Source organism: Notolabrus celidotus, chromosome 13 (assembly GCF_009762535.1).
Source record: "Notolabrus celidotus isolate fNotCel1 chromosome 13, fNotCel1.pri, whole genome shotgun sequence".
NCBI lineage: Eukaryota > Metazoa > Chordata > Actinopteri > Labriformes > Labridae > Notolabrus > Notolabrus celidotus.
The window spans coordinates 14,691,564-14,813,459 of NC_048284.1; the positions used below are offsets into that span (position 1 = coordinate 14,691,564).

A 121,896-nucleotide genomic window follows, 5' to 3' on the forward strand; every position below is an offset into this window, starting at 1 on the left:
AAGTTTCTGTCACCAGGGGTGTGTCCAGATTTTTGATGGGGTTGCACTGACCAATTCAGGTAACATGTATGTTTGAACCATAGACTGTATAAATAATGGACGTAGTATCCGTGACGTCACCCATCTGTTCCTGAGCGCTGTTTTGAAGCCAATCGTCAGCGGCAGCCATATGGAAAGCGAACTCAACCAGTGAAAGGTGTGACGTAAAGAGGCAGAGTTTGAGCCTCTTAGCCACAGCCATGTGTTTCCGTCCAGGAGTCACGTCACTCATGTCCTTATTTGGGCAAAAACTCATAATCTTAATATCTTTCTCACATGAGAAAAAAAATCACCCCCGTACAGTGTGTGCCGATGGAGAGAATAGCCACGTAGAGCAAGACGTTTTTTGAACCAGGCTGTAACATGTTTATTAATTCTGCAAAGATCTTCTTTATTGAATTGGTGTCGATGTGGTTTCCAGTGTTTCTGCAGCCAGCCTCTAGTGGATTCTCGATGAACTGCAGTTTATAACACTTCCGCATGTGCTTCATATTTGAGACCGGAGGTTGCTGCTTGGTGTGGACAGAAAATATTCATAACACCCTCTGGTGAGAGGAAGATTTGTTTCAAAGGAGGAAAATCTCTGTTTTCAAAAATACCTGCATATGTGTGGACCAGGCCTCAGTGTAAGAAATCCCTCACAGAATGCATCTCCTGAATATATAATTCATCAGGAGAAACACTATCATTGAGACTACATTTTCTATGAGCTTATTCCACGCTATCTTCAATAATACTTAAAGACAATTTGGACTTTTATAAAATTATAAATAGCAACGTAACCTTTGCAACTGTAAATAACGGTATTGTAAAGTGTCACACTGGAGATATATCAACAACTATAAGAGCTAAAAACAGAGTAAAAAAGTGGTCAATTTTTTAAAATTTAAAAAAGGAAGTTAGCAAAAGGATTTTCTAGAACCAGAATATGACACGTTGAATCAGAAACATAAAGTTTATGCCAAATCCAACTGGAGCATTTTCATTGTCACTATACTAATAAATCAGTACACATTATTTTCTTAACTTTGGTGAATTCAGCTTTGTTACAAAGGAGAGAGAGAGAGAGAGAGAGAGAGAGAGAGAGAGAGAGAGAGAGGGGATGCACTTGTTAGCTGATTTTTTTATGGGGGTTAGGGGGTGCAGGATAAGAAGGGGATTCTGAGAGAGACATGGAGGGAGGAGGGAGGTTTCGCCCTCTGCAACATATCCGCTCAACCATGTCTGTTCTCAACAGTCCCCCTCGCCCCCACCCATCCCACTCCTCTCTTTCTTTTTTTTCCAAATGCAAGTCACCGTGAAAAATGTGCTGGTCCAATATTTGCACAGAAGTGGTGCTGGGACAGGCAGATAACCTATCAGTATTGAGTTTGGCTTCCCATGCGCCAAATAGCCATCCTCCGCCTGTTTAGCTTATTGATTGGCTTGGCAAGAAACTAGGTCCCCTCAGCAGTGACCAAGGTCATACAACACATGGACTCAGTGCCCACCCATCCGACCCCCCCCCCCCATCCAACACTATCACCACCCTTTCAATAACCACCACAGTCTCTTCCTCCTCCTCCTCCTCCTCCTCCTCATAATCATCATTACTCCCCCTCACACATATGATGTGCGCACATGCATGTGTAATCTGACTTACATGGGTGCATTCACTCAACATATTTGCATGAACAGAAAGAATAAATGATGTGATGAAGTCGTATGTGTAGAAGTTGCATAGGGCATTTAAACAGTCAGGAGGTTTGGGGATGTTTTGAATATTTTGAAAACTAAGATCACTTTTTGTCAACTGTACTATTGAATAGTTTAAATCAGAATAAGAAACTTTATTTAGTCAAATTTGTGAGAAAAAAGTTAAATCTTTATGCTTCATTTCCACATTGTGATGATCAGGACAAAGCTTGAATGGCAGGAATTCAAACATGTGTCCCTCTTTTTTCCAAAACAGTACATTTTCGTGTGTGTGTGTGTTGTGTGTGTGTGTGTGTGTGTGGTGTGTGTGTGTGTGTGAGGGTGTGTGTGTCTCGTTGTCTGTCTGTGTGTATGACTCAGGGTATGGACCACAGGCCACGTCCTCCACTCCTCTGTGGGAATCAATGAGATTGAATTCTGAAGGTTTTCTCAGGGGCATCAGGCCTGCTTGTCAATACTGCTCTGTGTCACAAGTGCATTTTGTACACATACACACTGAACACTTACACACACACACACACACACACAACACAAAGTCACACTTCCAGTTCAGTGTCCCAAGCCAGACCTCTCCCCTGCCTCTCCTCTTAACTCCATCCTACAGCTCTCCAATCCTCAATTAAACTTGACCCATTTGACCACATTTTCCATCCCTTTATCTGCATCATCTTATCCTCCTTACGTTCACACAAAGTTTAAAACTTTTTTCTCATAAGTTTTCTGATAAGTTATATTACATTTGTACCTATAGACAGACCTCATACCACAGGGAGCATGCACTAGGAAACTAGGATGGAAGGGAGTACAGCGCCACAGTTTCCCCCCATAATCCACCTCTGTTACTCACTTCAGAGAGGATCAGAGGTAGAACAACTCTGCCCCAACTTCCACTATTGTCCCTCAAACATTGCAGACGAGGAGTAACAGAGGGGTTAATATCCATCATTGAACTGGCAACATGCAAGTTCCCTTCAAATCTCTATTCTTGGCGAGGCAGCTGGGAGGTCAGAGGTCAAATAAAGAACACAATCTTCAAAGTCTTTCAAACTTTGACCTAAACACTCAAGTTTAATATCAATCTATTTTTTCTACAGTGTTTTATCCCTGACTTGTGGTCATGTAAAACTCAGACAGCGTCACCCGTGACTGGCGGATGATAAGCGACACAAGCTGTGTGATTTATGACCGCTGCTGTGATGTTTCTGCCGTGTTCCACTGTGGCATAAACTGCTGATATTCCCAGAGTCCTTGCATGGAAACCCACCGTGCTCTGAGGGGAATCAGCCGATCCCCCCCTTACCCCCCACCCTACCCTGTTTCTAATTTGAAAGGGCCCTTGAATACCTGCTGGCTGCGGGCTAAAAGCCACAGACACAAAAACACACACACAGTTGACACACACACATAATCACTTACTGTTGCTCTTAAATATGGCTCTGGGGAGTTTGAGTGTCATTCTCAGAGAGGAGTGAAGGCCCCTGGGCCAAAGCTGTGTGTGTCTGAGTCCGATCTGGTTTCCTGCCACACGGAGGGAGGCCTTGGAGCCTGAGGCTTGCCTGGAGGCTACAGCCAGACCTTGAAGGACAAGAGATACACAGACAAGATATGCTGTGTCTCTTCTGTACAAAGCCAACAGATTATAACAAGCCAACTGAAAAACAGAGATGTACAGTGGAATTACGAGGAAGTTTCTCTTTTGATTTCTGTTTTGCATCCTTCCTCTATAAATACACGCAGCTTCTTTAAACTATCTTGCAGATCCACTTTAAAGCCTCCTCCACATATGCGCCGACTGTCCCCTTCACCCTCCACACGCAGACATAGACACACACGCTTGTAGTGTTAGCCCCCGTCGCTTAACAGCTGCCTGAGATGTGGCAGTGTGGCGCACCCATGCTTCATCATTGTCATCTCCCCATCACCTGCATTCCTTCTCCTCCTTCGCCTTCTCCTCTCGATCCCTCCATCCTCAGCATTTCAGACACAGGGCTCTGACAAGGGCACATCCATCCTCTGGTCATACATCACCTTTATGGGGGGGATGGTAGAGGGGGTATGGGGGGAGGGGGCGCAGTACTGTCCCAAACTCCTTCACAAGTTGGGAGAGAGCCAACTTGCTATTTGTCCTTTTCCCCATTTTCCTTTGTGTCTGAGGAGTGGGCTTCTTTGTTTGGTGACACCCCGTAATGTCTGCGTTTAATCTGGTACAAAATTTCAAATAATCCACTTTGTCAACATTTTTGATGGGTCTTAATTCACCATAAAATCTGGTGTTCAAGACACACTTTTATACCTGTTTTTCTGTCTAAAATGTTAAATGTGTCCAATACACCAGAGCAACCAACAGAGGTGTGCAGAGTTAATCAAAGGTTTAACTCTGTTAACCGTTAATCTGTTAACACAGTAGTGTTGTAGTACTCAAGACCGGTCTTGGTCTTGAGGCTGCTTATTTCCAGTCTCAGTCTAGTCTTGGAATCAAAAGCATTTTTACTCGGTCTTGTCTCTCGGTCTCGGACTGGTCGGACTCCGTATTTTATATCAAGACCGGTCGAGACAACCACTGATGCACTCTGTGTCCCTGTCATTACTGTGATAAAAAAAAAAACGAAACTTAGGGAGTCAAAGAAAGGCACTAAGACAAAACCAAACCTTGTTTGTTGCTGTCAATAGTATTTAAAGCTAACCTAAATAAAACAAACATAAGTATTTTATTTGTTAACTTTCATAATGATTTTTCATTGATTTATATGGTCTTAGTCTTGACTCGGTCTCGATCCCTTAATGTCTTGGTCTTGTCTTGGTCTCGGTGTATTCTGGTCTCGGTCTTGGTTAATGTTGTATTGACGATAACACTGTAACACAGACGTTATTTTGAAATTCTGTTCAAAACGAACTGAAACCAATCTTTACTATATATCACATGATAATCATAAAGATCCACAGATTACTTAAAATCTACCAAGATCATTTAGCTCAGCAAGAACCGGCTCTTTCGGCTCCCAAACAACGCTTCATAGTACCATTTCGGAATACAAGAGCTGGCTGTTAGAGCAAAGATGTTGGTAACTGACACAGTATCCCTACATTAGCTGCCATAACGTTAATATGTTGACGTTACAAAAGACTGAACTCAACTGAGGTTAAAGCTGCTGTTGGTAGTCATGATATAAACATCAGTTCTGAGAGAGATTTCGAATGTCTACACTACCCCTCCCCTCTCTGCTGTCTTAACCCCGCCCACAAAAGATCGTTGTGCGCTTTCTATGAGAAAGAAGTGGCTTCCCAGCCAATCAGGGCGACGTAGTGGGGCCGCCACTCGACCAATCAGGACGGAGGATGGGGAGTAGCTCTGATTGGTCAGTGATAACGGGAAGGAGGGGAATAATAACATTGCTTGATACAAAGGTATTGGAAAACAGAGATTTCGCCATAATCTCAAATTACTCCACTTACCGATGAGTACCGATTGGTATTATGACCTTTTCTCCAAACCCAGCAGAAAAAAAGTAACCTTTTTGACACCATTCCTACCAACTGCAGCTTTAACGTCCGTGTTTGAAGTTTATAAAAAAACATAACATTTATTTTCAGCGATTAGCCACTATACTAGTATAAACTGCAGAGAGAGGTATTTCAGACCAGGCTGGCAGCATCACTTTTTCATAGCTTTTTCTATGGTTAGCTCATAACGATGCATTTAGAGGAAGACATGGTCTACTATTTAGTAAATAAACCTTGTGAAGTGCTGACTTTGAGTACAAGTAAGTGACTAGAGGAGGTCTGGGGTGTTTTAGCTGTCTAATAGTATTATACCAATACTATCAAGCCTAAATGAAACATTTGCATTTAGGCTTGCTAGTGCTGACCTTTGAGGTTACAAAGATTTGAAGAGTCCAAAATAAAGGAGGCTACTTAGCTTACTAGCTGTGTTGTGCCATCTGTTTTGATTACACCTTTCTGTTAGATTACAGAAGTTATTATTTTTTTTGCCTTTATGATAGGACAGCTGAAGAGAGACTGGAAATGTGGGGAGTAGAGGTGGGGAAGAAATGCAGTACATGGTAGCGGTCGGGAGTCGAACCAGCAACCTCTGCGACGAGGATTATAGCCTCTGTATGTGGGTTGCTTAGACTGCTAGGCCACCAATGCCCCTTCTGTTAGTTTATAAACTGCTGTACAAATGAGGAAGACTAGTTATGAGCCAGAATTTGAAGGTTCATGGAAATATTTAAATTAACTGAATAAGCCATTGTCCTAGTGCTAGCTATGCTTACAAGCTTGCTGATTATTACACAGCAAACACAAAAAAGAGTGCTTATGAAACCAAAGCTTAGAGGCTGAGTTATTATGATATGAATGCAGTTTCAAGCTTGTTTCTCCTCCTTTTGTGATGACAATTGAATAAAGTTATGTTGAATCCATTATCCATACAATCCAAACATGTTAACAACATATTAAGTAGGTAGTAAAAAAAAAGTTAAGAAAACAAAAGCTTTCCAGCTTCTTCAACTAGCATGTTCATGGCTAGCTATTACTGCTGTTCCTAAAAAATGGAGACTCACTTAGCTGACACATTTCTTGTTTATCCTTCCATTGTTGTTTGAGCCCCAGCCTCCACTTTATGTTTTGTTGTTTCAAATACTTAGAAGTTTTGCATCTGTATCTTCCAGCAGGGAATAATTAAATGACTAGCTCTATTAGGTTCATGTGTAGAGAAGGAAGAGAAGATAAAGCACTGTGGCCTTTCTTTGTTTACTTCTTCTTGCAAGGCTGTTACTCAGAGGACAACTCCTACTCCTCCTTCAGCGTTCTCCTCTATCCCGTCCTTTCTCTCCCTGTCTCCCTCACCTGTTCCTTCACTTTTCACACCTGGACTCTATTCTTGGCTTTTTGTTTACTGCTTCTATTTCCAAAGTCCCATCCTGCCTCTCTTCCTCTGTTCCCCCCTCTCCTGCTGCACCATCTATCACTCACTCCCTCCTTTTCACCTCTCCCTCTCCCTGCTACCTTCTCTCTGTCTGTCCTTGCTCCGTTTCTCCTCTGGCTCACCTCTCATTAAGCCCCTGTGCCTACTGCCACCATGCCCAGTGTCCACCCACACGTCTCACACCTCTCTTTCTCACTTTTTTGTCTCTTAACTCTGTCCTTCTTTCTCTTTTCATATTTCCCTTTAGGCACCCTTTCTCATACTAATGTTCAGGCTCCATCTCCTTCTTTTATGTTGTCTCTAATGTGAGGCATCATGTCCGAACTGTTTGATTTGTATAACGCTAAATAACATTAAAGATGCAATAATTACTTAAAGAATGAAAAACACTCTTTCATTAAAATAATTAAAGCTTTTTGTTACTCCCACTTACATACTGTACATACATCATATTTCTGAGTTGTATTAACTATCCTCATAGAATGTAGAGTCAACACAAACTCAATATCTCTGTATTTGCCCCTTTGTTTGTTTTTTCTTGGTGTTTTTTGGGGGTAAATATATAACAAACACTGAAATAGCAATACTGTATGCAGAATACTAACAACACAAGATGCCGAATTTATAACTAAAGGAAATAGTAGATTGCCATGAAGCTTGTTTGAGACAGCTTACATGAACACTTAAAAAGTCAGAGTAACATTAATGTATCTTATGCACATTTTTCAAGAGACAAGTAGCTGTGCAAAAACAGATTAACAGCTGGCTGTGGAATTACTGGAAAACCACATACACACCAATTCAAAAAAGACGATCTTTACAGTAGAAATAAACAGCCTGGTACAAAAGACGAGTGTAGTCTGGACAGCTCATTTCTCCATCAGCACACACTGTGAGGGGGATGATTTTTTTCTAATGCGGCAATTTTTAAGATATTGAGATTACGAGTCTTCCAATGAGAGGCACAGCTGACTTGATTGACAGGCGGGAACACTGTAGCTGTTGGCTAGGAGGCTCAAAGCCCGCCTCTTTACGTCACAATCAATCGACAGCAGCAATTTGGCTCCCGCCGACGATTGGCCTCAAAACAGCGCTTCATAAACAGATGGGTGACGTCACAGACCCTACGTCCATATTTTATCCAGTCTATGCTCTATTGTTGTTTCCTTGAATCATATCTATATTTCACACTGTCTTACCTGCTGCTTAAACTGCTGACATGGCTTGAGGAGTTGCATTACAGCCAGAAATGGTGGAAGTAGGGCAAGTCCTTCCTTATCCAGTGGGCATCATGGTACCTTATTTCAAAGAAAAATATGTATGTTGGTTGATGGAAAGAACCATTATGAAAAGTACCATTAGATAATGAACAATTATAGCACAAGACTTTGCTTACTGTAAAAAGTTCAAGTCAAAAGAGTACGAAGTAAGCACCAACAGAGTTCTGAAATGTGGTTGGAAACAGGTTGAAATCAGGAACATCTGAGACCTGATTTCTGTTGGATTTTAATTGTTAAAGTACGACATCAGTGTGTCAGAACTTGTCAGAAGTGAATGTGTGACAGATCTGATTAAGCAGATTTCCCAGTGAAATATGTTATAAAAACAACTTCAAACAGTGTTTGAATGTCTTCATGGTGGCCATAGCCGTTTTTTAAACGTTGAAAAAAAAATGCTCACTGGGCAAAGTGAAACCACCTGGGAGACATGTATGGTAAATGGACTTCTATAGCGCTTCCCTTGTCTTTTTGACCACTCAAAGCGCTTTTACACTACTTGTGTCATTCACCCATTCACTCACTGGTAGTAGAGGCTGTTACATAGTACCATCAGGGACAATCAGTGTTAGCTAATCTCATTCGTACACATTGACACACCGCTGAACAACAGTGGAAGAAATTTGGGGTTCAGTGTCTTGTCCAAGGACACTTCAGCATGTGACTGCCGGCGCTGGGATGAACCTCCAACCTTCCGATTGGTGGAAGACTGACTCTACCCACTGAGCCACAGGCGACATATCTGGTCTTGCACAATAAGCATAAAAATGCCAACATGGTTGTAACAACACTCTACCTGATGACATTATCTGGCAACTCCTGGGCTTTGAACTGACGATATCTGTTGCACATGGCACACGATCGTCTGGTTTTCGGAGACTCCGGCGAACTTGTTGAGAAGTTATGATGCTGCTGCTTTACAGTCAACAGTAGTCTAAGGTCCTCCTCTTCCAATCAACTCACCCTCCCACCTGCTCGCTTGACTACCATGGGGTCGAGAGCCTTCAGCCGCTCGCCCCCCCCCCCCCCCCCCCCCCCCCCCCGCCTCTGGAACTCTCTCCCCCTGGACGTACAAAATTCCACCTCTTCCACCACCTTCCACCACCCGCCTAAAAACTCACCTTTTCCGCCAAGCATACTCACTCTAATCCGTCTCTTTGGGACTGGAATCACTTCCCCTCCCCTTTCATTTTTCTAGTATTGTTTCTTTATTCTAATGTATTTATGTATTTATTTACTGTTTGGTGTTGCTTTTATTATTGCTGTAGTGTTGTAAACTGACCTTGAGTGTCAAGAAAGGCGCCTATAAATAAAATGAAATATTATTATTATTATTATTATAACAGTTTTACATTTTATGATTTAGAGTGAGATGTAAAAGTACAATCTGCTTGGCAGATATCATGACTTAGTCTTTCAATACTGACAACAGTGCGTAGATTTTGTGAAGTTGAGACTCACGGTGGTTCTCTTGAAGGGGAGGAATCCACCGCACTGCAACAAGGCTTTATGCATACAATCAACAATATATCAGCATCTACCTCACAGCCCCCTCCCTCACTGCCTCCCTCCCATGTTTGTATGTGTTTAGATCACCCGGCAGCCTTACCTTGACCGAACGGCTCCTCCATTGATTACTGCCTGTACTTCTTCGTTCAAAAACATAATGCATCACAAAGACCAAACTGTCCGTGAAGGGCTAAAATAATTGTTTATAATAGACCCTCCACTTGCAATGACAAGAGTGCTGTGATGTGTTTTAGGGTGTAGACAAGAGCTCCCGCTTTGTGCTCAGGTAATTTTCTTTCCAGGCGTAAGTGGTCAAGGTCCGGCGTTTTTAAACACATGTGAGTGATGTGTTGTGGGGGAACTGTATTGTTTCAGGAGATGTGCCAATGTCCATTTGGAGAGCAGCAACACTCGTCTCCCCACTTGAGGAACAATGGAATACACTTCAGAGATGCTGCGTATGAAGTATGTTTATGAGTGTGCTTGGACAATAGAGGACGATGTTACACAACACAAGAAATGGGTTTGGCTCTGAGAGAAATGAGGTGGGCCCAGCAGACATCCTTGACATTCACCGATAATTAAAACCCGTTGACATGGTGAGAAAAAGACTGTTTCACAGGCGGTGTTTGCAGTAGCATATGATTGCAAAAAAGAGCTGCAAACACTCTGAGTACAGGAGAAAGTGGGCTGGAGTCATTTAGGGGTGGAGAATTGTTGAGGTACAGTGATAGAGGACACATTGTGTTGGTGTTTTGTTTGACATAAAAGCCTGCTAACAGCTACTGTAAACCAGGAGCTCTGCCAAGGCTCACAGGTGTCATCAGGGATCTGGCTCCATGCCACAGAGAGAGGACCCAAAGGCCCTGCGGCTCGCCTGGAGGTGCAACCCTGCTGCGAGATTCTCTGAAAGCTGAAGGGGAGGGGAAGAGGTCATGAGAGGACAGAGATAAGGAGGAGATGACCAAGTGAGAGTGGGGAAAAAAGGGTTTTACCAGGAGTGTACTTACTGATTTTTGAAATAGACTTCCCTATATCTAATGTTAAGCAAGGGAGAGAGAATTTCAAAACGAAATTTTCCACCCCAACTTGGTAGGTGTTATAATGGCATGCTAATGGTCTAGCCGTTCCATCAAAGGTATTTATATTTACACTGAGGAAAAAGAGGGTAAAAAATACAGCATGAAGAAAAAAATGCCTTTGGTTAGGTCAGAGTGTCTTCTAATGACCTCATTTACGAACAACAAACCCTGAAACCAGGAAGGCAAACTCACCGCACAGCAAGACCTCTCCCTTATCCCTGTGTGACAGAGTACAGAGAAAAAGCAGGATTGAGAAAGAGAGATGAAGTAGAAAATTGGAGGCTAAAGGGAGGGAACGACACATGGAATTAAGAAAGGAGGAACACCAGATGAGAAAGACGTAGAGAAAGTGTTGGTGGAGGTGGAGAAAAAGGAGCAGGGATAATGAACCGGAGAAACAAGAGATGGAGACAGGAAGGTAAGAGAGCCTAAAGGAGCAATGCAATTAAAACAACACAAACACAGTCTCCGTGTGACTGCTCAACCTTGCCAAAGAAAATAGGTAACCTCTGTTTCTCGGGTGCCCATGGGAGCCGCAAACCAGCGAGAGTTGTACCCCTGTGTCATCCTACAAACACTTACCCCCAAAACCCCCTCCCAAAAAACGCACTACAGTTAAAGCTCCAAAACTACCTTCATCATAACACAGTACAGCATATGATGTTCACTGGATTTTGTGTTACCTTTTTATGTCAACAAAGTGGCAAACGTATTTTAGCTTCATGCTCATTAGACTTCATTGATTAGAAAAGTAACATTTAAAAATAAGAACTGCAAAGAAAAGTACTTCAAATTTTTCCTCAACATATTAAAACTAATTATTAACGTGAAAGATGAACCAACAGAACATGAACTCTTTACCATAACTCAAGTCACTTACAGAATCACATGTTGTTAAGGTTGTCAGGTGTTAAAAAATGAAACCAATGCCGTTGTGCAACTTACTGCAGTTCCTTAACTTTCCACTAGAGGCTGACCCCAAAGCCCTGCGACACTTGTTAACATTCATGTGAAAATGTTAATTTTACAGCAGAAACAAACATGTTTACAGGCTGGTTTCAAAAAATTGTTTGAGTCTGTATAGCCCAATTCTCTATTTGCTCAAACTGCATGAGAGTTGGAATTTTTCTCAAGACTTATTTGTTTTGAAGGGATTACACCTACGCGTTTTGCATAATTAGAGGTGTGGTTGATTTGACTAGCAGGTGGTATTGCAGCTGTTTCTATGGAGGTATTAACAGTTTGATTTAGCTGCCCCTTTCTGAAGCATCTTGTAATGAATATTTGCCTGAAATGCTAGCTTAAACGTACTGTTTCTTAGAGGGGAAAATAAACTGCTGAAGCCTATTATTCTACTGAAAACTGCAACAAATTGGCAAACCTATAGGTCAGCAAACTAGAGCAAATTTGAACTAATGTGAAGACATTGTCAGCAACTATGTAAAAAAATATCACATTTTTCATGTTGAAAAAACAATTAAAGCTTTATTACCTCTGGAGACAAAGTTTGACAAAACATACTGAGTAGCACTCATGTTCAACTGAAGGGGAAGCTAATAAAATATAAGCTAATGTCACAGGTACAGTGTGTATGATTTAGCTTTTTTAAATAGTTTAAGCTAGCAACCAACTGATAACAACTCAGCTCAGTGCAACCTGCCGGAGCTGTGAATTTACAAATGTAAGTGTCTTCTTAAGGTAAGTATTTATCTGTACTGAGCTACTGTAGAAACATGGCATTGCTTCATGGAAGGGCTGGTTAGCTTAGATTACCACAACAACAAGGAGGAAGCAGTTAGCCTGGCACTGCTCAGAGGTAAGAAAACACAGAAAAACACTAATTTTAATTCTGACTTCTGACTAAAATATGAAAAAGACTCTCACTTAAACCTTTATAACACTGTCATTTGTCTTTCTTCCTCTTTTTTTGTCTCTACCTTTGTAGGTGTAAAGAGATAACTTGGTTGGCTTAGATTAGCATATAAGAAATGAACCAGATAGCCTTGCTCTATCCAGAGTTGACATTACACAGCAGCACTAATGTCAATGCTTAATTATGTTTTAAATATATACACTGCGTTCCAAATTATTATGCAAGTTGCATTTTTGTGAATATTTTAAAAACTATGTTAACAGTCGTTTTCAAATGTGTCAGGAAGTTAGATAGTGAATATATTTATTCAACTGTGTGGTTAAAATTATGCTTTTCTGCTGTATTTTTAAATAAATGCAGAATCTACTAGAAATGAGTGTGCCAAATTATTATGCAAGTTGGTGATAAGAGTATATAACTTGTGAAAATTAAAAACTAGGCACCTTTAACGTTCCATTGATTGAAAATAATAATATTTACTACATCTGTACATTTTTATACAAAATAAAACTGTTAATGTCTTTGAAACATTTCAAATGTAAAGTGTTTCTTGAATGTCAAATATAACCTCCTTTTCTTCCAGTGAGGGTCAGAGGTCACTGGTAAACTGATGTAGTGAGGTTTCTGATGACTTCTCTGCTGACACTGTGAGCTGTACCTTGTATGGTTTTCCAAAGATGATCTTTTGAGCTGTATTTCTTGCCATTGCTGTAAATTATCTCCTTTATTATTGACCACAAGTTCTCAGTCGGGTTGAGATCGGGTCAGCAGGCAGGCCAGTTCATGCAACTTGCATAATAATTTGGAATGCAGTGTATTAGTCTAACACTTAACCTCCACAACTCTGTGAATTATCTTTTTTCTGGTGTGCTGATTTGAGTCTTTTGTCAGAGTAAGGCTCACATTATTTCCCCTGTAATCAGCAGCTGGTATCCTTACATATGACAAACATGACAGTGAAATTCATCCTCTCATCTTAATTAAACCAGATAGTTCAGAGATCTTGGCTCTAAAATGTTAGACTGTTTAATTTCAAAGTTGGTGAAAGCTGTAGCTGTAAATTATTTGAAAAAACACAAATATTAAACTACATTACAAGGAACTTTATTGTGGCAAATAAAACTAAAATGTCTTTAATCACCATGGACAGCAATGACGATATATACAGTACATATTTATGTATTTATTTAAAATGTGAATAAAAGCTTAAAATGAAGAATCATTAAAAAATAATAAATCTAAATTGAAATGTTTTGTCTCAGTTGTCAGCACTGGCGTGATGAAATGTCACCCAGTTAAGATGAAAAAGAGAAACAGATTAAACTGCAAAGGTTAATTTCTTTTCTTGACAGTGGGCATAAGTGCATCCAGCCATCCCTCCATCCCTCTCTTCTTCCATCCATCTGAGCATCACTAAAGCCCATCTTAATCTCCCTCTTCCACAATCACGGAACAAAGAGCAGAGTGCTGGCAGATCCTTGTTTTTCTAACTAATGTCGATTACATATTTGATAAACATGCATTTGCATTAGCATTAGCCGAGGTCAGGATTAGCAGCGTTCATCCTCAAACTGTTCTGTCTATGCTTCGCCTGTTTGTTGATCTTTTTTTTTTCTGGTTGTGCCTTTTTCCCCCCCTCCTGTTGTTTGTGGCCATCTCAAATCCTAAAGGACACGACTCCACACGAGCGACGGCACAAATATTTGAAAGGGTGATTAAAAATCGTTTGGGAAAACAGATTATTGACTGTTTCTTTTTTTTTTTTTCCTTTTTTAATCAATCTGTAAACACAAACAGCCTGCTTTAAGGAGTCAAAAGGGGTCAGAAACAGTTAACATTTTATCTGTTCATTTAGATTTTACCTCACAGACATTAATATTAAATTAACAGTCATCGGCTTAATAGGTCAGACGTAGTTGATCCCTCAGTTTGCCTTTACCCCTTGATACGTAACATTTGCAGCAACAAACAACATTTACAAAAAGTGCAAGGCAAAAAAAAAAAAGATTTGTAAGTACATCATGAATGCCCTTCATCAGTCTTCTGTCCTCAAAAAGCTGTAAAAAAAAGAAGAATTAGCTCTAGACACTCTGGCTAATGAAAGTTTCAAGTGGCTCTGTCGACCGCACACAAAGACGCTGATCTGCTTAGCAGGCTTAAACTCTCTGTCTCTCCCTTTTTCTTTCTCTCAGTCTTATGTCTGTTCCTTAAATCTTCTCACACACACAAACACACACCACACACTCTGAGATGCCTCAAACACTATGGCCCAGATCGCTAGCCCTGAATGAGGATCTCAAAGACCTCTTCCAAACCACCTATTAAACAGCTTAGAGGCATATAATTGTCAACCAGACGCTTCTCTCCAAAATGGGTTTTTAAAAGCCACATTGTTCCCCTCTGCCACCAAAGGTTGAGTAATCCTGAGGCTTAAGCAGCCGAGAAATGGTCCGTCTCTTTCTGTTTTTCTCCAACTAATAAGATCCTTCCCTGTATGAATACTCCTGCTCCAATTGTTTGACATTAACGCTAATCAAGCTTTTGTCTTTCTTTGTAACTTCTCAACGCCAGACTTACAAGTATTTGTTTCACATTTCTCCACTCTGTACTGCTTGATCATTTTTATTCCTACCCATGAGTTTCTTTATTTATTTAGAAAATATTTTTCAGGAGAAAAGAGGGCAATAATAATTGGTAATTATAGGACATTAAGTAACAAAAATAAAGAGAGCTAACTACTGCTGTAGTGATGAAATAGAGGAGCGACTTTATTCTCCAGAGTTGAACCCAATTATATTTGTGGAAAACAACATCGAATAAGAATCAATCAAGGAGTCCTGTGGCCGCGGCTAATCAGATTTTATTAGCGTCCTTACTGCTCGTTCATGGATCACAAACGCAAAAAAGAAATTAGCCAGCGACTTCCTCCGACGGTCCGCTAGTTTTAATTGGAGGGATGACAAAACAACTGCTCTGGAAGTCTTGACATCTGGAAGATAATTTAAGGGCCGGAGTACAAGCCAAGTGAAGAGAGGGAAAAAAAAAAGGCCACTCACTCCTTAATTAAAATTTTGTGGTCTCCTTCTTCCCTGACCACACAATTACCACATTAGAGACCTATTAACCTTATCAACGCAAGCAGAAAGACCCGGAAGATTGTGTCTCTAATAAAGCAGGATCGTGAGACGGAGCACAAATGAAGACATTTGGTTGATTTAACTACGTAGATGCAACAGCGATCTCTCTGTTTCACTGTCTTGGTAAGTGGATTCATTAGTCTCTATTTAAAATACAGCAACACAGAGTTTATTGAGGACATCTTTTATATACTAACTCTCATGTTAATGCATGAATTTTCCCCTGGTTTAACAACATCATTGGTGGAAGACCTTAGGAACTTGTTTGTATTTTATTTCTCATGTCTTCTTCAGAATCAAAGCAGTCTGTTTGTCGCGGACAAGCCAACAATCTGGGGATTTTTTTCTTACATTAACATAAAGACAAGTGCACCTCAACCACTGTTATTTCTGTCACCAAGAACTTAAACCAAATAAAACGATTCAAGAGATAAGAATTGTTCAATTAGCTTCCATTGAAGCCAAGTGATTGGTGGAAATGAAATCTCGGCTCTCCTGCTGGATCTCCGGGTCGAGGATTCGTAGAGGATGATTGATGTGATTGGTTGCTCGTCCCTCCGAGAGTCGTCCAATTGCTGGTCCATGCAGGCCCCTCTGACCCCTGCTGCCTCTTCATACTTCCAACTCCATGGCTCCATTTGGCAAACAGAAGCTGCTAAAGGACTGCTGAGTTGTACTTCAGCGGTCCTCCAGTCCAATCACTCATTTACCTGAAGTGATTTTATCACTCTCCAGAGATAATCATGGAGAGTCCGACACAAAGTGCTGGGTTATTGAACTGACAACGAACAATTAACAAACTTACAAACCTCGTCCATGTTCAGCCTCCAGCTTAATAAGGTATTACTGGGGTGAGTTTAGGTTGTCAAATGTGCTTTATTTAGATGCTATGATGTAAATAAATACTGCTGAGTTAAACCTAGACATTAGTCCCTAAGTAATGGACGCTGGATATCCCCTCCAGATGGATTTCTCTCTGTCAAGTAGCTCTAAAAGGTTTTGGGATTTGTGGAGTGGGCATGGCCACTGGTTTTTGCATTTTGGGTCCTGCACTCGCAGTGGTTGGTCTGAGGGGAGATTTTAAGAGGGGAATTATCTGGAATGGAGAGGGTGGAGTGAAGGCGATTTGTGTGTATCTTTGTGAGAGAGTGTGTGTGAGGGAGGGAGAGAGAGAGAGAGAGAGAGAGAGAGAGAGAGAGAGAGAGAGAGAGAGAGAGAGAGAGAGAGAGAGAGAGGACGAGACGATGCTTCAGTGGTCCCTTTGGTCAGTGTTCAAAAAAACGGCAGAGGGGCCTGAACGCATGGAGCGTTTTTGAGAAGGCTGCCTGCATCAGCTTTGCTCAGATCTCCCCTAATCCTTCCCACTTGAACCTTAGTCCACCACAATCTGTACGCCAACAGATTAACACAATATGCAAAGATAATTCAGCCGGCCCAGGACTGACAGTGATCTCACAAATCTCTGGCCAAGGGAAGATACCTTCCCAAAACCCAGATTAAGTCCACAGATCTGAAGCCTTAGACCCTCTTAGGGCATATATATTAGCATTACCGCAGGATGCTTTATTTATATATTTATCTGATTTTAAAAACAGATAATGCTGCCTGTCAGCTTGAGTGTCACAAAATCTGCCTTGGGGAGGATGGAGGGATGAGACCATATCCCAGATTGAGGGAGCAAGAGTGGGAGGTGGAGGGAGAGGAAGCTCTGTAATCCATATTATATGAGGCTGAGAGCAAGGGAATTATTTAAGAAGCTCTTTGTTATACTCTTTTTGAAAGTGTCATCAGGGAATTGGATGAAGGCGACCAGTCCTATTCTGTCACAGATTAAGAGATTTCAATTAAGAGTCCAAAGATTATGATTTACATTTTAAAGGATGTTAAATCTATAGATTTCGACAGGAAGGAGAGTGATTGGACAAGGGGAATGTGATGGTATGTGAGTCTCAAAATCAGAATGAATACTATCATTCATGCATTTAATATGAGGCTTTAAATCTGACAATTTTTGGTCAAATGTTCACTTTTTTGGGTGGAAATGTCCACTCTCAATTCCCTTTACAAAGGAAAAAAATATATAATCGGCTGACAGTTTTGATACAGACACCACGCCTCCAGCTCCTCTTATTGAGAAGTGAAGCCAAAATACCACTTCAATAGGCGCCAAGATATTGCGCTGGTGGAGCCAAGACGTGCACAGAAGTGGTCTGGCTTGTGTAATTGACATCACACTCCTTCCACTAACCAAAACACGCATTTAACTTACTGATATGATGTTAAAAGTCTGTAGTACAGTCAGTACAGTCCACATCAGAACAGACTCTTGTCTGGGTTTGGAGCAGACACTCAATGGAAAGTGAAATGACTCTTATGTTTGTTATGATTCCCCTTGTTGTTCTTCACCTACTCTGCAAAACTGGTAAAGAATGCTGCAGAAGCTTGGATTTGTCGACAGGTCTGTCAATCTATTATCTTTATAAATCAAATAACTACATTAAACTACACTTCAAAGAAAATAAACTCTTGCATCTATCAATCAGAATGATGAGAGCCGTCCCAAACTGGTCCATTGCATTCTGAAGCAGAGTTTTAAAGCCCTTCGTTGGTGAACGCCATGTTGGAAAAGTTGACTCAACTTACCTTCCGGGCAAAGAGGTTTTCTGGGGCCAACCTCACTGGAGAAACTGCAGTTTTTAGCACTTCGGGCAACGTTTTGCAACTTAAAATCATGACAGGGTGAGCAGGACCCCAACATGAAGGGGAGGGGTCTTGTGTCACCCTGAATGAACATAAATGCTAACTCAAATTGACATTTTTGCTGCAATTTTCACCCATTTAGGATACCAACAAAAAGTAACATTTTGCCCATTGACTGTATAAATAATGGACGTAGTATCCGTGACGTCACCTCTCTGTTCCTGAGCGCTGTTTTGAAGCCAATCAACAGCGGCAGCCATATTGGAAATGCGGAACTCAACCAGGCAGAGTGTGACGTAAAGAGGCGGAGTTTGAGCCTCCTAGCCAACAGCTATGTGCTCCCGTCTGGGGTCAAGTCAGTCATGTCCTTACTTGGGCAAAAACTCGTAATCTTAATATCTTCTGAACCATTGCGTTAGAAAAAAATTCACCCCCCGTACAGTGTGTGCTGATAGAGAAATTAGCTATGTAGGGCCAAGCCGTTTTTTGAACCAGGCTGTAAACATGTTTATTTCTGCTGCAAAGATCGGTGTCTATGTGGTTTCTGGTGTTTCTGCAGCCAGCCTCAAGCGGATTCTCCATGAATTGAAGTTTATAACACTTCCGCATGGGCTTCATACTTTGAGACCGGAGGTTGCCGCTTGATTTTGCCACATTGTCAACAGACAGAGGTGAAAATGTCGGAACTTGTGTCACTTTTGCTACTTAGAAGTACTTACCATTGACACAAGGGATTTGAACAATCAGAATCAAGTATGTGGCATAGTTAGGTTTTATGGGCTTTAAAAAAAAAGCTTGTAATAGATTTTTAGAATTTTAAAAATATATTACCGTATTATAAATTTTTGTGTAATGTGTTCATTTCTGATTCACCCTAAAAATCCATAGACATGGAGCTCTAAGGCCTAGCGGTTTAAACGTGCACCCCATGTAAAGAAGATATAGTCCTTGCTGCAGTGGTTGCAGGATCGACTCCTGTCCTCGACCATTTGCTGCATGTCTTCCCCCACTCTCTATCCCCCTCCACATTTCACATCTCTCTTCAGCCATCCTATCAAATAAAGGCATAAGTGCCCCAAAAAATCCATAGTGATCTCTGGCAAAGTAACCTTTTTAAGATTTTTGTCTGAACTATGTTAAGCTGGAGCTAAATCTCTTTAACAAGGTTAGAACCTGGTAGATTGCACAAATTGTGTATAAGGCAAGGAAAAATCTCCTTCCAGGAAATATTCAAAGATTGTTCTTTGAAAGACAGGGGGGTTATAACTTAAGAGGTAAGTTAAGATTAAAGAAGGTGAGTGTTCGGTCCACAAGGAGAAGTTTTTGTATTTCAATCTGTGGTTTTAAACTGTGGAACAGTCTCAACATGGAGCTACAGCAATGTCAGAACATAATCCAGTTCAAGAAGAGGTATAAAGAAGTAATTTTCATGAGGTACAAGGAGGAAGACAAGTGTTGATCACAAGGGGTTTACTTTTGATTGTCGGTGTAAATATGAAGATTTGTTTTGTGGGAGTGCACTAGTATAATGCCAGATAATAGTGAATAAAGGGGTAGGATTAGATAAGTTTTAACTTCTTCCTACTCCTTTTCGCGCATGTAAAGTAAAATGTTTCAGTGCTTGCTGATGGAACTGATTGATTTTGTTTCTTTTGTATAACTATTTCTTTTTTTCTACTTGTATGTTTTTATTCTTTCTATTTTACTTTTACATGTTCGAAATAAAGACATCAAACCAAAACAAACCTTACATTATATTAGCTGGAGCTGTTCCTGGATTGGGCATCTGCAAAGTCACACTTGACCCACGTCAATCTCAACAAACTCACAATGTTGACTGTCTCAAAATAAGTGTATATCACTCTGTGCATTTCAATAGGAGCCTAGCATTATGAAAAAAAAAACCACAATTTAATTTTGGCATTACTAGAAGAATATTTGGCCAGAGCATTGTAGCCAGACAGATGTGGAAAAATGGCTGCCTCTCTGCTTAAGAAATGCAGAGGTATGTTTTAGGTCTGATCACACAAACACTCACAAACACACACACACAATTGGATATTAGCTAATATGAACAGTCCCCATTTGCATCTACACTCCCTCAACTCATAACTTTTTTTCTCTTTTTTTGGGGAGAGGATGGGGAGAGAAGGGTGGATGGGGACGAAGTTGCCAAACTCCTTCCCCATTGTGTTTTTCCCAGTGCGGTGCTGGGATAGTTTGGAGAGCTTGCTGTGTTCCCGCGGCGACAGACTGCGGCCCCTCTCTGCCGCGCTCAAGGGCCCTTGAGGCGGCCATTATCTGGACGCCCGCCTCGCTGAGGCATATGGGTAATTACTGAGCTAATAGAGTGATGGAGGGAGAGGCAGAGGCAGGAGCCTAGGCCAATTAGATGATGCATTAGTGCTCTGTCTTTTGTAAGCACCTAATGTGTGGGGAAAGGATGGGGTAGATAGAGAAAACGTGTCATTTCTGAAGGGTCAGGATCCTTGAGCAAATGCAAACAGTCTCTCTCTCTCTCACACACACACACACACACACACACACACACACACACACACACACACACACACACACACACACACACACACACACATGCACACACACTTATGGGACTCACTTGTGCACAGTTGCCTCACACATTCAAAATTGTGTGTGTGCGCATACACACATAGACACTGAGACTACATTTGCACAATTGCACTTAGAATGCACCACACACACACACACACACACACACGTACACACACACACACACACACACACACACACACACACACACACACACGTGCACACACTGATTACTGAGCTTTGTTTTGCTCTTTTCTCTAAGTGTCTGAAGAGTGTGAAGTCGTAATTATTGCACACTCTGGCTCTACCTCATGCCTCATACACACATTCATGCATAAACACATAAACACACATGTGCACGCACACACACACACACACACACAGACCAAATGCAGATGAGTCCAAATAAACGAGGAGACCCTGCCCAGTCTATTGAGGTCTGCTATGAGAATCCACTCCATCAATTACATTAAAGAGGCTGCCTAATGACGGCCACAGCTGTAATCACGCTCAGCTGAAGCATTTTACACCCCGCTTCTTTGTTTTCACCTATTATCATCCATCCCACAAAGGAGAGAAATGCTATCTCAAGCATCGGCACAGTGTTTTGAGTTAAGAATGTGCCTTTTATGTCATCATCCAGTTTTGTCACATTGTGAATCAGTGTTTTGGCAGTTGCAGCTGGAGTCATTGAAGTTGGCAGGCAACAGGAGGAAAAGAAAGTTGACAGTTTGTTGCAGAGTTTTTTTGTCTTTGTTTCACAGATTGAAGCGCCAAACGGTAACTTTTCCCGGTCAGAGTTATTGCATGCAAAAGTGTGTAAAAATATGTCTTCTGAAGTTAATGTAAAAGCTTCACTATTGGTTCATAACAAAACAGTTTTTAAGGTGTGATCTTGACCCAACCAACTTTTGTAAACAGCAAGTCACAGAGTACCAGTGCCACACACAAACATTACACATGTAAGCAGCTCTGTGTCGATTGATCAATTATTGGACTACTGTACAATTAGCATGAAAACTCAGAACTTAAACGCTGGACAATATATGATTAACTCTGCAAATCGACGTCATTGTTCCTTACTTCTAATAACTCCAAGGTGCTTTGACATAATGCTTCTCGCCACTTTAATATCAAACCCCGCAATTACAGACCTACAGAATGTGTGTGAAGTAGCTTTGTTTGTGATTCAATCCCAATAAATGATACTGTAATAGCTATGTATTATTATTCTCTAGCATAAATAGCAGCTCCCATTATCAAACAAAAGGCTCTATTACTGATATCATTATCAAAAGGGGAAACAGAGGAGGGGTCTATAGTGTTCAGCGTTTAACTGACTTTGTGGGATTTTACAGTTTTCCTGAGTGGCATGTACGTTTTTTTTAAAGACAGGTCAGCTTCACATCTTTGACCTTGTTGCTGCTGAGAGACAATGTGTGAAGTTAGTGGGTGATTATTGGTAATGGTGAAGCCACGGCTCTCCCATCATGTGGTTTTTGTTTTATGGTGGCAGTGGAAACACCTTAATTGCGCCTAATTGAAGCGCAACTTTGATGAAGAGGAGGAGGAGGGGGTAAACTCCACTGCGTTTGTGTTTTCAGAGACGCATTGATCCTTTGTGCAGGCAGGAGTAGCTTTGGGGAGGTTCAAAAACAATCCCAGACTGAATCACCTTGAGGAGCTTGCTTCAGGCGATTCTTAGCCCCGCTGACTCACAAATGAAAGCGGCTCACAGAAGGGAGTTGGCATGAAAATATGTTTCAAAGACCTGTGATAAGATAACATGTCTAATCCACACAACCTCTTTCTCCCAGGCATGTTTCATTTATGCAGATATTTTCAAATATTTAATTAAATTACCAATAATGTGTGGGGAACTGAAATTAAGTTATGATATATTTAAGATCATCGAGACCAATTAGCAGAGATGTATTGGTACACTGTAGGGATGCATCGAAAATTTGGCCACCGAAAATGTTTGTCCGAAAATGGCCAAAAAGTGAATTTTTGGTTTTCGGCTGAAAGACTTTTATCACCGAAACAACACGGCCGAAACAGAATGTTGTGATGACGCAAGCAAAAACCGCGGCCAGTATGCACTTGTCTGGATAAGGGCCAACATGTCTGCATCTGTTATTCCTTTAATTGCAGCACTAAAGCATCTTCTAAGCAAAGAGGTTGAGACGGACCACGGAGTGAAAACAATGAAAAGTACATTCTTAGAGCCCGCTTGGAGACGGAGTAGCGCACAGCGCAGGAGAAGGAGAACAGAGAGCAGAGAAAAGGACTCGTCTCTCTGAACCAGATGAGGGGCATGCACCCTTGTTGTCTGATATGTTCAATGAGACCCTTGATTTTAGTGAGGTTAGCACACAGTCATAGCCATAAATGTAATGGTAGGGGAGACCGGGGACAGTTGTAACATTTTGGACATTTCTGTCTATAACTTTGAGCTCTTTTAACCCAGTGTGTTCAGACTGCTATACAAACTAGCTTCAAGTGTCTGCTAATAAATGGCCTAGAAAATGCCTGTACAACACAAACAGAAAATGCACGGCCTACTCTCTACTAATAATTTGCATAATAATTTATTTCGGTGTTTCGGTTTTCGGCCTTGGTTTCCTCATTTTCGGTTTTTGGTTTCGGCCAAGAATTTTCATTTCGGTGCATCCCTAGAAGACTGTGTATGAACATTGGTGTGACATAACTAAGTTCTTGTGTACTTATAAGGCAAACAACATTTGCTTATCATACTTTGGAACAACCTCCAGTGTTGAAAAACAAAGCCAATACAGAACTGCTAAAAACTGCAGTTCCTCGAATGTCCACTTTGGGTTGGCTCAAAAGCAAAAAAAATCTCTATTAGGTCCTATGTTAAAATGCAAATTTGTGAAACATAATGTTTATAGCCTTGTACAAAAAAATATTTTGGTCATTATATACATATATGTTTTTTTACTAAAAATTGCTAAGGGTTTTATAACTCATGTTTTGATTATGTTGAGGCTAAGAGTTATGCATCATTTTGCACAATCAGGGGAGTGATTGAGTCAACAAACAGGTAGGCATGTTGTAGATGTGTGTCAGGAGGCTAAAAGCCTGCCTAAACTCCACCTCTTTGCAGATTTCTAGATTGATCCAGAACCAGGTTGAATCAGCATTTCCAATATGGCGACCGCCATTGTTTTGGCTTTGCAACACCTCTTCAGGAACGAATGGCTGATGTTTTATAAAGTCTTCCTTGAAACCATTATTCAAATCAGTAATAATAAAACTGTCTCACTCAACTCAACTATTCTTGGCAGTCACATAGGGCAACAAAAACAAGCAACCAGACTTTGTTAATGCCATGTTGCTCTATCTTCTAATCACATACTGTACTGTACACTCACTTGTGTATGCGAGGAAAGTTAAAATAAACTGGGGACCCAATTTTATAAATCATGCATACTCAGAAGTTCAACAAGGTTGGTCCCCTAACTTCAAAAATGCCTCCTTTGCATAGCATCCCCAGGAAACACTGCATCAATGTTAATCATTATGCAGATGATACTCATTTATACTAAATGAAGTCAAAGGAAATCACTAATATTTACTCAAAGCATGCCTTAAGGACACAAAGAACCGGATGATCAGCAGTTTTCTTGTTCTTAACTGAAACAGAGCTCTCTCAAAACCCTGCAGAAAACCAGTCCTGTCATTCATACTTCTAGGCTGGATCATTTCTATTCCCTTTGATAGTTTCCCTACAATAGCTCCTGATAAAATCTGAAAAGAATTTAAAACAACTTCCCACACCAAGAAAGGTCAGATCAGTCTCACACCACGTTATCTAAAAGAGCCTCTCCTGTTGCCCCCAAAATATTGTGCCCCCCAGAATGCAGGCCTGCTTGTCATACTTAAATCTCTAAGAGTAGTATGGAAGGCCCTTCTCCTTTAGGATTGTGTACCAGTTTGGGTCCTGCAGGTAGAAACCACTCTTCTAAGTTGGCTTTAAAGTTCTCTGTAATAAATCTCATAATCGGAGCTGGATCAAGCTTAACTTGGACCTGCCCCAGTTATGCATCTAAAACCTTAGACCACTGGGGGACTTGATACTGCTATCTCTCCTTTCCTGGCCCATTTAACAAACTTTGTATCATCTCTAAATCTGTCTGCTTTAGTTTTTTCTTGCAGTTTTGTTGCAAATAACTTTTGCAGAGGGTGTTAGGATAATCCGTTGGTTACTCGTATTCATATTCCCTTTGTGCTATCTTACCTGATGGTTGGGTATACAGTAGTGGCCTCAGCATAGGTCTATGAAACTTTACCCCAGAACTAGGGACTTTACCTCTGAACTACGTGCGTTTCGACCAGAGAAACCAGGGTCTAAATTTCATTCAGGGATAGATAATCTCCCCCCTGAAAAGCCCCTGCTTGGAGGGTAGTACTTTTCAAAGGTCCTGGGACTTTCGGTTGAACATAACGGTGTTTGTGGAGTTTACACAGTTGTTGAAACACAGAGGGAGTTCCTGGGAATGTATACTAGTTTAGCTTTTTATTAAGATTTCAAAATATTATTTAATATAATTGTTTTTCTCCATATGTCACTGGCCTGATTTGAACAATCTACCCGGGACTTCAGCCCGCGGTCGAAACGCAGACAACAATGGGGGCACGGGAACCTTTTAGTTCTGGGGAAAGTAGTTCTGGGGGCTAAAAGACCCCGGAACTCTTGGTCGAAATGCACCTTTACTTTGGGGTGAATTCCACAACAACTCCCTAAAAAAGTTCCTGTAAATGTGGCACTTTCTCAGTGTTAAAAGTTGCATGATAATGTTTATATTCAGTGCAGCAATCCGCAGTTTACTAAGACCATTATTACTCAACGGGACTGAGGAAGGTCTATATTTGCATAGCATTATCTCAAAATCTTTACAAAATCGTGGTGTGATTTCAGCCTGAGGTTGCTACTCAACATTTTTTCACCCCAACAGGTAGCATGCTCTGTTATACAATGCATAGCATGTGGAGGAAATCAGAACTTTCACAGTTAAACAGGATAGTGCATCTACATTATTCTTTGCTGATGACTCCATCCAAAGTGGTTTCCCTTGTTGATGCTAAGGCTGGCTTCTCCAAATGAGGGCTGACTGATCAGCTGTAGGCACATTCACTTTTGATAGTACCAAGTACAACATGAATAGTGAAACTTGCCTTTGCGGTTACGTTTATCTGAGGGTTATTTAGTCATAGGGCAACAAAAATGTTAACATAAAGAAAGTTTGACAACATTCAATATACCCTTAAGAAACAATAGGGTAGCAACATTTAACCATCCTCCAGTCTGTGAAGTATAAATGTGTGTTAAAGAGATTTACATACTTTACATAAGCCTAACAGGCTGTGTAAATACCTCTCAGCAAACAAGACAGTAGATTTACCCTCCTCTTCCAGCCGCTGGCTGTCAGTGATACAACTGAGTAACGGACTCTGGGACAGCCGAGCTGCAAACAAAACACATGCTAATGTGTGACCTGGCTCTCCAGTCTCACCTCCTGCGATAGAGAACCATAGTCCTCAAGTACAGCCAACCTGGTCCTTAATCTGTCAATGGGAGGCCCTTCTCTTCCAACATTCAGACACATAACCATCCTTCCATCCTCCAGACAGAAAGCCAAACCCCGCCCACACAGTGCCCCCTGCCCTGGGTAAGACCAGTCCCCATCTCCTCTGAGTTTAAGGGCCCTTCAGACGTCTACTGAGAAAGAGCAGAGGGGTGGGAAAAAGAGGAAGAAGAGACGAGTAGAGAACAGAAAAGACTGGAGAGAGGGGAGAACATGTTGCAAAAAAAGAACGACAGAGAGGTGTGAAAAGAGAAAGATTTGAGGAGGAGGCAGAGGAGATGAATATTGCATCGGGCCCCTGAGGGTTGTGACTATAGTTCACTTTGTGTATTAATGTCTGAAGCGCTGGTATTCTCTGTCATGCTAATCTCACTGTGTTTCTTTGTTGTGTTGGCTGGTGTCTGCCAGTGTCACATACACTCATCTCTGCTCTCTTCCTCTGCTTTCTTCTCTTTATGTACCGCCCTTTTGGAGTGGACGATCAGAGGGAGTAATAGGGGGTAAACAGTACTGTTGTCTAAAAGGATCACATTTGAATAACTAATACGTGTGTTTAGCATTAGCATACATTCATTATTCAGGCCTGCAAAGGTGCTAGCATTTTCCAAATAAGCTTCAGTTGTTTTATCAGTTGCTGTTGACAGAAGGAATGCTTCCAGGAATTAGGAAACATGAAAGAAAAAAGGAAAAAAGGAACAGTTAAAAGCACCTCAGCTTGGTGTCATCAGCTCAGTAGACCCTCGGGCTTAATGGTGCTACATCCACTCTTGTTTCACTTTTTTCTAATGCAACAATCAAAAAGGGAAATTTCAGAGGTGTGTTGAACCGTCAGCAAGCTGTTTTTCAGCTTTCTCCTGATTACTTTATCGGTTTGAAATCTTGGACGAGAAGAGAAATTGAGCGAGCCAGAATTTCCTGGAGGTAGCGTATCTCTCAAGTCTCAGTTGGTGTGGATGGAGGAGAGGAGGAGGATCTCCTCCTGTGTGTTTATCCACAGTAATCAGGAGTCCGTGGAGCAGGAGCGGAGGCTTGGCAGTGAAGGGACCCTGCCACATTAGAGAGGAATGAATAGCAATGTGCCAAGCCTGGCACTGCAACACTTTAGACACAGCATCCTTTCTGATTTGGTCAAAACTTAGGAGCGAGAGAGAGAGAGAGAGTGAAAGGCGTTGGGACTGTTAATCTGGAGCAAACTGGACCGATGTTTCAGTTTTGTTGTGTTGTTTTTTTCTTTTTTTCTTCCTTTCGCCCATGAACTTTTGCAGCAAAGCAATGGGGAGGAACAAAAGAAGCTGTTCTGGGTTGACAAAGAGGAGAATAGATGGTATGCGAACGACAAGCCGCCATCTGCTCTGGAGGACGACCAAAATCTTGACACACTTCAGCAATCCCACAATCCCCTGCTCCAGGAGCGTTCCAGGCGCCCCATTCATACTCTCCCCTTCGCTCCCAGAGTCTGTGTGATTTCCCTCTTTTCTCTCCTCCTCAATTAAGTCATTAATTCCTTTCTTCGCCCCCCTCTTAATGACCGTAGAGGCACAAACAAGCCCGGGTTGCTTCCTATTGAGGCCCTGTGATTGGGCATAATTGCTGCGAGGGCCTAAGTACGGGGAAGCAGGAACGAGGGAGGAGGGAAGCATTGTTTTCTGGTGGCAGCGAAGAGCAGAGCAGGGAAGAAGATGCACATTAAGTGGGACCCTGCTTCTCCTGACCCATGCCACATTAGTGTCAGTGAACATTCACCTATCCTATGCAGAGAGACAGTGGCAATGAATTGAACAAATCCGGACTTGGGAAGCAAAAAAAAGGGGGGAATTGCTAGAATTGAGCCTGATAGAAAACACATTGGATTGCATAAATTTCCATGCTAAACAGCAGATCCTTTGTCCATCTCCTAATTATTATGACACATCATGTCTTCATCATACAAGTTTCAACCATCATCTACCATGTGCTGAATGCTTCAGGGGAAAGTTGCTTTTGATGGCTACAAAAGGAAGCATTTTTTCCACCAAACACATGACTGCAATATTCATTTAAAGTCAACTAGATACCTGTAACCAATGAGCTTTTAAAGGCTTTTATTTAGAACAATATGCATGAGGTTTAGGACCACTGATTGTCAATCAATATATTTAAGTCAGACAACTCGCGTTTAAGATAAAGTTTATTGCAGCATACAGTATTGTGTTTGGCGTATGGGCTCTGAACCTCATTACTCCTCATAGATTATTTAAATGCAGACATTTAGGAGTAATGAGGTAGGACTAACCCTCCTGCAGGTGGATGCCGGGGAGGAGGTGGGTACAAAGTTTGCACACAGTACTGAGCAGGACAGCAGGAGCACTTGCAAAGCAGAGGCAGAGACAGGGAGACTTGCAGCTTAAATAGACCGCCAAATGAGGATGCTGAGATCAGCTGATGGGGAGGATGATGATGTGTCAGTATGAATGAGTGCAGCTCGAGTTGTCGGCCTGAACTAGCTTGCAGGCGGCGCTCCATATTGTACATCTCTATCTCCTACCAATGCAAAAAAGTAAAAGATACTGCAGTGTTAGGTGTTGATATTCTGCACTGGGGTCATATTTTGGAGCCAACACATACATTGAAGCGATTTGGTAGGTGGAGCCAGGCTTCACGTCACAGCTCTCCTGATAACTAAAGAACACATCAAACTCTTTAAAAATACATCAAAGATCCAACAGGTTGGTATAGTCCACAGCAGAACAGACTCTTGTGTTGATTTTAAGTTCCAGGTGCCAAACGTTAGCTCCACATACCAAGGACGGGCCACTCCATCCAAACAGCCAAGGTTTGAGTTTAGATCACCACCAGCTCAGCAATCTGCAAAGCCTGGTTCATACTTCTGTGTTGACCCTACGCAGTAGTGGCCAATGCAGACGTGAGCACTACATACTTATGTGTTGATGTGACCGTGTTGCACTGCATTACTCTGCTGAAAGGCTTGAGGGCAGTTAGGTGATATTGTCAGGTCACCTGTGTCTGGCCCTGCCAAGTTTTCTGCTAGCTTTTTTACAGCAATTCAGAACTTATGATTTTAATTTGGAGCTGACACTCCGCGGAATGTTTATTTTGTCCCTTTTTCTTCTTGGGCAGTTTTGGCAGCGTCTTTTCAGCGGCACTGGACTGATTTTGTTAAAACGCCACCAACAAGTCGATGTAATCCTGCAGTTAAAAATGAAAACACTGTTCCCACCTCCTCCCCGGCACCCACCTCCATCCCGGCAGGGGAGTTAGTCCTATCTCATTACTTCTAAATGTCTGTATTAAAAATAAGCTACGAGGAGTAATGAGGTTCGGTGCCCAAACACAATACTGTATGCTGCAATAAACTTTATCTTAAGTAAACGTGAGTTGTCTGACTGAACTGACTCTAAGTCTGTACGGAAATAGATGGAGGTGGCTGCCCTCGCACTTTTAAATGACGGTGAAACCTGGCAAAGGTGTCACAAATCTTTGGTTTACAAGTTGCGCCAGGCATGATGTAGCGGTCCCTTTTTGACAGAGACAATAGAAAAACTTGGTGTAGCGGAGCCTTCGCGATTAGGTCAACCGTAACACTTTTAAGCGTGGTTAATAGTGAAACCAGTTAATCCCGACATCCTTAGTAGTAACACAGTTAGCAATTCAGGTACTTTTTAATAGTAACTAGTAATTGTAACCTGTTACTTATTTTCCATATCCCACCAACACTGGTTATGATGGAGGAGGCAGGCTTTATAACCTGTACTGCAGCCAGTCACCAGTAGATGTGGGACAATGTGGGAGATGCTACTGCTATGCTGAGAAGAAGTTTAGATTTTAATACAATTCTGTGTGAATACATTTATCCAACTTCTTAGCCAAAACAAACGCAGTTATCAAAGGAAGCTGTAGTTTCACAGTTCTTTGGGGATAGTTTGCTTGTATGCATTTACAGTATTCCTCAACTTTTCAAAGTGCTTGTTCTCATCAACTCTGAAATTGCATGTTGACTAAAGTGTGTACAAAAAAAAGCAAAGTTGTGCAAGTTGGTGTGAAATAATGAATACTTATCGTTTTTCTCACGGTATTACCAAGGAGAAGAATTCTATGTCAACATGTTATAATGCTTTTAATGACCTCACAATTCACTACTGCCCACAACACTGCCTGTGACTTTGCCTCGCACTTTCCCCATATTTGTGGTTAAAAACTTTTGACTCTTCTTCTCTGGTGTAACTTTTGACTTTAATTAGCGCCCTCTAGAGCAGGGGTTCCCAAAGTGTGGGTCGCGAAACACAAATGGGGGGTCATGAGATGTCTTCCAGAAGGTTTTTTTTTTAAAGTTATCTTAAATAAGTAAATTTTACCCATTATAGTAAAAATATCAACAAAAATAGTAGCTAGACTTGAAATAAAACCTTGAAAATAGAAAATATAATGAGTTTTCTGCCTTTCTTTTTGCCAGATGACCCCTAAGTTTACGGTTAGTGAACAGTTGATTATCAAAAGCATCAGTAGCAGTAGGTTAATTCATAACCGCACAGGAAACACAGCCACATGCTCATATAGGTAGGCTAATTTTCTGAAGACCAGCTAAATGAAGCCACATTAAATCACTTTGAGGGACAGTGGGGGTCACGAGTCTCTTGCATCTATATTTTGGGGGTCGTGGGCTGAAAAGTTCAGGAACCCCTGCTCTAGTGGATACATTGTTTACCGTCCAACCAGATGTAAAGGACGCATGGAAGTGTATGCATAATGACTGTTACATTGTTTAAAAATTAAGCATCTAATTTCATAAAAGGAGACATAAATTAGCCTTTTTGTGAAATACTGTGCTTGTTGGGGTTACGCCAAATTTTCAACTGATGCCACTGTATTTAGCCGTTTGAAATCTTAACATTTATAGTTTGCATACTCAACCTGGCCACATCATCAAACTTATGGTTAAAATAATTGTTACTGCGATGTAAATACGTTGACTTTTTTTTTGCCATATTGCCCAGCTCTAGGGTGAGGTAATCACTTGATATATATGTATGGCAGCCAATATGTTTTCCTGCAATCCCACCACATTGTTTAATTCAAACAAGCCTGAAGTCTGGTCCAGAAAAGGAAGATTGAGGATTGGTTGCTACCCATGCTGGCTCAATGTGCAGGGCCAGCAATGGCTTCTAGCAAGCAAAGTCCACCAAGGGTGCCCTCCAAGGGAGAGAGGGAGTCCAACATTCCTCCCCAAAATCAGCAGACTTGTTTGGCTGATTGTGCATTATGTGACCATCTGCAAAAAAAAAAAAAAAAGAACGTTTGGTGCGTGTGTGTGTGTGTGTGTGTGTATGTTTGTAGGGGGGCGGGGCTTGGTCAGATGAGGGATGTGCAGGAATTAGACAGTCTTTAATAACACATTTTAGGGATAAATGCATTTTTGAAATACTCACAGATTGCTCCATTTTTAGATGTAGGGAGGTAGGAACAGAGATAGAAAAGAGAAACAGAGAGAGAGGGGAACAGATATAGTAAATCTCCAGATTAGAGATTAGCCATAGTAGCAGATTTAAAGGGGGATGTCTGGTCCTCGGCCAGCCTGCCCGGCATCTATCTGGCTTCTGCTGGCCTGGCCTGCCGTGGCTCTTCTAAGTAGATCACTCAGTCCTTACTGGGGACACCATGTTAGTGCTGTCATCTTTTATAGTCTCCTTTCTCTTTCTTTCTGTCCCTATCAGAGCAGGAGACAAAAGGTCCTGCCTTAGTTGGCCCTGGATGGAGGACATCATCGATGGAAGGCGTTTTGTAGAGCTTTTCCTGCTGGATATCAAGGCCTTTTTTGTTCTCTTTCCAATATTTCCCTCCTCAGAATGAAACTCCAAAGCCCCCTCGCTAATATCCAGATCAGAGGAGCAGTTAAGCACCGCCACAGGAGCTCATTTTGCTAGTTTCAGGGAGGGGTGGAAGGGATGGAGAAAGGCGGGGTTGGCACATTTACTCGTTTTTAATGTGGAAGGTGGATGGTGAAAGCGGGTCTTTGCGTGAGCCATGTTCCTCTTGGCTCTAATGATTATCTTTGACGTTTTTAGGCCCTGTAAGCACTTCTTATTGGGACCTAATTCCTGTTTTAACATGGGTGTAAGTAATCTGCTGTAATCGTCACACTTACCCAAACACACTCACATATGTATGCACAGAAAAGCAGTGGGTCAAATAACTATTACACACACTCATAGTGTAAATCCCATTGAGGCTAAGCTGTAGGGGTGGGGCTCCAAAGGTAAGAGGTTAAACATGATTTGTGGGAACTTTTACTGAATCGGTCATTTAACCCTTGATATCTTTTTAAGCGGGTTTAGAATTTGTTTTAGCAGACAGTTCAGGCATCTGTTTACTCTCCAAATCTCTTGAGCATACAAACTCATTGTCAACAGCTGGACACAAGTGGAAGTGCACTGATGCAGAGACTTCATATAAATAGAAACCCTATATTTATATATTTTCTCATTCACTGGTTCCCAAAGTTTGGGTCATGACTCCCTGGTGGGCTGTGAAGATATCACGGGTGGGCTGCTAGAGGTCACTTGAAAGCATAGAACGTTTTTCTTTTTCAGCTTTACATTTTACCATCCACCGTTTCATGAGGAGGAACTATTTATTTGCATTGCATTGCCATAAGCCCATTTTCTTTTAATTTTTAGTTTATGGGACAGAAATGTAATGGGAAATACTTGAGATCAAGCTTTTTTTATAAAGCACATTTAAAAACAACCTCAGTTGACCAAAGAGATGTACAGATATTACAATACAATATAACCATACACAATATAACAATAAATAAAAACAATAAAAGAATAGTAAGAGCTCAATTTAGGAATTAAAAAGAGTAGAAAAGTAAAAAAGCCAAAGATCCTTGCTTAGCTGGGACAGAACGCCAAGGAGAAAAGATGGGTTTTCAGTAGTGTTTTAAAGTGCTCAACAGACTGTGCAGCTCTAACCTGGAAAGGTAGGCTGTTCCACAGCTTTGAGGCCGCCACTGAGAAGGCTCTGTCCCCACGAGTAGAGAGTCGGGACCGAGGTACTGCCAGGAGCAGCTGGTTTGATGACCTAAGTGCTCTGGAAGTACTGTGAGGCTGTACAAGGGCTGATAAACAAGATGGTGCCAGACCATTTAAACACTTAAAAACAATTAATACAACCTTGAACTGGATCCTAAAGTTCACAGGCAACCATTGCAAAGATGCAAGGACAGGACTGATGTGATCCCGCCGTTTCTTTCCAGTCAGCAGGCGAGCGGCTGCATTTTGGACGACCTGTAGATGGCGCAATGCTGACTGGTCAAGACCAACAAACAAAGAGTTACAATAATCTAAGCGTGATGTAACAAAGGTGTGAATAACTCTCTCCAAATCATTTCTGGGAAGATAAGGCTTCACTTTTGCTAATAGTCTTAGCTGAAAGAAGCTTGTGATATTAGGGTGATATTAGTGTGATAAGGGTGGGCCCTAGATTGCATAACCCTTGGCTGTGTAAAACTAAAGGGATAGGTTTTTATTTTGAAGAGGGTCGTATGAGGTACTTGTCAATGGTAAGTGTATTACCCCCAGGGGTTCCCTGTCAGCTCGGCCCCTTTGTTGAGAAGACAGACGGAGAACCAGCATAGAAAGAAGGCTGTCATCTGCTATAGATGGGGTCAATTTTACCATGTAATTTAGCTAATTCTAAGAAACTCCAACCCAAACACTGATGTCAATGGAACCCGTCCCACTAGGTAACTTGGGAGCTCTCCACCAACAATATGCCTCACTGTGTGTCAACTCATCCAATTTATATTTAACTCCTACCATTTACCTGATAAAAATTCACCCTCCATATAGATGAATGAATAAGCTACATACCCAAAAAACATTTTTGAATCAGGCTGGAAACATGTGTTTTTCTACTGAGAAGTTGGGCATTTTAACATGGGACCTAATGGGGATTATTTGGCTTCTGCAGCCAGCCTCAAGTGGACACTCAAGGAACTGCAGTTTTAGCTGCATTTCTGCATTGACTTCATTTCTCTACAACAGAGGTTGCCGCTTGGTTACAACAGAAGTTTCTCCTCCCTGTCTTTTGGTCAATTGTTGATTGAGTCCCGTTCTTCCTTGAACCGATATAGGAACACAGATGTGCGTCCGTAAAAGAGTACTAAAATAAAGTGGCTATATCTGATTATAAAGCAAAGCTATGAAAATGTCTAAATAAAGCGTACACTTCCGTTGGCAGAAATACTGCTTGGGTCGGAGTTTCTTAAAATTAGCTTAAGTTCGTAGAAAAGTTGACCCTGTCTGCAGCGGCTGATGGCTCTTGTTTTACAGCTGTTTTTTTTTACTTATGGCCCTTTTCCACTACACAGTTTAAGCCCAACTTGACTCGCCTCGGCTCTACTCAACTAGACTCTACTCGGTTTGGGTACCTTTTCCACCAGCTCGCGTACAGACTCATCGTGGGTGGGGTCATCATCACACAGCTGCGCAAAACCTCATTCACGTAATTTTGGAAGCGACACAAACAACAATCACAAAAAATGGAGACCATGGTGTCAATGGTGTACTTACTGCTCCATCCAACTCCCGTTGGATCCGTTCGTCGGCCACTAGACCCCAAAAAGTCTGGACCTCGACAATGGACCACGGAGAAACTTTGTGTACAGACATTGTACAGTACTGATGTTGTTTTTTAAAAATGGCGGGTTTGTTTGGTTTGTTGGGCGTCGCGCTCATGACTCTTCATTGACAAAATTCTCTGACCAATCAGTGGCCTGCAGTCCGTCGACGCCACCTTTAAAAATGGGCTCAGCTTGCTTGAAACCAGAGCAGAGCATGTACGAAAAACTGGTATCTGACACGAGGTACCGCGCCCGTGGAAATGCAACACAAACAGAGTAGAGTCGAGTCAAGTCGAATAGAGTTGGGCTAAGACGGGCCGGTGGAAAAGGGCCATGAAGGAGCCAAGCTGACGGGGAACCTCTGTGGGTAATACACCTACTACAGACATGTACCTCATATGACCCCACTTCAAAACAACAACAACAATCCCTTTAAATTTCAGTGCATCTGTTTTCTTCATAATCTGCAGTGTGTTGAATGGCAAGTGGGCTGCAAATGCACCGGATTAAAAAAAGAAGTAGCTATTTTTGTGAGGGCAACAATACATAATCAATTACTCTCTCAAAATAAAACAACATGAATTCACTGTATTTCACACTTTGGACAGAGCCTTACACAAAGACTAAGCTGCTGTATCTTGCTTTCCTGCATTATTCTTCTCTAAGCTGCTTACAACCCAGTTGTGCTCTGATACCGAGATGAAATCTTGGAGAGGCGTGTCTCTGGACCCAGGAAGCGGTGGCCACTGATTGAAGAATAGAGCTCTTGGATGAAGAACGTGCTCTGGGGGTATCACGCACACCCCAAAAGACGGTGGGACACAATGAGAAATCACAGCTCTTTCACTTTCCGTCCATCTGCCCGCCACGGAGCGTGCTCAGTGTGTGCCACTTGGCTTAATTCTGTCCCATCAGCCACCACAAAAGCCCCACGATCCAATCGGAGGGGATCAGACCCGGGCCAAGACCATGAGACAGGGAGCCAAGGAACAGACCAGAATCAACAGCCCATTCTCCTAAGATTGCGTACACACATGCGCACACACAGCCACACACACATACACACACAGAGAGTAAAAATAAGGGAGCAAAAGAGACACAGAAAAGATTACAGAGCAGAAAAAAGGCGAGGAAAGTGTGGACAGCGATGTGAGTAATATTTTCACATTTAATTATTTTGGTCAAACTAGTTCTATCTCTGCCTCCTGGGATGGATGAAGAGAGGAGACAAAAGTCAAACAAAAACGAGAGAGGAAAAAGTTACCATATGTTACAGCTGGTACGCCATTTTTTTTAAAACAGGCCTGGAGATCAGGGTAGAAAGATGAGGACAGAAAAATGCTTTCCCAAATACCACACATACTCTCTCTCCCTCTCTCTCTCTCTCTGCCTGTTAATTGTGTGAGAGGAGGTCATCAGTAGCAGTGCATTAGAATAATGGAAATAGATGGCAGAGACCTACGGATGGCAACACAAGCCATCTTCCCTATTTGCATGGCTGTGTGCTCCAGGACAATTATGTCATTATCATAGACCTCTACGTGTGTGTGTGTGTGTGTGTGTGTGTGTGTGTGTGTGTGTGTGTGTGTGTGTGTGTGTGTATGTGTGTATGTGTGCATGTGCGTGTGCATGTGCGTGAGTGTGCTTTCCGAATGTGTGTGCTGGCTGACAGGTGGGCTAACGAAGCTGCAAAGTGCCAAGGAAATCTGAACTTGCACTTTCCGTGTTGCTTTTTAAAATCACTTTGAAAAGAAAGTTCTGTCTCTCCAGGGATTTGTTTTTTATAATTCTGTTAAACTTAACATTCTGTTGGAGGGATTAATTTAGATTTATCTCCAAAAAGTGTAGTTTGTTAATCTTAAAGAAACTTTTACTACATTTCACTATTTTTTAGCCAAGAGTTTGGAGAGATGTTTGGTACCCTAAGACTCTACTGTCTTTTGAACATGAATCTTAAATTGCAGGAAAGTAAGACTATCTTATCAAATAGAGAGCTATTAAAAGTTAATTCACATGTTATGTGGGTGAAACCCACCACAAAATGCAAGGAATGTGGAAATTTGTGAGTAAGTGAGCATCCGATTTGTGGCAGTCTTTAAGCAAGGGGTGTCAAACAAACGGCCCATTAAGAAGTCATTAGCTGCAATTTTTCAATAAAAGTAACTACTATTTCAAATTTGTCCAACAATCAAACAGCTGACAGAGGGCACCTGGACGGCGCTCCGAGACTTTTTTTCTCAAAGTGAGGAAAAATAATATTTGCAGTTTGCATAATCTGGTAGAAATTCATAGACTTTTTGGACCCCTGCATACAACACTGTTCAGCATGCAAACTGTTCATGCTGGAGCTGGGGGGGGGGGGTCCATAATAGTCAACTTTACCTTCTTCATTATTATAATCTATCTGTTCTTTTGCAGTAAACATTACACTCTCTGTCAGGTGAATGGGAAACCTGTGTGTTTGATGTGTTCGCAGCAAGTTTCAGTACTTAAAGAATATAGTATTTGGCCTCACTATGAGACTCATCATGGTGAAAAAATACAACAACTGTTTTTGTAAAAAGATAGTTCATGTAATGTGATCATTTTTAGAATGTACTTTTTTTGCACTAAAACAAAGGGAACACATTTGGAGTTGTCCTTCTCTATAGGTTATTATGTTATGATTTTACTGGTCCGGCCCACTTCAGATCAAATTGGGCTGTGTGTGGCCCCTGAACTGAAATGAGTTTGACGCCCCTGCTTTAAGCCTTCAGAAAATGCTGGGTGAGCTGTTCCCCAATTTCAAATATTTACGCTACGCTATCCTGCTGCTTATTGTAGCCTTGCTCTTAAATAAGGAGTAGGGATGGGGGTTGTTAATTTATAATAATATTGATGCTATCATCAAGCCTTCTTCACGATCCAAGTCCTTGCAGATTCCATTATCAATATTATTCTATCACTTTGAAAAAGAAGAGACAACCCCTTTTTAACACATCAAGTATTTCTTTATATTACTTCATATTACTGACCTGACCTTTAAATCATCATACTGAACCTTATGTCACCTCGTTTAGTTAGCTAACTCGCTTTTATCCTTCTGATTTTGACAGAGATTTCAACATTGGATTATGATTTTTAACAAACAGGACTTGCTAAAAAGTTAAGGTGTGCTTACCACGGCTGCTTTGAGGGGAAGGGGACGACTGTCCCACAGCAGAAGAGATTTTTTTAACCTGAAGACAAGCAGAAGTAACTTACTGCATTTTGGTTTAATTTGATGTATAATGCTGATGTCCTTGGTCATAGAGGTTGTGTATCTTAACTTTTCAACGATGAATGCATTTACTTCTTCCTTATCTTTTGATTTGGTTAAATATAGCCAAACTTTAGATCTCTCTGCATGTTCAGACATCCTCAAAAAGCAACTGACCTCCAGAGTTCTTCTTTGTGTGGTTGAACATCTGTTGGCTGGCAATTCAGTTTTATTCAAAAACTAAATTAGATGTTGGATGTATGTTTGTGCACAAGGGATCTGATTTAAATTAAATCATTTTAAACATGTATACTAGTAAATTCTGAACATATCTGAGAGGTGCTGGGATGGAAATTGTGTCAGCACCCCTAAAAAGGTTGTAAACATTAGAGATAGACCGATATGTTTTTTTCAGGGCCGATACCGATTATTAGTAGTCAAGGAGGAAGATAACCGATATTTGGAGACGATTTTCATTTGCAGTAAAAGGGGAAAATATTGGCGTCAAAACTTTTGAATGATACAAACTCTAACACTTAACTTTGTTTAGACGCCTTTAAGCATATGTTAATAAAACAGCTTTTCAGATTTGCAACATGTTCAGGTTTTTTTTTTTATCTTAGACGATAGACATCTTTGTTTTAAAATTCTAACATAAAGTGCAGGGAGCTCCCAGGCTCAGCAGCATGTCTTATAAAGTTCAATGAAAACTTAAATAAATAAATAGCTCACTAAAGTTTTCTACGGTAAATAAAGTTTTCCAAAATTTCAATATAACTGAAGTATTAATCTTTCACTTATCTTTGTTTTAAAGAGATATTTCAGTTTTTTTGAGAGGGGTTGTATGAGTTTTAAATCACTAGTAGTTTTAAGGGCCACAGCGGATGCTGCTCAGCTCATCCCCTGTGATGAGAAACTGCAGGGAGAAATGAGCCAAAATAACCCAGTTTTAAATTGTTCTCTTATCGGTCGTTGGATTTAAAAAAATACAGGCTGATGCCGATATTCGTCAAAATGCCAAATATTGGCGCCGATCATCGGCCTGGTCGATAATCGGTCTATCCCTAGTAAGCGTGCCCATGATCATGAACCATCCCTACTCTCTCCAAGATGCCTTTAGTGCGACACAACATGACCCAAACCCAAACAGGGGGATTCCCATCTCAGTCTTCCGCCCATCACCTTGTGACCCTGCCAGGCTATGTAAGGATCCAGACATAGCCTTTCGTCCGTTTCCAGGATGTGAACGAAAAAAGTCCAGAAATGCTAAAGAAAATAGTCAAAACTCATCACCGACAGTGTCTTCCCTCCTTCCTCCTGTTTGTTTCCAACCCTGAAATGAGTGTGGCCTTTCAAAAAAAAAGTGGTTGGACCTCATCAGGGACCCCAGACTTAAGAAAACACTGCTAAGAGAGGAGATGGGTGACCTTTCACCTCAAAAGTATCCTCTGAATCCGGTGTACACGGCTGACACTTCCTGTACTCATCAAGACGAGGAAGAAGAGGCCACCTGCTAACCATGCACTGTCACCTCTGTCATAGTGGATGCAGTGTGTGTGTTTGTGTGTGTGTCCTCTCTTTTCCTACTTAGGACTGTTTGCATTAAAATAAGTAATAACCCTTTGAAATCACTGACAGGCGGGTGCTTTTCATGCCACTTATAAAAACAGGGAGAAACATACAAAGTACATGTTTTGTTGGAGGCAGCCGGATCCCGAATTAAAAAAATTAGTATTGACATGACAAATCTGAGCAGTTATGATCATGGACAACAAGAGGCCATTAAATCCATCAGCGGAGTCTTCAGGCTGTTTCGGTAGCGTCAGAGATGTTGGACAACATGCATTTATCTCACTAGCAGCCGTCATTGTGGAGAAAAGGTGCGAGGTCCTTTTTTTTTCTGTGAAACCTCTTAGCGTCCCATAATCAGGAGTGATAATGTGTCTCATTCTATGCTAATGTGTGTGTTTTACAGCAATCAGGCGACAGGTGATGATAGCACACGCGCTGAGAGATGTTCTGCTGTGTTCATGTGAGGCCCGTGTGTGTGTGGGTGAGCGCGCAAGTGTGGACGCAAGGCACCATTAGTGACTTCCCAGGTCCTCTTCAGGAATACAATGGGCGGCGAAATTGCTTTAATGGAAAAAGGCTAATGTGAGACGCACACACACACACACACACACACACATATGTACACGTCCACACACACATGAACGCACCGCCTTAGCAAATCACTCAAGCTGCTGAGAGGTAGAAAAAGGGAGGATATTATCACTTACACTTGAAAAAATAGAGATGGAGGAGAGAGAATAGACAGCGAGGAGCGAGTTGGCGCTACTCTTCTTCCACTTACTTCATGCTTCCACCCACTACAGTCAGTAGTTTTCCAAAACAGAAGCACAGATCCTCAAGTAAAGATACAGCAGAGCTTTTTTTTTCTAACCTGTCTACGATCCTTAAACATGCAGGTCTGATTTGTGAAGAGGGACAGGAATAGAAAGAAAGCAGGAATATTTGTGCAGAGCCACTCTCTCTGTCATCGCTAACTGTCATTTATCCCCACATTTGAAAATCTTATTCCATTTCTGTGACATGAATATATATTTTTATGCGTAAAAAAACTACAGAAAATCACTGAGCTGTATTTAGGTAAGAGATGTCAAAATTAACACAGCAGTTGTTCAAAAGCACAGAAGTTAAGTTCTTACTTTTGTTCAAAGCAGATCACACAGATTCCAAAGCATAACCCCGGCATTGTTTGATCGCTCTGCTTTACAAAGACCTAAGCCTTTGAAGTTTCATACACAGGCAACACTGCAGCTGATGTGTCACTTCTACAAGAAGCACTCAGACCCTTCAATGCACTGTGAGGAGTTTTTAACTGATTTTGAAATAGTATTGTAAGATGAGATTTATTTTGGTCTAAGTGTCACCAAATAGTTCTTATTTAATTCTAAGCTCTTTAATGAAGTTCAAAAGACTTCTATTTCATATATTGCACTGCCTCTTTAAGGTTGCTCAGGGTGGTATGGTTTTGAGCATAGACTGTATAAAATATGGACCTAGTGTCCGTGAGGTCACCCATCTGTTCCTGAGCGCTGTTTTCAAGCCAATCGACGGCGGCAGCTATATTGGAAAGGTGGAACTCAACCAGGCAGAGTGTGACGTAAAGGGGGCAGAGTTTTGAGCCACCGAGCCAACAGCTATGCCAGCTATGTCAGCCATGTCCTTATTTGGGAAAAAACTCTTGATCTTAATATCTTCTGAACTGTCACGTTAGAAAAAAATTCAAGCATTTACAAACATTTTTTAAACATTTTTTTTTTCATACATGTGAATGGATTTAACATTCTAAAGCCAGTTTCTTTCCTCTTTGGAATACATTTGAAAAAGGGCTTGATGATGGAATTGATTGATATTGTTCTTTTGTTATTTCCTCTTCTTCACTTGTACATTTTTTTCAATTATTATTTTTTCTACATGTTCGAAATACAGACATCAAATCATATCAAATCAATCATCTTATACTCAGTGTTTAGACTTTGGAATAACAACATTTGTTCACAACAGTGGACGACGCCCCTATTTTGTGAAGCAGGTGTGCCCTTCATGATCAAAGCTAGTTGTTACTCACAACCACAGTGCCAAGGGGATGAAAGATGGATAGACACAGTGATCAGAAGCGTCCAGAAGAAAGTGGTTGTGCAAAGTTGTGTTTATTTAGTTTAAATCAAGACAGTGGCTGGCTAAAGGAGTCAATATTACCCGGTTGTCTTAAACACTTGATTCTGATTGGTCAAAGCCATAGACTGTATAAAATATGGACGTAGTATCCGTGACCTCATCCATCTGTTTCTGAAGCACTGTTTTAAGGCCAATCATTGGCAGGAGCCATATTGCTGCTTTCGAGCGATTGTGACGTAAATAGTGGATCCTCGATGAACTGTTGTTTTTAGCACTTCTGCATTGCACTCATATTTTTAGACCGGTTGCCGCTTGGTCAAAGCCCAATATCTGCAGGGATGCCAGGGACAACATGATCACAAACATCAAATCGATGTGTAGAAAGGAGTCTGGCACATTTCACCCCTGCCTGTTGACACTGTGGCAAAAATGTTTACATACATTATTCCTTACTTAATCCATGAGTAACTGGCATCAAAGCTTAAGCTTCTTCCCTAAACCGGACAAAACTCCTCAAAACAGCTAAGGTTTTTTTGTTGCAATGTTGTTACTCATTTTTTAAACTTGAACTGCCCAGTCTTTACATGTGAACCTGTTTATCAAAATCATTCAAGAACTCTGCATCTTGTTAGCAGCTAATCAGCAAAGGCAAGATGGTCTGAAACCACTGAATGTGCAATCAACTAAAGAAAACGGATGCACATTAGCATAACTTCATCAAACAACTCACGCTTTCTTTTCTTTGAGAGACAGGTCCACACACAGACGGACACACACACACACACACACACACACACACACACACACACACACACACACACACAAACACACATGCTTGGTAAGACGAGGCACGTCCCTCCTTTGCTTCTAAATGGTCTCATCTGTGCCCTGCTCAAGGCTGGCAAGGCCTGCAGCATCTGTTTGACTGCAGGCCATGCCATAAGGTGCCAGGACTCCAAGGATCCTCCGCACTCCCTCAAGAACAGCGCTCTATGCCCTGCTCACCCCACCCTTTCACCCCCTTTTGAAGCCTTTCCCACCCCACCCTCAGAACCAAGCTTTCTCCCCTGCTACCCTAAAATGGACACCAAACAACTAAAACCCAAAACTTTCTCAATCTAGCCCTTTACTCCTCATCTTTCTCTCACAAAACAAATTCTACACCTGCCTTGCTTCCCTCTACCTGGCTCTCTCTTTCCTTAGTCAAATGTTCTCCATCCTTCTCCTCTCCACCTCCCTGACAGCCTTTCATCTTCCCCTTCATTTCCATGTAATGCCCCTCCATCAGGATGTGTGAGATGTCATCTGCCTCTCTTATCTGACTCCAATATCCCCCTAGACCCCCACCACCACACACACACACATACACACACACGACCCACACACCTCCCTCTCTCTCCCTCCCTCTCAGCTGCCTCCTTTGCTCTCTTCCCCAAGGGTGAGCAAGATGTCGTCTGGCTGGGACTGTAACTTACACAGTGTGTGTGTGTGTGTCTGTGTCTGTGTGTGTGTGTGGCAACAGAATGTGTTTCATCGCCAGAAAGAGTCACGCCTTGCAGGAACAGACAGATTAGCGGGTAGATTTTAGCTCCCAGGGCGGCATTCAAGCTGCATTCCCAGGAACGTCTCCTTAACAAGCGTCTCATTCCCCTCCAGGTCGCCTGTAGCAAAACCCGATAACCCCAAACACAAGGAGGGAGGAAAGTGATCTGATGGCACTTAATATCTTTCCTCCTGAACTTTACGTCTTCTAGCAGGACAGCCAAATGCCAGTAACGTGGGATGTTTTAATGTGTGTATTGGTGCTAACAGGAGCACCTTCTGGGGGCCTCCTAGACCCTTGAAAAAGAGGATGGAGTGAGTGAGAGAGGAGGGAAAAAAAGGAGGGTGGATACAGGCCTAGGAGGAGACACAGCTGGGGGGAAAAGGAGAAGAGGGGGGTCGTCAGCTAACAAGCGGTGTGGAGCCACAGAAGGTGTGTGTAGCCGAGCGTGAGGAAACGGTTGAGACAGCGCAGGCCCACTGAGATGACGGTGGAGCTAATGCTATGTTAGTGAGCTGCTAACGGCATGCCTGGGCCCGAGCGCGCAGCCCTTCCACACGGATCACAGAGGCCCACAGCGCAACGAAAGGAGACACCTCAGGTCTGGGGGGGAGGTATTACCAGTGACACGTCTTTTGGGCACCGGTTGGGACTCCTTTACCGTCTGAGCCTCTCGCATCATCGTGACTCACATGCAGGCATGTCGGTTATATAAAGAGACGCCTAAATCTAATGTGGCGGGGAAGGTGAGGTAGACCAGCGCTCAGAGCAGGAAAAATAACCAGTACTTCAAATCGAGGTATAGGGAGGATGCTTTATGCAGCAGGGCACCTTGGGTAATTTGAGTTGAGGGGAGTTGAGACATCTCTCAGGCATTTACGCTGCATTAAGCTCATCTTTGACTCTCTTACCTTGAGACTGCTGACTTTAAGAGCGTACACTTTTACTGGTATCATTCCAATCCACTGTACAATTGAACCAAAACAAGTATGTTTGCTTCTCTACACCATAGAGGGTGAAGCTATCAAGCTAAACTCATGTTACCATAACACTTTAACACTTTAACTGTAGTTAGCTTGCTGTTTACCATGGATTTATATATAAATGGCCAAAACCACAAGGACAACTCAAACAGTGTGAACTGCATACTACCTTCTAACTTGATAGTTAGAATCCCGCTAATAACTTACTAATACATGCCCTCTCCTCTTCATGTGGCTAGCACACCAAACAGGCCATACATAGAATTTGACAACAAAACACAACAACTCAACAAACCAATGCTCATTATTATACAGCTATGTATCTATCAAAATATTTTTTACATGTATGCACACCCTGCTAGCTGGCAAGCTGAGCTGTCATGTGGTTTGAAGTGTCGCAATTAGGGATGTACACAATTAATTGATCGATTTTTAAGAAATTACTCGAAACACACATTTTTGTTTTCAATTTTCCATCACGTGGAACAAACATCATGTGGTCTCATATTACACTCAGCTATCAGGGAGGTGTTTTAAGTTTAAAGCATGTTTCAATGTAAATCAGCTGTTAAAGGTGTTGCGCATAGCGGAGACGCTCAGCTGGCAGCAGCGGCTGTGCTGCTTTGTTTCCACTGACATCTCAGTGACTGTTGTGCAGTTTAACATTACTGCAAGAAGCTGTACAGCTAACAAATGTTCAGCAGCACACTGTAGGTCAGTGACCTGTTGATATGTTCACTAAACCCCTGAGGCTGATTTGCAGTTAATTTTGGGGTTGTGTTCACTGATTCTTCTGACTGCACATGGAATATCTTTGACATTTACCTCATCAGCAGAGCACAGCTTCACTTCGTTCAGCCTGTTGGAGGAGAGGAGGTAAGAGACAGAGCTGCTTTGTACGATGTGATCAGATTAAGGCGTGAGACAGCCAGAGGCAGCAGTGACAAGTAGTATTACAGCAGTTAATTAAAGGCAGACCAAGAGGAGATTTAATTAGAGCTTTATATTTGTGTGGAGCTTATGACTTTGGCTCAAATTTGCTGTATATTACATTTTAAAGGCTCTTAAGATTTTTTATACTACAGCTACAGAAAATTAAAGCATGTTGGATCATGTTTACATAGTTGGCCTTTATCTGAAGCACGTATTTTAATCTTAAGTGAACAGCAGTTTTTTATTCGGTGGATTTTTCATATAGTGATACTTTAGCCCAGCTGTAAAAAAAACAACTATGAGGAGGTGTAATTTTTTTAGTGTGCACAAAGCAAAATTTAAGGAAAGTGCAACGTGCAAAAAGAGTAAAACAATACAGACTTTAAAAAATGTCAACATTGTATCCTTTTTAATTCTTTACCTATTCTAAAATGCTGCTCACCTGTACCTTACCATGTGCTGTTGCATATTAAGAGTGTGTGTGTGTGTGTTGTAGTAAAGATGTGTGTTTGTGTGTGTATGGGGGGGAGGTAATGAAGAGGCATTGTGTCTCTTCATAATGACATCATGGCTCTGACAGAAGCTGGAGAAGATGCCCGGGGTCTCAGAGCGGAACTCTTCAGCTTGGCGCAAGTGCGAGTGTGTGAGTGTGTGTGTGTGTCCGTCCCTGGGCTACAGGAGTCCTCCTGGGCTTTGTGAACGAAAGTCAAAGCGTCAAAGACAAAAAAACAAAACCTGACCAACAGCAATATGAAGCAGAGGGCAGGCCATTTGGCTGCTGCCCGCTCAGTGCAGCCTGTGTGTGTGGAAGCAACGAGCATGAGTGGAGAGAGAGAGAGAGAGAGAGAGAGAGAGAGAGAGAGAGAGAGAGAGAGAGAGAGAGAGAGAGAGAGAGAGAGAGATAGAGGGGTGGTGGGATGAGAAAAGACTGCAGAGAAAGAGAGAGGGAGATCCAGGAAGTTGCAGAAAGGGTTCAGGGGTCAATCAGCCTGTAGGCCTGGGTGGTGCCTTCAGGGTGTACAACGAGAGGTTCGTATTGCATCACGAGAGTCCTTGGTGTGTCCTCTTAATCTTGCCTCTGACCAGACGGATCCTTCCCTGTGGCTTTGTACAAACACAAAGACACACACACACACACACGCACAAGCAAAACACATGCACCTTGGTTCTTTGTGTATGGAGCCAAATAGAAAGTGGTAGAAGAAGTTTTCAGATTCTTTACATAAGTCAGAACCAGTACAACAACGTAAAAATACTTGATTAAAAGTGCATCAAAGTAAAGTTTTCAATCATTGATATGAATACAGTACGGTACAGGTGTACAGTAAGATGAGTTTAGATGACTGACACCAATCTCATATCTTCATTTCTGTCCCTGTCAGACATATTTGAGCCATCAGTGGAAGAACTTCTTTACATGAAGCATCATAAAGTCTGCTCTGAGGGATTGTTCGGCTAATGCGAGCGCACTGAAGGCACATCCCACATGTACACTGAGTGAGATTGACAGGTTTCTTCTCTGAGCTGAAGTGCACCTTTCGCCCTGCGTGTGTGTGTAATGAGAGACAGGTCTTACTAATCAGCTCCGACTCTCAACCCTGTGGCAGTGAGACTGACACGAGGGAATACACCCCGACACTGCTTAACAACTCCCCAGACCTGTGTGTGTGTATGGAAATGAGCATGTGTCATTTCAGGTAATAGAGCCATATAGCAGCAATATGTTCACCTTCAGTACACTCTGGATCAAATGTAGAAATGTACATTTTTCTTAAACTTGTGAAAATATTGAAGTATTTATTAAGAATTTGCAACAATCCCTTCACAATGAACCTAATCTTACGAAAGTTAAACTCTATTTTTTTCATATGAAACTTCTTGGACACTGTTCAGTTTCATGTGGATTATAACGCATGAGCAGGCTGATGTTTTTACTTGACCATGACTTGAAGTGTCAAGTTGAATATTAATGCATACTGAAAGGAGGGTAATACAGTTCCACTGCCCTCAAAGCGCTACTTTACCTTCAAGTCTCATGAACTTTTTTGTTCTTGCAGAATAATTTATTTATTAATCAATAAAATCATCTTTGAATCAATATTTTGTGACAATTGGTCCATGTTTTTAGTTGAAAGCCAGGTAATCAGATGTGTCAAAAGTATTCACATTCATTACTCAAGTAGAAGTATAGATACTAGGGTTTAAAAAGACTTCTGTAGAAGTTGAAGTATCAACTCAAGCTTTTTACTCAAGTAAAAGTGTAAAAGTTCTGGTTTCAGAACTACTTAAAGTATAAAAGTAAAAGTAATGTAAGGGGGAAAAATGCCATTAAGGACAAAAGCTTAGGCTGCACCACAGGGGCCTATAGTGCACTACCCCACCTCCCCAAAATAACATGTTTTTAAAGGCCATAATGACTATAATGTTATATTAACATAATGTTGAAATATTTGGGTTGCACCTGTTTCAGCCGCATTTATGCCCATTGAAAATTAATGCATTTTTGTACAATGCAAATACATTAAAGAACCATATACAGTATGTGTACTACTGAGCATTAACTTGTTTCATGGAGTGGAAGATATGATGACTCGTTGCCTATAAGTATTGTAATGGCTCAAAAAAGTCAAACTTCACAGATTTGTTATCAATAGCCTTTATTGGAATGTAAATGTACATAAATGTTGTTTTTTTTTAAAAGATGACACGCTGGAATGAAAACAAGCCAGAATGAAATAAGAGTAATGAGGCTATTTTTAAAATGTAAGGAGTAGAAAGTACAGATAATTGCGTGAAAATGTAAGGAGTAGAAGTAAATAGTCGGCTGAAAAATAATTACTCCAGTAAAGTATAAATACCCCAAATTTCTACTTAAGTAAGGTAACAAAGTATTTGTACTTTCTTACTTGACACCTCTGCAGGTAACAAATGGGATGATCTACAGTGAATGCGTGGTTATGCAAATTATAATCCCTTCACAGTGAGGCAAAACACATTTCAGGTCCTGCTCAGGTTAGTAATTTACATAACCACCTGTTCACTATGCATTATCCCTTACTTAACCGCTCTAGAGCCGTAAAATGTACAAAACCACTACCCACTGTTATGTGCCTGTCTATTTTGGGGCATGGTTTTCTAGTTGAATCAACAAATTCCTTTTATTCTGACAGTAACTGGTATTTATGCAAAGCTAGGCTAACTGGTTGAAAACTGTTAAAACAATTTTCTCATCACACCCTTGGCAAGAGATTAAATGAGAAAAACTCCCAAAACCAGTTTTAAACTGTTAAATGTTGTCACTTTATAGTTTTGCCAAAGTTATCAACCTCAGGTTTGCTTAGAATTACATGTTTTTGTTTTTATGATTTTAATTTTAATTTAGCTCAGCTTAATCACTTTACCTGAGTGAGCCTGGACAAAACCTCCTTCCCCATTTAATCAGGTTTAATCAAGACATCTGTAATAGCTATGTTATTATAGTAAAATCTGTGCTCCATGTGTATCAATAAATGCTTTGTCTGTGTGTGTGCGTGTGTGTGTGCGTGTGTGCGTGTGTGTGTGTGCATGTGTATGTGTGTGTGATCGCGTGCCTCAGTGCTGGCTCGCTTTACTGTCAGTGAGACACTCATCAGGGGTGACAGGGGCTTTCTAGGAGTATCATCAGTCCTCTCGATAAGAGGGGCTATAGCCTCAGAAAAAACACACTCAACTCTGTGTGTAAAAAACACACATCACTACATGTTCTCGTCCAGGTATGTTTATTGTTATCCAGAGTGATTGACAGACCTGTATGGACACGGAGCCAGCAGAGACTGGAGAGTAAGCGTTCATTAAAAGATTTAAACCCTGATCTCACTGCAATGTTTGTCTGACAAAAAGGGAGTTAATGGTTGGAATATGGACTTTGTTAATTTACATTATCAGTCAGTTAACATCAGTGTGAAGTGAAACAGAGAGCAGCGTTTACAGAGGAGTGATTATCCATGTGATGTTAGACAAATGTAGGAACATGTTTGATATGAGCTCCAGTCACTCTCGCAAGTCTCATCCCATTATACAAGTAATGATATATGGCATTAAATGTCACCACTGAAGTGTTTTACCATATCACTCATTATAGTCATTATAGATATTATAAAATCATCAATTTGATCTTCATGGCAAGTTAGAGGATGTATTACTAAGAAAGAAAATGCACAAAGGATTTGATTGATGAGGCAGTGAGTGATTGACAGGTTGGACGTAAAGCCTGGAGACCTGGGTGGAGCTTTCTCTCAGCACATCTTGTAAAAGTCCTATTTACAATTACACTTCATCACACATTATTTATTGTTGAATAGATTTTGACATAGTTTTTTAAGTATTTTACATAAATCATGTTCTTTCATGCTGCAAATTCAGTGCTCTGATATTCATAAAAACAACTTAATTCATTAAAAGGGCTGGTTTCAAATGTGCAGTCTAAGCATTCTCGTTCCTTATTCTTTTTTTAATCAATGGATATAACACACCGTCATTGAAAACACCAATGATATTGATGCCCATCTCTCTTCCCAGATAGGATTTTTTGAAAATAAGCACTAAATCAAACTTGTTATAACTTAATTCTTCACTTGAAAAAAGGTACTCCAGCTTATTCCCCTTGCATAGTGTCCATCTCTATTACTAAATGCGGGCTGTTTACCAAAAAAGCAGCCCAACTTTGACCGCGTTGTAGTATTAATCCTATGTTTCTAGATCAGAGCATCAAGCTCTCATAAATAAAAGGCTTGGCTAATCTCAGTGGGCTCTGTGAGGAATGATATAAGTGTTATAGGTAGAAACTAACTGAGTGTATTGCACATGGATCTACAAAAGGGGACAGAAATCTGTCAGTTTAATGCTAAGCATGCAATAATTAATCAATGTATGTATGCATGAAAAAATAACTCACATGTCAGCCCTCACTCTCAGTTGTGTCATTTTGGCTCACAGCTAATGTATAAGGAGTGTTAAAGCAACAATGCTGTAGTGGATCATCACTCAGTACCAGCACGAACTGTGCGAATTATTGCACCACATGTTGTTAAGTGTTCCCTGCTCAAAACAAAAAAAAAGAAAAGTTTCACTGTAAACTTGTGAGAATAAAAAAAGTAGCATTTTTACAAGGAAGGTAACACTGCTTCTTGGCAAAGTCTGTACAAATCAAAAAATCAACTGGGGACTGTATGGCAGCGCAAAAAAATTGAGATGCATCTGTTTTAAGTTGGATCTGTTTAGCCGTCCCTTCTGAAAGGAGTTCATCCAGGGCATCAGTGCAAGTCTGGTTTCTGCAGTCCCAAAATGCATAGCGTCTATTTGGGCCACTCTATTTTGGCAAAGAAAGGGTGGGCTTTGATATCGTCCACACCTCCGACACCTGCCCCCAGTCTCTCCATTGGGTTGAACTGGAGCAACTGTAGGAGAGGAGGAGATACAGATGAACACACTTTAATAACATAATATAGCAGGTGTTAAAAAAGCAACTTAAAAAGCAGTTATCAGATCAAATAAAGTACAGTTCACAAAAAAATAAGAGATGCTTAAGTGTCCAAAGGCCACTCTGTCACAGCAATCGATAGAAACAATGTTAAAAAACTCATCTATTGGTTAGTGTTGAAATTGAAATGGTCATGTCTTATAAATACTTAGGCATTCTGCTTGATGTGAACCTATACTGTAAACTACACATTGATAAACTTGTATCGAAGTCGAAGCTGAAATTGGGCTTCTTTTTTAGAAATAAATTGTGTTTTTAATTGAAAGTCAGAAAACATTTGATCACCACGACTTTTTTTACCCTTGTTGGACTATGGAGACGTGCTTTTTATGAATGCTCCTGATCAGTTTTTAAAGAAATTAGATACTGTATATCACTGTGCTTTGCCTTTTATTACCGGTTGCATCTATCAGGTACATCACTGTTCCTTATACGCTGTCGAACACAGTCCATCTTTGTATGGTCGTGGACTCTCTCACTGGCTGATTTTTATTTATATACCTATTCTTGGACTTCTCCCTACATATTTGTGTGTACACATGTGTAGAAACCTCAGCCGATATGGCCTGCGCTCTCTGGACATCATACAGTTGCAGGTCCTGAGAGTCAGACCTGAACTGGGCAAAAAGGCTTTTAAAATTTCAGCCCCGTTTACTCGGAATGATGTGCAGAAGGACTTGAAACTGGCACATCTTGTAACTCTGGGGGAATTCAAGTCAATCATAAAAGACAGAGAAACAGGCTCCATTGGATGTTGTGATTGCACTGTGTAACCTGTGGCCGTGTTGTTTTGTGTGCTTGTTGTGTGTTGTAACCTATTTTGTGCTGCTGTCTTGACCAGGTCACTCTTGAAAAAGAGGTTTTAAATCTCAATGAGTCTCTTACCTGGTTAAATAAAGAAAGAAAAAAGAAGAAGTGTTTAAGGTACGGTCCAGTTATTTTTGATCTTTTCTTTTCCACTCTCTTTTTGGTGTCTGTTTGCGTCAGCCACTGAAGCAGCTGAAGCCTTCCTGCTATTTAGCCATTAGTCATGATTTACCCACTGGAAAAAACCTGCCAACAGCTGTATTTCAAATACCACATAGATACATTTCTATGAACTTTGTCTTGTTGGAATTACTCTGGTATTAACAAACCAGTGTGAGTTGGAGATAACAGGCAGCAAACTGCTGAGGAAACTGAACCCAGAGCGGCTGCCAGGACTAGACCTCCTGTATGGAGTCTGTGCTCAAACTGCTGAGCTAAACTCACCTGATCCCCTCGAAACATGACGCCTTGATTGAAGCAGTGAATGTTTAAAAGTCATGTTCACATTGCTCCAAAGAATAAATTGTAAATAGAGAGTAATTTAGGTGAAGAAAATACTGATTTTAAAGGGCCTCTCCTTTCTTAAACTGACCAGTAATTAGTCAAACTCTGTGCATGAACTGACTGTTACAATATTTAAAAAAATACAAGCTAGCAGTGACACACTCAGCTCTCACCTGCTCCAGCAGAGACCTGCCCTCCTCTGAAACAGACTCGGGGATATTGAGAGCGGTGTGGCGACCGATTCCTGCTGGATGGCACCGCAGCAGAGACTATACACAGAGGAAGGAGGGGGGTGGAAAGAACAGATAACTATCAATCAAAACACAGAAAAAAGCCTGAACTGAAGTCACAGATACACTGACACCCGCAGGGGCCTGTGGGTCACTGTGGGAGCACCAGGATTGCACAAATAGGAGGAGACCAAAGGGCCAGAGCACCTGAAACAACACTGATCACATCAACCACAACAAGGTCGTGATTGAACTGCAGTCGCTCTTTCTTGGAACAGAGAGAATGAAATGTTTTTGACATTGTTTATAACAAGCTACTTTATTGGGAAGGGCCTAAGGGTAAAGCAGCAGTTATGACCAGAACATGAGCGGGTCAAATTGTTCATTTAAAGAGGTTGAAAGAAGAAATGAAGCATTCACGTAAAGCCAAAAATAAGATTGAGTAAGGGAGCACAGGACCTGCAAGTGCTTTTACAACCACAGAAAGAAGCCCTATGGTTAAAATAATTGACAATAATGACTGTAATCTTGCGGCATCACATCTTTCAATGCATCTACAACATCAAATCGAAAATGCTGAAGCAGGACGTGTGCAGCATGAGACAGCCGTAAACTGTTTGTTTCAGGGGATCCTGTGTGTGTGTGTTTTTTTTCTCCCATCAGTTAGATCGGTTCTCTCTCTCTCTCTCTCTCTCTCTCTCTCTCTCTCTCCCTCTCTCCCTCTCTCCCTCTCTCCCTCTCTCTCTCCCTCTCTCTCTCTCTCCCTCTCTCCCTCTCTCTCCTGTATGTGCTGCAGGAGTTCTGGCAGTGTTCCTAGCAGCAGTCAAGACTGCTCCAGGCAAGATCTTATCCTGCAAGGATCAAGAGACACTGTGTGTGCCTGCGTGTGTGTATCCTTGCCAGAGCTGTACCCAGGCATAATCATCAAACGAGACATCTGTGTGACTGACTTTTTTTCACAGGTAAGTGGGTGTGTATTGTTCAATATAATACCACTAACCTAACACCCCCAACTCATGTTTTAGGCCACTGATGGGAGACGCTGATATGAAAATATGCCCACTGGCAATCAGTTACAATTTATTCAAATTTAATAGATGATAAAAAAATTGAGGGGACGCTCTGCACCTGCACTGGGTGTCTGTGTGCTAATGTGTGTTTGTCCTTCAAGAGAGCTGTAAGTTATAATTAGCATGCATTTATGTTCATGTATGGCAGCTGAATTTGTATCTGTTGTCTTCCAAACGGAGAGGCAGTCTTAAAAGACGGTCCCCGAAAAACCTGGGTTCCAGCACCTTGAGAGCCGCCCTGCTCCTCACCTTCCAAGCCGACCTCGGAAGCGGCACGCTCAAAGCCCAGCGCTGCTCCAGGAGCCAGCAGAGAGGCCCGGCGAGAGCTGACCCCCTGGCCCAGCAGATGGAGCTCAGGCTGGGGGAGAAAGTCACACCGACACCCCTGGCACTCCCCGAGAACCAGAGTACGAGACGGTAGCCAAGACGCACCTCACACACATATGTACACACACACACAGAAAAAAAAAAAATCGACCAACTCAACCTACTCAGACACACGCAGACACGCGTGCAGACTCACACACACAACCCTGGCACCACCATAAAGAGTGTGAGAGAGCTGAAAGCCAAGACACCTACAGACATCCCACAACACCTTCGCAAAAAAAAGATTTTTTTTTTTTTTCATACTGTTTCACTCACCATGCCTGTCAGGAGCTCAAAAAGGATGGCGCCCAAACTCCACCAATCACATGCTACCGTCTCCTCGCTGATCCCTCCCACCTCTGGAAGAAGAGCAAAAAAAAAACATGGAAGGCAGTTAATTAAACAATAAATTAAAAAGCCTAAAAGAAGAGAAGAGTACAAGGAAGAATAATCAACTTGTAAAAGATGTACAATCATCAAATTTGTATTATTAAAATCATTCACTGCTCATTCACTGCTCTGAGGCTTCACTCTGATGACCACAGGCCCTTACAAGATTACATCAATTGAGTCACCATGCTCTTTAAAACCAAACATTAAACACTGTTTTGTAATGACATCTTGGATAACTTAATGTTTCATTGAATTGACACAATCAATTGAAAATGAGCACAAAAACATGGACACAGTCACACACACACACACACACACACACACACACACACACACACACAAACAAGTGTGTGTCTCATAAAAGGGTGATTTGCATAATAAAAAAGCAGTTAAATTGAGGAAACCGTCTGCTGCAACTTCACACCATCTGCATGACCTGACCTCGAACGCAAACACACACTCATACAATACACACACACATGCACACACACACACGACACACACCAAGAAATGGAAAGCAGGAAGAACGGAGAACATTTTGTTCAGATTGTCTTAACCCACAGAACTAACTTCATACCAACGCTAACGTCTGTAAAAGAAAACTGCATCACAGACGAGCGCTTCAGATGATTATTGTTATTGATACAACTACTCATTATTTTATCAGAAAAAAACATGAATTAAGATCTTTGGAGTACAAACAAGTATTCACATTCATGGTTTGTGATGCTGAACCCTCCTGTTAAGTTGCGGGTCAAATTGACCCTTTTTAAAGTCTATTTTAGGCAATATATGCCTTCCAAACCAGCTAAATGCAGCATAAAAATCTGGGCAGCATGTGACAGAAGAGGTGTCTTGTTAATACTACATCTACATCACTTCATAAAATTAAAAACAAAAAAAAAATTAAAATAAAATAAACAAAAATCTAAGGCATTTAAAACTATTGTATTTATATTTAGGGCTTTCCAATGTACATTCAAAAATTAGATTAAAACAAATGTGTATTAGGATTTTTTTGGGTTCTGACACTTTTGGATAATTGAATATGCCCCAGGTCAAATTGACCCAAGAACATTATTGCTGTTCCAGAGAAATGAACATAATAGGAGGGTTGATATAAGTCTTATATACACAGAACTTTTGGGCAATGTTGACTTATCTTGAATCCGCAAAAGTAATTGAGTGCTCTGTAAATTTTAAAACTGTTAAATTTGGTGGTTTTAAATATTGGGGAAATAAAAGCAGCAAAACTTATCTTGAAAGAAAAGTTGTGCTTGTTGTTGTTTATCAAAATTGAACATATTATTGCCACCATACAATGGACCCAGGTACGTTGTTCTGTGTTATGCCTTGGTGGCGAGAACAAATTGAAATCTTTACAAAAAAAACTGACGATTTTTTGTACATCTCCCTAAAAGAACCTTTTTAAAAAAATGTTCTTAAACTTAAAGAAAAAAATCACATTTCAAGACGTGAAAAGCAAAGTGAGAGTTAAATCCAAAAAAATGTAAAAACAACAAAGACTCAATCTTAACCCTAACCCTTTGATCTGTGAGATCGAAGAGCATCAAAGATGAGAATAGAACACAGATGTGACACCTCACTTCATTAAAGTAAGATTCACAAAGTAAGAGTGATACTAATTTGCTGAAGTCAAAAGTGAATGTGTGAGAGAGAGAGAGAGAGAGAGAGAGAGAGTGCATCCGTGTGTGCTGCTAGCATCACTGGGCACCAGATGGCCTCTTGTGCCGCCCAGCTTCCCTCTGCTCTGCTCTCTCCAGAGGGGCCGGGACCCCGAGGTCACGGCTGTGTGTGCCCAGAGACCAGGCTCCTCAGCTGGGGGAGCGAAAGAGACAAAGACCCCCTCGTCTCCTGGAGGCTGCGGGGACCTCCAGGGGCCTGCGCGGCTCTCTTGCAGCAGAGGTTAGTGAGGGCTATGATACGACTTCTATACACGTATACACACACACTCACAGACACAAAATGCACACACACACACACACACACACACACACACCAACAGGCACAGCCAACTGAGCAACCAGTCTTCAGGGCTCCCTAGGATGACTGTTTTGACAGCCAAGGAGAGAAGATCGTCATTGAACGGACTAGTGATACCTGCGTAGTTATGAGCTGGAGGGGAAATACTGGACACACACATACACACACACACACAATCGCACACGTCTCAGAGCAAGGTCGATGTCATCACAATGGATTAATGTCTAAGGAGCTGCAGGGAGAGTACAGTGGAGCTGGCTACACTTACCGCTCTGTCAGAGCGAGGCAGGGAGAAGAGGAGACAGAGAGGAAGTGGACGAGAAGGGAGAATTAACTGCGTCCAGAGGCCATGGGTCATTCAAACCTTCCCTGTTACACTGTGCGATGTGTAAAACTTTCAAATCGAGCCACACCTTCACGAGCATATTCTTCTTGAAAAGCAAATCATAAAACTTTACAACCCGTAATGTCAGTTAGAAGAAAACAAGAGGATACCGAGGAGAACAGATACGCTGCTATAACAACACACTGTGTTCACCTTGTGGCCTCCTCTTGTTCCCTTCCCCTCGACAATGCAGTTCCCCCCTGCTATGTATCTTGATCATACTCCATCTCCTCTCTCCTGGGGGCCATAAGGAACTTTCTCTCTTCTCCTCTTAGACTTACTTCCCTAAAAACTTAACTGAGAGTCATTGTCAAAAGAGGAAGTAGAGGGAGCGCAGGTAGGAAGTAAGAAAGGATCAGTGTTTGATGTTCTTAGACTGTGTGTGTGTGTCTTATGAGCGGGAGAGGCTCTGTTACTTTAACCAAATAAGTCATTCATTAAAAAAACAGCTTTAACAACTCTATGACTCATCTTCAGTCAAATACATGAGAAATGATAAATCAGAAAAACTGATTTATTCCCGTTACTCTTATTCAAACGGATGAGATGACAGCCTCATGTCCAAAAGGAGAACTACACGTTATCTTCCATTACATCTTCCTGTGGCTGCAGGTAAAAAGAACAATAACAAAGGGTGAAAAAAAACCACTGTGGGTATAATGATGGAGTTCTCAGTAAATGGCTTGTTACCCCAGAGAGGAAGAATATACTGAATTTCCTCTTTCTTAGACACTGAAGACAATTGGTTTTGTCCTGGCTTCCCTCTCAACTTAACAATAAACAATTTCCCTTTCCCTTTAAATTATGTTGCGTCACATGGACATGTTTTTTTTTCTGGTTAATAAGCATAAACACAAGCCATCTGATGTTTATGTATAATGACGAAATGGTGAAAAGTAAATAAGCCGAAGTGCAGAATAAATAGAATAATACCCAGCTGCTGTACTTTCCGAGTCCACTCCCGTGTTTTTTTGTGGGTGTGAATGTGTGCGTTTCAAAAACATGTTTCCCTCCTTCTTACACACACACACACTCACACAGACACACACTCACGCACATACGGTCACAGCAGGCCCCCTGCTAGCTTTCTGGCAAACAGTCATAAATCTGTCATCAGGAATGAAGCCATCGCTAGAGCTGACCCTGTCTGGATAAACAGCAATACATAACAAGGGCAGGAGAGACGCACACTCACTAACCTCTGAGTTGGCGTGTGTGTGTGTGTGTGTGTGTGTGTGTGTGTGTGCACAAGCACATACATCCATAGATACTTAAGGTACTTCAGGTAAGAGTTTTTGCAAGTTTTTAGAATATGAGAGCTAAGAGATAATGTGTGATGTTACTTTGTTATATTTGTAAAACAGAGTTTAAGATAAAAACAGAAGAAGGTTGAAATAAGAGACACAGGGAAAAGAGAGAAAGCTGTCAGTGGCGGAGAAGGACTATGGATGTGTGAATGGCTCTGCTGCTCAACTACAGCATAACACACCCCCTGCTGGAGATTATTCATATTACATGCATTGAGCCACATGGGCTCAACAGTCATTTAACTAACAAGACCTTTAACAACTGGGCTGAGGTCAGTTTGGTTCCACTTCATTTTATGAGAGGTGCTGACCTTTTCCCCCTATTCATACTGCAAATCTTTTACTGTGAAAAGAACTACAAATACTTTTAAGAGGGGCTCACTTTGATCAGCACTTATCATGTTACTGAAAGAGCTCTGCTGTGATGATCTTGATCATCTCAGAAGATAGTATAAAGGACATTTGTTAGAATTTTATTTTAAAGCTCGCCGCCCGAAACTAATCTCTTTTTTGATGAAGTTATATTTTTGGGCTTTTTACCTTTATTTATTTAGGACAGCTGAAGAGAGACAGGAAATGTGGGGAGGGAGTGGGGGAAGACATGCAGGAGATAGTCGCAGCCGAGAATCGAACCGGTGACCCCTGCAACAAGGACTGTTCTGTATATATATTTTTTTATTTAACCTTTATTTAACCAGATGAGTCCCATTAAGATCAAGACCTCATTTACAAGGGCGACCTGGCCAAGAGGTCAGCAGCACACATCAAAATATAGCACAACTCAACAACATGGGGCATATATACAGACAGTATGTAGAAGCAATCAATAATAATTTAAAAGTGCAACTTATTTTCAATTTAAGTGCAATTTGTGATTACAAAACAGCATTTAAAAACACAGGCACTGTTCTGGGGTCTGTCTTTCATTTAAGATGGACCCAAAGGCGTCAAGTGTATGTGGGGCGCTTAGACCGCTAGGCCACCAGTGCCCCCCGAAACTAAACTTGTCACAAGCAGACATCATGGCCAACAATAGTTGTTCTTTTATTTGACTTTAAGAAAAAGAACACTGGATGTGATGGATGATTTATGACATTTTTTATATGCACAAATTCTGTAGTCATTTGTCATTTAAAAAAAAAATCAGCTTTAAGTTTCTAAAATCTGTAAATGTGTGAAGTTTTCTTCCATTTAAAGCTGATATTCTTTCAGTTTTTGACAGTATAATTAAATTAAGGCACTTTTGAAAAATAGGGAACATTTTTGATACTTGAAATAGTAACTTGTCAAAGCCACAACTATAACTTCTATTGCTGTGACGAGTAGGAGGAAAGATACAGTAAGCTTTTTGAAGATCCTACTCGTAAAGAAATAAATCAGTGTTAGTTTTATTTTGAAAGAGCCTTCTGTTTACGTATTGCTATCTACAAAAATACCACCCGCACTTTATGATGGTTGTCTCTCGCTGCTTACATTAAAATAATCACATTAATTTCACATAATTCAAGAGGTAAACATGTCTCATCTTTACATGTGTATATTCAGCAAGGCTTTATTTCTTCATCTCTGGGTGATCTGCTGCCCACTGTATACCTTCATCTGCTTATATTTCTGTTAGCAGGCTTTCAGACAGGCTGCTACTAAGAGAATAAAAAAATGCACACTTTGGATATTAGATAGAGCATTTGTTGCTTTCAGATTTATTACAGTGGTGGCATACTGTATGTTCCAGTCACAAGGAGGATTTAAATCTGAAGTGACCTTCCTGGCTTGAGAGAGACGATGAATATGAGTGAATAGCTTAATCAGAGTGTGTGGGAGGAGTGAATGGGTGCGAGGGTCATCCTGTACGTCTCAGAGTGTTTTCATCTTGTAGTTCTCCACCCTGCATATTTAAGAAAATTCATAATTGAGCCTCTATAATGCAACCAAGGAGCCCAAGTGTGAAGCCTGATACTTACAGCAGCTTCATACTGGAAACTGTACCCTGCCTATAGATGTAAAACACATGCCCCATACACACAGAAGTGCTAAATGGGGACATGGTGCTGTAGTCTAGCAGCAGTTTGTTTTCGGCAGCTTGTAAACAGCATGCCAGAGCTGCCACAAGCCTGCTGGGGGCAACACGAGGGGTTATTGCACCACCAGCTAACTCCTGCACAGCAGCACACTCTAGAGGACAATCAGAGAACTATGAAGAGATGCAGTTTCCCCAAAACTGGGCCTGCGGGCATCTAGAAGTGGTTTATCTGACTGCAATTAAAGACAAAGTTTACAAAGACTTTAACAGATACATTTCTGTGTCTCATAGTCAACAAGAATAAACAGTTTCTGTGAGTGTTTTGTGCACACTTGGGGATGGGTACTGAATTTGGTCGGTACTACCGAGTACCGATTCACGTAAAATCAAACGGTACCATGTTTCAGTACCTAAACGCATCCTTGTGACTGTGAGGGAGTGGAAGAATAGGTGATTTTCCATACTTTTGCCTTGTAATAAAGTTCAAGACTGATCGGGTGGACGTCTCTGCTCTCTGCATCTCCGCGGGAGCTCGCCAAACGGAGCCTGCAGCTGACAGGCACGAGCACTCACCGCGAGGCAGAGCTGCAGGAGGATTAAGTTGAGACCACGGACTCTCTTGCTCCGACTACCTGCCCTGTTTATAAAAGTTCCTGTGTGCGTGACTGCCCAACAAGTAAGTTGTGTGTCCTGTTATTATAAAGAGACGGAGAACTGACTCCTTCCCATCTGTAGGCATTCATATGTGTTAATTAATAAACTCCTGAAAAAGCAATAAGATGCCACGAGTACGTGTCAGCTAATATATCTAATCACCTACATAATCCTGTCTCTGTTCATTTCATGTTAAATGAAACAAATATGTTAAATTGGATTTTTTTTAGATTTTATTAAACAAATTAACATTTATTACCACATAAACACACATCAGTACTGAAAATTGGTACCATTGAGTACCGGTACTGATTCCCAGGTACCGGGCATCGGTACCGTATTGGTTCAAATGTGAAAGGTACCCATCCCTACGCACACTTGGATTGTTTAGTCATGCCTGATTATTAGTGAGGGTTTTTGTAACCATGGGAAAGTGGCCTACTTATGGCCCTGCATGCCTGCATAGCATTAACCCCACATAAACCTCCTTACTGACACAAATACACACTTACAAAAGAAGGCTCCTTGATTATAAGCATAGAATTAGTGCATCAGTGAAATCAGACAGTGTATTATATAGCATGTATTTGTGTCTCACCTGGTGCACAGTACATATTGGCGATGGCCTCTTTATCATACGAATCCTCCACGTCGCTCCAGCTGCAGAAGTATGTAAGCTGAACATGACCTAAGGAGACAAGAAGCGACAGAAAGTGTTCAACTTCAAATGTGATAATCTTATCCTCCTCCTCCTCTCGCAGTCAAGTGTCACTCAGACTCCACCACTTCTCAAACTGTTTGCTCACCTTTCTTCCTCCGTTCCTTTCCGCCTCTCCACATCCCCCTGCAAGCTTTTCAAGCCCCACCGATTACTCCTGTTTAGCGGCTACCCGTTAACGCTATCATTAGAACTAATGGTGTCATTAGGTAGCTGTGGCCATTAGCCCAGGCTAGCCAGACTGATGCACCACACTACGCTGTTGATGGGCCCTTTAGAACAATAATTACCGCCGGGGAGACGAAAACAGCCACTCAGCTAATTAGACGCTTGTTGATAACGCGGCGGGGAGAGATGATTGTGAGACGACAAAAGAAGAAGTTGAGAGGGGGGAATCTGTGACCTCCTGGTACAACAACACTTTTGCTTCTGGAGGAGCCTTCGTTTGAGTGCTTTACATCACGGTTGACTGACAGAGACGGTACAGCAGTCAGAATCTAGATTTCTCCCGAAAGGAATAAGCAGAACAATGACTCCATCATTTTGGAGGAAAAAAATGACAACTTCATAACACTAGTCTCAGAGGAAGTGGAATTACTGTGGTTTTTTTTAAGATAAAGTCCTTCAGAAACATGTCTGTAAAGACTGTTAGTCGTTCAAAATACTGTCTATTACGCTGTAATAATTTTACTGCTTCATCATTCTTGTTCACAGCATAAGTCTACTATGTTATGTTGCTTAATAGATCCACTAGACTCCATTAGATTTACCTAAACTATCTTATTTCTTGTTCCTCTGCTCTATTAAACATATTTCAAAATATCTGTTAATATCTGAGAGGAGCTGACCGAGATATTGAGACTTTTAAACGTAAACTAAAAATGTATTTATTAGTCTGGCTTTTATGTAGGGTTTAACAATTTTATTACTTACCCTTTACTGTAATATTGATTTAAATCTATTTATTATGTAACTAATTTTAACTGTTATCTTTTTCTATTTTTATTTATTCATTCATTTATTTATGTTTATTTGTTAACTCAGTTTTATTGATATTTTTAGCCTTAGTTTTATTTTCAACTCTTATCCTTACCCTTTTTTAATCTATTTATTTTAACTATTTTTATTCTTAATTTCGATGCTTTAACTTAAATTAATTACACATTTTATTGTTGATGTGCATTAGTCTTTATTTTATTTGATGTTATTTTAATCTTTATTATTATTATTATTATTATTATTATTATTATTATTATTATTATTATTATTATTTTCTCCTTATATGTCTTGCCATTGTTTAATTTCTGCTTCTTTCTTGTTTTTCAATCACTGTAAAGCACTTTGGGTTGCATTTGATTTGTATGAAAGGTGCTTTATAAATAAGGCTTGATTGATTGATTGAATATCACAGACTGTATGAAACATGGATATATTTTCTTAAGCCTCAGTCATTGTTTGGATTATAAAAAAAAATGTCAGCCCCCGTAAAGTTTGTATGACTGAATAAACAAGCTATATACCAAAAATGTTGTTTAAACCAGACTGTCAACATGTTGAATTTTGCTGTCAAAACTGGCATCTTAATTGGGGACCTAATGGAGATTCCTCCGCTTTTGGACACAGCCTCAAGAGGACACTCAAGGAACTGCAGCATTTAAAAAATTACATCTTTGTTCATATTTTCCACGATGAAGTTATGTCCATAAGATGTATGTTATGTTAGCACTTGCACTGGATGTTTCTATCATGTTTCTTGTAGTGATAAGGAATGATAATTATCTATGCAATGTGTAGGATTGTTATAATGGTATGTGAGGGATTGCAATGCACTAAACCCAGTGCTTTCTATGTGCAAAATTAATATTATTCAATTTGAATGTTTTTTTTTTGTCTTTCTTTCATCCATGGCCTTATTACTTTTTTTAAATGACAATTTTTTTTCTTCCTGATTTTAGTGTTTTTCTTCTGTGTTACCTGTTTTGAAAAACAATAAAAAGTAGACTACAAAAGTACTCTAAAGAAATGTCTCATGCACCATGGATTGACAGGAGTGATGTGTTTGATGTGAGAAAAATAAGTTGTTTAGTCTGTTTAACATTAATATGGTGGCAGCTTTCTGCTGTCAGCTCATATAAAGGTTGTTCTAACATTTCCATAATAATGTTGTATTGCAATGCCGCTCTACTATAGTTATATTATCTTCTCGGTTTGTGAAATCTTGTTCAGGGTTTTTGATTTTGAGATCTATGACACAGATTACATTCTAAAAAAAAATTTCGAATTCAAAGAGGAGTTCTGATCAACAGTGTCATGAGAAAGGCGGTGTTCAAAATGGATTCTAACCTTGGTGGTCGAGCAGGATATTGTTGGGGTTCAGGTCTCGACAGATGATTCCCTCTTGGTGCAGGAAGTCCAGAGCCGTCACCATCTCCCCGGCCCAGCATCGTACAAACTCCTCAGGGATGTGAGCTTGGGATGCAGCCAACGACAGCTCGTCTAGCTCCGCGAACAGCCGTGATACATCTTTATCAAATTCACTTCCGCCTTTCACGCTAACAACTTTTGATGATTCACCACCAAGACCTGGTAAACTCTCAATCACCGCGCTGGCCTCACTCCCGTTTTTGCCGCTGGGCTTTGGTACCAAGTCTTTATTAACGCACATACTGGCATCTAGTTTCTCATTGTGCAAGTCTGTATCAAGGGGGAGGTCGTTATTTTGGCATGCAGGATCAATTCCCATTTTATCAGAGGCCTCTTGTGCGAATGCCAAGCTGCAGTCGTCCCATAGCGAGTTGAAGGGGGAAGATGTAACGCTGGTGTCACAGGTTGCAGACGCTGTACAGAAAGATGAGAGCTCCTGCTCCAGCAGCTGCTCCTCCTCCTCTTCCTCAGGCTGGCTGTGAAGCTGTAAGACATCAGGCTGGACTAATTTCTGAGGAGATGCTGAAGCTTCAAGGCCAAGACACACCCCGGAAGAATCTAACTCCTCCTGCAAGGAGTCTACAGTCCCACTTAATTCAGGCAGGTTAACCAAAAGGTCCGGTGGGTGACCCTCATCCTCCACTACGGCCTCTTTGAATGAAATCACCGGCACTGACTCATTAGAGCCTTTATCGCTAAAGTCAAATCCCCAAAGCTCCGAGCTGTGGCCTTTGACCTCCTGAGCCAGCTCTGGGAGATCCTCATTGACATCTGAGCCCAGGTCAGATGTAGAAAAGACAGAGACCTGCTTAAGAGAGGGACGCCGCTCTCCTGAGTCGAGACAGGTCACCTCGCTTGCGCTGTCTTTGCTGTCGATGCGGAAGAACTCCATTGGCGTGTGCTTAGACTGATCCAAGGATAGAGGTGCAGCAGGGGATGGCAGAGGACTGAAGACTTCACTGTTGTCCTGGCCGTCCCCTCTGTATTGCTCGTTGTCGGCTGTGTTGCCACTTTTGTCGGACGACTCTGTGAAGAAGCCGAGTTCCTGAGAGCTGATGGGAGAAGAGAGGCTGTCGTTGCTGAGTAGCGAGCGGCTGCGTGACGACGTGGTGGTCGTCGTGTTGGGGACCTCCAGCGACAGCATTTCCTGCTCGCTCTTCTCTTCCTCTTTTTCAAGTACGACTGGTTCTACTTTCTCCTGTTCGTACTCATTGCAAAGTGTCAGGTAGCTGTTGGTGCACTCCTCCTCTGAGGTGGCTACAGAGTCTGACTTTGCTCCAAATTTTTCCAAAAGTTTGGATGGAAGAATGCTTTTCCGAGAAGACTTGACAACGTTGTCCTCTCCTTTCTGCAGCCCTGAGATAGAATCAGAACAAGCAAGTGGCCCAGAACCAGAACTGGCTGAACCGACATCCAGCTTTGGTACAGCATGTCGTGGAGAGTGGACAGCTGTTGTGTGGCTCTTCTGGATGAAAGGAATGTCAAAGCTCTCATCTGGACTGGAATCACGCAGGTACTTCCCTATGTGAGACCACAGCTTCCCACCTGAAGATGACACAGACATAGAATCAAAACCGAAGACTAAAGGAAGGTGTGTCTTATATTACAGTACGAAGAGGTAGAAAGAGGGGGGTGGAGGAAGAGGGAGGAATGCAGTTTCTATATTTTCAACACCAATGGTAATAGAACCTCAACTTCAACTTGGTGAGCTTTTGTTTCCATCATTCAAAAACGGCCTGTTAGGGGTTAGAAGCACTTAAAGATGCTGACTGTTTCAACACAAGTCTGAAACTGGTAGAATGAATATTAGAACAGTAAGTATCCCTCAAGCAGCAGCCTCTGGTCTAAAAATATGAGTCCAATTTGGAAGTGCTAAAAACTGCAGTTCATCGAGGATCCGCTTGCATGTGTGGCGGTGTGAAACAGAGTCTGAGCATGGCTATAAAAATGTAAACATACGCGCCATGCTGCTGCGTCTCAGAAACACCGGCATAAAAGTGGAGACAGACGCTGCCAGTGCCTGCTACGAGCAGAACATCAACCCGGTGCTGGTTAAAGCTACTGCCACATAAATGGACCATTTATCGAACGAGGGTCCCGTGGAGCGTTCATTTTTATTGTCTACACCTGCAGTGCACACCATGAAGGGTTGTGTGAGTCGCTGTTGTCTCTACAACCCCTTTCAATACAGCTGTCAGAGAGGTGGTTCCTACAGAAGCAGACTCAAAAGCCTGAATTCTTAACATTGTGACTGTATAATAATAATAATAATAATAATAATAATAATAATACATTTATTTATATAGCACCTTTTAAAAACAGGTTTATTACAGAGTGCAAGACATAGCAAGAGAAAAAAAACACAAAAGCACCTGACAATGTTTACAAGAACTAAAATGAGTTAAGAAAAAGACAATAATAAAAAATGCAGAAATTAAAAAGTTAGTGATGAATTAAGAAGTAAAAGCAGATTTTAAAAAGTGTGTTTTTAAAAGAGATTTAAAAGAGGTCAAGGATGTGACTTGCCTGATCTCCTCCGGCAAAGGCCTGGTCGCCTCTGGTTTTTAACTTTACTCTAGTAAGTTCCAAGTAGGACCTGCCGGAGGATTTCAGTCAGCAGTTGGGGACACACATCCTTAGACACTCTTGTATGTACTCAGGGGCCAGTCCATTAATGGCTTTAAAAGTGAGTGTTAAAATCTTAAAATCAATTCTAAAACCCACAGGCAACCAGTGAAGGGAGGCTAAAATAGGTGTGATGTGTTCCCTTTTCTTGGTGTGTGTGTGTGAGGAGTCTGGCAGCTGCGTTTTGGACTAACTGGAGTTTTGAGAGATTGTGTTTGCTTAAGCAGGTGTAGAGTGAGTTACAATAATCTAATCAGGAAGTGAGGAATGCATGGAAGACAATTTCTAGGTTATGATGTGAAAGGAAGGGCCTGATCTGAGAGATTTTGCGCAGCTGATGGAAACAAGACTGATCTGTGGTTTTGATATGTTGGTTGAAGGTAAGGTGTATGGTGACATTTTCAACTGATATACATAGAAGAACACTACATTAAAATTCTTGCTTAAAATTGTTGCAGTAGCTCTCTCTTTGTTGTTCTTTTTTTCATATCTGTTTAGCTATCTTTGTATTTGGAACCTGTCATGTCTTTTAATGGCTCATTTGTTGGCCATGGACACCAAACTGGCTACGTTTGCAGTGGTGTTTTTACTATTTTTGTTCCTGTTTGTCTCCAGAGATCCTGCGTGTAACTATGGTCGCATTGTTTACATACGAGATCAGCTGTTAGCAGCCCGTAGCATGTCCATGCTAAACGATGCTAGGCCCGATGTTCCCTGCGAGCTGAGGAGAAGGAGGCAAGGACGACGTGCTGGTACTGAGGTGCAAGCTAAAAAAGACGACATCGACCTGTCCTTCCACCCACCGTTATGAGGAATGTAAGATCCATCTACGATAAGGTGGACGAGCTAACCCAGCAATAGAGGGAATACTGGCAGAGTAGCATCATGCTAACAGAGCTAATACCGGACACGAACGCCACATTGGAAGGATTTCACCTGCTGTGGGCGGACAGGATACAGGAGAGCAAGACTGAACTAACTGGTGAAGAAGGCCAGCTCAGTCCTGGACCCTGTGGAGGTGGAGGCTGACAGGAGAATTATGGCAAAGCTGTCGTCTCTGATGGACATTTTTTTCTATATATATTCTTGTTGAAATTCTTGTACTGTACACCTTTTTGTTTGCTGCTGTAACTCCATGAATTTCCCCATTGTGGGACGAATAAAGGAGTATCTTATCTTATCTTATTGTTGTAATATTTGCTCAAATTTTGATATTTTTTAGCCTTTGAGACAAGTGCATAATCAAAACTAATCCAGTAGTGTTCCAGTAGCTTCAGAAATTCTATAGAGCTAGATAGGGTCATTAGTTTCCACTTAGGAATCCAACGCCAAGGCAAACAAAAACAGTGATAACTGAACCTAATTTAGTAGCGTTAGCACGTTGGTGTGTTATGTTATCATTTTTGACTTTTCTTTGTCTTACACACACACACACACACACACACACACGCACACACACGCACGCACACACATGCAGGCGTGCACACACATACAGCTGCAGTGTGAGCAATTGGAAGCCAGCATCTGTTGTGTGGATGAGAACAGATAGGGAGTTTGCAGTGATGATAATGATAGCGGGGCAGCTCGATGGCTTAGAAAGTAGAACCATCCACATGTTGTTTTGTCCAATGTCACTCAGGTCACTGCCTCTCCTCAGTCTGCGTGTCTACCCTTATTCTACCTCTGACTTTATGTATATACTTCTACACTATAGAAACATAAAGAGAGAGTCCACATTTTGTAGTTTTGTTTAGGTGTCACTGAGATGAAACTTCACTTCATTGACATTTGATTAGCTTTATTAGATCATGTCGAACAGTCCCCATTATATTCAATACTGTCCACTAATATTAGCGCAGGGTGGTTATGGAGAGCACCAGATTGAATAGGTTACAGGGCATTAAAAAATATGGCTTCATTTCATTGTACGGACTCACCCACACACACGAGCCACACACACACACACACACACACACACACACATACATCCCGGAGTGAGTGGGATGTAAGGAGGCCCAGGTGTTGGCATAGCTAATGAAGCATGGTGCCACCTGGTATTCAGAATAACGACCTGTGACACACACCCATCTCTATCAAACATCTGTCTAGAACAAGGGCAGAGAGACGAGGTGGAAGAGGAGAGGAAAAGGAAGAACAAAAAGAAAGTGACGATTGTGAGATGTGTGTTTTTACCTTCCGCGTACTGCAGCAAGAGGAAAACAGCGTCTTCAGAGATGATGAACTTCCTCAGCTGCACCATGTGGGGCACAGAGTGAGGCATGATGGTCCTCTTAATCCGCCCACAGTCGCTGCTCTTCCTTAAACCCTGCATTCAAAAAGAAGAGGTGAGTAATTCAGGGAAAGAAAAACAAGGGGAGAAAGGGGGAATTTAACCCTCCAAAAAACAGGAAGGTGAGTGTTTGTGTGGATTAAGGTGCAGAGGAAAAAAATGATGAAGGGAGTGTGGCAGAGGAGAAACCGCCCATTAAAGAGTTGCCAACTATGCCCCATGGCAACCCAAAGTCACTGGATTCATCAAGCCACATACAGCGCGTGACTTTAAGAGAGCCACACAGATCTATCAGCACTACACGTAAAGTTCACATTGGCCACCAGTGTGTGTGTGTGTGTGTGTGTGTGTGTGTGTGTGTGTGTGTGTGTGTGTGTGTGTGTGTGTGTGTGTGTGTGTGTGTGCGTGTGCGTGTGTGTGCGTGTGTGCGTGTGTGTGTATATGTGTGTAGTCATCTATGCCCGTGCTGTGCGTTGGCATCTGGCACACGTCTCACACCTGAGAGCAGAGGAGCTGACAGGGACAGGCCCATTAGAATCAATTACACCGGTCACACACAGGGGCTCCTGGCACACTTCACACTTACACTTACAGTTACACACACACACACACACACGAACATATTACACTTACTTTCAGGATGAATGTCTCTTGTGTTCTCTTGTCCATGACCAGAAGAACCTGTGATGGAAGAGTGCCATTAATTGGTTTGAGCAGACATACGCAGTCTAACATGATGTAGTGGTTATGTCCTCCAGAGCAGTGTTTTTCAACCACTGGGTCAGGGCACACATTAGGGTCACCGCAAGATGAATGTAGGGCCCTAAATTATACTCGAAAAATTGGCATTTGCACGTCAAAACCTGCTGTGTGGACCAAACCAGATCCAGGCCAGATAACAGTGACTTTTTGAATGATTTAGTCTGTAGAATATGAATAACAAGGAACACTTAAAACACATTAAAGGCGACTAAATAATACATTTGCATCAGTATCTTATTTTAAATCACAGCTGAAAACATATTTTCATTGCAAGGCCTTCTTGTAATATTGTTTTATCCACAATGTTACATTTATTTTTATCTACTTCTACTTTTATTCATGGTTTTCTTTTATTCATTCATTGTTTTATTTGTTTTACTGATTTTAATTGTTTTAATTGCTTTTAGCAGTTTCTCTTTTGCTCCTTTCTCAGCTGTTCCTCCCAAATGGTCTTGCCAGCCCATATACGCCCCCACCCCCAGGCTTTGTTATCTTTGTTTTGATAAGTGCTTTATAAATAAACTTCATTATGTTATTATTATTATTTCTTTAATTAAAAAAAGCCCATCATTTTGTCATTTTTATCAATAAAATCAAAAGCTGAAAAATTTAATGAAATTAACGTAAATAGTAAATTTGTAGACTCAATTTTCAAACAGTTAAAAGATTTTCAGCATTGTTCTTTAAAAGAATATTAAAAATGTGTTTCTTTACAATTTTGAGCAACTAGTTATCAAAAGTATCTATCAGATGTGATTAGGGTCCCCGCAGAGTCGGGGGGCGACTGATGTTGGGTTACCACCACATCACCATACTATGATAATAAGAGTAATAGGAACCCAACAAATCTGGGAAGAAAAACAAAACACAAAAAGGAAAAACAACAACAACAACAACAACAAAACAAACAAAAAAACAACCCCCCCACAAAATAAAACCCCACTTAAGGGGGGAATTAAGGGGAGCAGAGGGACTTTGGGGTGAAAGGAAGAAGCAGAGATAATGATGGTTAAGGTTTATGTGTAAATGATACTAAGAATTATGATTAGTACTATGAATATTATTACCGTTATTATTATCATGACTATAATTATTTACCATTTAGTTATATTTTTATTTATTTGTTTATTTATTTATTTTTTAATTTTTATCAAATCGAACTAACTACTATTATTATTATTGCTATTAACACTATTATCATTATTGTTGATAGTAGTAGTAGTTGTAGTATTATATCTCTTAATTTATGTTAACTACATTTCTTACTTGCCCACTGAACTAGTCATGTAATGTTCACTTGTTGTCTTGTCTTTCACTTTTCGTATATTGTGTATGGTATTGTCATGTCCCTCATCCTTCTTGTGTTGTTAAGCAACTCTTTAATTAAAAAAAATAAAAATGAAAAATACAAAAAGATGTGATTAGGGTGAGCATGTTTCCCTCTCTTGTGTCATGTTACAGATTTACATACACAAATATGTTCAGTTTTTGCTGGAAATGACCGTCAGCTCCCAATTACTTTGAAAATATGTCATCTTTAATGCTTCATAGTGGAGCAAGTGCAGGTAGTTGATAGCAGTAGCATCTCCAAATCCCATCTGTAACCAGATCATACATAAAAGCTACAAGCATCCTTTCTCGTACTCTCTCCATCTCTCCTGTTCCTGATGTCTTCATTTCCTCCCTCCTTCTCTCTGACATCTCCATTGCTCTTCTGCTCCCTCGCCGTCTCCGGGGAGAGCTTGAGCATATGTGTGTTATCCGGCCTGTGTCTAGTGTGCGGCGCACCGAGTGTGTGCGTGCGTATGTTTTGCGAGCGCATTCTCTCCATGTGACCCTGGCGGGGACCAAACAGGTGCAGGCTAAATGGATATGAATGGAGCTGTGAGTAAACAGAGTGGCGGTGCCGGCCAGGGCGCTAATATAATTAAGACACAAACATCAGGGAAGGGGGGAGGTGGAAGGGAGGGGCAGGCAGGGGCAGCAGGGTGAGGAGCTCTCTCCATCTGTCCCCTCTGTCCCCATTAAAAGTGAAAGGAGGAAGGAGGAGGAGAAGGGGGAGGAGGGGAGAGGATAGCTGGGTCATCTCTGGATAGCGTAGCTTCAATTTAATGTAGTGTTTTTTTGCTGTGTGTCTGATTTGTTGGGACATATTGTGGATTTTGCGTCCACCTCTGTAGAAAAACACATGTTGGTGTTGTGTCAACATTTTCCTTGGGGTTTTGTGAGTGTGTGTGTGTATGTGTGTGTGTGTGTGTGTGTGTGTGTGTGTGTCTGTGTGTGTGAGTGTGTGTGTGTGTGTGTGTGTGTCTGTATGTGCGTATGGAGGACGAGCATCATTGATTCAATGTTGTGTGTGCTGCTCTCTGAGCCGCTTGCCAAGTCATTTCATGGCTGAGTGGTAAAGTTGCTTCGCCGGCAGCTGGTTGAGCGGACCAGCAACCTAAACTGACCTTGTGGTCGTCATAACTGCTGCTAAACATACACACACTCAGCTTTTACCGTAGCATCCAGTAAATCTATTATGTTTTATAGCTTCATGAAAGTGATGGCTGAAGAAGGAAAGGACACGAGGAGGAGAAACTTATCCGTGCTGCTGAGGCAGAGATTAAATAGATAAGTGTCGGCTGGACAAAAGTTGGTGGAACTAGAATTTGAGTTATGACTTTATTTTATCTTTGCACGAGACCCTAAATTACCCTATGTATACCGTTATATAAGACAAGTGATTGTAAGATGATAATACAAACTTCGATGTAAACGAATGGATTGTAGAGTCCAAACTGGAAAATGTGCATTTGACATTGATTTTAAAGCGTCACAGTCCAGAACTTGTTAGCTTCATCCTCTACACTGATGAGTCCAATATACAAGTTTAAAAAGCAGAGGGGTTTTTCATTGTTTTAGGGTATTTTACCCAGAAGATGGCGCTATTATGAGTATTACGACTCTCAATGCAGCCACCTCTATGACCCACTGCACGTGACCCTATGTGACCCCCAGTCATTGTGTATTGTAAGCAGCCGCTTTGCTTCCAAAGCATGCCGAGATACACAGGAATGACCGAGTAATAAGCCTTGTTGAGTTCTGGTTTGATTGAAAAGACTTCCGATAGGCTGAAATAAAACAATCATACTGATTGCAAGAGGGAATGCAACCTTCACATAGCAACATCAGCAGGTAGTAGAAAGAAGTACACTGCAGAAGAGACACGGCACGATATGGACTTTGCTGAATATAATGGAAATTGTCATGCAGGAACAAGGTTTAAACTGCTTTCCCTTTGACCTCAGAACGGATTGCGTCTTATGTACCAGTGAAACTTACACTCTGGGTTTAAATAGGGGTGTCCCAATCCGATATTGATATTGGATATCGGTCCGATATCAGCAAGAAAAAAAACAGTATCAGATTATATCGGCCTGCATCTAAAATCTCCGATATAAGCATAATTTTCATCAATGATTTTACCTTCCGGTGTACGTTAGTGACAAAGACACAACCGGGGGAAGTCTGCTTACTATTTGACGTTTGACATTTTTGCCGCTCTCACCGTAAAAAGCTCTGCGTCTAAAGCTTGATTTATTCCAGTTTGGTGATACATCAGAAACCTTCAGTAAGTTTGGATCAACTCCTTGTCATCAAAGATGCAGATGCATTTCAGAGTGCAGTGAACTGACTGTCTGTCCAGTGCCTCTGTACCTGCGAGGTGCATTCAGGGACCGTCGTAAAAGTGCAATACAGCCCTTATATTGTTTCCTTGGCATTTTTATTTAAATCAAGAGAATTAAAATAACTTCATAGTGGTCACATCAAGAATGTTTTCTTTTTACTTTTTAGCAGTGAGAGGCTAAATGATTTAACTTAAGATATTACACAAAAGTGTTTTATTTATTGTTCTCTGTTTGAGTAATATCCCTTGATCAAGCTTTTTTTAAACATTCCATACTACAAAATAAGTAATAAAAGTATGTATGATTCGTGCTGATATCGTATTGGCCAAAACTCAAGGCTGCAATATCGGTATCGTATCGGAAGTGAAAAGGTTGTATCGGGACACCGCTAGTTTTAAACTCATTTAATTTAAACTAATTTAGCTCTTAACATTTTTCAATCTGTCTTTTTCTGTTTTAATTCTGTCTTGGCAAAAAAAACAACAACATTGGTTATAATTAGAAATGAACAACAACATAGAAGTAAGCTGACCTTATCTATGACCCCCAGCACCCTGTAGGCTCTCAGCTCCTCAGAAGGACTCTCCTGGCCTCCTCTGCTGGTGGATGCACAGCACTGTGCCCCCAAAGCCTTGGACAAAAGAAAATGTAATAGTTCTTTAATGGTGAACAACAGTATCTTTTAAATATGGTCACACTTGTTCAGTGTTGTGCACCAAAGAGCAGCCAGATTGCACTAGAAAGAAAGCACGCCTTAGTGTCGTGGAGCTCCTTAAAGCTGAGGGGAGATGTAAACTGATGGATGATGAAAGCTCTCCATTCACATTATTTTAGGTTATTTTATAAATTGCAATCATACAAACATTGATCAGTTAACACTGCCAGAGTGCAGTTAAAAATAAAAAAGTATAATGAGATTTTTGAATACCAACTTGCTGCAATGTTTTCATCTGTATGAAACCCAAAAGCACTCTGATGCACTCCCTCAAGTGGTTTGAGGACCCCGGTGTATGCATGCATATAAATATATTAGCATAATCTAACACAGACAGCAGTGCTCGTGAATTTTCCCTCCCACTCACCACCGTCTGTGTTGACCCTTGACCCATGTTGCTTCTCAGATGCTGACTGGAAATCTGTTCAGCGCGCATCAGATACTCAGCAGTCTTCTTCTTCACGGCCTCTCGCCGCGTGGGACTGGGCTCACCTGGAAAGAGGTGAGGAAGATCAGTGAGTTTTCTTTAGAAAGCCGTTTTCACAGTGCAGAGTTAAATGTTTCTGTTCTGGCATTTGTTTACTGATAAAAAGCATGTAGTTGAGCTTAAAAGAAAAAGTGAAAGTGAAAGTTTGGCTTCTCTCCATCATCAGAGGTGCTGGTACAGGGTCAGCTCAATATCTACATTCTGAGCCAAATGTTGTCAGCTCTCATGGTTAAAACTATATTTGTTTCCAGTGGAAAAAAAAAGATTTAGATGCAGCTATGGAAATAGAATGAGATTTTTTTTTAATATTTAGCAATGCTGCATCTTGATTTAAACAACTTCCTCTTATTTTAACTGAAGGAGTAGAAAAGTTTCACAGCTTTCTCACACACTGACCTTGCACTCCTTGCAGCAGCAGGTCCACTCCGCTGCGATAGCAGGAGAAAGCTGCTTGGAAGTCCTGCTCTTTCTCTTTTTGTTCAGCTAAAGAGATAAGCTCACTGGCTCTGTCTAAATAGTCTGACTTTGCGTCCTTTGTGTTGCCACTACTGGCTTTCTTCAGGCTGCCGGAGAAGAGTGGTGTTCGACCTGGCCAGCCGACCTCGGGGTTAGGGGCTGAGGATGCAGGAACCGGGGCAGGAGATGGGGTGCGACGATTGTGCAGGGAGGGCAAGCGAGGACTGCAGCTGCTGCTAATGTTGGTGGCTCCCCCCTGTGGCTGGTTTGGGGAGGTGCGACCTGAGGCCATGCCATCATCCAGCCCAGCCAGAGAGTCCGAATCCACAGCCAGGGAGGTCAGGTCGCTGTCACTGGACGGGCCTGGAAAGGAAAGCAGGGTTAATACAAAGAGTAACATACATAACAAAAACATTGCAATTGAATTTAACTAAAAAGTCATGTGTCCATTCAGAACAAACCTTACCTCCATACTCAGATGTGATGGTTAAATCATCTGCACCACTGATGTCTCTTTGCACTGAGAAACACATACACATATTCATGAGCAAGTGCGATGTAACAGTTCCTGCAGCTTCACAGACAGACTGATTCAGAGTCAAAGTTATTCTGTGCAAACCTACCGTCAGAGCTGCAGTCAGATAAACTGTCTGCCAGAAAGTCAGAAAAGGGCTCAGCTGGTCCAATGAGCTCTGAGCCGTCGTGAACCTCGCCTCCCTTTAGAAGAATAAAAACATTGCAGTTAGAAGCCCGTCTGGGAGTTTGTTTGTCTTTTGTGTATGTGCGTATGTTTGTGTACCTTGAAGAAATCTTGGATGTGCTGACTGCTGTAGAGAGCAGGGATATTAGCAGAGAACTGTAACAGATCCTCAGAGCACTGTCTTCTCTCCTCAACTACTGAGTCATCAAAACGACCTGCACATGCATTCATAGAGGGGAAAATCAATTATAATGTAGTACTTAGCAACATCCCTGAGCTGCCTCCAGGAGGCAGGGTCTTTCCTTTCCTCATTTGGATTGGGATTAACAGTCATGCAATACAGCAAAGTCTTTGACTATGTTTCTCTAGATTTCTAGCACTAACAAAAAAACAAACAAACAAACGTGAGGGTACCAGAGGACCCAGAATCAGTTCAAGCGTTAAAGAAATGGAGAGAAGCATTTTGTTTATTTAACAGAACAAATGTTTGGGGATAAATGTCTTACCAAAGACTTTGGCCCTTGCAAAGGGAGGAAACAGCTCCGACTGGCTACATACATTCTTGTGCAGCTGCCAGAGGTTTTGATGAAGCTTCCGGAAATCACTGTATCGCTTCCATACTGTTATCTAAAGGAGAAGAGAGAGAAGAATTGGATGAATACTGATCAAAAGAGGCATTGGTTTATGTATTATGATATGGATTCAATCAATTTCGTAACTTGACCTTTGTTCTTGTCTGTAAGAAAGTTATCACTACTTATTTTTGAAGTATCTAAATCATGAAAACATTCATTATTTTTAAAGAAGACATGAATTTGGAAGACTTTTGGATTAAACAACAACTAAAGCGTCCACTGTAGCTCTAAAGCTAACACAGCACCATCTAACCAAGTATCCAAGCACCATCTTGGGCAATAAAATGTACAGACATGTTGCAAACATTCACACACAAACCTGGATAAAGCACTTCCTGACTCCGTGGATAAAATCTAACTTTTTGGCTCATAATGCTGAGATTCCTGTGCGCTTTGCTAAAATCCTGACCAGCCAGCCACTGTGAGAAAACCAGGCTAAGCTCTAAACTGCTCAATAATGGAGGTATGTGTGTTTCCAGACAGTAATTGACATCATGCCTGCTTAATTTGTGCTGGTCCCACACTAGACATAATTCTTCGGTTTCTAACAGAGAGCATGCTTGTGTGTTTTACAGCATGTTATGATCTGTTATGGGAAAAGAAAACCATCAAATGTTCTGTATTATCTCCTGAATATAAAGATATTTTTGATGATAGTTGGTATACTTGGTCTTATGAGATCTGAAATATTTCCCTAAATTCAAAGTCATCCAGCTTACAAAGTCAAAGTATAAAGATAATGGTTGAATGTCTTACCTCTTGCACATCCTCCGGGCTCTTCCTGGAGATGATCTGTTTGGAGGAGGGAGAAGAGATGTTTTAGAACCTCCATAACGATCAAAGAGTCCAAGATTTCAGTGCTGCTTTTTCTGCAAAGACTTTTCTGGTGAGGTTTACACAAGTACGAGCGAGGACACAGCTCTCAGAGTGACAATGAGTTTATTATATTGCGAATGACGGAAGCCTTGAGAGTAGGAACGAGATATCACCAACAATGGTAACAAGCAGGATTGCAGGCAGACAGGCTGACACAAAGAAACCCAGCTTGTCCTAGCAGCTTACTAACTGTGAGTGTACATCTAATGTGATGAACCGGTAAGATCCCTGCATATCCATTACTGGAGGTCTAACACAAGTGTGGAGAAACAATGTCATACAGTGGTTGACAGTAAGTAGACAAAGTGGACAAAGTAAATTTACTTGAGTACTGTACTTAAGTACATTTTTTGAGTATGTGTACTTTACTTGAGTATTATTTTGGGGGGGAACTTATTACTTTTACTCCACTACATTCAGAAGACAGTTATTGTACTTTTGACTCCACTACATTTCTATCAATGCTCTAGTCACTCACTACTTTTGCTTTGAAGTCAGCTCATGAATTTCCTTCTCTTTTCTGAAATCTGATCCCTAAGACAGTAAAATGTGTTTGTGTAGTTCTGTTTGTCTCAGTGGTTTAGCCGTACCTGTATATCGTGTGTCTCCACGGTTGAATGTGGAGCAAACACAGAGAAAATTTCACTCAGATCAGGCAGTTCATTTAGAGGTGGTAATGATGGCTATAATTCTCCACCTGAGCGCCCACGGTCATATCTTCAGCCCGTGTTAGAGATTTTCGAAATGAAGAATGATACGTATCGTTTGAAATGTTCACCCTGTTTCCCATTCTGCCCAAACATACAAAAATTCACTGTCCAACCTGAGAAAGCGTGTTGAGCTATGTAACATTTGTTTCATTCCAGATGAACATTTCAAACTAAGTTGTCTGTGCTTGGAGAAACTTAGTGTCTGTTTTTATTCCATGGTATAGTTTTTAGAGATTTCAAGTAATGGTTTCTAAATAAACATGATGTAACTGAATGTACATCTATGTATTCTTGACTGCATTTATTTATTGTGATAATACAACGTTTTGAGATTTTTTTTAAGAAGTACTTTGAATATTTTTAAAAGCAAGTACTTCAGTACTTTAACTCAAGTAATAATCTGACAGGGCAACTTTCACTTGTATTGGAGTAATATTTGACATGTAGTATCTATACTTTGACTGAAGTAATGAAGCTGTGTACTTTGTCCACCACTGCTGACTCTAAATATGTTCAGTGTATACAGTAGATGACATTGAATGGTATTCAGGGACTTCTACTCACTGTCACAAGCATCACAAGTAGCTAGCTTGGCCAAATGGTCAGCCCAGGCTTTGACAGATTTCCATTCCAGTTTGATTGACTTGACAGTAATGTTCACAAAGCCTACATTATTGCTCATTTGAGGGTATTTTTCTGTGACAATGTCCCCCAAACTATGACAATATGAACCCGATAGCTCGTAAATGTGAACGTCCAAACAGATGCTAACCCTTGTCTACGTAGTGCTCCTAAAGCTACATCACTACTGGTGATCTAAATTAGCAACTGTGGGTGACAGAACCTCATTTTTCAAATAAAAAACAGTCTGTATGCTATATCTGCGGTGTTCATCGTAGCAATTAGCACTGTCTATTGACCTGAAAGTAATATTACTTCTATTTGCATCATATTAGCTACACTCAAGCTAGGCTCAAGCTAGCTAATAACACTTAGCATTAGCCTTGCTTTCAGAACCCATCCTCCCTTTTTACTTACCCTTGCGGTCACTTTGTAGACAGTATATCCTTTCTGGTGCTTTTTGGGATCTGTAACAGTATAAAACCGAGCAAGTTCTCCTCTGTCCCGCTGCGATATCATTCTGATAATGACAACATTGCCAAAGCTACCAGCCGGCTAGCCGTTCACATTCATTCCCTGACAGCAGCACAGTGACAGTCAGGATATTATCTTAGAGCTCCACCCTGAGGGAAAACTGTGAAACTACATGTCACAACCACCTTCATCCACTGCTTTAAGGATTCAGACAACACTAGTTGTATTATATACAGTGGTCAACAAAGAACACAGCTTCATTACTTCAGTCAAAGTATAGATCCTCCAGGTCAAATATTGCTCCAATACAAGTGAAAGTTGTTCAGATTATTACTTGAGTTTAAGTACTTAAGTCAGGGGCGTCAAACTCATTTCAGTTCAGGGGCCACATACAGCCCAAGTTGATCTGAAGTGGGCCAGACCAGTAAAATCAGAACATAATAACCTAGAAATAACAACAACTCTAAAGTATTCCCTTTTGTTTTAGTGCAAAAAAGTACAAGTACATTCTGAAAATGTTTACATTTCATGAACTACCTTTCTACAAAAACAGCTGTTGTATTTTTTGCAATGATGAGTCTCACAGTGGGCCAAATATTTTACTCTTTAAGCTCTAAAACCTGCTGCGAACACATCAAACACACAGGTCACCCATTCACCTGACACAGAGTGTAATGTTTACATCAAAAGAACAGAGGTAATAATAATGAAGAAGGTAAAATTGACTATTATGGACCCCTCAGTTCCAGCAGGAACAGTTTGCTTGTTGGCCAGTGTTGTATGCAGACTAAAAAGTCTGCATGAATCTCAACTGGATTATGCAAACAGCAAGTCATCTATTTTCTCACTTTGAGGAAAAAAGTCCTGGAAAAAAAGTGCTGTTCAGGTGTGCTCAGTCAGCACTTTGATTGTATGTGACCCTCAGATGACAAATTTGAAATAGTAGTTACTTTTATTGAAAAATTGCAGTTAATGTCTTCTCTGTAATTTTTCTCACTTTGCAAAGTCTTCCCGCCGGGCCGGATTGGAACCTCTGGCGGGCCGGTTTTGGCCCGCGGGCCGCATGTTTGACACCCCTGACTTAAGTACTCAAATTCAAAGTACTTCTTTAAAAAATCTCAAAATGTATTTGACAAAGAATGCATGCAGTCAGGTCTACATCGGAGTACATTTGCTTACATTAAGTTTATCTAGAAAACACTACTTGAAATCTCTAAAAACTATACCATGGATAAAAACAGACACTAAGTTACTCCAAGCACAAACAACTTAGTTTGAAATGTTCATCTGGAATGAAACAAATGTTACATAGCTTTCTCAGGTTGGACAGTGAATATCTGTGTTTGGGCTGAAGGGGAAACAGGGAGAACCTTTTATTCTTCATTTCAAAGACCTCTAAAACGGGCTGAAGATACGGCCATGTGTGCTCATGTGGTTGATTATAGCCATCATTACCACCTCCTAAATGAACTGCCTGATCAGAGTGAAATTTGCTCTGTGTATGCTCCATGTTCAAACGTGGAGATGCTCAATATACAGGTACGACTAAACCACTGAGACAAACAGAACTACACAAACACATTTTACTGTCTTAGGGATCAGATTTCAGAAAAGAGAAGGAAATTCATGAGCTGACTTCAAAGCAAAAGTAGTGAGTGACTAGAGCACTGATAGAAATGTAGTGGAGTAAAAAGCACAAGAATTGTCTTCTGAATGTAGTGGAGTAAAAGAAAAAGTAAAGTACCCCAAAAAATAATATTCAACTAAAGTACAGATACTCAAAAAATGTACTTAAGTACAGCACTCAAGTAAATTTACTTTGTTACTGTCGACCACTGATTATATATTGAATACATTCAATAAGTAAGAAGTTATAAAATTATTGGCTCCTTTGTTTAAACAATATATGTGTCAGAATCAGCATTCAGTGCATGTAAGCAACAGCACAACACAACACAGAAACAGATAATTGCGTATGTGCAAATGTCATAAAATACACGCATAATGTTGCATTTATAGACCGTCTGGAAAAAACAGTTCCGTATTCACATGTCTATCACGTGTAAAACGTAGAATCATCACAGCTGAATTTAATTTGGCTACTTTATTAAGGTACAGTGCAGATAGGAATTTATAAATTTCATCACAACCTAAATAAATGAAAGTAAGCTATATATATATATGAATGTATATATATAATTGCTTTGTGTAACTATTCATCTCAGGGATATGTGACAAAGAATTATGTGAAACAGACTTTAAAGTAAACCAGCAATTACATCCTACTTTATGAATAATATGACAGTTGCTGAATAACACAACTCCTAAATTGTGTTGAAAGAATAAATATCAAAGAGATATGATATCACAGAAATAGAAAACATTGAGAATTCTTCATTACATTTGCAGGCTAAATATGATCAAGGCTCTGTTGCACATACAACCATCACTACATTATTACAACCAAGAGTAGTGAGAATATGATTCCTGCTGTGTTCAAGATCCAGGAAGTGCTGATTCTGCTTGACCCACTGTTGTTGTTTATCTGACAAGTGACGGTTGGTGTGTTCTTCATCTTCCTAACACTGCCGTTTTCAAAAAATGCGAAGTTGTGCTGGAAAAAGAAACCATAAATAAAAACCTATTTTAATGACTCAGCAGTAAAAGAAGGAAAAAAAGCACCATACAAACCTGCTTGTTGCTTTAATTGATTGCAACAAGCAGATTGTTTAAGAGACACTTTAACTGAGACAAGAAAGAGATTGATTCGAGACATGTTGAGCAGCACAGATAAGAGAGTCTGGCAGGTGAAGTGGAAGACTAATTTATAATACACTGACTGAACCAGTACCATTATGTAAAATTTCAAGAAAATGCCTCACACACACATACAATAAACAAACAAAAACAAACAGAGTAGAATATCTATTTGAGGAACTTGCTGGAACTTGCTCTGCAGTCCTTAAAAGATCCTTAAAAATAAATCATCACTTTTTTTTTTTTTTTAAGATTTAAAGTAGAAAAAAAGACATTAAGATAAATGCACAATAACAGGAACTTACCTCAGCATCAGAGACCAACTGAAGTTGTGGTAAGGTCTGTAACAAACGCTCATACTCAGCAATATCATCCTGGCTCGGAGCTGCCTTCCCCTCAAAAATTCTGTCAGAAAATCAAAATCAAAACCCAAACATATCAAGATACACCTGGACACATGGGATGATTTTCATGCTGTATGTAACCTGTAAGCTGCACTGGTGCTGTATTCAGTCTTTGCAGTCACCTCATACAATAAAAGGCATTAAGTCTTACTGGTTGTTTGTGCTCAGTGGTAGGTAATGTGTGTTTGGATGGCTGATGCATGAGGCTATGTTGATTGCAGGGTAGTAGAGGAGGAAAGCCAGGCACATCTCATCATTAGTTCCTAACCCCATCTGAAAGAAGAACATGTGAAATGTGGTGGTTGTTAGAGTTATACCTTGTAGATGCAGGTATGTTTTAACTGGACAGCACTGATCTCATTATTTATATTTACCCACCTTAGTGGCTGTAGTACGAGTGGCTGTACTGTAGGTGCACTCCACTGCAATCTCATCGCCCTTAAATTGGGTGCAAATAATGAATTGTATAGCAATGATAATAAAAGGTGTTTTTTGAAAGCCAAGATAACGTCTAACTTTCTTGTAACAAATGAGTGTAATATATGGATAGAGATGGACTGGAAACCTACCAGCTTGATGGTCTTTATATTCCCCAAACTGGTGGCCTGCTGAAACTCAAATTTGTAGTTTTCATCATAGTCCAAGAAGTCTATCTGCTCTCCATTCCTACACAGACGAACAATGTGTAACTGTTTTTTTTCTTTACACAAACATTTGATTATATCAATCTTTATTGAACCAGCTTAGACACTGATGGAAGCTTATTCCATGTCTCTCCTTTTTACCTGTAATGTGCAGCTCTGACTTTCCTCCCAGCCAGGTGGGTGTGCAGCAGCACAGCAAACACATGAATGTCAGGAAAAGGATTCACAAGCTAAAGATGCAAAGTCAAGATGATCAAAAAAACATGTATTGAATGATATCATAGCTACCTGTTGCTTCAAAAGTTTGGAGTCAGTACTGACCTGAGAGAAGACACTGGTGTTACACACGCCATAGCTGTGGAATTGGCTGACTTTTGGGGGGATTTTGTAATTCATATGGTCCAACTGCAGCAAACCTGCAGTCAGAGTGCCTGCGTCATGCTCTCGGAGTTTGTCTGTGTAGTACAGTTTCAACCCTGAGCTGTCTGTCCTTCCTGTACAAAGAAATTCAAGATGAAAAGATTATACATGAAATTAAAGGATGGATAAGATAATGTGCCTTTATCATACTGAAACACCACCTTTTTCAAGTGTTAAAGTGCATTAGTAGCCCTTTTAAGGAAAGTTCTATTAGTGATATGCATGCAAGATAAAAGTTGTGTAGCCTTGTACAAATCTGAGAGCACATAAGTAAGTTTGTCTTGAAGATGCATCGGCTCACCCTCAATCTCAGATACACTGAATCCTGTCATGATTCAGATCAGGCCAGTCAAAAATGTGATTAGTGATTATGCTACGGAGTCACACTGAGCTTTAAACCAATTGGATGCTATTTATTATGAGGCGTTTTGTCTATAAGTCAGCCACATGTCTGGGTATCATGTTAGCCATAGTACTGATTTGTCCTCATGTTAAGTGGGGTTGTGCTACATGATAAGATACGTTTCGATACAACATGATTTGTTACAGTACAGTGAGATAGGATACGATATGATACAAAACAATACAGTGTGATGTAATGTGATACAATACAAAATATACAACACAATACCATCCTATATGATATGATAAGATAAGGTACGCTACAATACAATGCACTTTATTTTCCTCTAAGGGAAATTTGTCTTGGACTCAGGTGCTGCACACATTTATCTGCCTTCCCCCTAGAGTAAAGTATAAAAAATAATGTCCAGTATTTACCTTTGTCACCATTCGGATTATTGTAGTGGATTTCCAGTCTGTATAATGTTTCTTTCTCCTCTCCTCCAACAGGAATACCCACATTTTCAGGAAATGCAAACACCTGAGGTTGCAAGAAATAAACAGTGGATTAACTTAACTCAACTTTATTTATATAGCACCTGTCAGACAGATAGGGACAGAAAAGGCAGGTGAAATGATAAAAGACCAAACAATAAAAAATGACTGAAGCAATAATAAAAGACTAGCAATCATCCAAAACAAAACAAAAGACTAAAAAACTGTTATACAACATGTAAGGGTAGAAAACAAATGCAAGATTAGTGAAAGTTTAAAAATATCAAATAAATACCAACGAGAAAAAGAGAAAGCATTTGCACCAACTAGTATAAAATCTAAAGCACACAGACCACAAAATGAATCAAAGACTTCAGAAATGGATGCAGGACACTCTCTCACCCCTCCTCCTACTGCCCATGAGGCCACTATGTCAAAGCAGGCATCCCCAATGTCACCCTGGTAGCATGGCCTGTCGTACAGTTGTGTCACAAAGGAGGGGCAGCGGTACAGCAGCATGTGGTGAATGAGGTCAAAGTGCTCAATCAACGGTTCAATCTGAGGTCAAGTCAATGGAGTTCAAGAAAGTGAAGGAAGAAAGAAGAAAAGTATGATTATTTGGTATATTTTTATGTTTGTTTGTTTGTTTGTTTTGTCCGCAAATGCTGCATACAGACATTATCAGTTACTTTTGATGTCACTACATTTGGGTGACGAGTCATTTTTACACCAATGGCAGTGATACTAGTGCCAGAATAACCCTTAAAAACTGCTGTATCGGGTAGTATCTACTAGTACTGTACACTGGCACACTGATCTGATGCCATTGAAAATGAACCTCCCCATAATTCAACAGTTTTCAGATTAATTACCATAACAAACAAAAACAGTGTAATTGCTAACAGAGACTGTAATGTCAGTCAAAGTTATCGATATGACAGTAAGATATGTATATACTTTTTAATCCTGCTGGTATCCAAAATATATTCTGTGTAGGCTGACACTCAAGCATTGGTTTCAGTGATGGGGAAATCAATGTTATTTGAATAGCATAAAGTAAAGGTAAGGACAAAGATATAAAAAAGGACACCTACCAGATATATATGATGTTTTGTATTTAAGGAAGAAAACTTCATGACCTTGCAGTGGTAGTAGGTATGATTATGGGGGACACTGACCTGTAAAAATAAGTAAGTAAGTGAGTAAGTAAGTCAGGAAGGAAAGTAAGTAAGTAAGTAAGTAAGTTAGAACAAAAGTAAGCAAGGAAGGAAGAAAGGAAGGGAAGGAATTAAGTTGAGGAAGGAAGTAATAATGTAAATAAGTATAGTTAGTAAGTAAATAAATTTGTAAAGAAAGTTATTAAAAAAGTTAGTACAGTAAGTAAGTCAGTAAGTCAGTAAGTAAAGTAAGATGAAAAGTAAGTAAGTAAATAAGAAAAGTAAAGTAAGTAAATAAGTAAGTATAGGAAGTAGGTAAGTAGGTAATAATAGGAAGTAAGTTAAGTAAGTAAGTAAGTAAATATAGAAAGTACCTAAGTTAATAAGATGTAGTAGTAGTAGTAGTAGTAGTAGAAGTATAGTAGCTAAAGTAAATAAAGAAGTATAGTAAGTAAGTATAGCAATTAAAGTAAATTAGTAAGTATAGTAAGTAAGTAAGTAAGTAAGTAAGTAAGTAAGTAAGTAAGTAAGTTATCAAGAAAAGTAATTAAGTATAGTAATTTAAGTAAATAAGAAAGTATAGTAAATGAGTAAAAAAAGAAGTAAGAAAAGTAAAGTAAGTAAGACTAGGAAGTAGGTTAGTAAAGTAAGTTGTTTAGTTAATAAGTAAGTAATTAAAGAAAGTAAGTTAGTAAGTATAGTAAGTGTAGTTAATAAGTAAGTAAGTAAGTAAGTAAGTAAGTAAGTTAGTAAGTAGGAAGGTGAGTATAGCGAGTCAGTAAGTAAGTAGGTAGGTAAGTAAGTAAGTAAGTGTAGTAAGTAAGAAAAGGAAGTAAGTGTAGTAAGTAAGAAAAGTAAGTTAGTAAATAAATAAGTAAGTAAGTAAGTAAGTAAGTGTAGTAAGTAAGAAAAGTAAGTAAGTGTAGTAAGTAAGAAAAGTAAGTAAGTGTAGTAAGTAAGAAAAGTAAGTTAGTAAATAAATAAGTAAGTAAGTAAGTAAGCAAGTAAGTAAGTAAGTAAGTAAGTAAGTAAGTAAGTAAGTAGGTAAGTAAGTAAGTAGGTAAGTAGGTAAGTAAGTGAGTAAATGTTCACAGTGTAAAAGTGAGTTATCCTGTACATTTAGAAAAACTGAGAGAATTCAACAATTTTTCTCATAATTCCTTGTCAAAAGTTGCTCTTACGTTGTCCACCCTTGCACTGAGATAGTTGGAGCCTGTTACAGTAGTCCTGGGCATGTAGTTCAGCAGGTTAATTTCTTTGGTTCCTCTGCTCGATGCATGGTAATTGATCTCATCACTAGTTCCATACGCATAGATCAATTTAATGGCTCCAGTCTAGAGAAGACATTTTGGTAAATTTATATAATGCAATACTCATATAACAACGTCTAAAGGCTGTCATTGAAAGGGAAATGGGTTAGGGCTTGTTCTTGTGTTCCCATGAATGAAAAAAAAATCCTTTTAACAATTTGTATACGTCAGTGAACAGGACGTTGCATATTTCAAACCATATAGTATTTCAGGCGTTCAACACAAAAACTAAGTCTTTTGTGCATCTTTTTTTTGTTGCCATTGTCTTCACATCTGAAAACATCCAGTTCTGTGCAATTGAAGGGAATAGTCAGGGGAACCTAACAAAAGGTTTCCTATGGCAAAAACTTCATAGAAAAACAAGAGGGAACTTGAGCTTTACAGAGAGATTTAGATCAACGATACAAAAGAATCTAGAATTACCAATAATGAGCTGCAGGAGTGAGGAAAAAGTGTAAAGCATATGATTTTGACTTGGAGCTCCATGGTGTTCAACAACAAACAGTGTTTAATTGAGGTCTAGCGAGTTAATGAGGGATGCTGGCTTAATAGCCTGTTGAAGTGATAGTACTATGGCAACAACAGGATCCTAGATGCAATTAAAAGATCATTCTTAAAAAACAGGATTGATGGTTCAGCATTTTTCTATAGTTTTTCTCTTATAATTTGTATAGATTGAAACAGCTTAAAACCGACAAATGTTAACTTTATCACATTATGAACAGGTGACACAACTAAAAATATATTTTTGCACTAAGAAGAGTGTCAATGTTTTGCTTTTTATTTTTTTGTATTAAAAGAAAGTTGATGAATTTACTTTTTGATACCCTTAAAAACGGAGTTGATATCTTCATACTATTTTTCAGTTTTTTTTGTCTGATGTTTCTTTTACATGAAACTGTTAATATATAACTTTTTGACTCTTTTGTTTACTTTTGGAAGCATTTGATATTACACCATTACACTTGTTCTTATATTAAACATAGTTGAATATTAACTTTTAACTCAATAAATAAATGAATACCATATGTATCATACAAAAGATACAATATGATATATTACTATCAAATATGATACAACATGATTCATTATGATATGATAGGATTCAATTAATTTCGATACATGACAAAACGATACAATAATAAATTAATATCTTTATATTTTAGTTTTTCTAATGTAGTTACTTTTTAGCTTGTCTTTTTTATTCTACTTCAAACAACATTGAAAATTCAAAACCACTATTTTTATGCTTAAAACAAAGCTAATGTTTCACAAAAAAATACACTTAATTTCTGAAATATTTACAGTGATGTGGAAGTCTTGGTCATCACACGATTGAATGGTCCTCTTAAAGGTCAAGATGGTTTGACCCTCACTTTCACTCGCAGAGAGGAGAGTGTAGCTCTGCTGCTTGTCCACCGAAGGCATCAAGTTTCCTGTGGCATAATAATCCTAAGAGACAGCAAAAAAATATCATGGTATCAGGATGCTTTTTGGCTAAATCATCATCATTTAATATTCAAACATGTGCAACTATGGAGAAAACATCAATCAAACTTACTTTGAAGTAGCTTCCACTTGGTCCAAGCCCCCCCATCACAATATCTGATCCAGCCATGCCTCCATTGGGGCTAAATCCAAAGCCCACCCATCCTGTTGTGTTGATCACCAGTTTGAATGTAATCTCCCCTTGCAGGTTGTCAAAGCCCCACTTCAGGCAGACCAAATCGTTCTGGTCCAAGTACTCCATAAAGGGTAAGGTAGGGTCAGAAGCCCCTGTTCCTGCCGTCCAGACCACAATAAGGTAGAGGAGAGGGAGCAGAGAGCGCATGGTGTTTCTGTGACAGTAGAGATCTTCAAACTGAGCGTATTGTGTGTGTAGAGTAAGAAATACCCTCCCACCCTGCTCAGACACACCTGCGTTGCCAGATGAACCCAAGTGATATGAGTGAAAAGTGCTCAGTCATTTAGCATTGCACCTTTGGAGCAACAAATTCTTGTTAATTCATTTCTCTCTTATTACTCAATTTCAAGCATACATTTAAACTCAAAGATTTCTTCCATGATTAAAGTCACTGTTTTCTCACTGTCTTTGATATCAGGGTCTCTCTTGAAAAGCCATTGTCAGGTGTGATGTGGGCTTCACCTACTTTCAGTAAACTGTATCCCCTCTCAGCCTGTACCTCATTGATAACAACCCGTTCCACCGGTTTGAGAGACTAGTGAGGCCGCTGCTGGACTCAAGTTTTTGATATATGAGGAGGTGATGAGGAGGGAGAAGGAATGAAATCTCTCAATTTGACCACATTGAAGTTTGCAGTCCCACTGTCTCATATCAAACACTTTATTCCAGGCATGTGGTAAGAATGTGGATGGCTTGATCATTAGTTTGGGGCTTTATTCAGATACATATACATCAAACTAATAGTCAGTTCTGGCCAAGTATTTTGAATGGATGAGAGCAGTCTATGAGTGCTGATATTAAGTATAACAGCAGTGGAAATATGTATCACTGCCTCAGTGGTTCTGAATACAGTACCTGATCAAGCTGCTTTCCACCAAAGTAACAATGTAATGACTTTTGTTTCAGTGGCTGGACTGTAAATGGAATCATACTTAAATATACGGGAAAAAACAGTCAAGGAAATGCAGAAAAAAAAAAAAAAAAAAAAAATTGCTTGGGATTACTCCAGTTCCTGTAAAGTTGTGAAACAAAGTTGTGTTGATGGAGCCAACAGAATAAAGATAAGCAAAACCTGTATAGCCAACCAGAACATCCCGGCTCTGGAACAGCTTCTTCCTTCAGGCCATATCCCTCATGAACAATCAAATAGTAAATCACTAAAGACTCCTGTTCCATAACACATACATGTGCAATACTGTGATTTCCTGTGCAATACCTCAATAACCATGTGCAATCTTGTAATTTAATCCATAAATTTATACTGAACGGTTCTGCTTCTGTTTGCTTGAGTTTGGTTCTGGTTCTGTTTGCTTGACTTGGTTCTGGTTCTGTTTGCTTGACTTGTTCTGGTTCTGGTTCTGTTTGCTTGAGTGGGTTCTGGTTCTGTTAGATTGAGTTTGGTTCTGGTTCTGTTTGCTTCAGTTTGGTTCTGGTTCTGTTTGCCTGAGTTTGGTTCTGGTTCTGTTTGCTTGAGTTTGGTTCCGGATCTGTTTGCTTGACTTGGTTCTGGTTCTGTTTGCTTGAGTTTGGTTCTGGTTCTGTTTGCTTGAGCTTGGTTCTGGTTCTGTTTGCTAGAGTTTGGTTCTGGTTCTGGTTCTGTTTGCTTGAGTTTGGTTCTGGTTCTGTGTGATTGAGTTTGGTTCTGGTTCTGTTTGCTTGAGCTTGGTTCTGGTTCTGTTTGCTAGAGTTTGGTTCTGGTTCTGGTTCTGTTTGCTTGAGTTTGGTTCTGGTTCTGTGTAATTGAGTTCGGTTCTGGTTCTGTTTGCTTGAGTTGGTTCTGGTTCTGTTTGATTGAGTTTGGTTCTGGTTCTGTTTGCCTGAGTTTGGTTCTGGTTCTGGTTCTGTTTGTTTGACTTGGTTCTGGTTCTGTTTGCTTGACTTGGTTCTGGTTCTAATTCTGTTTGCTTGAATTTGGTTCTGGTTCTGTTTGATTGAGTTCAGTTCTGGTTTTGTTTGCATGAGTTGGTTTTGGTTCTGTTTGCTTGAGTTTGGTTCTGGTTCTGGTTATGTTTGCTTTAGCTTGGTTCTGGTTCTGTTTGCCAGAGTTTGGTTCTGGTTTTGGTTCTGTTTGCTTGAGTTTGGTTCTGGTTATGTTTGCTTGAGTTGGTTCTGGTTCTGTTTGCTTGAGTTTGGTTCTGGTTATGTTTGCTTGAGTTGGTTCTGGTTCTGTTTGCTTGAGTTTTGTTCTGGTTTTGTTAGCTTGAGTTTTGTCCTGGTTCTGTTTTGTGGTCATGTTTGCAGTTTTTTGTTAATTTGTACAATAAAAAAGTTATTAATGATTAAAATATAAAAAAAGAAGGGTTTTGTAACAGAATAAATACACAAAATTGGGCAATTATAAGGCTTCTAATAAAAATATTGTGTGTTTTCAACACACAAACCATTATTTTTTGCAAAGTGAAGATATAGAATACGGCTACAAAAAATCTTAAATTAAGAGCCGTTCAAGAGCCAAAAGAGCCAGCTCTCTGAAAAGAGCCGAACTTCACAATCACTACTAAACCTAACCCTAATCATAACCCAAACCCTAATGACAACCCTAACCCTTACCCTAAGCAAAACCCTAACCCTATCCCTAATCTGAACCCTAACCCTAACCCTAACCCTAATCATAACCCTAACCCCAATCATAACCCTGACCCTAATCTTAACCCTAACCCTAACCCTAATCATAACACTTAACCTGACCTTAATTATAACCCCAACCCTAACCCTAATCATAACACTTAACCTGACCCTAATTATAACCCTAACCCTAACCCTAACCCTAACCATAACCATAACCCTATCCCTAACCATAACCCTATCCCTAACCCTAACCATAATCATAACCCTAACCCTAATTATAACCATTACCCTAACCATAATCATAACCCTAAACCTAATCGTAACCCTAATCAAAACCATTACCCTAATCCTTACCCTAATCATAACCCTAACCCTAATCATAACCCTAACCCTAACATAACCCTAACCCTAATCATAACCTTAACCCTAACCATAACCCTAACCCAAATCATAACCCTAATCCTAACCCTAATCATAACCCTTAACGTGACCCTAATCATAACCCTAACCCTAATCATAACCCTAACCCTAATCATAACCTTAACCCTAACCATAACCCTAACCCTAATCATAACCATTACCCTAACTATAATCATAACCCTAACCCTAATCATAACCCTAACCCTAATCATAACCCTAACTCCATGCTGATGGCAAAATTTAATATGAAGATGAGTTAAGGCTTGGACCATGATGAAATGTGCAAAATTTGGGAGAGATCAGAGATTGTTTGCTAAGGTCAATACTATGTATTTCCTGTGGATGGTGTTATGGCTGCAGTAGAGAAATGAGCCCATAGATCTGTTGAGGGATGGACCCTGATCACGTATATGCAATCTGAAGCAGATTGAACACTGTGTGAAGGAGCTATACATGTTTCCTGTTTCATGGCAAGACATCAAAGTTTGAGGCGCTGCAAGAAACACAGCCTTCAATGACTGGTCATAGTCTGACCTGTGATGCTTCATGAAGGTCTGAAGGCCATTTCTGAGCACATACGAAATAAATACACCAAAAGAAGGAGAAGCTATACAACACAAAGTAAACGTGACATCCTGTTGCCCGGAGGAGGCGCTATAAGATCTAGGTGAATATTTGCAAATAGATGCATTCAGGCCGGGGCACTTATCATGCATGACAGTTTTGGTCCTGATCCAACATTGTATGTGAGTGATATTAAGGTTCAAAGGATTTGGCACTGTGCCAAAAACAGTTCCAACTTTGAATACCTGCCACACCCACAAATTGTGTGGGTGTGGCAGGTATGCCTCTTATAATTTTGAATCTTCAATATGTCTACGCTCTAGTCTCTACTGAGCATTGTAGAACTTGAACCGGAAAAACATTGTAGGCTGGTTTCTTTACAATAGGTACCCTGCCAATGGCAAAAATCAGACAAAATCTGTCATTCAAAAATTATTTCTGCACTTCCTGTTGGGATTTGTTGACTTTTCGTGCACGTTCAGGCCTCCAAAACGGGGAAAGAAGTGGCAGGAGAAAGAAGAATAATCAGTACAGTTTCAATAGGGCCTCGCTGTCACTGCGTGTCAGTGCTCGTGCTGTAATAATAATAATAATACAAAAAGTAAACAAATGAATTATCACACGTACATTTACACACAAATGTATACACACATACATATCTCTGTAAAATGAAGAACAATTGTGATAATGTGTACACTACATGAGGAAATAGATTCCAACAAAGTGGGGAAAAAACAATAAGAATAGTGATAATAATAGAATAAAACAAAATAAATAAAGGGGAGTAGGGTCTGCTTGGTCACATCTCATATATTACAGTGAGCAGGTCGTCTCATCTTCCGACAATCAAAGTGGTAGAATTAAAACAGGACATAAGAAAATACATGAGCTGGGCTAAGAACTGAGCAGCACAAGGTACGGTTATTGATTATTATTTTTAACCCTCCTGTTATGTTTGTTTCTTAGGGACAACAATAATGTTCCTGGGTCAACTTGTCCCGGGGCATATTTAATGATTCAAAAGTGTCAGAACCCAAAAAAATCGCAATAAACTTTTTTTAAATCTCATTTTTAACTCCATTACTAACCATTTAAATCAATATTTAGCGCATTGGTGTTCTTTAATTCTCACAGATCCTGGTTCAATAAGGATAATTCACTCGTTTTAATGAAAATTCATGTTAAAGCTTTTTTTTTTCTGTACATTGGAAAGTGATAGGGATGAAATATGTAACACAGTTGGAAAGAAATAGTTAATATTTAACAATTCTGACACCTTTTAGCCTCCACTTTGACTGCAGGGTCAAATTGGGGGGTTCACTTTTAACATTTTTTTTATTTTATTTTATAACTTTAAAATAGGTCAATTTGACCAGCAACATAACAGGAGGGTTAAAGACAGTTGCATTAGGGGAGAAAATGTTTGAAAAATGTGACCCATGTAACTTAACATTTTATCCTAACTGAAACTCTCTTACTACTTCCACTCACTGTTTACTCTTCGTGTGTTGATCTGACAGTAAAACCTTGATATAAACTACATCTTTAGTATCCAATCACAGCTACTACAACATGAATGTACTAACACCTTGACTCCAGCAGAGGCCGACTCAAACACAAGAAACACAAGAAGAGTCCCTCCCTTTCAGCCGTTGAGTCAGCTGTGAGCCGTCAACAACAGCGTCAGTAAACACACCTCCAAAGCTGTCGTGAGATTCATGTGATCATACACCGGAACTTTAACTTTTACTGGAGCGCCGAATAAAACTGACTAAGCAATGTTGAAGGATTTGCAGTTGTAAAAGTCTTTTTAAACTCATGAAAAGCGAATATGAATATAAATCAGTTTACAAAATTAGGCTTTTACATTTTTTAAAGCAACATTTTGACGAGTGCTACACAGAAGAGGATTAGGGCCACTGAAAAAAATAAACAAATTAAAGTGCATTTAAAAAAAAAATATTATTATGAGAAAGTAGTCAGAAATCTCAGAATAACATATATATTGCACTTTATTATTTGTTTTTTTTCAACTCAACTTTATTTATCTAGCACCTTTCATACATAAAAACATGTAGCCCAAAGTGCTTCACAGAATAGAAGAGAGACTGAAAACAACAGCAATGGTAAAATTATAAAAGGCATGACTATAAATAAAACACTTAAAAATAAAATAAAGTCAATACAGTAAAATTAATAAAATAAGTAATAGTGGAAAAAAAGTTAAAAATAAGGTAGAAATAAATAGATAAATAAATAATTAAATAAGATAAATATGTGTTAAAGCAATTATTCAGATAATAAAGACTAAAATAATAATATTATATATATATTATATTATCCTCTTCCGTAGCTTTAGCATATAGTTTTGCTTACAACACATTTTTATCCATTTTTTTCAACTGTAAAAATCATCTAAGAGGTTGTTTTCATGTTAGTGTTTCATAATGTATTATATCACATTTAAATGTTTATGAAAGATTCCCCCTTTTATTTTTAAGATACTATATTTTCTTTCTGCTAAACTATATCTTCTTTTTAATTTGTTCCTAAAAAAAATCTCACTTTTAAAAGTGGGTCTGTTTTTAATGTGGTGATTATATTTCCTCATGTCATGTCTTGGAGGGTCACATCGGAGCGAAACTACCTTTCCGGTTTGTCTCGGCGGTGCAGGTCACTCCCTCCGTGCTGACAGCAGCTCTCTCTACGCGGTTCAAACTTACAGTCGTACTCCTCGCCTCTTGCTGCCACATATTTCTCAGCGTTTGTGGACTTCTAAGAGATAAAGTGTTTTTATTTAGTGGTTGGAGTTGTTGCTCTCTACCGGGAGGACTTACCGTGTTTTCTACTAGTTGCAGAGCAGCGGGGGGAAATGTCCAGCTGAGGACTGGGAATCCTGAAAACCACAGGGCCTGTGTTTGTAATGATTGATCAATGCTTCAACAATGGCGCATAAGGTAAGTCATACTTCTTCTTTATGCTGTTTTAACATCACCCGGGTGTGTAACTTCCTCTGGTTTCTCTTGACAGCTGGATGTGTTCTGTGAATAGTACGCATTGTGTACTTGTAGAGAAACTACAGTTTCCTAGTTATACTTCTTCACTCGATTAGCTTCATATAAAGGTTCAAAAACATTTTATTACTCGGTTCAAACGCGTGGAATTAACACTCAAGACACGTATTCTGCGTGCAGTGTATGTGATTCGTATGTTTGTACTGTACATGGAAAATGTGCCTCATTAAGAAAGTGTCTTGTGACATTTTACTACCTTTCCAGTGCGGGTCATTCCTACTTCCGTGGAATGCTGGGAAATGTAGTTTTTTGCGTGTAAGAGTTTTCTTTCGTTTAAGTATTAATGCGAGTTAAAGTTATCATTCTTCATCTTATTAATGGACTAAAGGACATCATAATTAATTATGTAGTTACCAATTTAGTTTTATTCATGTAGTTCACCAGTTATGCAGTAACTCAAAGTTACAATGTCATTTAGCAGACGCTTTTATCCAAAGCGACATACATACGAGAACAAGAAGAACACAAGCAAAGATCTAGACAAGAGGAAACAAGATAAGTAAGTGTAACAAAGTGCTTCAAGTCCATTTGGGTGCATGTACTGCCCAGCAGTGTAAAGGCAATGCAGAAAAGTAAATACGTTTTTTTTTAATTATTATTATTTTTTTAAATAAGGAATATCTACAATGAGGAAGCCAAACCATTTAAGACCCTCCATTATCATCATCAACAATTAACATCACCACAATAATGACCAAAGTACCAAATACTGGGTCACTCAAGAGCTGAACACAGATTCCCAGAGTAGAGCAGGACAGTGTGAGTCAACTGTAGCTGGAAGACATGATCTGCCACTGGGGACAACAGTGGAGAACAGTCTAGCAAAGTGCATAGTGCTTCCTAAAGAGCTGGGTCTTTAGCTGTCATTTGAAAGTAGAGAGGGACTCTGCAGATCGAATGGAGTTGGCCAATTTATTCCACCATTTAGGGGCAACAGAAGAGAAGAGTCGAGCTAGTGATTTTTAGGAAAGTGTGAATAGTATAAAGTTCATGAGTGTTATGTTAATAATCACAGGAAATTCAGAGACTTATTTTTATCACTCAACTCAACTCAAAGTTTATTTATGGAGCACGTTTAAAACAACTGGGGTTGACCAAAGTGCTGTACAGATCAAAAAGCAGCACAAATGACAAACATAACACACAATACAATACTAAAGTACATAAACAAAGTGCAAATACATATATAATAAAATAAGATAGAATAAAATAAATTAAAATGTAATTAAAGTTATGCCAGATATCCACTCAACCTTGATTAAAAGCCAGGGAGAAGAGGTGTGTCTTAAGCGAGGACAGCTTTGTGTCTGTGATTGCAGATAAGCTGAGGGTTTTTCCTTTAATGTAAACTAGTGCATCCAGAAATGTGTAGTGACATTTCATTCTTGATAGGTATGAGTTTTTGAAATAACAGAAGACATTGTATTATCATAGACAGATAGACAGATAGACAGATAGACAGATACATAGATACATAGATACATAGACTTTATTGATCCCGCATTGGGGAAATTGTTGGTACCAGCAGCGGGACAGGAGAATACAACAATGTGCTTACAGAGTTAAAAAACCTAAAATTAAAATAAAACAAAATGATAATAATAAATAATAATAATACATTTTATTTGGGGCTCTTTTCAAGTCACCCAAGGTCACCTTACAGAGGATAAAAACATTCATCATTAAAATATCATTAAAACAAACAAGAAATAATGAATAATAAAAATTAAAATATAAATAATAATAATATATTAATATTATTATTATTATTATTATTAATAATAATAATAATAATAATAATAATAATAATAATGACAAGGTGAATATAAAATAAAAGAAAATATTGTAAATATAAGACATATATACACTATGTACACCTCTACACTTCTATCTTATGAGTCGATAGTAAGGTATATTATTGCATGGATAATTAGACTTAGTGTAAGTGCATTTGAAGTTTAAGCTCCCACTTTCTACTGGTTATTTACACTCAGTGGCTCCTATTATAAAAGTCAGAATTCAGGTGAACTCAGAAAACATGTCCCCCATGCAGATGAATGTTAGAACATCTTTCTGGTGTCAAACATCTGAGTGAAGTGACAACAACTATAGCATCTTTTTGATCTGTGCAAGTCCCCATCATGCAATCAAGCAGTTGTTACAATGGAAACAAGAGAGAGTAGAGCTGCAGTCGGACACATTCACAAGTTCCTGTCAGGAAAAAAAAACACACCATCCAGCTTCCTGAACTCCTGGGAGGTGGCAGGCTGACTCTAAAAATAGTTCTCTGCTCAGGGAAAACAAAGGACCTTGTAATCCTTGTCATTGGTTAATGAACTTGTTAGTTAGACAGTCAAACACTGTGAATTTGATACTGTTTGCTCCTGTTGCTCATGACACGCAGAGTTTGTCAGTTTAGATAAGAACTGGCGATCCAAGTGAATGATCCTAGTTATAATTATGAAAATAAGTGAGTCAGAAGTCAATAATTAAATGAACTGTGAAAATGAAGCCCTGTTTTTTCCCCTCTGTTACCTCACACTGTTGCATTCATTTGTTTATGTGTGTGTTTGTGCTTGTTTGCATCGTATAGAGAGCAGATTAGTAGATGTGGGTCAGTGTGAGAAGAAATACAGTCTTTTGTATTAAACTGAACCAGGTAACCAGGTTCTGGCCTTGTTTTTGGTTGATACTGATGCCTACCAGTAAGGAGTCAGCAGCATATGGCCAGAAAAACTAGTTCTTCCTGTTTCGCTCAGCCTTTTATTTAACTCCACAAGCTGTATAATAATGGGGTTTCTATTGGTTGTGTTGATACAAGCCATGTACATGTAGATATTTTTGTGTTGTCTCCAATAAAGTGTTGATCAAACATGCATTAAGTTCAATGTTTTTGTTTGTTTTTGTTCAGGCACAAGTTTTATATGACTTCACCGCTGAGGCTGGAAACAACGAGTTAACGGTCAGAGAAGGCGAGACTGTCACCATCACCAATGAGGTAAATCCACACGCCTAGCGTGTCTAGGCCCTTTTTTTGTGACTGGGTCGCCCCACCTGAGTGGTTGACTTATGCACGGGTAGCTTGTAGTATGTGTGCACATTATAGACTGTATAAATAATGGACATAGTATCCGTGACGTCACCCATCTGTTCCTGAGCGCTGTTTTGAAGCCAATCGACGGCGGCAGCCATATTGGAAATGCGGAACTCAACCAGGCAGAGTGTGACGTAAAGAGGCTGAGTTTGAGCCTCCTAGCCAACAGCTATGTGTTCCCGTCTAGGAGTCAAGTCAGTCATGTCCTTATTTGGGCAAAAACTCGTAATCTTAATATTTTCTGAACCGTTGCATTAGAAAAAAATTCACCCTGTACAGTGTGTGCTGATAGAGAAATTGGCTACGTAGAGCCAAGACGTTTTTTGAACCAGGCTGTAAACATGTTTATTAATGCTGCAAAGATCGTCTTTTTTGAATTGGTGCCTATGTGGTTTGCGGTCTTTCTACAGCCAGCCTCAAGCGGATTCTCTATGAATTGCAGTATAAAAGGTAACCGGCAACAACAGAATCTTTAAGGCTCAACAAAAGATGTATGTCTAAAGTCACCGTTTTAGGTGTTGTAAAATTGGGTGTATAATATCCACAATATTTTATAATATATACATATATTTATAAAAAGATAAGATAAGATATACTTGATTTGATCCCTCATTGGGGGAAATTCTTTTGTTACAGCAGCTTACAATATGGGACAGGGGAATAAAACAATGTACCTACATAGTTAAAAATATAATGACAATAATGATAGTAATGATAAAATAAAATAGAATTAAATAAAAATAGAATAAAATAAAAATGGCAAATATGAAAGTTGTATACACACTATGTACACTTTTATCTGATGAATAGATAGTGAAAATATAAATAAGATAGTAATATATATATATAATTATAATTATACTTTCTTGTCATCTAATAATTGAGCTGTATCCTATACACTGGTGTGACTAGTACATGTAGCTCGAAGATGCATGTGCCCACTTTTTTGCTGAAGAATGCTTAACACATAGCAAGGTACACCAGTCTAGTGACACCACTTTTAACTCATTTTCTCCCTCATTAGGTTATAAGTACATATTTAAAGAAAACTGTGGTATACTATAAAGGAAATAAACCCTGTGGCGTGGTAGTTTGATTAAAAAGACTCTTCAATTGGCGCTAGTCACTACAAATTGGAAAACGTCACTGTGGGCTGCGCTCAACTACCATACAGGTAAGCTGGCAGGGTGATGATAACAGATGGTATGAGAAAGAGCTACACATCTGCTTACTGAATGCAACGGAAGTGTTCATGCTCACACAGTTCTTTTTCCCAAAAAATATTGTGTCTTATATACTGGTGCAACTCATCCCGTTTATTTACAGTATTTACAGTAATTGCATGCAGTGAATGTGTTTTGACAGCTGCCCAGTGTGCACGCATTTGCTTGCAATATTAGATTAACTGATTCCTCTCCTGTGAAACTGTTTTTGAAACACAGTCAATAGTTGATTTTAACTAAGTCCAGTTTCTAATGAAGCAAATGGCCAACTAAGTAAAGGCTTTTGGGGTGGCCAATCCGATTTGAAGAGGGGCCTAACCCCTCTGGACATGCCCCTGCACATGACTGTAAAATATTACTTTTTAAATGTATTATTAGCCTTAAACAGACTTCATTTAAGTTTGCAAGGTTTGTATTCTGCTTGATAATTATGTTTTAATGCCTGTGAGTGTGTGCCAGATTTAGGTTTTGCTCACATTATGTTCAAAAAGTTCATTATCTGATATAAAAGAATGAATCTAGGCCTAAATTAGAGAATGGAAAATAATTGGTAGCTCAAAGTATAAATCTGTTTACCTTTTCAAGAAGCCAGTTTTTAAAAAGTGCTATTATGTGCCTGAACTTTATACAGTATGTTACATAAAACAAACTGTGTCCAAGCCTTGTATTCAGATGTTCAATGACCCCTCTGACACATCACTCTTTACAGCTAACCACCCTTTACAGGCCCAGCTCACATGATCCCAGGTTGTCTATAAACGACGAGTCTCACAAACATGCGCAGAGGAAGGAAGGGCAGAACAGTAAAAGCAAACATGATGTCATCATAACGAGTCACAACAGTTCAAGGGTCACTCACTGTGTGCTGACCCACATAGTTTTCTAATCAAAGACGCTGTTAAGCCAATCAGGACCCACTGTGTAAGGACAACAACAGAATGTACTTTTTTCTCCCTTAAATAAACTGACCATGCAGGAATTTGTCCAGGGAGCTCTCGCTGTGTTTAATGAAACTTTGGTGACCTGGTCAGTGTCAGCTTTTTCTAACCTGAGTTCTTGAAAGGCTGTAAAGCGCAGAAATAAATAAAGCCGGACACAGTTAGAGTCCTATTGCTGTGTCAGACTGGAGAAACCTGATGCATGTCTCATACATCATCAGAAAATATTGCTGCCTCAGTAGAGTGACAGAGTGAGTCTTTGGCCCAAGTAGTTTGGTGATTTCATCTGAAAACTGTGATTGAAGCACAACACAGCAAAAAAGAAGGTTAATTTGTGCTAGGGATGCACGATATTATCGGCACATTATCGGTATCCACCAATATTGGCTTTAAAATGAACTATCGGACATTTGCCAACACACCAATGATAGAAATAAACATGTTTACAGCCTGGTACAAAAGATGAGTGTAGTCTGAATAGCTCATTTCTCAATATCCTCTGACTGTGAGGGGGGTGAATTTTTTTCTAACGCTGCAATTTCAAATATATTAAGATTACGAGTCCTCCAATGAGAGGCACAGCTGCCTGTGGGAGCACTACAGCTGTTGGCTAGCAGGCTCAAAGCCCGCCTCTTTACGTCACACTGGCTTGACAGAAGCAATATGGCTGCCGCTGCCGATTGGCTTCAAAACAGCGCTTCAGAAACAGATGGGTGACGTCACGGATACTACGTCCATATTTTATACAGTCTATGGCTGCTGCACACATGTTGGGCTCATGTTTTAAGTTAAAGTTGAATTTAAGCAGCAGTCTGTAAGGTACATGTAGCTGACTAATTTAGGCACATTTACTGTCAAAGAGTAAACCATTTTATTTAATTTAGATTTAATTGCTGTACAGTTGCACTTTTCACATGTTCCCTGTGAACAGAGGTTAGGTTTACTTTCTATGTCAAATGTGAAATTGGCCCAATTTGCCCTGGTTGTGTTTATTGTTATGATTGTCTCATGGAGAGCATCATCCAAGTTTTAAGTAGGATGTACCATTTTGTATGAATTTTGTTGAAAGCAGTTGTCATAAATAAATATGCAGTTTTAAGTATTAAGTATTTTTCTTATTTTGCACAAGAAATGAATATTACATAACAAATGTGATAAGAATATCACCATAATACTGTACGCTTATTCCAATACAGAAAATAATTTATGATCTCTGCAGTTAGGTGTGCGGAAAAAATATCTGTATGGGTAATCGGCTAAATGAGTTGTAAAATATCGGCATATCGAATATCGCCAATAAATCCAATATCGTGCATTCCTGATTTGTGCATGTGTCTTTTGACTGCAGCATCCCATGAAAATGCTCTATATCAATGTGATATCTCTAGAAGACGGGTCTGTTTAAGCTTTCTGCAGGCCTGAGCCAGTCCCAGCTATTTATGCTGACATGTTTTTCCGTGTCTCACTCTATTTCAGCACATCGGAGGCGGTTGGATTGAAGCACAGAACTCCAGAGGAGAAGTTGGACTGGTGCCAGAAGACTACATCGAGGTAAAGAAGAGTTAGTGTTTGATGGTGTTTAACCACATACATCTCACGTCCCTCGTAGTTATTTTTGTGTGAGAACAAATTAACCGTGTGTAAAAATAAAAAAGCCGTGAAGCATCTGCTGAAGCATCATGGTGTTAAAGATGCATGTGGTGTATGGTATGGTTGTCAACATGTTTGATACTTTGGTATGATTCTATTTCTGTTGTTTTGACCTTGATAGTGTTGTAAGGCAGAGAAGCTAACGTAAAAACAAAAGATCCAGGCTCACATCTCCAACCAGAAGCTGCTGTCAGAGAATGAAGAGAGAGAGAGAGAGAGAGAGAGAGAGAGAGAGAGAGAGAGAGAGAGAGAGAGAGAGAGAGAGAGAGAGAGAGAGAGAGAGAGAGAGAGAGAGAGAGAGAGAGAGAGAGAGAGAGAGAGAGAGAGAGAGAGAGAGAGAGAGAGAGAGAGAGAGAGAGAGAGAGAGAGAGAGAGCTGCTGTGTTCTATCAACATAGATAACGTTAAGAGAGAGCGTGACAGTAAAGTGCACAACAAACTCATTGGTGTCCACTCTGCCACACAAGCATGCAGGAAGGTGCTACCGAAGTGAAAACACCAGCGTTCTTCTGGTGTCGTTCTTAACAGAAAATAACCGCAGCATCTGTATAAAGTTATTTTCCCCCCAACTTTTCAATAGGTGTTGCCTTCTCACTCAACCAGTCCTGTACCTTTGCCAAAGCCCATACCATGTTGCGGTTTGCGTGTTTTCTTCAATTTGGACGATGTCTTTTTCACTCAGCTCCTGAGTTTAGTTTTACTTCCCTCGCCAGATTCTGTGCTGTTTCTCCTCTCCTCTTCTTTTCTTTGCTGCTGACAGGCCAACCATTAACCATGACTCTAAAGTTTCGTGCTCTCCAAATTAATTAAGAGTAATAATAAAACTATCCTCCACGCTCTCGGAAGGTGACGTTTTTGCTACATTGTGAACAGGAAGAGGTGAAATCGCAAAGGTGATAAATATACCGGACTCCTTTCTGTGGATTGGATTGGTTTAATATTTGTGACGTGTGATCTAGCTAGCCCAGAGGGGTATACTACGAAGCCGGATTTGCGGTTATCGAGGTAACTTCGGGGTTAACTCTGGATTTTCAGTACTACAAAGGTGGTTCCTGTTTTACCTGGGTAGATCACCATGGTTACTCATGCTGAACTCCTAACCTGCTCCGGGGCAGGTTATGCTCAGGATCAGAGATCAGTTTGGAGAAAACTCCGCCCACTGACCAATCAGCTTGCTCGATCACGGAGCTCTGTGAGCTGATCACGAGGAGAGGGGGTAGAGACGGGCAGGACACTTTGTCTACCTGTTTGATTTTACATAATAAATACTGATGACCGTTATTGATTATATTTCCTGACATCAAACTTAAACAGAGTCTAAAACAGGTTAGTCAGTTGAAGTTTTTGTCCTACATTAAATGTAAAACTGCGCGTGCTTATCACTTTGAAACATGTTCTCATTTTTATTAGTCCTATAACCACAGCGCTCAGTTTGATACCATCAGGGCTACAGCTAAAATATAATGTCTTAAACTGTCACACACAACACAAGATTACATCAGAGAGAGAGATCACTGTCAGAGAATAAACAGAGTTATTATAGTCAGATATATCTGCACTAACTCTCTCTAGTCAAAATAATTAACTGTTGTTGTTATGGGGTGCCGACCAATCAGAATCAAGTATTAAGCACAGCTGTGTGATAAGTAAGAAAGCTGGGTAATAACATCAAACATGGCACCCTCTGAGTGTCTCATATCATTCAGATATTTGTCACAGAGCCGTTTCTGCATCTACAGTCTCCCCTCCTCAAACAGACATCACAGCAGGATGTGCCTCCTTCAAGGTTTTGCTGATTAGGGTTTTTGTGTGTGTGCGCATGTGGAATTGGATCCAGTAGCTCTGATCACATCATGAGGATATGATTCACTCTTCAGACATTCAGACAGAGAGAGACACAGAGAGATGCAGAAAATACATGAAGACGTTTTCACAGTTCAGCCTTGCTTTAAGTTACAGTTGCAGCATCACATCATAACAGTTCTGTGTACCCAAGAGAGAGGTTTATATTATCCGCTAACAAGCTCATGTGGACGTGTGTGTGTTTATCTGACCTTAAGTTACCTCCCCAGCTGCCCCTGCACTGTTTTGATTGTGTTTCCGAGTCATTGAAACACACTGATGACAATAGCATTCGAAGCTTACGTAATATTCAGTCTTGGAAAACCTACTGGGTATAAAAAGGTCTGTGAAAACAAAACAGCACCGTATGAAAAGAATAGTCAGCTGTGTTGAAGAGTTTCTTATTTAAAAGCAATGAAGCAGGTTGAGATGTGTAGTTTGAAGTCAAACCAGTTGGTGCTATAAACAGAGAAAGTTTATCCCAGAGGCCAGTGAGCTAAACCAGGGAATGTCATGGTGACACGATCACATTACCATGAAAGAATGTGCCTTTAAAATTCATTAAATTACAAGCCAATATCCCAATTTGATCTCCTGATGAGTCTCTTCTCTCTCTCCTGTCTTTTTATGTTTGTAGTTAAATAAGCAGTTCCCAGCGTTCACAGCAGCAGCAGCACCCTCAGCACCTGTGCCAAATTTAGGAAATGCTGCAGCTCAAGATCTGTCCATCTTCGACGCCTATGCTCCACCGTCTGCACCTGCACAAAACCAGGTAATGCACTCATCTGAAAAAAAGAGATTTATGTTGAATGGCCTCATTTCACATCCTTATCCTCCCGTGGTCTCCTTCTCGCTCTCCAAACCCTGTGTGATGGGTTGATGTTCGAGGGAAAGCAGAAGTGAGTGATGACAGAGTTTTCATTGACGTTTGCTCAGCAAGTGTGACCCCCAGAGATGCAGAAGTGAGAGCAGCAGCTGTGGGAGATGTTCATCGTGGTCATGTCGTTTATAACCGACACATGTTTTTAGCTCTAGTAAAATAGAGCCAAGAGGAAATAAGTGCAGTGAAATTTTCTTTCGTCCACAGCAGGCAGGAAGTTCCACATCTATGAGCTGTACTGCTGGATCAGTAGAAATGTGGGCACAGGAAATGTGTCAGCCTTCATCCCTCAGCTCTTTTCTCCCTGAACACACAAACATTTATATCCAGCATCGCTTTAACCCTTCCCCTGCTGAGTGTGAACCCCCTCACTGCTGGCGCTTTGTGATGATGTCACCTTTTTTGTTTTTTCCTCTCAAGGTCGAAGCTGGGGGCTTAAGTCCCCAGCCGGACACCCCTGATACCCCAGTTTCCCCCTACCTTTCATCCCCAGATGAGGTAACCACCGAGTCAAGGTTGGGGGTGGATGAGGCCAGAGGCATGAAACCGAGCCCTCCACCCTCACTCAATCCCTCCGCTTTCGATCGGCAAATCCCCCTCGTCGTACTCCTCCTGCCTGCAGAAAGCATGATCACAGCCTCACTTTGCACTGCAGTACAAACACACTTACATGTCACCAATGGACACCCACACATTGTCTCAGCTGGATGAATCAGCACGCAGTGGAACTTTAAAAGCTCATAGATCAGAGTCCATGATTCTCACGTATAATAAAAGAATCACACAGATGAATCATCACAAACCAAATTTTACCCGGAAGATGATCAAAGTCTCACAAACAAAATCAAAACTTCCATGTATAAACTTGTTGTAAAAATTGTCAACAGGAAATTGCTGTTAAAATGTTCTTTGTTGCTGCACTGCAATATATACTGTGTCAATGTCGTCGCAGTCAACTTGTGAAACTTATCATTCAGCTTCAGTCTGTTCTGTATGTCTATTTGTGTTAAGTGACCCTGCACTAGTTTGTGTTCAGGCACCTCAGTGCTTCGTTATCATTAAGCTAACTTTGACCTACAAAAGGCACACATACATTTATTTGCATGAGACGCCCACAGTATACGTGAAAGCATGCTGTGCAGTTGCATTCTTAGCTTTTAAGTTAAGAGCAAAATGTGTGCTATGAAAAGAGAATGTTATTGTTTATGCATGAGTGTGCACATTATTAGCATGTCTTTTCTCAAATATGCAATATACAGTATCTCACAAAAGTGAGTTCACCCCTCACATTTCTGCAAATATTTAATTATATCTTTTCATGGGCAACTCTGAAGAAATGACACTTTGATACAATGTAAAGTAGTCAGTGTACAGTTTGTATAACTACAATAATTTACTGTCCGCTCAAAATAACTCAACACACAGCCATTAATGACTAAAATGCTTGCAACAAAAGTGAGTACACCCCTAAGTGAAAATGTCCAAATTGGGCCGCTAAGTGTCAATATTTTGTGTGGCCACCATTATTTTCCAGCACTGCCTTAACCCCCTTGGGCATGGAGTTCACCAGAGCTTCACAGGTTGCCACTGGAATCCTCTTCCACTCCTCCATGACGACATCACGGAGCTGGTGGATGTTAGAGACCTTGCGCTCCTCCACCTTCCATTTGAGGATGCCCCACAGATGCTCAATAGGGTTTAGGTCTGGAGACATGCTTGGCAACTCCATCACCTTCACCCTCAGCTTCTTTAGCAAGGCAGTGGCCATCATGGAGGCATGTTTGTGGTCGTTTTTATGTTGGAATAATGCCCTGCAGCCCAGTTTCCGATTGGAGAGGATCATGCTCTGCTACAGTCACAGTACATGTTGGCATTCATTCCAATTTGGACATTTTCACTTAGGGGTGTACTCACTTCTGTTCTGCCAGCAGTTTAGACATTAATGGCTGTGCTGAGTTATTTTGAGGGGGCGGTGAATTTAAACTGTTATACAAGCTGTACACTGACTACTTAACATTGTATCAAAGTGTAATTTCTTCAGTGTTGTCCCATGAAAAGATATAATTAAATATTTGCAGAAGTGTGAGGGGTGTACTCACTTTTGTGAGATACTGTATTTTACTATTTTGTTATGTGTCGCTGCTGCGTGTAGTTCCAGTCGCATTTGGCAGCTACACTGCCACCGTAAAGCTGATTATCGTACCAGATTTCCTGCTCAAGGCCAGGTTTTGCATCATGTGGTTGACAGAGCATGTTGTGTTGTCACAACTCTTGTTTAACAGTCTCAAAAACTAGGCAACATTCTACTTCCCCGTACTTCATCTCTCGTCTTTCAGCATCTTTCATCTCTTACTTTTCTCTCTCTGTGTGTGTCTCTTCCAGGCTAGTAACGGTAATGATCCCTGGTCGGTGTGGAACCAAGATCCCTCAGGAGGGTCAAACAATAACTGGGCTTCCAATCCAGAGGGCACCCAGACTGGGAAGAATGCTGCAGACCCATGGGGTGCCGCATCACAGGGCCACCCTCAGGCTTACCAGGGCCCAGGTAGGAGCAGTTTTTCAGATAGCAGCCATGATGAATTGTGGAAACATGATCATGCATTCATAGTTTTATTGAACTTAGCTTGCTTGATTCTTCTGTCTGCCACCTCAGGTCAACTTAGGTTGGGAAATGCAGGCTAAGCTGCAAAGATGTCATTCCAAATGGCAAAGTAACTACTGAATGTTTGTGCTTTCTGATGTTTAATGGGGTGTAACATTTAGTTCGAGGAAGTTATGTGCTTTACTAATCAGAAAAGGTTCATCCATAGTTGAGTTAGTCTGTTGCTACAGACCATAACAAAGCAGAAAATGTGCTGCAGCAGACCAGAGACTCTAAATCTTGATCACTTTAAATGCTGACAGGCATGAAAAAGTCACAAAGGCTACATCCCAAACTCTCACAGACTCTGAGGCGCGTTCTTGTTTAGTGTGTGAGTGCTTTGAGCTATCCTGCTGTCACTCTTATCAAGTGTGTGAGCTATCTGACATGTGAGCCACTCTCTGTGAGTCTTCAGTTCTGCAGATCTGACTGTGAGACTTACCAAGAGTTCATTGCAAACTTAGTAATGGGAAGAATGGGATCATCTGGCCGTTTATTTACTGAAGCCCTATTCAATTGAGTGGAGAAAAATGTAAACAAAGCAAGTATGAAATACGTCTATTTGCAAGTTACCACCTGTAATCAGTTGCGTTGTTATGTATCCATGTTTAGAGGGATTCTTTGTTTTTCCATCACAAAGGACTAACATCAATTATCTTTTGACTTCTGTTAGTTTGAGTCTGAATGTAAGACACATAACTTCATACATGAGGTTAACAGTGCTTTGTGATTGGGTCTTCATTTTTATATCATCTCAAGCCCTTACTGTTTCATGCACTGCGCCTGATCCCATTAAAGTATGTGAGGGTTACAGTGGATAGCAAAAGTCTACACACCCCTGTTAAAATGCCAGCTTTTGTGATATAAAAAAATGAGACCAAGATAAATAATATCAGAACTTTTTCTACCTTTAATGTGACCTATAACGTGAACAATTCAACTGAATTTTAAAAAAATATATATTTTAGGGGGAAGAATAAAAAATAACTAACTAAAATAATGCGGTTGCATAACTATACACACCCCCTTATTACTGGGAATGTGACCCAGAATAAACCAATCACATTCAACCTCATGACAAATAGTAGTCAGTATAAACCTGTCATAATTTAAAGTGACTTTGATTAATCCAAATGAAGATCAGCTGTTCTAAGTATGAACAGTAACAAAAGCTAGTCAGTTTTAACACAAAAACCTACAGGCCTCCATTAGAAAGATGAAGATGAAGAGGAATTTCACCTTTCAATATGACAACAAACCAAAGCATATATCCAAATCAACTAAAGCATGGCTTCACCAAAAGAAGATTAAAGTTTTGTAATGGCCCAGCCAGAGTCCAGACCTGAATCCAGTTGAATATCTGTGGGGTGATCTGACGAGGGCTGTGCAAAGGAGATGCCCTCACTATCTTTTTTTGGCAAATATTGCCTGTCAAGATGTGCCATGCTAATAGACTCCTACCAAAAAAGACTGAGTGCTGTAATAAAATCAAAAGGTGCTTCAAACAATGATTAGTTAAAGGGTGTGTACACTTATGCAACCACATTACTTTATTTTTTTATTTTTTATTCTCCCCCCTAAAATATTAGAATTTTTTTTTCGATTGAATTGTTCATGTTACAGGTCACATTAAAGGTGGAAAAAGTTCTGACATGATTTATCTTGGTCTCATTTTTTTTACATCACAAAAGCTGGCATTTTCACAGGGGTGTGTAGACTTTCACTATCCACTGTAGGTGCCAAGGTGTTAGAGTGGACATTGGGATTGTGCAAGGACTTTTTTCAGCTTTGGTGCAAAACTTTAAACTTTTTAAACTGTAGTTGTGGGGGCCGGATAGAAAGGCTGCGATGGATAGTTTAAGTCTGACACAGAACTTTTTACACTTTTTAATCCTCCCCAACACATAGAGGGTTTTAGTGCACAAAGTGTCTCAATATTTAATCACAATCAAGTGTTCCAAATAGAAAGAAAAATAGGACTCTGAGAAGACTGTTTGTGATGATGATGAGTGCCTTGATCATCAGAAGATGACTTCAGTTAATAAGGATGTTGTAATGCACTGAATGTCAAATGTTTTTCATCAGTCTTAGTCTGGAAAACAAAATTTTATGTTCACCAGAAAGATTATGGAAAACACGTTTTGCAGAGGGAAATATAGGTCAGATAGTCCATAATACCTCGCAGATGTAGTTTACTTAACAGAACAACATGAGTAGAAGTATTCTTTATATACATGACAGTGCTGTTTTCTATCTTTCATTTCTCCTCCTTTTCTCTATGCTTCTCTAAGGTTTAGTTGTTGTATAACTGATAGTAAGTGACATACTTTGATTGAAAGCTGGTTCGATCCCCTCTTTTTAATGTACACAGACTTTTTTACCCAAGTCGTCACTGTTTGGAGCGGTTCAGTTCACTCTGTCCCTGCACACAGATGCTGCAGCACGTGGATCAGAACATCCAGTCACGATTCTGTTTTTGCCAGACCATGGAAAAGTTAGCCTCATGCATGACTCAGAATGACAGACTACTGGACCTGTTTTTTTTTTTTTTAAATAATTCTCCAGTTGTTATTGCAAAAAGAGAACTTAGGGAATAAATAGCAAAGAGATGAAATAACAGGACTTTCCTTTTTCTCTTTCCCTTGCCAAAGACATCTACCCGTATCCTTACCTTATTGATTACACAGGTACTCCTGCATTGCCTGGAAGCTTTGTTCCTCATGTTTTTGTGGACTGGCATGAGTGTTAATGAAGAGCGTGTCCTTCAAATATATTAAGGGAATCATTTACAGTGTTTCGAGCATGCGTTTGAGTCATTCAGTTTGTATCTTGGTATTAACCCTTAATATTAACTGTACTGAGTGATGGGTGAGCGTTTGGTTTGTACGTCTGACCTCTGAGATACATGTGACTCGAACTTTGTGAGAATGAGGTCAGTGCATTGTGTTTGTAGAATTAGAGTCCCAATATGAATTTTCAGACACCCTTCAGACATTCCTCAAAGTGTTAAGTCTTACAAGTTTCATGAGTTTGTGTTCTGTTCGCCCATAGCGTTGCAAAGGGGTGGGAAATTTCTGGTAAATTTCCATGGGAAGTTAAGCTGGGGAATTTTGGAAATATTCCAAATTGGAAATCATGGGAATTAACTGGGAATTGAGGGTAATTTAATGGAAAGGTATCATATCCAAGCATAAATATTTGTTTTGTTATAAGCAGACATCCATTCAAAATAATACAATTAAAACAGATTTATTTAGAAGTAGAACTTTTTCAAGTGTTAAATATTTTATTGAAAAATCAATTATTTCATTGAAGACCAAAAACATGAATGTTTAGTTAAATATTACTCATCCCCCCCGACCCAACCCATTCAAAAATTAACAAAAATGCAATCCCAACAAAGTCCCATTCAAAATGTTAAATAAAAAAGTGCATGTAGGCGGCGTGGTCTCAATAGCCCTGCAGTAAGCAGTGTGCTATGTGCATGTGATTGAGGAATAGCATAGATATTCAACTGTACTTGCATGAAATCTGGTTGTTTTAGTCAGGATTATGCTGAAATATATTTCCCCCAACTATATTTAAGTTCCCTATTAAGAGCCAACCTTCAATTTAGTAAATTCCTGGTTTATTCACGTTTATTCCCATAAATTCCTGTTAATTCCCATGGGAAGTTTCCAACTTTAAAAATTCCTGGAAGTTTGCAACCCTATTCGACCAACGGAAGACAAAGAGCACAAAGTTAGGCTAGCAACAAATTCAGATGATTTAATTTCATTTTAGATTATTTTTCACAAAATGTAGTTGATGTAAAGGATGCAGAAAATTAAAAAAAACGTTTCTACTGAAGATGACTCAGTTAGCAGTTACTGCTATGTTAAGCTAGGCTAGTCAGCTATTGCTTAGCAGTTCCTCCTCTTTTGCTCATCCATCACTTGGTTGTTAGAATTTACCGTTGCTCATTTATTTTAATGAATGAATCATCAAAACATAGATATGATTTATTGATCCCTGGGGGGAATTCAGTTGAGTTAAAACAAAAAGGATATTTAAGTCTACCTTGAGCTAATGCTAACTGTTGCTATTCACCAGCTAGCTTAAACCTAGGCATGTTATCATTAGTTTTTGAGAAACTGAAGTGTTGTTTTCTCTGAAATTAGATTTTCCTATGGTTAATTATTATTATGGTTAATTATATAACCACATTTCTGATTGTGTTCTAAGCTTAATTTCCTCTGTTATGTAGTAGTTGTATTTTTTGCTGCCATGTGAAGCACCTCTGATTCCCCAACATGCCTTTGTTTATGTGCTGAAGTATATTTCAAAGTGTGCAATGTGGATTTTTTTTTTTTTTTGCAACAATATCTAAAGCATTCCCTCAGTCTTTTGGGCTTTTTAGTAAATTTGCCTTTAGCCAACCAGTAAAAACTTTTTTAATATTCTCAAACTTCTATTATGGAGTACATGACCCTTAAAAAGTAAGTGCTTTAAGAATAATTGTTTCAACTAGCATCAAGGAATCTAAATTAGAATTACTTTCTTATTTGTTAGTTAAAAACAAAACAATTTGAAAAAAGAAAAATTTGAATATTTTAACAAGTAAATACATGTATCATTGCCAAGACAACAGACACCCGGAAAAGTTGTAAAACAAGACAGATGGGTGATAAATAAAGGTCAGAAAGGAAACAATTAAAAAATATATATTGATAATAATAATACTTATAATAATAATAGCAATAATAATAATAATAATAATAATAATAATAATACAATTAATGAATGAGAAATATGTAATAAAAAAGAGCTGCAGGAGACAGAACCATTGCAGCAATTGTGAAAAGGGAACAGTGAAAGTGAAATCTATAAATGGGGCCCAGGTAGCGATACATTTCTCGTGGGACTTGCTTCTGTTGAATGAGTTTTTCAAGATGAACTAGTGTCAACATTTCTTGGTAATTTTTTAGGTGATTTTTTTTTTTTCCCTATAGCATACTCTCTTTTTTCATGGAAGAAAAAAAACATTGTTTGAACATTATGATCAAATTTAAAACAAATTTAATCTCATTGCTTATTGCATAAAGATACAGAATATGTTTTGATGTATTTGTTGGAGGTGCATGCCATTAATCACATAACATATTGTTCTTTTGGTGAGCTCATGTGTGTCATACTGCATGTCCTCAAGTTGCTTCTGTTAGTCTTTACAATGATCTTTCTTGAAACTGGGTTTTCAAATTTGGAAATAAGACGTAGGAATACTGAGAACGTAGCGTAGAAATCAAGAGATGACATTTTTTAAAATCATTTTATGCTCCCATTAAAATGTTCCTCTTTATCATTTCCTAAAGACATCAGTTGTTACAACCCTCTCTCTTTCAAACACAACAATGTTAAATTGATAAAATTTCCCCATCAGCTATGAACTTCAGTCACATCATTTATTTTTGTATTCTTGTCAGCTGTCAGAGTTTGTACTATATGTGTCTCTGATCCAGAGAAACGATCATGTGTGCATCTTTGTGCCCTCAGGAGCAGAGGACGATGAGTGGGACGATGAGTGGGACGATGTAAAGTCCACTGCTGAGTCAGAATCTGGAGACAGTGGAGCAATACAAAGAGGAGGAGCTCATGGGTCCTCGATGAAAATCTCCCTCAACAAGTAGGTCCCTATGAGGTGTGATCGTTTTCATATGAAAAATTAAGCAGCAGTGTGAAGTTCTTGAACCTCTTAATGCCTGAAAAGACATTTTACCAACATGAATGCTCGTCTTTTGAATATGAATCATATATTGCTGCTGTCGGGCTGAAACCTCATATCTCCAAAACTGTATGTTTTTAGGAAATAAAAAAAAAATGGGATTCAGTTACAAGCTGTTTTTAACACCAGGATGTCCAAAAAATAACTTTCTGAAAAAATAAGTAATGATATGGTGATACAAGATTCCTGCCTGACTGCAGCAATGTGTACTTACATATACTGTTTTTTCAAAGGTAAAACAACATCCACCACCTCTATAACCTCTAGGGTTGTCTCTGCTTGAATTGGCAGACACCTTCACTTCCTTTTAAAACCACAAACACTAAAAAGCACCATGTTACAGTCTACCTTTTATGAAGAGTTTTCTCTGAAAGAAACCAACTTTTTTTTAACATCCTGTGTAACATACAAAAACCTTTTATTCAAAACCCTAGGGACAGAAGTTTCCGTCTTTGAAAACCTTGGCTTTTTTTTTTGTTTATACTCATGGTTATTTGCAAGTATCTCTTCCTCCGTGTACTTGTTGGGGAAATTCTGCATATCTTGAAGTGTTGCCAACATCTGTAGAGCAGTGAGAATTATGTAAACTAGCTCAACTAGGAATATGTGTTGCATAACCTGAAAGTATGATTCCAACCAAAAGGGATCCTCTCTTGAAGAAAACAACCACACAGCTTTCCAAGAGCTCAAAAAGTCCAGATGTATTGGAAGCTGCCTCTATACATCATGTTTCTCTCTTTGAGCAGGTTTCCTGGGTTCTCCAAGTCCGGTCCGGAGCTCTACCTCCTCTGCAAGCAACTCCCAAAGGGCAAAGAGAAGTTACCGATCTATGTAGGTTACATATCAAATGTCCTTACCAGTGTCATACTAGATATACTGATGTGATTTTACTTGTTATGGATCAGAAATTCAAATTCATTTGTCAGAATAGTACAGTTGGAAATGTTCTACTTCCCACAACAAACTGAGTGTTTCCACTGCATGGTTTGACATGTTTGAGGTCTTTGACAGTGGTATGTTTGAGTGCCATAGAATAAAAAGACACATTTTTTTAAACCTTGTAATTTCTTCTCAGATGGGGGAAGTTGGTCCTGTGTGGTCGTACCCTGAACATCAGCTCGACTGTGTGGTCGCTGATCCCAAGAAAGGCTCCAAGTTGTACGGCCTCAAGAGCTACATTGAGTACCAAATCACACCCAACGTAAGTGTCTAGAAACATGTCTGAAATGTCCATAGAGTTTGTTAAATCAACTTGAAATAAGTGGCCTGCTCTGGCTTACAGTTAAACACAGTTACAGCACATTTGGCCTACATTGTACTTAACTCCATGTGTTTGGTTTTCAGACCACAAACCGACCTGTCAATCACAGATACAAGCACTTTGATTGGCTCTATGAGAGGCTTCTAGACAAATTTGGTTCAGCGATCCCCATCCCCTCTTTACCAGATAAGCAGGTGACAGGTAAGCACCCCACTTGGTCAAATATAAAGCACAGAAGACATACACATTTGATGATGACAACATAAAAGAAATGTTGCTTCTCTGCACCCTCCCTCCTATTTTAGGGCGATTTGAGGAAGAGTTTATAAAGATGCGTATGGAGCGGTTGCAAGGCTGGATGACCAGGATGTGCAGACACCCGGTTGTTTCCTGCAGCGAAGTATTCCAGACTTTCCTCACCTACAAGGACGAGAAGGTGAGCCAGTACTCCTTCAGTTCTTGTCCCTTGAGATTTTGAATTGTGCTTCTTAGGATTATTCATCATCATCTGTAGACAGTTCACGTCATTCAAGACTTCACAACTAAGGCAATTTATATAACTTTAACTTGGTCAATATTAGGTGCTTTTCAACCACAGGAACTTTCCCCAGGAACTAGGGACATTTAGAGGAGCTATGGGCTTTTTGACTGCAGGAACCAGGGTCTGGGGTAGCTAATCTCCCCCTGAAAAGCCTCTGCTTGTGGGGTAGTACTTTTCAAAGGTCCAGAAACTGTGGGGGGTTTTACCTGCAATGCTGAACATTTCTGATTGGTAGAGTAACAGCGGTATATTTATTTGTCCATCATAATAGCTGTGTAACAGTCGTCTTCTCTGAGCCTGCAGCAAATGCGTCTCTGTCAGCTCCCTGTGTTACAGTTTTAAAAGTGACGCTGTGAACTGGAGACCTTCAGCTGAACGTGTCTGAGTTTACAACAGTTGAAACATGGAAAGAGTCCTCAGGAATGCATCCTAGTTTAGCTTTTTATCAGAGAAGTATTTAACAATGATCTAAAGACATTTGAGAGGGATGCAAGTGGCTGAAAGTCGCCAGTTACCAGGGTCGCTTTTTAAACAGAAACACCAGTAGATTTCTGCCATGGCTTTTAGAATTGCTTTAAATCGAATGATACGAACTAAAAGTTCCCGGAACTTCTGGTCGAAAAGCACCTGTTGCCTAAAGCCCCCATGAGGAGCTTGTTTGTTGTCTTAAATTTAGCGCCCCCTGTGGACAAAGTGATATCTCTTTGCTGGTCTTTTCCTGTACATGTATAAGTTGTGGGTTTTTCACACCTACCCCTTGCAGTGACAACAGGTATTACAGTGTACCAGTGTAGAAATTGTCAACCTTTTTGCCAACTATCTTGTTCACTTTTCTGGGTAATAAAGAGACTCCAGTTTGAAATTCCATCTGTTTCCTAACCAGTTAAAAACTCCCCACCGGAGCTTTAATGAATTCATGATTTATTGTTACAGGACTGGAAGATGGGGAAGAGAAAAGCAGAGAAGGACGAGACAGTAGGAGTAATGATTTTCACAACGATAGAGCCTGAGGCTCAAGAGCTGGATCCTATAGAAGTGTGAGTTTTAGTCAAGCTTTTCTTCAAACCCCTGCACATAAAGAAACATGTCTATCTGTTCTATCTGTATTTCTTACTGTCTCCTCACCTGACACCTCTTCATTGTTTGCGAAATGCGTCCTTAGGGAGCAGAAATGTGAGCAGTTCAGCAGGTTCACCAAAGCCATGGATGATGGCGTGAAGGAAATCCTCACTGTTGGCAATGAGCACTGGAAGAGATGTACAGGCCGTACGTACACACTGAACTAAGACAAATAAAGTTTTTTACCACGCCTACATAAGCCACTCCTTCACTTTGTGCTGTAACGACTATTTATATCATGGAGTGGTTCATTGTGTTGACTGTTTTGTCAACTGAGGAAGAATTTCATTTAATGTTTGCATTCATGTCTCCTCTACAGCTTTGCCAAAAGAGTACCAGAGAATCGGTAAAGCCTTCCAGAACCTTTCTTCTGTTTTCATCAGCAGTGGATACCAAGGTAAAACAGTATTTCTATGGAATGTGCAGTTGTCTTTTCACTTTGCACCCCATTTAACTCCTTTAAAATGCAAATGCTGTCGCCATAATAAATAATGATAATAAACTTTATTTATATAGCACTTTAACTCTCTTAACAAGGTTACAAAGTGCTTCAAAACAAAAAAGCAGAGAATTACAAAGCATAAAAAACAGTCCTAAACAGGGGGAAGAAAAAAGACAGAAGCAAAACAAGAGATCTGAATGGAGAGCAAATTCAAGAATTAGGGGTGAAGAAATGCCTCCTTATATAAAAATGTTTTTAGTGAGGATTTAAAATCAGTTAAGGTTTTCGACTGTAATGGTCAGTGGCAGCGAGTTCCACAAACTTGGAGCTCTGATTGCAAAGGCCCGGTCACCTTTTGTTTTAAGGCAGGATCTTGGCACAACCAGAAGAGATGCATCCACAGACCTGAGGGGCCGCCCAGACACATAGGGGGTTAAAAGGTCTCTTAAATAGTTTGGGGCCTGTCCATTTAAAATTTTAAAAGTAATCAATAAGATCTTAAAATCGACACGATAAAAAACTGGCAGCCAATGTAAGCTGACAAGGACAGGAGTGATGTGTTGATATTTTGATGTGCCTGTTAAAATCTGAGCGGCTGCATTTTGAACTAGTTGGGGTCTGTGGAGGGAGCTCTGACTGATACCTGTTTAAGGTGCGTTACAATACTCAAGACGAGAACAAATAAAAAAAATGGATGGCTTTGGACAGATCGGACCATCTGTGTGATAATCTGTTATGAAGCAAATTAGCAAACAAACACATCCATGATGGATTTTTAACCCCTTCTCTGCCGCAGGTGAGGCAACCCTGACTGATGCCATGACAGCAGCGGGAAAGACGTATGAGGAGATCGCTCAGATGGTGGCAGAACAGGTAGGACATACTGTAATACCACTGCTTCCAACTTTTACAAAAATCCACTCAATCATATAGAACAATTTGTGAACACTTCCTGCTTGCGTCACTGTTTACATCCTTGTTGTGATGTTTCATTGAACCCTGCAACCCGGCATCCTGAGCGTGTATCTGTATGAGGAAGAAGCCACAGGAAACCTTATCAGGAGTATTTCCTAAATGTTGTTCAGACCCTCTGTTTGAATGAGGACTCTCAGGTGGTTCTGTGTGGTTTGATCATTGTGATGTGTGATAATAAATAACATCAACATTAGACCTTTTTTGATGTCCCAGCAGCTTCCAGAGGGAGGAATCATCTGGTAAGCGTGTGCTGCTGCAGACACATCATCTCAGTGCTCCTGTAGAATTAAGCTTTACCCTAGCTACACCTGAGATGCTATTGTATGTAACAGTTAAACAGTGTGTAATGTACAGTAAACCCTGGACCCTGAATACAACTTTCCCTGGTTAATTCGAGAATAAGGAGATAATTTAGGTGCTGAATTTTAAACAAATGCAGATTATGTGAACATTGGTCTCTACCTGTTGTTTGTTGTCCAGCAGAAACAGTCTGCTGGATGCTTCCCTGTCTGAAATGATGTTCTCCACCATTCCAAACTTAAACCTTCATGATGTTTCAAAAGGATATTTTGATTTAAGCGTGTTTCCCCTGTGACGTGACATTTTCCTGCATCCTTTTCCGTCACTTTCAGATCTATATGTTATTTCCTGTTTTGGACCCTATCTGTGTTCCACATTTATCTCTTCATGACTCTGTCCATCTGTTTTCAGCCCAAGAAAGACCTCCACTTCCTCATGGAGACAAATAACGAATATAAGGGTCTTCTTGGATGCTTCCCAGACACCATTGGAGTTCATAAGGTATGCTGGAGCACAGTTACACAGAGGTTTATGGAATGTGACATTTATTTGCCGTACCCTGCTTTCATAAAGTTCAGGCTTTAGTCACTTCTTATATATTTTGTTGGTGGACACACGATAACTCAATTTGTAAAGCTAATGTTAGCTTTTGGTAAAAGAAATGCAGAACTCAAGATATGCCTCCACAATAAAAAGGAAACTTAGTTGATTTTCAATTCAGGGGGGCACCACTGGCCTGGCAGTTTAAGCGTGCGCCCCATGTATGGAGGCTATAGTCCTCATCGCAGTGGTTGCTGTTTCAATACCCTTTGCTGCAGTCTTCCCTAATTCCCAACTACCCACGCCACATTTTCTCCTCTCTTCAGCTGTCCTATCAACAAAAGGCAAAACTGTCTCCCTCTGTAACCCAATGTGCCTTAACTACTGAAAATGTATCTTAAATTAGCAAAATATCTCCTTGCTTGAATTATAATACAGTTGAAACATGTATGTTTCTCCTCCGATGCATCTAATAACAGTCACACTTACATTTATAAATATTTGACACTTAGGTTTGTTATGTCTTTGGCTCCTTAAACTTATGAAGTTATGTTTCTGCTTGAGATGATACAATGACTTCTTGGTATTTTGATGGGTTTTCATTGTATGTGCCCAAGGAGTCAATTTCAGCTCGGCTGAAATCAGCATTAAAAACATTCCTATAGGCAAACCAATTAATGAGCCTGTGTCCATCTCATAGACTGTATAAATATTGGACATAGTATCCTTGATGTTACCCTGATCTGTTCCTTAGCGCTGTTTTGAAACCAATCGTTGGCGGCAGCCATATTGGAAATGCTGAACGCAACCAAACTTAGTGTGACCTAAAGAGGTGGAGTTTGAGTTGGCCTTCCAGATGACATATATCGATCTAACATTGTTTTAAAAGGTAATAAATGGATTGTATCGATACTAGGAAATAACGCATTGGGTTTAAGCACGGCAGACTATATATGGATGTGTTTCTTTTTGCACTTTTAACGATAAAGACGTTAAATGTTACTCAATTCAGGCTGCCTGTCTGTGAAGTCATCCCCAAGTGCCAGCAGACAACAAAACATAGCATGGTAGATGTTAGAGGAGAAGCCAGCGAGCGAGTATTCATCAAACCACCATTGCAGTCCAGTGTGTGGAAACACTTTGGCTTTGGTAAAGACGGAGATGTTGTAAATAAGTTGCTCGCTGTTTGTAGGATATATAAAGGCCAAGTAAAGGTCCACGGCAACACAACAAATCTATCCAACCAGCTACTAAGGCGCCATGGGATTTCACACAGCGTTTATATCCATAATTAATTTAAACCCGATTCCCTTACAAGAAACAACAGGAATCTAGGACTGTCCAGTATCAAGGTATTTATTTCACAATCACACTGGTTGAATTTTTGGCTAAAAAGTTACTGAATCAATTTCAAGTCACTGAATCGTTTCGGATCGTATCGTTCTAAATGAACTAATATCGTCCTTTAATCGGCAACCACGAATCGTGATACAAATCAAATCATTGTTAGGAAGAATCATTACACCCCTAAGTGTGAGACCAATAGTATGTGAAATGGATTCTGAATGCATCCATTAGTGTGGTGACAACATCAGCAAGATAAAAGACAGCTCTGGCATGACCTCAATAACTCTTCAGTTTGAATGATTTTGACAGAATTTGCTTGCAAAGCGTAATAAATATATATATAATCTTGAATTACTGGTATTTATTTTTGCCATGTCCTCCATACATGTGAGCAATGTTTGAAAATTGTAATCAACCTGTAACATTAGTTATTAAGTTGTCAGGTTTTAATCCCCGCAGGCTGCCATAGACAAAGTGAAAGAGGCCGACAAGCTGGTGGTCGCCAGTAAAATAACCCCTCAGGAGAAAGTCACCATGGCTAAACGAGTCAGCACCATGTCTTACACATTACAAGGTAACAAACATACAAACTCAGAGATACTTAAGTGTGTGTTAATGTTAGCATGATGTCTGATTTACGTGGTTTGCCCTCCTGTTCCCTCAGCTGAGATGAACCACTTCCACAGCAACCGCATCTATGACTACAACAGAGTCATGCAGTTGTATCTGGAAGAGCAAGTCAAGTTTTATGAGACGGTAAAGGCTTTTTTATCGACCATCTATCACGCTTAATTGAAATTTGTAACAATCCATCCTCTATGCTACCTGGGGAGCAGCACTCTGTTTGGAACACCCTCTGCTGTGTTTTCATGCAAGTTTCTCTCTTTCCTTCTTAACCCACAGATTGCTGAAAAACTGAAACAAGCACACAGCCAGTTCACTACAATGTGATCACAACTGCCCTCAGTCTCCACTACAAGACAGGAAGAGTCAAACCAGCTCAACATTCAAAATATTGTTGCTTAATTCAGCATTCTGCTCCCTACTTTTAATTGTAATTTCACTTCTCTTTCTTTCTTTCCCTCTTACCTCATCTCTTCCTCTTCTGCTCAGGCCAACAGGCACAGCTCCCGGTGTTTCATTTATCCGCTGCTCTCAGACGTTTATGGACAGTTACTGAGCATGTGCAGCAGCTGTAAAATGCTTTGACACCACAACAAAATGTGATGTTTGCAATCATCAGAGACATACTTTCCTGAGGTTTCTAGCTTGTGACAGTGAAGGTAAACATGCACGTCACATTTTATGAACCTAAGTCAAACTTGATAGTTTCTCTGATTTCATGCAAAACATAACTTTGTAGAACCGTGGATGCAAACATGCATGAGCTTGCAATTTAACATAACAATATTGGCCTTTTTAAATATTTTTCAATGCTAAAAATGAAGGCAAAGAAATGATAACAAAACTAATTCAACAAAAACCAAAGCCATCCTCTCCTCTAAGAGCTCAGCAGGGGGGTTCATTTCTTAATGCAGCAATTACATAAAATCCAAGCTTTATGTTTTTTTAAGCCAGTTTTAGGCCTGTTTGGGTTATCTTTGTCTCGTAGTTAACTTTTTAGAGTCCAAACATCTTCAGCGAGCACTCTTTCAAGTCTTGCACGAGTTTGTGTCCTCTTCATGTTCACTGGTGGGAGTCTTTAGCCCCCCCTTTCTTCCTGCACTTCCTTTAAAAGCTAACAGGAATCTCCACCCTCGTCCTGTCTTGCCCACGTGCCTTATCTTATTCCTTTGAGGAAAATGGGAACTGTAGGCTTTGTTATGCCACCCCCAGCCTGCGTACCATGACACTGCAGTTTACAATTCAAAAGAGGACAATTGCGGGATTAATGACACTCAAGTTGGGGTTTATTTTTTGAAGCGTTAATGATTTAAACAGTCTCTCTGTCGGTTGTCTTGAAGAATTTTTGTCCTTTTTTCAACCAGATGTTGGTGTTTTATATGAAGGTGACACAGTGATGTGATTAAATGATTCTACTAGAAGGAGAGTTCAGGGTGGAGACATGGTTATGTCATATTATGCAGTTTTGCTTTTCACTGCCCACTTTCAATCAGCCTCTAATCTTATTCACCCTTTGTTTTCTTATCACTTCATACATGAAAAATATACATTTATATATATTTACATATTCTATCAGACTTATCAGGTGCTTCTTGTCACTGAGATACTATTTTATGTATAGAAGTATTTGCAATACAGTGTAACTCAAAGAGCAAAAATTCTGTTTGATTTATTAAACAATGATTTGTACTCACTGGGACTTGATGTATCTCTCTGTGTGAGGGTGTCTGAAAGAAACCACTTCTTCTCTGCTGCACGGCTCAGAGTGTTCGACACACTACTACACTATGTCTGGCCCTGCTCACAGTAAAGTCCTTATTCGCTTCAGCAGACTCTTGCGTAGAGATGGATCGGAATGAGAATGAGTCGGTAGCCTGTGTGAAGGGTCAAAGAGTGTGTTTGTGGAGGAAGTGAAAGAGCTCTATTTACCTCGCATTCAGCTCGCGCTCCAATCAGGTGCAGCTGGATGTGTCGGCCACATAAAGTAGGCAGTCAGGAAGATTTTATACACTAGACAATGCAAGCATTATTA

The 121,896-nt window shown here is 40.1% G+C and overlaps 3 protein-coding genes and 1 long non-coding RNA gene across 8 annotated transcripts; 2 read left to right on the plus strand and 2 right to left on the minus strand.

Moving 5' to 3' along the window:
- Positions 1-11,847: 11,847 nt before the first annotated feature.
- On the plus strand, positions 11,848-14,141 carry LOC117824477. The gene is made up of 2 exons (XR_004633597.1): positions 11,848-12,345; positions 13,755-14,141. It is a non-coding gene; the product is annotated as an uncharacterized LOC117824477 (long non-coding RNA).
- A 35,020-nt stretch (positions 14,142-49,161) lies between these two features.
- Positions 49,162-79,016, minus strand: rps6kc1 (ribosomal protein S6 kinase polypeptide 1). Of its 3 annotated transcripts, XR_004633560.1 has the most exons (17): positions 78,792-79,015; positions 76,924-76,959; positions 76,039-76,159; positions 75,632-75,747; positions 75,456-75,549; positions 75,299-75,352; positions 74,773-75,195; positions 74,257-74,381; positions 73,707-73,805; positions 69,372-69,419; positions 68,642-68,774; positions 63,743-65,368; positions 61,280-61,369; positions 54,195-54,277; positions 52,423-52,518; positions 49,266-50,855; positions 49,162-49,232 (listed from the first exon to the last, which is right to left on the minus strand). XR_004633560.1 is itself a non-coding variant. In XM_034699795.1 (16 exons), exons 1-16 carry the CDS (start codon positions 78,891-78,893, stop codon positions 50,754-50,756), a joined length of 3,348 nt encoding a protein of 1,115 aa, XP_034555686.1. In that variant the 5' UTR covers positions 78,894-79,015; the 3' UTR covers positions 49,162-50,753. The 3 variants fall into 3 exon arrangements, 2 of the variants coding, with proteins under 2 accessions (XP_034555686.1, XP_034555687.1); XM_034699795.1 differs by having other exon boundaries at positions 49,162-50,855; XM_034699796.1 differs by lacking the exons at positions 49,162-49,232; positions 49,266-50,855; positions 52,423-52,518; positions 54,195-54,277 and adding an exon at positions 59,584-59,892 and having other exon boundaries at positions 78,792-79,016.
- Positions 79,017-81,078: 2,062 nt separating this feature from the next.
- Positions 81,079-93,217, minus strand: moxd1l (monooxygenase, DBH-like 1, like). Its single transcript, XM_034699879.1, has 14 exons — positions 93,105-93,217; positions 87,939-88,159; positions 87,683-87,829; positions 86,249-86,401; positions 85,005-85,088; positions 84,313-84,468; positions 83,854-83,956; positions 82,975-83,147; positions 82,795-82,883; positions 82,579-82,675; positions 82,388-82,447; positions 82,161-82,282; positions 81,911-82,010; positions 81,079-81,462 (listed from the first exon to the last, which is right to left on the minus strand). Exons 2-14 carry the CDS (start codon positions 88,125-88,127, stop codon positions 81,298-81,300), a joined length of 1,638 nt encoding a protein of 545 aa, XP_034555770.1. The 5' UTR covers positions 88,128-88,159; positions 93,105-93,217; the 3' UTR covers positions 81,079-81,297.
- A 1,047-nt stretch (positions 93,218-94,264) lies between these two features.
- snx9b (sorting nexin 9b) lies at positions 94,265-121,562 on the plus strand. Of its 3 annotated transcripts, none has more exons than XM_034699565.1 (18): positions 94,265-94,570; positions 97,599-97,685; positions 101,419-101,493; positions 104,071-104,205; positions 106,696-106,858; positions 112,487-112,616; positions 113,459-113,546; positions 113,791-113,916; positions 114,060-114,177; positions 114,282-114,412; positions 115,451-115,554; positions 115,680-115,783; positions 115,956-116,033; positions 116,875-116,951; positions 117,765-117,854; positions 119,700-119,814; positions 119,905-119,996; positions 120,144-121,562. In XM_034699565.1, the coding sequence occupies exons 1-18, from the start codon at positions 94,559-94,561 to the stop codon at positions 120,189-120,191; spliced, it is 1,773 nt and encodes a 590-aa protein (XP_034555456.1). In that variant the 5' UTR covers positions 94,265-94,558; the 3' UTR covers positions 120,192-121,562. The 3 variants fall into 3 exon arrangements, with proteins under 3 accessions (XP_034555456.1, XP_034555457.1, XP_034555458.1); XM_034699566.1 differs by having other exon boundaries at positions 113,462-113,546; XM_034699567.1 differs by having other exon boundaries at positions 112,493-112,616.
- Positions 121,563-121,896: the final 334 nt, after the last annotated feature.

Bases quoted from the DNA above. Each gene is read 5' to 3' on its own strand.
- snx9b (XM_034699565.1), top strand. The intron at 112,617-113,458 runs GTAGGTCCCTAT...TCTCTCTTTGAG, and splicing joins ATGAAAATCTCCCTCAACAA to CAGGTTTCCTGGGTTCTCCA. The intron at 115,784-115,955 runs GTACGTACACAC...TCTCCTCTACAG, and splicing joins CTGGAAGAGATGTACAGGCC to CTTTGCCAAAAGAGTACCAG.
- moxd1l (XM_034699879.1), bottom strand. From the start codon at position 88,127: ATGGAGTACTTGGACCAGAACGATTTGGTCTGCCTGAAGTGGGGCTTT. The intron at 83,148-83,853 runs GTAAATACTGGA...TTCTTTGTACAG, and splicing joins TAATCCGAATGGTGACAAAG to GAAGGACAGACAGCTCAGGG. The intron at 82,448-82,578 runs GTAGGTTTCCAG...ACCCAATTTAAG, and splicing joins ATATAAAGACCATCAAGCTG to GGCGATGAGATTGCAGTGGA.
- rps6kc1 (XM_034699795.1), bottom strand. From the start codon at position 78,893: ATGATATCGCAGCGGGACAGAGGAGAACTTGCTCGGTTTTATACTGTT. The intron at 73,806-74,256 runs GTGAGTGGGAGG...CTTTTGTCCAAG, and splicing joins AAGGGTCAACACAGACGGTG to GCTTTGGGGGCACAGTGCTG. The intron at 65,369-68,641 runs GTAAAAACACAC...TGTCATCTTCAG, and splicing joins CTTGCTGCAGTACGCGGAAG to GTGGGAAGCTGTGGTCTCAC.